At 59.4% G+C, this 105,004-nt stretch overlaps 3 protein-coding genes across 3 annotated transcripts; 1 reads left to right on the forward strand and 2 right to left on the reverse strand.

The window, feature by feature from the left end:
- The first annotated feature begins 4,531 nt into the window (after positions 1–4,531).
- NIBAN2 (niban apoptosis regulator 2) lies at positions 4,532–36,842 on the forward strand. Its single transcript, XM_040083249.2, has 14 exons — positions 4,532–4,695; positions 19,035–19,165; positions 22,325–22,453; positions 22,914–23,019; positions 24,772–24,939; positions 28,703–28,818; positions 28,895–28,999; positions 30,410–30,572; positions 30,903–31,090; positions 31,252–31,407; positions 32,073–32,189; positions 32,648–32,755; positions 32,865–32,976; positions 33,823–36,842. Exons 1-14 carry the CDS (start codon positions 4,641–4,643, stop codon positions 35,196–35,198), a joined length of 3,030 nt encoding a protein of 1,009 aa, XP_039939183.1. The 5' UTR covers positions 4,532–4,640; the 3' UTR covers positions 35,199–36,842.
- On the reverse strand, positions 36,801–42,819 carry SLC31A2 (solute carrier family 31 member 2). The gene is made up of 4 exons (XM_040083250.1): positions 42,692–42,819; positions 39,948–40,014; positions 38,218–38,386; positions 36,801–37,671 (listed from the first exon to the last, which is right to left on the reverse strand). The coding sequence occupies exons 1-4, from the start codon at positions 42,695–42,697 to the stop codon at positions 37,503–37,505; spliced, it is 411 nt and encodes a 136-aa protein (XP_039939184.1). The 5' UTR covers positions 42,698–42,819; the 3' UTR covers positions 36,801–37,502.
- A 1,363-nt stretch (positions 42,820–44,182) lies between these two features.
- On the reverse strand, positions 44,183–95,721 carry LOC120761856 (collagen alpha-1(I) chain-like). The gene is made up of 69 exons (XM_040083585.1): positions 95,624–95,721; positions 94,483–94,630; positions 93,756–93,914; positions 93,114–93,309; positions 92,310–92,447; positions 90,762–90,803; positions 80,142–80,400; positions 79,739–80,070; positions 76,772–76,816; positions 75,685–75,804; positions 70,671–70,709; positions 70,504–70,557; positions 69,743–69,796; positions 68,778–68,885; positions 67,998–68,051; positions 67,320–67,373; positions 67,157–67,201; positions 66,475–66,528; positions 65,864–65,908; positions 65,530–65,583; positions 65,399–65,443; positions 65,098–65,151; positions 64,186–64,230; positions 63,623–63,676; positions 62,845–62,889; positions 62,244–62,297; positions 61,796–61,903; positions 60,693–60,746; positions 60,431–60,484; positions 60,180–60,224; positions 59,597–59,650; positions 58,770–58,814; positions 58,146–58,199; positions 57,264–57,317; positions 57,038–57,091; positions 56,811–56,864; positions 56,491–56,544; positions 56,257–56,301; positions 55,964–56,008; positions 55,601–55,708; positions 55,290–55,343; positions 55,042–55,095; positions 54,850–54,903; positions 54,502–54,609; positions 54,085–54,138; positions 53,749–53,856; positions 53,423–53,476; positions 52,975–53,028; positions 52,688–52,741; positions 52,250–52,303; positions 50,996–51,103; positions 50,810–50,863; positions 50,638–50,691; positions 50,298–50,351; positions 49,862–49,915; positions 49,626–49,679; positions 49,361–49,414; positions 48,628–48,681; positions 47,761–47,814; positions 47,631–47,684; positions 47,379–47,432; positions 47,258–47,275; positions 47,046–47,099; positions 46,792–46,854; positions 46,407–46,572; positions 46,062–46,168; positions 45,251–45,331; positions 44,857–45,045; positions 44,183–44,526 (listed from the first exon to the last, which is right to left on the reverse strand). The coding sequence occupies exons 1-69, from the start codon at positions 95,676–95,678 to the stop codon at positions 44,377–44,379; spliced, it is 5,304 nt and encodes a 1,767-aa protein (XP_039939519.1). The 5' UTR covers positions 95,679–95,721; the 3' UTR covers positions 44,183–44,376.
- Positions 95,722–105,004: the final 9,283 nt, after the last annotated feature.

Below are 105,004 nucleotides of genomic sequence, written 5' to 3' on the forward strand. Positions count from 1 at the left end.
CTGCTCACAGCTCCGTGTCCAGGCTGGAGCTGATGGATCCTGCTCACAGCTCTGTGCCCGGGCTGGAGCTGATGGAACCTGCTCACAGCTCTGTGCCCGGGCTGGAGCTGATGGAACCTGCTCACAGCTCCGTGTCCAGCCTGGAGCTGATGGATCCTGCTCACAGCTCCGTGTCCAGCCTGGAGCTGATGGATCCTGCTCACAGCTCCGTGTCCAGCCTGGAGCTGATGGATCCTGCTCACAGCTCCATGTCCAGCCTGGAGCTGATGGATCCTGCTCACAGCTCCGTGTCCAGCCTGGAGCTGATGGATCGTGCTCACAGCTCCGTGTCCAGCCTGGAGCTGATGGATCCTGCTCACAGCTCCGTGTCCAGCCTGGAGCTGATGGATCCTGCTCAGAGCCTCACATCCACCTTGGAGCCGGGGCTGGAGCTGACGGATTCACCCCTGATTCAGCAGAAGCCGGTCGAGGCAGGCTGATTCAGCGCTCTTTAATCACGCTGTTATCTGGGAGCGCAGCGCTGGAGTCAGCAGCGGGACGGAGGGTGCAGCAGCCCGCGGGCACGGCACCGCTGCTCGCGGGGCTGGGCAGAGCTGCCCTCGCCTTTATCAGCACGGGAAAGCTTTATTGCTGCAATTACGCTGCTTTAATTGCACCGAGAGCAGTTCTGGGGAAGTCGGGCAGGCCCCGGCGCAGGAGGGCACCTTCAGCCCCTTCTCTGCCGGCTGCTGGCTCAGACCCCTGGGCACAGCGGGTCCCTGAACACATCCTGGGCACCTCCAAGGCCTCGAGGTGACTCCAGGTGGGTTCCCACCCCTCACCCCGTGGATGGGAACCCGAGCCCAGCTGCGGGGACACCCCGACCTCCCCTTGGCTGAATCTCCTGCCCCCAAACCCCCCCGGCTCTTCCCCCACTGCGATCGGGTTTCCCAGCGTTCTGCTGAGGTGGAAATAGATCCTCGTGCCAGGGTCACTGAGAGTGGAAGGAAAACTCCACTGATTGCTCCCCGTGTCGGTGAGAGGGAAATAAACATTTATTGGGCCGGAAGATTGATCCTGCAATGTTTAGTGGCGGCAGGAATTTTACAGGATTCTGGAGGTGGGGACGGATTGGGAACAGCCTGTTCTGGGCGCTCTGCAGGTGCATCCACCACCTCTGCTGCCGAGAGGTCAGCTTCAGGCTTGGTTTGACTGCTGTGAGCAGAAAAAATATCCCACATAATCAATATATGTATACACACGCATATTTTTAACGCTTTGTCACAGCCACGGATTGTGGCACCAGGATCGCCCAGGAGTCCTGGGAGGGTGAAGGACAGGTATGGAACACTTTGCTCATCATCATGCAAATGCACTGAAGGCTTTGAAGGCTTTAATAATTTGGGAGTTATCTCACCTCATCTCTGCCATCCCAGGAGCTGCCTGAAACCACGAGGGTGTTTCTTCTCCTCGGCTGTATTCGCAGGGAAATCCTTCATTTCCAAGCTGGGATCGATAATTCAGGCAGCTCCAGGCAGATAAGCATTATTTCCATCTGCTCAGTGAGATGTAATTAGCTGGCACGATTAGACTGCATCAGGCTGCAAATTCTGTACAACTCCAACGCTGCACAGCCTCTGGTGGGAGGGACGTCTGTGCTGGGTCCCTGGGAGCCCCAGCACGAGGGACAGGTGTGGGACAGGGCGTGACAAAGCCATTTGCGCATCTCTTGTGCTGCTGGAACCGGTGGTTTGTTTTCCTCAGTCCAGGGGCTTTACCTGGAGCCTTTGCAGAGGGATGTGGGGAAGCAGAGCAGGGAGCTGGGAGCTGCAAAGGGGGATGGATTTAAAGACATCCCTGGGAAGGATGGAGCCAGGAGGGGAGGCAGGAGGGCAGTGGGGGGGCTGTGTCTGCACCCCCTGTGCTCAGCAGGATGGGCTCGGTACCTGGGCAGGGCCAGGCTGGGCTCCCAGAAACTGCAGCTGGAGAGGAAGGACAAACAATTCCCATCCCCATCCCCATCCCCATCCTCCTGGGGTGGTGGAGATGAAGGAAACCCTGACGAGGATCACGTTGGGGACAATCCCCTCTGCACGTGACCATGTGGGAATAAACCAAAATGTGCTCGACTGATGAGTTCTGAGCTCCCAAATGTCTCCAGTCACAATAAAACCCCTCAGACAACTCCTTTCCTTTCCCATGCCAGGCTTTAGCAGCTGAGGCTGTCTGTGCCACCGGCCAGCCTGTGCCAAAAGCTCACTCCGGTGTCACCACGTGGTGCTGCCTGACGGCGCCAGGACACCGTGGCCATCCTCAGGTGGACACCGTGCCCATCCTCAGGTGGTTTTCGGAGCCCCAAAAGCCGCCTGTGTGTCGGTGTGACAGCCCCCAGGCTCTGTTGACACGCTATTTCTGTGTGCCACAAACTTCCCCTTCCTGTTTGCAAATCAACACTATCAATGCTAGTTTTTACCTCTTCATTCAGCTTTTGATTTTTTATTTAACAAACACACCAGTGGGCAAAAGGGGCAGCGATGACTCAGTGCTCCGGTGCTTGTGTGGATTAATTTTTCAAAAATAAGGCTTTTAAACCGCTTACTTGGTTTCTTTAGCAGGATCGTGTTTGCACTGCCTAAATCATATTCCATGCATTGCTTTTTTGGAAGGGATGAAGTTTGGTTTCTAATAATGAAGTTATTTACATGGATAAATATTCCCATTTATTTTCAATTTGAAGGGGGTGGATGCATTTTCTTCGCCTCTTAAATACCATCACCCCACTACGACAGAATTCCAAATTAATTCACAGCCAGACTCCTCGAGGATCAGCACTGGGGAAAGTGTTTAAGAGCCTCCAGTGGAACGATTTTTCTATTGAAAATGGGATTTTGCTGCAGATAGATTTCCCACGAGAATCCCTTGATATCAGCAGCGTCTTGGGCAGGGAAACAAACCGCAAAGAAGCCCCTGCTAAGGGTAAAACCTTCTTATGGGGCATTTCAGGGAAAAAAAAAAAAAAAAAAAAAAAAAAAAAAAAAAAAAAAAAAAAAAAAAAAAAAAAAGAAAAAAGGGAAATATTTCAGTTTTGAAATTATTTTCCCGTCGAAATGAGTCAGAGGGATGAGAACAGTGCTGGGATGGAAAAGGCTGATGCACTGCGGGCATTCCTGCGGGGAGAGGGCGCTGGGACAAACGCAGGTGACATCTGGATCCCGATGTTGTTTTGGCCGCGTGGGGAAGAGTTTGGCTTCGGCAGAGCTTGGCACGGGCGCACCCGCACCCCTCCCTGCGCCCCTGCCCCAAAAGGAGCGTTTTCGGCTCCAGGGTGGCATCCCCCCGGCACGGCGAGGGGGCGGCACCCGCCGGTGTCCCCGGGCTGGTGGCAGCAGGCGGGGAGGGTCCCGCCGCCCCCTGCCCAGCCCCGCGGCGGCCGAGGGCAGCTATTTCAGGAGGATAAACAGGATGCCTCGCTCCCAGCCCGATCCTCCCTCCCAGCGCTGCCGGGTAAACAAGTCCAGCCCAGGAAAAGCCTCCTGGAGCCCTTTCCACGCTGGCTGCCCCACAGCGAGCCAAGCGCTGCCCAGCCCCGGCTTCCCGAGGTCTTGGGAGCATCCAGGGACCCGCAGCGATCCCACGGCGTGCGTCCACCTCGGCAGAAACTCCCCGGAGCCGCCCTACAGCTGGGAACAGCTTGAACTTTCTGGTCACGCCACCACATCCTCCTTCCTCCTTCCTCCTCCTCTTCCTCCCTCGGTCACACCCCGAGCTGCTGGCGGTGCCCGGGCTCCGGGAATGACGGCGGCGAGGCCTTTCCTCCCTGCGGATCGTGCCCGGGCAGCGCCGCAGGAGCTCTTTCCGCCTGTTGCGCTTGAGAAAGGAGCGGCAGCGAGAGGAAGGAGGAGCTTTTCCACCGCTTCCTCCAGCTCCGCGGCTCCGGCTCTGCTTCCTCCCCGGCCGAGCCCGAGGAGACCTTGCGGGATCGCTGGCACATTCCCCGTTTCAGTGTCTGCCCTCCTGCTCCCCGGCTCCCCCGGGAGATGCCGGCCCCCATCCCGGGGCAGCTCCTGCTCCAAAACCTGCGGCTGAGGGGGTTTTAAATCAGCTCAAGCGCTCCCATCCCGTTCTCCCAGGGGCTGGGGAGGGCTCGGGGCCCCCGGCCATGCCCGCCGGCTCCCACGCCCCCTCTCCAGCTTGGCACCAAGGTCAAGGCTGGCGGCTGCGGGGTGTGGGCGCAGGTAGGACGGAGCCCGGGTGTTGCAATGCCGGGGCTGGGGCAGCGCGGTGCCAGCACGGAGCAGGTTTTCCCGGTGGGAATGCGGGGGGGGGGACACCGGGCACTGCCCAGCCCCCGGCTGCGTGGGGGGCACGGCCCCCTCCTCCGTGCTGCCCATTCCCCCCCCGGCAATTAGCGCGGCTAATTACCCGGCGGGGGGACACTCGCAGCCTCTCCCCGAGGCCGGGGGCGGCGGGCGGGACGCGGGGCGGTGCGGGAGGAGTGGCCGGGGGGGCCCGTGGGGCGCCGCGCTGCCGGGCCGCCCCGAGCGCTGCCTTCCTCCTCCTCCTCCTCCTCCTCCTCCTCCTTCTTCTCCTCCTCCTTCTCCCTCTTCCCTCCTCCTCCTGCCGCTCCTCCCGCCGCCCGGCCCGGCCCGGCTCCGCTCGCCATGGGAGATGTGGTCTCCACGCACCTGGACGAGGGTCGCCGCCAGCACATCGCGGGTGAGCCCCCGGCGCGCCCCCCGCTCCGCTCACCCCCCCGGGATGTCCGCATCCCTCCTTCAATCCCTTTGGGAACCCCCCCGTTCGGTCTTCCCGGGACCCCCACGCCTGCTCTTCGCCTCTCTCTCGCTCTTTAAACTTTTGAAATGTTAGTTTCCCCGTGGTTTCGCCTCGGCACAGCTCGGAGGGTGGGGGGTACCCGAGGTGCCCGTGTGCCTCCCCAATGAAAGGCTGGGTTGTGCCGGGGGTGTTTGTGCCCGGGGACCCCTCGGGCTGCGGGGAGGGCAGGGGGGCGTTGGGCTCCTGGGGGATGCTGGAAGCCGGGTCCAGCGCAGGGACACCGCTGTCACCACCGGGGCTGGCTGGCACGGGAGTCTCATCCCCCTTCCCAGCGCCGGGAGATCCTCAGGAAACCCCCCCTCAAAAGTTCTGGGGCGGAGGGAAGGAGCGGCTGCACCCCTGGCTGCCTGCAGGCGGGACACGGCCGTGGGACGGGCAGGGTGACAATGCGGTCATTGAGAGCCCGTCTGTCCCGGGCCCGCAGCGCCTCGCCCCTGGCACGGGATGTCTGGCCAGGGCTGCCTGGGAACGCGGGGTTGCGGCTCTGCGCGGGCACGGGTCGCGTGGCCGGGGGGCTCAGGGCTGCTAATTGGGGTCAGCGGTGACACGCCTGACCCCTCTGACTGGGGTCACCCCTCCGTGGCGGTGCCGGGCTCCCCCCGGGCCGCTTTGCGTCACTCGTGATGCGGGCGCTCGGCTCCCCGGGGCTTCTGAGCGGGCGGGGACGTGACCTCCGAGCCCTTTGCGTGCCCCGGCTTCGGTTTCATCTCCCCGGGCTGGCAAAACCTCGTCTGCAGCGGGTGAAGCCACCCCCGCAGCAGCGGCGCCGCACCTGGGCGGGTGTCACAGCCCAGGGTGGCTTCGTGCTGGACCTTGTGCGTCCCGCCGGCAGCTCAAGGGCTGGGGAGCGCCCGCGTTTTGGAGGTGCCTCCGCCGTATCGCTCCTCCGCGGCGGCCATAAAGCCGCGGGAGTGGCTCTGAAGTCCTTTTGTCCCCGAGGGCTCTGGGGGAAAAGCTGCTGCGGGGCAGAGCAGCGCCGGAGCTGCCGTGGGGCTGGCGCAGGGACGCGGTGTCTCGCCGTGCAGCCCATCCGCCCTGCCAGGCCCCGTCCTGGCAGGAATGCTTACGTGGTATGCGGCTCAGCAGGACGCCAGCAGGTTTCTGAGCTTTGAAGGAGAGCTTGGAGCTCGCTCTGGGGTTTTCATCTTGCATTAGTTAAAGCTCAGCCCGGCCGATCCGCGGGGCTGCGCCGGGTCGGGGCTGCCTGTGGCGTGTTTGGATCCAAAAAGCACATCCCGAATTTCTCTGTAGCTCGCCGGCTGTCTGTGCAGAGATAACTCCCTGTGCGAAGCCCCTGTGATCCTAATCCTGAAGAATAACAAGGAGAAGCCTGGCTGGGTTTCCTGTGCAGGAATCTGTCTCTGCTGGGTCAGGGGCTGGGTGTTTGCAAGGCCGGGCTGGATGTTGCACCCCGGCAGGGACTGAGCTGTTAGCCCAGGGTGGGATTTAACTCATGCTTGGGGGCTGCAGAGGGCTTTTTGTGGGGGAAAAAAAAAAAAAAAGTTTTCCTGGAAAAAAGATTTCATGAGTTAAAAAAAAAAAAAAAAAGATTCCTGTGGAATAGGATTGTGGAGACTGGGCTGGGACATGTCCGTGCCATGCTGGGGTGAGTGGGGGGGACACACCTGTACTGGGACACGTCCCTGCGAGAGACTGGGGCAAACTGGGCTCCTGGAGCACCTCCCTGCTCCTGCCAGGGCTCCTGGCTGGCTGAGGAGCCCCCGGAGCTGGGAGGGGCTGGAGCCCAACAGGCAAGGCACGACTTGCTGTCAGGCATGCAAAGCAACGTGGCGGGGAAAACTCCGGGTTTTCCTGCCTAGCTCGGCCTGTTCTCCGCTGCTGCTGCCCCAGGAGGGATCCAGCCCTTCTCCAAGCAGCTTTTCCCAGTTCTCCTCCCAAATTTGGGGGGTTTGGATTTGCTGCCCAGCCCACCGTGACCCCTGGTTGCTGCAGGGACAAGAGCTCTTTGTGCTTGGCGGTGCTTCCTGAGGTTGCAGCCCCTCAGCCCAGCAGCTGGGGAGAGCCTGGCCCAGAGCTGTGCCCCTGCTGGGAATGGGATAAAGGCAGGAGGGAGGTGGGAGAAACCCTGGATGCCCACAGTGCCCAGGCTGGAAGGTCCATGCCCTGTCCCATGGGATGGTGGCTGTGTGAGCCTCGTGCCAACATCTCCCAGAAGTCACGAGCCACACGCGTGTGACTTGGGTGGCTCAGGACCAGGGTCTGTCCTGCCACTGGTGGGGCTGGAGGGCTGCAGGCAGGCCCAGAGGCAGCTCCCTGGCAGCACTGAGGGTGCTGGGGCTGTCGGGGTGGCCGGGTATGATCCACAGAGCTGCCAGAGCAGCTCCTGCGCTCCGTTCTCCAGGGTCTCTCTGGCCGGTGCTTCCTCCTGCCACCCTGGTTTGGACATCTTCCTGCCTGACTCATCCCGTTTGTTTGTCAACACCCTTCGGCTGCCCTTCTCCTCCTCCTCCTCCTCCTCTTCCTCCCAGATGTGGGTTAGGAGTTGCTTCCAAGCTGTTTTGTGGGCTGGAGGAGGGACTGCCTCATTCTCCTTGTGCAAGGATGCCCAGCGTGGGCACCATCAGCTGGGCACACGAGGGTGGCAGGGATGGGCTGTCCTGGGAAACCAGGATGTCACTGGAGCTTTGCACAGTGTCCTCTCATGACTATGGCTGCTCTCAGCACGGGGCTGGATGAAGCTCTTCCCTCATGCTGGAATCACTCCTTCCCTGGAGCATCTCATGGAGCCCTTCTCCTGGGGGCTGAGGGGAAGCGTGGCTGGCAGGAGCTGGCTGGCTCTGGGTGGAGCTGCTGGTCCTGAGCCCAGGGGTGCCAGAGCCCAGGGGTGCAGCAGGAGCTCCTGGGTGAGTGGCAGAGCCCAGGCGTGCAGCAGGAGCTCCTGGGTGAGTGGCAGAGCCCAGGGGTGCAGCAGGAGCTCCTGGGTGCCATCCCGAGTGAGTGGCAGAGCCCAGGCGTGCAGCAGGAGCTCCTGGGTGAGTGGCAGAGCCCAGGGGTGCAGCAGGAGCTCCTGGGTGAGTGGCAGAGCCCAGGGGTGCAGCAGGAGCTCCTGGGTGAGTGGCAGAGCCCAGGCGTGCAGCAGGAGCTCCTGGGTGAGTGGCAGAGCCCAGGCGTGCAGCAGGAGGTGCCGGATGTCTCCACGGCCAGAGGGATGTGGGGGTGGGTGGGTGGCAGCACAGGGAGGGTCCCTGGGAGCTCACACCTTGCTCTGGCATCTCCAGGGAGTCGCCAGCCCGTTAATTACGGAGTGCAGCAGCTGCTAATTTCGGGCTAGGACTTCCACAGGCACCAGCCCACGCAGAGGTGGCAGAGGTGACACCGAGCCTCATCCCTGGGGAGGCTGCAGCCTCCCTGCTCCAACGAGCCGCAGATAAGCATCGGTGTCTGCATGTCCCTGATCCCAGCGGGATGGGATGGGATGGGATGGGATGGGATGGGATGGGATGGGATGGGATGGGATGGGATGGGATGGGATGGGATGGGATGGGATGGGATGGGATGGGATGGGATGGGATGGGATCCATGGGATCCCATGGGCTGCAGGGCCGGCCCCAGAGGCGTCTGGCAATCCCCAGAAGTCACCAGGCTGGCAGCGTGCCCCGGGGATCCGGGCTGCTGGCAGCGGGAGGAGGTTCTCTGTGGCTTCCCTAAGCGTGACACTCATTTCCCAGCTTTTGCCGCAGCTCAGCTCCAGCCGGCGTGGGAGGTGGAGGCTGCCGGGCTCTGGGGTTGGTCTTGAGGCTGAAACCCTCGCCCTGCCCTGGGGGCAGCCGTGCAGGGAGGCTCCGAGGGCTCGGCGCTGCAGCCGCCGAGTGGTTTCTCCCAACGAAGTGTGTGTCTTTCATCGCCAAATAAATAACTCCCCTGGCACGTCAGGGCTCCCTGCCAGCGGCGAGGGCTGGTTCTGGCAAGCTGGGGCTTTACCTGCAGCCGTCGTGTCGGGGCACGGGGCTCGCTCCGAGCCGGCGTGTCGGGGCAGGGGACGCGGTTCTGGTGGGAGCCCTCCGGCCGTGCCCGTGCTCGGCCCCGGGGCGCAGCCTGCCTTCCCTCGGGGAGGGCTTTCCCTGCCTCCCCCAGCCGGCGTTCGGCCCCAGGGCTCGGCTGGAGCGAGCCGGGGCACGCAGGGAGGGGATCCCTGCTCGGCCTGGGAGCGGCAGCGCCGGGACGGGAGGAGCAGGGGCAGGATGGCAGCTCAGAGCTCTCCCCGGGCCAGCCAGGGGGAGAAAAGCACCCCCAGAGCAGGACAGCTCCACAGCAGCATCAGACCCCCCAAAGCCTTGCAGGGACGCAGCCAGCAGCTGGGATTCCCCGAGCCTTCGCCTCCCCTCCTCCCCAAATCGCTGCGGAGTCTGGCTCAGGGTTCAGAAGGGCTCGGTGCCTCTCGGCACAGCCCCTCGCAGCTCCAGCCCACCCTCCTGGGACTGACAGCCTCCCGTGCCTCCGAGCTTTCCAGCAGGAAGCAGGGCTGGAGGGATCCCGGGCTGTTCATCCACGGGCAGGGTGTGAAGGCAGGTGAGGACAGGACCTGCTGTGCCCCTGCAGGACCCGGCTCTGCCCCCACCACCCACCTTGGGGATGTCACCTCCTCCTGGGGCTGCAGCCCATCTGTGAGGTCCCCAAGCAGGGGCTGTGCCCGCTCCCCAGCCCCTGGCTGCCCTTGGAGCCTCGTCCCGTGGCGGCGGTGGCTCCATGGAGAGGGCAGGGGAGGAAGGGGCAGAGCAGAGCGGCTCGTCGCTTCCTCCCAGTCTCTTGGACCGGCGGGGGAGGAAGGAATAAAACTCCACCTTTCCCCCTTTTCAAAGGGAAAGAGCAGCGACATTTGACACAGCTCTGGTAGAGCACGGTGCCCTTCTCCGTGCCTTCCTGCCCTTTGCCGTGCCCCGCTGCCCTTCTTTGTCCCCTTCTGCCCTTCCCTGGCAGGGATCTCTCTGGGAACTCAGACCCCTTCGCTAGGGGAGTCCCCGTGGATGGGGCATTCCCACACTGCAGCGTGGGTGGGACAGTGCCCTGGAGGTGACAGAGGGGCTGGGGCAGGATCTCATCCATCTCTCGCTGTGCTGGTGGCTCCTGGGGCACAGGACACTTGTCTTGGCTTCCCTTCTTCTGCCAGCTCTGCTCGGCCCCTTGAGAGGTTTCTCTGCATGAAGGGATGTGCCCAAAGCTGAGCCAGCTCCCAGACCCCAAAACTGTGGTGGTTCAGCATCCTGAGGGGAGGAGCCGGACACAGGGAGCTCCAGCACAGGCTCCAGGACAGGTTCAGGTCTGTTTTCTTCAAATCCCTCTTGGCTGGGTTGTTTTTTATAGGTGCACATACAAATCTTTGTTTGGTGCCCTGCCCTGGGGCTGGATTGGGTTTCCCGCTGGCGCTGTCCAGCTGGGCACAGGGACAGAGTGCCAGGTTCAGCTCCTCTCCTGGGGCTGGGCACGAGGGCACACAAGGGAAGCGGCTGCTGGGCCAGCCCAGAGCAAGGATCGCCCACCCCAGCTGCCCCCAGCACGGGAGATGGCCAGGTTTGCTGTGTCCCCTTTGCCGTGGGGACCTCAGCTGCCTGTCCCAGCTGGCAGGGGCTGCAGGCTGTGGATGTGGGTGCACGCCCCGGCTGGGATTGCGCCATTCCCGAGGGATGCAATGCTGCCCGGCCGGTGCTGGGGGACGAGCCGGGCCTTATCTGGGCAGGGGTGGTGCTGGGTCCCACCCTGCTGTGGGGACAGCCAGAGGGGTGGCAGCTCTTCTCCACCCTGCCCGCGTGCTGGTGGCACCCAGGGGGACGGGGGACGTGTGGGGTGATGTGGTTGCAGCCAGGATCAGGGCAGTGAGTGCTGGTCCAGCTCAGGGCTTGGGGCTGGTGTTTGCTTGAGCCAAGCCGCCCTGCAGGGGTGCTCCATCCTCCCACAGCCACCTGCGTGTCCACGGGACATACCCTGACAGCGCTGGGCGTGCAGTCTCCTCTGCTGGTGGCTGTGCCTGCTGTCAGGTGGCACTCTGGGCCAGGGTGCCTTTAACCCGGCTCTGAGGGCACCTGTGCCCCCTGGCTTTGGATCATTGCCCCAAAGGCCGCCCCAAGGGAAAGGGGGGGCAGGTTGGATGGGGCAGGGATCCTCTCGCCCCCCATCCCTCGGAGGCTGTCGGGGCAGGGAGGCTCGGGGCAGGCAGGGCAGTGAGAGCCGCAGGAGGGCCGCGCTGCTGTTTGTTATTCACGGGCACATTCCTGGCACGCAGCAGCCCCGTTCCCGGGAGCAGCGGGACACCGGCATCCAGGCCACGGGAAAACACCCGCCGGCACGGAGCCGGCCACTAATCGCTGTCCTGCGGCGCTGGAGGTGACCCCGAGGCACGGGAAGGGGCTGGCGCCGGGGCTGAGCCCGGCTCAGGTGGGGACCGGGGAGCAGGAGCAGCGCTGTCCAAAGAAGCAGCAGAAGGTGTCCGAAGCTTGCCCGAGAATGGTTTTCTCGGTGTTTTTCAGCTGTTCAGAGGTTGAGGAGCTGCTGCGGAACGCGCTGCTCCATTTTCAGCCCCGCGGATGCCGCGGTTGGCTCCAGAGCCCGGCACGGCCGCGGGAGCACGGCGGTGTCCTGGCAGGGTGGCTGGGGCTGGAGGGCAGCGGCCCTGTGCCGGCTGCTCCAGGGTGGGCACGGAGCCCTGCAGCACCCCCGGGGGGACAGCGCAGGGGATGGGGCCACCCCTGGGAGAGCCGTGCCCCGGCGGGTGCCCCAGCCCCGCGCTGGCACCACGGGCGCTTCTGACTCATCCGGGGGCAGAGCCCGGCACGGCACAGGCACGGCGAGAGAGGATGAACCGGTTCAGGCCTGGCCCCAGCTGGTTCCTCCGGCGAGGCTCCGCTGCCTCATCCCTTCCTGCAGCCCACCCTTCCCACCGCGGCTGAGTCACGGGGCCGCCGGCTGCTGCCGAGCTGCTGCCCGGGGAGGCACGGTGCGCTCCCTTCGCACCCCCACCGCCCTTCTGAGCCTGTTCCGGGCAGTGTTTGCGATGCTGCAAAGGTCCCCGATGGAGTTTGGAGCGGTGCTGGAGCCTGGCAGTGCCCCGCTGGTTCCACTCGTGCTCGGTCCCACCCCTGACAGCAGCCCCGGGCTGGGCTCGGGTGGGTTTGTGTCAAGGATTTGGGTTCAAGGAAGTCAGAGGGGAATCTTCTGTTTTTGCTCTCCCCGCTTTGCTTTCCCTGTTCCAGGCTCTCCTCGTTTCTGTGAGAGGGGGAAATACGGAGAGCTGCTGGGTCAGCCGCTGGGTTCTGCTGTCATCAGGAACAAAACCTCCTCCAGCCCCTTCTGAGCCCCAGTGCCCCCGGGGGAGGAACTGGTGCCCAGCTTCCCCCAGCGCTGGCATCTCCTCGGGATGCTCAGCCGGGCTGAGTCAGGCCCCGTGAAGGAGTTTGTGTTTCTGGGTGGAAATGAGCTCACATTCAAATTCCCGAAACCCTGAGCTGCCGGCTGGGCTTTAACCCTTTGGGTGCACCCGCTGGCTCTGCGGGGTTCCTGTGCGCCCTGGACAGTGGCACTGTCACCGCACTGCCGCTGCTCAGCGTGCCTGGAGCCAGCTCCTGCTGTCAGCCTTTCCCAAATTCCTGCCGGGATGAGCCTGGGATGAGCCAGGACAGCCCACGGCCATGTGTCCTCGTGGCCGGGTGCTGCTCAGGGCTTGTCCCTGTCAGTGCCACGGTGGTGGCTGTCCCTGTCAGTGCCGCTGGTCTGGGGCTGCCGGGAGCCTGCGCTCCCCCCAGCAACCCGCCCCCGCTCGCTAATCATTTACGGGCTAAATTAGTAATTAACTCCTCCCCCAGCGGCCTTGGCGAACTGGCCAGGCCAGCACTCGCTGCCCACGGGTCCCCTGTCCCACCATGTCACGGGCCACCACCTCCAGGGCACAGAGGGACCGTCACCAGGGCAGGGACCCCTGGCAGAGGGACGTGAGGATGTCCCCCCGTGTCTGCTCTGCAGTGCCCCACAAGCACATCCCTGTCATCAGCTGAGCTGGCAGGGGACAGGGGACATGGGACAGGGGACACGGGACAGGGGACATGGGACACGGGACATGGGACACGGGACATGGGACAGGGGACACGGGACACGGGACACGGGACACGGGACACGGGACATGGGACAGGGGACACGGGACACAGGACACAGGACACGGGACACGGGACACGGGACACGGGACATGGGACACGGGACACGGCGTGGGGCCGGGGTGAGCTGGCCTCAGTCCTGCTGTCCCACAGGGCTGGGACAGGAGCCAGCCCAGGCCCTGCCCCCCCAGCCCCGGGGGTTCTGCTCCAGCGAGCTGCTTTGGCCTTTTGGTTTTTCTGAATTTTTTCTGGGCCGAGAGGAAAATTCCCTGCCTGGGGTGAGGCATCCCTGTGGCATCCACAGGGCTTTGGGCACCCTGCTCCAGCCCCTGCTGTCACTCCACTCCTGGGCTAGTGGAAGGTGTCCCAGCCTGTGGCAGGGGTTGGAATGGAGCTTTGAGGTCCCTTCCAACCCAAAGCAGTCTGTTATTCCATGATTCCGTGATTCTGCATCCTCTCAGGGGCCTTCTGCCGAGGGCTGGGCGCCCAAGGGCACCGCAGCCCCCGGACAGATGTGAAGGGCAGCGGACACGTGAGGACTGTGGGTGCCAAACGGGATGTGGGCTTGGAGGAGGATGCAGATGAGTGTTCCCACTGGGATTTGCCAGCTGCTGGCCTGCAGCCCCTCGGAGGGGGGGTGTGAGCACACGTGTGGGGGTGCAGATCCTGGGAGACCTCAGAGCCCCTCCAGTGCCTGAAGGGGCCACAGGGAAGCCAGAGAGGGATTTTCATCAGGAATTGTAGTGACAGGACGAGGGGGAATGGCTTCAAACTGAACAAAGGGAAGTTAGGTGGGATATTGGGCAGGAATTGTTCCCTGGCAGGGTGGGCAGGGCCTGGCACAGGGTGCCCAGAGCAGCTGTGGCTGCCCCTGGATCCCTGGCAGTGCCCAAGGTCAGGCTGGACAGGGCCTGGAGCAGCCTGGGACAGTGGGAGGTGTGGCTGGGGTGTCACTGGACGAGCTGTAAGGTCCTTCCAACCCAAACCATTCCCTGATTCCCTGTTGATGGCTGTGCCTGTGCTGCTGCAGCCCCTCAGCCCCACAGCTCTGGTCCCACTGCCTTTGGGAGCAGCTCCCCGGTGGCCGAGCCCTGGGGACACGCCTGGCCTGAGCCACGTCCCTGTCCCACCAGGCTCTGTCCCACCAGGGGCACACAGCATGCCCCGATACCCCTGTGGGTCCTGGGTGTGTTGAGCTGAGCGAGAACGAGGAGGAGAAGGAAGGACAAGGGAAATTTGGAGCAAACCTGTGCAGGACTGCCCTCCCTGCGGCTGGATCTGCTGACTGAGCTGCCCACAGCCTGGGCTATTTACAGTTTTCACATGATCTCAAGGGCGATGAGGAAAACGAGCTCCGGACACACACACGGGTGCTGGAAGGGCTGGAAGCGCTCTCCGTGAGCCTGGGGCTGTGGGGTGGGCTCCAGGAGCTCTGCTCTTCCCCTCTGCTGAAACAACCTGCAGGCAGCGGCTGCAGGGAAGAGCAAGGTGCAGGTGCCCGGGGCTCTGGAGCAGACCTGCAGCTCATGGAATGTTTGTCCCCCACCTCTCAGAGCCTTGGGAGAGATCCAGAGGAGGCCACGGAGCTGCTCCAGGGCTGGAGCCAGGCTGGGAGAGCTGGGGGTGCTCACCTGGAGAGGAGAAGCTGCAGGGAGAGCTCAGAGCCCCTGCCAGGGCACAAAGGGGCTCCAGGAGAGCTGGAGAGGGACTGGGGACAAGGGCTGGAGGGACAGGACACAGGGAATGGCTCCCGCTGCCAGAGGGCAGGGCTGGATGGGAGATTGGGCAGGAATTGTTCCCTGGCAGGGTGTTGAGGCCCTGGCACAGGGTGCCCAGAGCAGCTGTGGCTGCCCCTGGATCCCTGGCAGTGCCCAAGGCCAGGCTGGACACTGGGGCTTGGAGCAGCCTGGGACAGTGGGAGGTGTCCCTGCCATGGCAGGGGTGGAATGTGATTTAAGGATTTAAGGTCCCTTCCAGCCCAGAGCAATCTGTGACTCCCTCTGTGGGGCTGATTACGGTGCTGGAGATGCTCCCAAGGGCAGGACACAGCCAGCCCAGGCCACTGGAGCAGCTGGGACAGTTTGCCTTTGGAATCCTGAAGGCAAAATCCGCCTCCTGCCCTGGCTCAGAGGGACCAGGGCCCAGCCAGGGCTGCGCTGGCCGGGCTGTGACCTCTGAGCGTTGCAGGGCTGCACCTGCCCTCGGGGCACCGGGCTGTGGCCCTGCCATCACCCTGCGCTCGGTGACAGTGGCATGGCACCACGGCTCAGGGGATGGGCGGGAGGAGCCTCCTCTGGCTGTCCCCGTGTTCCTGCAGGGCACCTGCCCGGCTGTGCCCACAGCAGGGTGTGGGCACTCTGGGCACTTGGCAGGGAGCTGCTGTGGCCCGGCCGAGCCCTGTCCTCGCTGCCAGCAGGGCTGGGATGCCCAGAGCCCTCGCTGTGCCCTCCGGGCTGTGCAGCCCCCTGATCTCCATCCTGCTGGAGCCCCCCTGATCCCCGTCCTGCTGGAGCCCCCTGATCCCCATCCTGCTGGAGCCCCCTGATCCCCATCCTGTTGGAGCCCCCCTGATCCCCGTCCTGTTGGAGCCCCCCTGATCCCCGTCCTGCTGGAGCCCCCTGATCCCCATCCTGCTGGAGCCCCCCTGATCCCCATCCTGCTGGAGCCCCCCTGATCCCCGTCCTGTTGGAGCCCCCCTGATCCCTGTCCTGCTGGAGCCCCCCTGATCCCCGTCCTGCTGGAGCCCCCCTGATCCCTGTCCTGCTGGAGCCCCCTGATCTCCATCCTGCTGGAGCCCCCCTGATCCCCATCCTGTTGGAGCCCCCTGATCCCCGTCCTGCTGGAGCCCCCTGATCCCCATCCTGCTGGAGCCCCCTGATCCCGTCCTGCTGGAGCCCCCCTGATCCCCATCCTGCTGGAGCCACCACGGGCACCTGAGTCACGGAGAGGCCGGAGCGAGCCGGAGGCTGGGGACAGAGGAGCTCTGTCACCAGTGGTGCTGGCACAGGGATCCTGCCGAGCCCGGCCTCGCTGGAAGCCCACAGCGGCTGCCCCCGCCAGCAGCTGGAGCCGGCAGGACGTGCCAGGGCCTGCGCTGGCACCGCCACCGCTGTGGGTGTGACGGGGACGGGGTGGTGGCAGCGGAGGGCGTGGGCGCCGCGCAGAGCGGTCCCGGAGCAAACACGGGGATTGGGAAATCAGCCGTGCCTGGGAGGTCCCCGCGGTGCTCCTGTTTGCCAGAGAGCTCTGTGGGCGTCTGGGCACACACCCAGGGTGGCGGGGTCCCTTCCCTCCTGTGCCGTGACAGAGGGGCTCGGCTGAGGGGGCTGAGGACAGGTGACAGTCTAGGGGCTGTGACAGTCTAGGGGCTGTGACAATCTGAGGAGCTGTGACAATCTAAGGGGATGTGACAACCTCGGGATGTGACAGTCTCAGGGCTGTGACAATCTAAGGGCTGTGACAATGTAGGCTTTGATAATCTAAGGGGCTGTGACAGTCTAGGGGCTGTGACAGTCTAGGGGCTGTGACAGTCTAGGGGCTGTGACAATCTAAGGGGATGTGACAATCTGAGGGGATGTGACAATCTCAGGGCTGTGACAGTCTTGGGGCTGTGACAATCTTAGGGGCTGTGACAATCTAAGGGGATGTGACAACCTCGGGATGTGACAGTCTTGGAGCTGTGACAATCTAAGGGCTGTAACAATGTAGGCTTTGATAATCTAAGGGGCTGTGACAGTCTCAGGGCTGTGACAATCTAAGGGCTGTATCAATCTCGGGGATGTGACAATCTCGGGAATTGTGACAATCTGAGGGGCTGTGACAATCTCAGGGCTGTGACAACCTTGGGGATGTGACAATCTCAGGGCTGTGACAATCTCAGGGCTGTGACAATCTAAGGGGCTGTGACAATCTCAGGGCTGTGACAATCTCAGGGCTGTGACAACCTAAGGGGCTGTGACAATCTAGGGACTGTGACAATCTCGGGGCTCTGTCCCCTGTCCCCAGACCCCTCCAGCTCCTGGCTGGATGCTCCACGAAGCTGCCCATGGAGGGGCAGCCACAGGTGGGCGGCTTTGGCGGTGGAGCCGGAGCACAGAATACTCCCTGCAGCCCTCAGTGCCCCACTGTGCTGGCAGGGAATGCTCTCCACAGCCCCCAGCACTGCGGCGTCGCTTTCCTCAGCCCGATGAAGGAGGCAGTGGGCGGCTGAGGCAGTTCCTGAGTGTGACACATCAGCCCCGCGAGGCTGTTCCGGATGTGAGGGGTCACGATGCCCAGAGGCACCGTCAGCGTGGGCTTCCCACCCCCTGCTCAGGCGCAGCCCACCGCTAGCACCCCATTTTAATGTCACCTCCTGGTCCCCAGAGGCCCGTGTCCCTCTTGCTCCCCTGGGCTTGCCACCAGGGCTACCAGGCAGGGAGCGTCGCTGGCCCCCGGCACCCCCCTCCAGCACCCCGGGGAGTCGCGCTCAGCCTGGGGACATTTAGTCACCTCGGCTGTTTGACTGCAAGTCTTGTTCCAACCTCTGCAAATAATTGACTTTTGCTTTCCCATTTACTTAAACCCTCCTAATTGGCCCTGCTGTTAATCAGGGAGGAATGAGTGACTAAGCCGTCTCGCCTGCCCGGGGACTGGGGGCTCCTTTTTTTCCCATGGACTGAAAGGAAATGAAACCTCAAAACGCCCTTTTAAATCTCAGCTGTCTGCACGGCTGCCCAGAGCCCTGGCCAAAATCACACGGCTTGGGAGACGGGAATTGCAGGAGAGGTGCTGCGTGGACGCCGGGAGAAGGGGCCAGAGCCCGGGCTGAGGAATTGCAGTGCCGGGATGAGCTGCGCCGTCCCGTCCTCTGCTGTGAATTTGTCACATTTCCGGGGGTTTCTCCCCGGCACAGCGTGGTGCTGTTTGCTCCCGTGGCTGGCAGGGCGGGCATCTCCTCAGGGATGGGTTTCTTCCCTCCTCGGGCAGCGTTTTCCTCCGGAGCTGCTCGTCCCGTGGGGATTCGCAGCGCCCTGCGGCAAAGCTGCTCCTTGTGCTGCCTTGGCTGCCAGCGCAGCTCCGGGCTGGCTCCTGCTGGAGATTTTGGCTCCTAACGGAGATTTTGGCTCCTAACGGAGATTTTGGCTGCTGCCAGGCCGTGCCAAGCCGGCGTGGGGGCTGTTTTGTCTGGGTCCGTGCCCCCAGCATCGTGCTGGCTGCAGCGCTGGGATGCAGAGCCAGGATCCGTCCTCCCGCGCCCATCGGCGGCGCCCTGGCGAAGCCTGAGCCGTCAGAAATTGTTGGAGGAGACTCAAATTCTTCATTTTTCACAGGCTCTGGGGCAAAGTTGACCGGGGAGTTCAAAGCCGAGGCTCTGTGTGCCAAAAGCAGCTCGGGGGGGGAGTTGTTTCTCCAGCCTTGGGATGCTTCAGGATGGGGTTTTGGTGTGGGGTCCCTTGTGGGGTCCGGAGCAGGGGTGGGGAGGGTGCTGGGGGGCTCAGGGTGTCCAAGGGGCTCCTCTGGCCCCGCTGGGGCTGGAAAAGCCCATCCCTGCTGCTGGGGGTGGGGTGCACCTGGCAGCTCAGGCTCTCCCAGGCTGGAGTTCGGGGTCCTGGTGGGGTCCCTGCCTCGCATGGGTGAGTTTAGGGGGTCCAGGCTGTCCTTCCCCCTCACCCCAACCCTAACCCCAACCCTGCTGCATCCCGAGCGCAGGGCTGGGAGCCCCTCTGTGGGACGGCCGCTCTGGGGGCACAGCGGGGTCGGGGGGGATGTTTGGGCTGGGGAACGGGGGCTGCCCCCAGTCTCAGCCAGCCGAGGTGGCCAGAGCAGGGCCAGGAGCTGCTCCAGGCACAGGAAGCCTCGGCACCGCCGGAATCAGCTCAATGTCAGGAATTTCCTGCCGGGGAGAGGAATCCATGAAATTAATGTGAAAGGCCAAAAAAAAAAAAAGGGATCATCCTGACCCTGAACCAGGCCCTGGGCTGGACGGGGAGGGCAGAAGGCAGCGGGCTCTGCCTGCTCCCTGCACCAAAGGCTGCTCCAGCAGGCAGGAGGGTGACGGGGAGGGGTCTGGTGGGTTCTGAGGGGTCTCAGACCCCAAACCCAGCCCGTGCCTAATGTGGCTCTGCTGTCCCTTTGCAGAGAAGACGGGGAAGGTGCTGGGCGAGTTCTGCCGCTGCTACAAGGAGCAGTTCGGGGTAGCTCTCTTCAACAGCGTGCGCTATGAGATCGAGGGCGCGGGGGGCCCGCAGCCCCAGCTGCTGCACCGCAAGGTAAGGGCTCCATCCCCCGGCTCCGTGTCCTGCCCGGGGCCCAGGCACGTCCCCTGGCCCGGTCCCAGCCTGCTGGCTGGGATGTGGCCCTGTGCTGCTGGCCCAGCCCGGCCCTGGGGCGCCCTGCAGCTCCCTGGGATGGTTTTCCTTCCCACCCAGCAGGGTAAGGCTGGCTTTGGATGTCTGTGCTCGATGCCAGGGCTGGCAGGAGCTCAGGGACCCCTCAGTGCCCAGAGAGCCCTGAGCAGACGTGCCAGGCGGTGCCCTCCTGCTCCTGGTGTGAGTGATGCTCCCGCCTGGGGCAAATCCCAAGCGGGGATAGGAAACCCCTGGCAGGAGTCCCCGACCCCAGGGGTGGCTCCGGGACTGATCTGCAGCACCCAGGAGTCTCCTGCCTGGATAAAGGATGGGATTTGTGGCTGTGGCTCCTGTGGGGGATCCTGCCCTCCCCTCCCTCCCTCCTGCAAAGGCACCTGCACCTCAGCTGGGGCTGCCCACGGGCTGACGTGGCTTGGGGACCTCCCTGGGCTGGTTTTCTTGGGGTCCTGCCTGGCCAGGTTGGTGGAGCTGCTGTCCCTGAAAGCAGGAGGAGGTGCGATTGCACACGGACACAGACTTCTGCTTTTGTCCAGGGGTTAAAGGGGTGGCTCAGCTCAGGAATCTGGGAAATGCCTCCCTGAGCTCAGCCTCACGCCCTGGGCGCCCGCAGCGGTCTGTCCCTGACCCACCCATGAAGGTGACACCTTGCCCAGGCACCAGGACATGCCCCATCTCCTCGGGGACCTGCCTGGGCACTGGGTGTGTTAGAAAAAATAAAGGAGTGGAGGTTCCTGGGTGTCCTCAGCACCCCTGGGTTCCTGGGATGCCTTCAGCCCCCCCGGGAGGTGCCTCCATCCCCAGGTTGGTTGCTTCATCAAAAAGCTCCAGCAAGCAGCCCAGGAATGTCTGAGGGACAGCAGCGAGGTCGGGAGGTCAGGGACACTGCAAGTCTTGGAAAAAACCCGTGGATAAATAGGAATTGCTGCTGCTCAGTGTCCTGTCTGCTGCCCAGCCCCTCCCAGGGTCCCTGCAGTGCCACTGGGATGTCCCAGTACTGCAGACACCACAGCAGTGAGGGATGAGCATCCCTTTGTGCCCCCCAAACACGCCCCAAAAAGTTGTGGATGGCAGAAGGATGGAAGGTGTCATCCTGCCCGGCCTCAGCCGGGATGTGGCACTTGGGATTTTTAGATGTTCGTTGTTTATTCCCCGTTTTTTGGGAGCTCTGTGGTGCTCGGAGCAGTGACACCACGGGTGTCCCTCCTGGGCAGAGGGGGCCGGCAGGAATGGGGTGTGAGGGATGATTCAGGCACCTGAAACCCCAGCAAGACACACCAGCGATGAGAATATGGAATAAACACTGCTGCCTTTGCTCTCTCCAACAATCCAGAGCCCCTGAAAAATCGTCCCTGACATCCTCTGTCCCCATGCCCTGTGACAGGGATTTGGGCAGCCCAGGGGCTCCCCGGCCCCTCCCTGCCCAGCCCCACACTTTGGCACACACCTGCCTGTCCCAAATATTTGCTGGAGCTGGGAGGAGCCCCCTGGGCGCCTCCCTGGGGTGGGGAGGGTGTGTGAGGAGGTGTCAGCTGTGCTGGGGCTCCCAGGGTGGCTCTGCGGGGTCCCCAGAGCCGTGTCAGGGCTCAGCCTGGATTTTATTCCCTCAGCAGCCGGTCTGTCCTGCTGTCTGCCCCTGGAGCCAGCTTAGGAGGCTCATTCCCCTTGGCTGAGTCACTGCTGGGGACTCCCCAGAGCTGGCACCTCCCTTCTGTCCCCATCCCTGCTGGTGGCCTCGGGGTTCAGCTTCTCATTCCTCCCCCTGGCCCCAGCCCTGCTTTGGACTTTCTTTTCCCTCCTCCAAAGGCTTTGGGAAGCAGTGAGGAGCAGTGAGGAGCAGCCAAGCTGCTGTCAGACCTCCCCCAGCCCAAGGGGGGTGCGTGCTCGGAGCTTGGGGAAGGCTGAGGGGTTCCTGTGAGCCAGGAGAAGGGCAGAGCAGGGGCAAGAGTGGGAAAAGCTCCTCCAGAAGGGTTCTGCTGCTGGGCCAGGGTGGGATCCAAGCCCTGCTGGTCCCTCCTGGTGGCCACCGTGGTGGAGAGTGGGTGGCCCTGGCAGCAGAGGCGGCTGCCGCACGCTCCAGCCCTCACGAGAGCTCTCGGCTCTTGTTTATGTTGCTGGGATCATAAAAATTCCTGGGACAATTCTTGGCTCCCTGGGGCGGGCTGTGTTTGGGATGGTGAAAACGCTGCTGGCCAAAAGGTGCAGGAGAGCCGGGGAGGGGCTGCACAGCCGGGGGGAGCGGGGTGTCCTTGGCCTGTTCCTGTCAGGGAATCATGGAATGGTTTGGGTGGGAAGGGACCTTAAAATCATCCAGTGCCACCCCTGCCATGGCAGGGACACCTCCCACTGTCCCAGGCTGCTCCCAGCCCCATCCAGCCTGGCCTTGGGCACTGCCAGGGATCCAGGGGCAGCCACAGCTGCTCTGGGCACCCTGTGCCAGGCACTGCCCACCCACCCAGGGAACAATTCCTGCCCAAAATCCACTCGCAATCTCTCCTAGTTTACAAAGGCCGTCACTGGTCCCAGTGAAGTCCAGAACATCTGAGCATCGTCTGGTGCTGGGTTCTTCTTGCTTTTCCTCTTCCTTGTCCCATCTGGAGACTCTGCTGGCTCGGGCTCGGTTCCTGTCCCCTGCAGATGGCTCTGGCAGGACCTTCTGGCAGCAGTGCCACATGTCCTGCCCCAAGCCAGGGGAACTGCAGGAGCTGGGAGGGGCAGCTGGAGATCTCTGCTCCAACCTTCCACTCAGCCGGGGGAGCTGGAGCGGCTCAGCTGAGCTCGGTGTGTCCCAGAGGGGACGTGCCAGGGGCACAGGTGTCACCAGAGGTGTCACCACGTGCTGGATGAGCCACTCCTCAGAGCTCTTCTGTGCCTGTGGTGCCCCTCAAAGCCTCGCCCAGATGGCATCAATTCAGGCACCAAAACTCGCGGCGCCGTGGGAGGCAATCAGTGGGGACCCCAGAGAAGAAACACCCACCCAGACCACCGTGGATGGACCTCGCTGAGCTCCCCAGGGCAGAGCTGTCCCCTCCCTGATCCCCCGTGCCTGTCCCCTCCCTGCAGGTTCCACTGGAGGACCACGTCATCTACTCAGGCAACATCTTCCAGTACATCGAGGAGAACAAGAAGTGGAGGAACCGCTTCTGCGTGGTGCCGCACAACTACGGGCTGGTCCTCTACGAGAACAAACTGGTGAGGACAGCGCCCCTTCCAGCCATCTCCAGTGGGGTCATTCCCCCGGGGACACGCTGTCTGTGGGGCTGTTATCTTCTTTTCTTCGTGTTAGAGCTGGGATTAGCACAGGGGAGTCGCAGGGTTTTTTTTTTTTTATTAATTCTTATCTGTGTTACAGTCTCATGAACCGTGAGCTCTCACTAGCAAGGTAGAAAATGGAGTACCTCTAACTCTTTCCAAGGTTATTTAATTACCCAAATAACGAGCTGGCACCTATATCATTTATACTTTTAACCCAACGACTGACCACCCAATTAGCATAAACCACCCAAACCCATGCAGTAGAAGGTGAAGAAGAAGAGCTTAGCCCGCACCCCAAATCCCCCGCATTGCCTTACGCACATCACGACGTGCCAACCCCCTAAATCCCAAGTTCCCAGGGTTTCAGCGCCTGTCCGTGCCCATTTCTCCTGCTCAGGCCTACGAGCGGGAGCTGCCGCCGCGGGTGCTGGTCAACAGTGCTGGCTACAAGATCCTCACCTCCGTGGAGCAGTACCTGGAGCTGGTCAACAACAGCCTGCCTGGTGAGGGCCCTCGTGCTGCTGGGCAGCCCCTGGGGACCTTGGGGTGGGTTTGGGGGGTGTGGTCCCTGAGGGCCTCCAGAAAAAGCTGATTGTGGGGTGTAGGACCTTCTGGGAAAGGTGAGTTTAGGGAGTAGCATCCGTAAGGACCACCTGGAAAGGGTGAGTTTGGGGTGTAGCATCCCTGAGGGCCTTCAGAAAAGGGTGATTGTGGGGGGGTTGTATCCCTGGGAACCTTCTAGAAAAGGTGGGTTTGGGGTGTTGAAGACCTTGAAGACCCTCAGGAATGGGGTGGTTTTAGGACGTAGCATTCCTGAGGACCTTCAGTTGGAGTGTAGCATTCCCGAGGACCTTCTTGAAAAAGGTGGCTTTGGGGCATTGTATCCTTGAAGATACAAAAAGGGGTGGTCTGAGGGTGTAGCATCCCTGAGGACCTTCTGGAAAGGGTGGGGTTGGGATGGAACATTCTTGAAGAACTTCTGGAAGGGCTGGGTTTGGGCGTAGCATTCCTGGGACCTTTGGGAAGAGGTTGTTGTAGGGTGCAGCATCCCGGGGATGCTGGAAGGGATCATTTTAGGGTGTAGAATCCCTGAGGGCCTTCTGGAAAAAGTGGGGTTTGGGCATAACACCATTGAAGACCTTCAGGAATGGGGTTTTTGGGGATATAGCATCCCTGGGCACCTTTGGGAAGTGGCAGCTTTGGGCAGTGGGGTTGTAGGGAAGGAGAACAGCCCCGTTCCCACAGTGGGGTGTGGGGTCTCTGCTGATCAGATCCTGCCACAGCCACCAGGGAGGGAGGGAAGGAAGGAAAGGAAGGGAAGGAAGGGAAGGAAGGGAAGGAAGGAAAGGAAGGGAAGGAAGGGAAGGAAGGGAAGGAAGGGAGGAAGGAAGGAAGGAAGGAAGGAAGGAAGGAAGGAAGGAAGGAAGGAAGGAAGGAAGGAAGGAAGGAAGGGAAGGAAGGAAAGGAAGGAAAGGAAGGCAGGAAGGAAGGCAGGCAGGAAGGCAGGCAGGAAGGCAGGAAGGCAGGAAGGCAGGAAGGCAGGAAGGCAGGAAGGAAGGAAGGAAGGAAGGAAGGAAAAAGTGTCCATGGCTCCGTGAGAACCACGTGATTTTTAATTACTTTTAATTTTACTTTCCAATTTTCATTCTGATCTCCTTTTCAGAAAAATGAGGCTCATTTCGCTTTTTTTTTTTTTAAACTCCCAGCAGAGGCCCAGCGTATTATTACAATTATTATTATTATTATTATTACAAAATTATTACAAAAAAAGCAACTGAAAATTCGGTGTATAGCTGCGCGTCCCTGCTGGACACCCCCAACTGTTACCCTGGTTTTTCTGAGTTTCTTTATGAGCCTTTTGATTTTCATAAATGGACTCAGATCTTTTAGTTACTGTAGAATATTAGAGCAGTTTTCTACCTTTCCCACAGAAGTAATATAAACAAATCCTTTATTTTTTATTCTTTGTCCTTTGTTTGCGTATTTCTAACCTGAAAACAATTGTAACTGACAATTGGTCTGGCCACTGAGGCTGAGGGGTGGAAACCCCAAAAAGCCAATCTTCTGCTAGACCCACAAATGTATAAAAGTAAAAGAATAAACAAAGGGGCTCTCTTCTCTCCGCCCTTTCAGCTGGAAGCTGGATCAGAAGAACCTCTGCAGAAATCTCTTGTCTGCGTGTGATTGCTTTGTGTTTCACGGTGACATCCAACCCTGTCTGACCCCATCTCCCCCTCATCCCCGCTTTTCCGCAGGTGTGACCCCGAAATCCGGGCACTCTCCCATGCTGAAGTGCCCCACGGATTTCCCGCTGATCCTGTGGCACCCCTATGCCCGGCACTATTATTTCTGCGTGATGACGGGCAAGGAGCAGGAGAAGTGGCGGGCGGTGTTCCAGGACTGCGTGCGGCACTGCAACAACGGTGAGTGACGCCTGGGGACACCGCGGCGTCCCGCTGCTCCTCACGGGGACCCTGCGGAGCCAGCCTGGGGGTTGGGCAGAGGGCATCCTTTGGAGCTCGTGGGCAGGAGCTGGGTGGGAGTTGTGCAGGAATTTTTTGGAGAAGGGAAGGATCTGGGGAGATCCTGAAGGGGCTCCAGGAGAGCTGGAGAGGGACTGGGGACAAGGGCTGGAGGGACAGGACACAGGGAATGGCTCCCACTGCCAGAGGGCAGGGCTGGATGGGAGATTGGGCAGGAATTGTTCCCTGGCAGGGTGGGCAGGCCCTGGCACAGGGTGCCCAGAGCAGCTGTGGCTGCCCCTGGATCCCTGGCAGTGCCCAAGGCCAGGCTGGACACTGGGGCTGGGAGCAGCCTGGGACAGTGGGAGGTGTCCCTGCCATGGCAGGGGTGGCACTGGATGATTTTATGGTCCCTCCCAACCCAGACCATTCTGGGACTGAGCATCTCATCACCCCCAGCTCCCTGGAGCATCCCTGTGCCCGGCCCCGTGTGCCCGGCCCCGTGCTCTGCCCATGAGCATACCTGCCCAGGGAAGTATTTCCAGGAGTATTTCCAGCACAGAGCCTGGCTCCAGAGCTGCCCTGATGCCTATTTCCCATCCTGAGGGAGAAAATATTTGTTAATTAAAGCCATCAAAGCCCCCGAGGGCTGCCGGGGCTGTGGGCAGGGGGTACAGGGCTGTGCAGCCGGGAGGAGGCAGGAGCTGCCTCCCACGTCAGTGATACTCTGGCAGGAAAACATGATTTTCCTGCTTGGCTGTGGCCTGGGCACTCCTGGGCTGAGCCCCAGGTCCTGGCCATGCTTGGGATGGTGAGAAATTTCCTGAGGAAGGCGGTGCCAGAGCTGAAACCTGATCAACATCAGGTGTTTTAGTGGGCATTTTAGACGCTGCCCAAATTCTAAATGCTTCTTTCATTCCTGGGAACTCTGGGTAGCCTCAGTTTTGCCTCAGTTTTGCCGGGGCTGCTGTAATAGGGTGGGATCTGGAGCCTGGGTTTCACTGAGGGTTTCCATCCTCCCCTGTTGAATCAAACCTCCTGAAAATCTGCTCTTTTCCTTTTTATTTTGTGCTGGGGGTGTCTGATCCCTTCAGGCTGAATGTGCCCCCGCAGTCCGGCCAGGGCCTGGGCTCCTCTGTGTGGGGCTGGGTGCTGTGAGCCCTCATCCCCCTGAGGATCCTTTCTGGATGAGCTCAGCACCCCAGAACCCCCCGTGCTGGCTGCACCAGCAATTGTGAGCAAAACCAGCTGTGGATAGGAGAGGAATCGATCTCCTGCTAACAACCCCCCAGTTTTCATCTCTGATTCCTCCTCCCACCTGCTGGGGAGGTGTGAGCCCCTCCACCACCCCCTCTGCCAGCCAGAAAACCCTCTCCTCCCTCTCCTTCTCCTCAGCATGTGATGGAAACCCTTCCCAAGTGGGCAGTGGCCAAGGAGGGCTCGGTGCTGGGGATTCTGCATTCCTCCAGCCCGGATTTGTCTGTGACATTGTTCTTCCTGCCCCTCTCTGCTCCCGGGAGCTCCAGGATCCTGTTTCATATTCCATGAAGGCTCTTTTGTTGTTGTAAAGCACTTTAGGTTGTTTGGGTTTTTTTCCTCCCTAAATTAGAGGCTCTGTTTCTGCCTCTGGTTGTGATTTGTGTGGGAATTTTCAGCTCCCTTTCTCAGACTGTGTCTGTGGAACAGCAGCTCCTCTGTAAGGACTGAGGATGTGCAGCTCTGTTCCTCACACAATCGGGGTCAGCCTGGTGTCCCTGGAGCCCCTGGCTGCTCCAAAACTGTCCCTTGTCCAGTCTGGTGTCACCTGGGGCTGGGCACTGCCCATCCTGAGGGCTCTTGCCCCATGTTCCAGGATGGTTTGAGTTAAAAAGGACCTTAAAGCCCATCCAGTGCCACCCTGCCATGGCAGGGACACCTCCCACCGTCCCAGGCTGCTCCCAGCCCCAGTGTCCAACCTGGCCTTGGGCACTGCCAGGGATCCAGGGGCAGCCACAGCTGCTCTGGGCACCCTGTGCCAGGCCCTGCCCACCCTCCCAGGGAACAATTCCTGCCCAATCTCCCATCCATCCCTGCCCCATTCCCTGAGTCCTGGTACTCCAGGTTCTAAACCCCACACTGATGAAGGAAACTCATTAAATTTCCCCTGTGTGTGGCAGGGGGGCTTCTTGCACCAGCCTGGACAGGGTGCAGGGCTGGGGACAGACTCAGGGATGTCCCCAGGCTCAGCCTGGAGTGGGTGACCTTGGGAAGATTCTTCGGGGGCCGATCCTGCCCCAGGCCCCGTAGGGACAGAAGGTGAGAAGTTGTCCCAGCTGGGGGGGGATCTGAGCTCCCAGGAGCTGTGGATGGAGCAGCACCAACCCCTGGAAGCTCAGCCCAGCTCTGGCTCCCACCAAAGACTGAGAAAGGGACAGATTTTACTTTCCCAGTGTTTCTTTTCCCCCCTCCTGATTATTAAGCTGCCCCTTAGCAAAAGCTGCTTAGGCTTGGAGTTAATTGTAATCACCTTAGAGAAGTCTGTATGCGCTGGGAGAGATCTGCTCAGCGCCCCGGGCTGTCCCTCTTGGACACCTGGCCGTGTCCCCAGCCCTGCTGTGGGACGTGTCAGCACCACAGGGATGATCCCTGGAGCCTCCCAGCAGGGTCACCCCGGCTCACATCCCATCCTGACCCCCTCCTCCGGGCGTGGGGAGGGGACCTGGGGGCGGAGGGTTCTCTCCCAGGGGTGTTTCCCTGTCTGGCAGGGACCTCTGCAGGCTGGGACACGGCAGGGACGTGCATGGGACATGTGGGACAAGCATGGGACATGGCAGGGACGTGCATGGGACATGTGGGACAGCTCCCAGGCTGTCCCCATCTCCTCACTGCAGGCTCCCAGCCCTGCCCCTCCTCCTGCTGGCTGCTGTGGCAGGCTGGGGGTGACACCTGAGCCCCCCTCGTGCTGCAGTCACCCACCCGGGGCCAGCCTGGCCCTGACTCACTCCCGAGGCTCCTCGGCCACCTTCCTCTTCCTTCCCAGCCACGCTGCTCCCCACGGGCCCCTCTTCCTCCTGCCCCCACAGTGCTGGGGGCTCACTGGGTGCCACGGGGTGTTGGGGGTCACTGAACCCCCATCCTGGTGAGCCCCTGCTCCTGCTGGGCCTTTGGAGTCACTGAGTGTCATGTCCCCTATTTGGGGAGCCCCCAGGTCCCCATGCACCATTTGGGGTCACTGAGCCCCCAGGACCTCGTGTACCATTTGGGGTCCCCTGAGTCCCCAGGTCCCTGTGCACCCTTTGAGGGTCACTAAGCCCCCAGGTCCCTGTGCAGTATTTGGGGGTCACTGAGCCCCCCATCCTGCCAAGTCCCTGCTCCTGCTGGGCCTTTGGAGCTCACTGAGCCCCCAGGTCCCCGTGCACCATTTGGGGTCCCTGAGCCCCCAGGTCTCCCTGCACCATTTGGGAGCCCCCCATTCCGGAGCCCCTCCCTCCGGACAGGGAGGCTCCTGGTGCCTCCCTGTCCCTGGGGTGGCTCTGGAGGGGATCACTCTGGATGTAACGGGGGCCCCCCGGCCACTGCTGTCCCCCCTGTCAGGGACAGTGTCCCGGGACAGGATCCCCAGTCCCGGTGACAGCCCCTGCGCGGGTCCGAGTGTGTGGGGGAAGCACACAGAGGGGCTGGGGGTGCAGGGCTGCCCCTCATCCCCGCTTCCAGGCTGCTGACGGTGCCCGTATGCCCCGGGCAGGGATCTCCGAGGACTCCAGAGTGGAGGCTCCAGCCTTCACGGCCGCCATCCGCATGTACCGGCAGTGCCGGGAGCAGTACGGCACCTGGGACATGCTCTGCGGGAACGAGACCCAGGTGAGCACCCGCACCGCCGGCCCGGGGGGGGAGCGGGGGGCTGAGCGGGCTCCCCAAAAACCTCCTGCCTCCACAGGTGCTGAGCAACCTGGTGATGGAGGAGCTGCTCCCCGAGCTGAGGAACGCCATCGGCCCCCGGCTGAAGGGCAAAGCCCCGGAGCGCCAGCGGACCTGGATCCAGGTGCGGGGTCCCCACCGCCTGCTCCCGCTGCCCGCACACCCTGCTCGGGGGCTCCCCTGTTCCCTGCGGGGCTCGGTGCCCACCGGCTCCGCTGCCCCCTTCTCCCGGCCCCTTCCAAAGAATCCATCCTTTCTCCGCTGTGGCTTTTTAAAGCTCCTTCTGTGCCCCTGCCCGGCCCCGCCCGCGCCGCCGCGTCCCCGGGGCCGGGGAAGAGAAGCGGAGGAAGCCCAGCCCCGGAGCGAAACTCGTCCTGGCTAAATTTAGCGAGCCATTTTTAGAGCAGCGCGGGCTAAATCCAGCCCAAACCCTTGCGAAAGACTGAGGGCTCTTCAGAGCTGCCTGTTCAGAACTTAAACGCCGATAGATAATTACCACCAGGCTCGTAATGGGCCACTTGAGCGGCCCGAAAACACACAAACGCCGCTTTTCCAGTAGCTGCGGTCGCCGGGAAGCCCGGGGCGGGGAGGAGGGGAAGGGCTCTGCATCCTGCCACTCCCGCCAGCCCCAAAATCGCAGCCTTTGGCAGCAAAGTGAGCGTGAAGCCTCAGCGAGCGGCTCCGTCCCGCTCAGGGGCTTGGCTCTGGCACCCCGGGGAGGGTGAACAGGGCAGGGGACAGATTTCAGGGTGGTCTGGGGCTCTCCTGCTTGGACCAGCGCTGTCCCTGGACCACCGGCATCACCAGAGCCGCAGCATTCCCAGACCCGCAGCATTCCCAGACCTGCAGCATCCCCACACCCGCAGCATTCCCAGAGCTGCAGCATCACCAGACCCACAGCATCACCAGTCCCGCAGCATTCCCAGACCCGCAGCATTCCCAGACCCACAGCATCCCCAGACCCGCAGCATTCCCAGACCCGCAGCATTCCCAGACCCGCAGCATCCCCAGTCCCGCAGCATTCCCAGACCCACAGCATCCCCAGACCCGCAGCATTCCCAGACCCGCAGCATTCCCAGACCCGCAGCATCCCCAGTCCCGCAGCATTCCCAGACCCACAGCATCCCCAGACCCGCAGCATTCCCAGACCCACAGCATTCCCACACCCGCAGCATTCCCAGACCCACAGCATCCCCACACCCGCAGCATTCCCACACCTGCAGCATTCCCACACCTGCAGCATCCCCACACCCGCAGCATTCCTGGACGTGCACCAGCATCCCAGCCGTGCCGGGGGCAGGCCGCCTGGCGGAGGCAGCGCTCCCCTCTCTGCCCCGGCAGCTCCACCTGAAGCAGTTTCTGCGCTGCAGGAGCTCCGTGTCCCCCAGCTGGGGGGGCCCGGTGTGGAAAGCTCTGCCAGGCTGTGTCAGGGTCCTGTCAGGGCACGGCTCAGCAGCCGGCTGGTGCTGCAGGCGACGGTCGGGGGTGCAGCTGCGGGCGGGGGGGGTCTCTGACAGCCCACCTGTGCCCCCAGGTGTCGGATGCTGTCTACAGGATGGTCTATGAGCTGGCCAAGGCGCAGTACGACGCAGCAGTGGCCAGGTGTGAGCAGGAGCGGCCGCAGCTGGAGAGCACCATCCGCACGGACATGGACCAGATCATCACCTCCAAGGAGCACCTGGCCAGCAAGATCCGAGGTACATCCCTGCAGGGATGCGTGGCTGATCCCGGGGTGCAGCGCAGCCCCTGGCACCCTTGGGAGGTGCATGTGCTCACTGGCATTGTCCCAGGAGGTCGGGGACAAGGTGGGCAGTCCCCCCCAGGCGTGGCAGGGGGGCAGGAACGGGTTCAGTACAGCCCAGGGGCACTGCGCAGGAATTCCTTGTGTTGTCATGAAAGGGGGAGACTCCTCCTGCAGGGGTTTGGGAGCAGGAGCAGCTCCTCCTCCCTGGGGTGGCTTTAGGACGTGATGTGAAGGGCTGGAAGGACAGAGGAGCCTCACCAACCTTATCCCTGCTCGCTCCCAGCCTTCGTCCTGCCCAAGGCAGAGGTCTGTGTCCGTAACCACGTCCAGCCCTACATCTCCTCCATCCTGGAGGCCCTGATGACCCCCACGAGCCAGGGCTTCGCCGAGGTGCGGGAGGTGTTCTTCAAGGAGGTCACCGACATGAACATGAACGTGGTCAACGAGGGCGGCCTGGAGAAGCTGGTGGAGGTGAGACCTGCTGGTGCTCCTTGCCAGCTCAGGGGTGACAGGGCCCGTCCTGCTGCCACCCCCAGCGCTGGGGAGCCCCAGGCTGAGAAGATTCCACCCATGTGGGGTGGAGTGTCCCTGCCCTGAGTACATGGAGAGGCTGAGCTTGGCTTTGTCCCCAGTACATGGAGAAGCTCTCCCACCTGGCCTTCCACCCCGTGAAGATGCAGTCGTGCTATGAGAAGATGGACCAGCTCAAACTGGAGGGTCTTCAGCAGCGATTCGATGTCTCCAGCACGTCTGTCTTCAAGCAGAGGGCTCAGATCCACATGAGACAGGTGGGGTGGGGACCAGGGTCCTCCCCTGTCCCCCTAGGCTGGGAACAGAGGTTTGGGGAGCCGGTCCAACCCAGGCTGGGATGTCTGTGCTGTCTCGAAGGGTGGATGATGGAGCCCCCTTGGTCTGGAGCCCATGGTGGGCTTGGGCATCCTGGCACAGCTGCCCCTTGCCCCCGAGCCAACCAGCACCAGCACGGCCAGTGAGACAATTCTGGGGTCTGGTCCAGCCTAACCTGGAGTGGGGTGAAGGAGGATGAGGGGGTGCAACACCAGCTTCGAGGAACCCCCTCTCCTAATACCCTTGATCCTCGGGGTGAGGGCTGTGGATTCAGGGGGTTCTCCAGAGTGAGGACTCTTTGCCTGTTGGATATCAGGGAGGAATTATTCCCAGGGAGGGTGGGCAGGGACCCTGGCACAGGGTGCCCAGAGCAGCTGTGGCTGCCCCTGGATCCCTGGCAGTGTCCAAGGCCAGGTTGGATGGGGCTGGGAGCACCCTGGGACGGTGCGAGCTGTCCCTGCCATGGCACTGGATGAGCTTTAAGGTCCCTTCCACCCCACACCAGAGTGGGTTCTGGGCTAAGCCTCATCTCGGTGTGGCAGTGCCCCAAGAGGCCCCTGCCCACCCTTTGTGTGCCCCCCACGCTGACCACGTGCCTTGGCCGCAGCAAATGGACGATGCCGTGTACACCTTCGAGACACTGCTGCACCAGGAGCTGGGCAAGCTGCAGGGCAAGGACGACCTGTGCAAGTCCATCCAGCGCATCCTCGAGAGGGTGCTCAAGGTGAGGCCTTTGGTGGCCTTTGGTGGCCTTGTCCCTCAGCCAGGGAAGAGGCCAGCAGTGATGTTACCTCTTTCAACAAAAGTCTTCCAGGGAAATGCTCCTTTTATATTGAGGAAATACTTATAGAGAAATACTTCTTTATATTTTCCTGGATTTTTCTGGGAGCAAGCAAGTGGGAAATCACCTGGAGAAGCCAGGTCCCCTCTGACCACATCTGTAAAACCCCTCCAGGGTTCAGACTGGCCCCCAAACCCCCCTGCAGCCAGCAGTGGAGGACCTGGCTCCTCCCCGGGCTCAGAAACACTGGGGAGCAGCAGGGGAGAGGGATGTGAGGCCAGAGGGGTCTGTTCACACCTGTGCAAATGGGTTGGGGGGCAAATCTCAGGGGTTTGTGCCCGTGGGCAGGGGGCTGCCAGCCCGCAGCCCTCAGTGACCTGGGGCACTCTCTCACCCTGCAGAAATTTGACTACGACAGCAGCACCGTGAGGAAGAAATTCTTCAGGGAGGCCCTGCTGCAGATCACCATCCCCTTCCTGCTGAAAAAGCTGGCACCCACCTGCAAGGGGGTAAGAGGGCAAAGTCTGGGGTGCGGGGAAGGACTGTCCACCCCCGTGGAGGGGCTGGAGCATCTCCTCCCCCCGGCCTGCTGGGCTGAGCCGCCTCTCCCCCTGGCAGGAATTAGCCAAGTTTCAGGAGCTGATCTTCGAGGACTTTGCCAGCTTCATCCTGGTGGAGAACACCTATGAGGAGGTGGTGCTGCAGTCGGTGATGAAAGACATCATGCAAGGTAGGGTCCTGTGGCATCTGTGTGAGGAGGGGCTGACCCTCTGCAGGGTGCTGGGGGCTGTGTGAGGAGGGGCTGACCCTCTGCAGGGTGCTGGGGGCTGTGTGAGGAGGGGCTGACCCCGTGCAGGGTGTTTTTGGGGACTCTCTAAGGAGGCATGACCCCGTGCAGGGTGTTTGGGGACTCTCTAAGGAGGGGTGACCCCGTGCAGGGTGTTTGGGGACTCTCTAAGGAGGGGTGACCCCGTGCAGGGTGTTTTCGGGGACTCTCTAAGGAGGGATGACCCTGTGCAGAATGTTTTTGGGGACTCTCTAAGGAGGGATGACCCTGCGCAGGGTGCTGGGGACTCCCTAAGGAGGGATGACCCTGTGCAGGGTGTTTTTGGGGACTGACTAATGAGGGGTGACCCCATGCAGGGTGTTTGGGGACTCTCTAAGGAGGGGTGACCCCGTGCAGGGTGTTTTTCGGGACTCTCTAAGGAGGGGTGACCCCGTGCAGGGTGTTTTTGGGGACTCTCTAAGGAGGGGTGACCCCGTGCAGGGTGTTTTTGGGGACTCTCTAAGGAGGGGTGACCCCGTGCAGGGTGTTTTTGGGGATTCTCTAAGGAGGGGTGACCCCGTGCAGGGTGTTTTTCGGGACTCTCTAAGGAGGGGTGACCCCGTGTTGGGGGCTGCCCCAGGAGCAGCTTTCCCACCTGCCTTCCCCGGCGGCAGGGCTGAGCAGCGGGCGGGGTGCTGACCCCTGTGCCCAGCTCCAGCCGCCCCTCCCATCACCCACGGGGAGGTCTGGGCGAGGTTCCCCGTGCCGGCGGCACCCGCAGCCCCCTGACCCGTCCCTCCCCGTCCCCAGCCGTGAAGGAGGCGGCCGTGCAGCGGAAGCACAACCTGTACAGGGACAGCATGGTGATGCACAACAGCGATCCCAACCTGCACCTGCTGGGAGAGGGGCTGCCCATCGACTGGAGCGAGGAGTACAGCGGGCAGCCCGAGGCCGAGCCGGCGGCCGAGCGGCGCCGCAGGGCCAAGCAGGTTGTGTCGGTCATCCAGGACGACGAGGGGGCCCTGCCCTACGGGGCCGAGGCGCTGCTGCAGCCCGGCTCCCCCGAGCCACGGGAGCCAGAGGAGGCACACCCCGGGGCGCCCGCCAGCCCCCCGGACGCGGTGAAGGAGATCCGGGAGGCGCTGGCGCGGGAGAGCCTCGGGGATGGCACCGGCGCTGGCACGGGAGAGCGGCTGATGAACGGCACCGACGCCAGCGGTGCCAGCGAGGAGGGCAGCGAGCTGGCAGGGGATGTCACACCGCAAGGTCCAGCCCGTGACGGGGACGGGGTGCGCTGTGCGGCATCGCCAGCACCAGGAGCCGAGATCCCACCGGGGCCTGGCACAGAACGGGCCACACCGGCACCGTCACCTGTCCCCGGAGCCGAGATCCCACCGGGGCCTGGCACAGAACGGGCCACACCGGCACCGTCACCTGTCCCCGGAGCTGAGATCCCACCGGGGCCTGGCACAGAACGGGCCACACCGGCACCGTCACCTGTCCCCGGAGCTGAGATCCCACCGGGGCCTGGCACAGAACGGGCCACACCGGCACCGTCACCTGTCCCTGGAGCCGAGATCCCAGCAGGAGCCGGGACACGCCGGGCTGCACCGGCACCGCCTGTGCCTGGAGCTGAGGTGTCGTCAGGGGGGCAGCGTGCCACACCAGCATCGTCACCTGTTGGAGCTGAGGTCCCATCAGGGACTGGGAGAGAACGTCCCGGACCAGCATCACCTGTGCCCAGAGCTGATGTCCCAGCAGAACCTGAGGTGCCACACGTCACACCAAGATCATCCGTACCAGCTTCCCCCGTGTCTGGAGCTGATGTCCCATCAGGGGCTGAAGTGCTACACGTCACACCGAGGTCACCTGTGCTGGCATCACCTGTGCCCAGAGCTGATGTCCCCTCAGAGGCCGAGGTGCCACACGTCACACCGAGGTCACCCGTGCCAGCGCCCCCCGTGCCCGGAGCTGACCCCCCATCAGTGCCACAGGCCCCGGCAGCACCAGCCAGCCCCCGAGAGGCCAAGGTGCCCCCTGTCACAGCAGCGCCAGCCGCAGCCCAGGGCCCGTCAGCAGCGTGTCCCCAGCGCAGCGACAACGAGCCAGGCGAGCAGGGGGAGCGCGGCCCCCCGCAGCCCGGGGGCTCCACGGAGAGCGGTGGGGGGCTGCAGACTGAGTTCTAGCCCCAGCCCCCTGCCATGGACTGGCCCCGGGGACGCTGGGGCTGGGGGAGGGGGATAGGAGCCCCCGGGATGGAGAGCAGCACCGCGGGAGAGGGGAGGGGATGGGGACACCCAGACCTTCGTGCCTAACGGGGGCCTGCCCACAGCCCCCGCTGGGTCGGACCGGGGGTGGCCCCAGCCGGGCACGGGGCATCCCCTGCGCTCTGCTCTGTCCTTCTTCTGCCTTATTTTCTTTTCTACTGAGGAGATGCTTTACTGAAGAGCTTTGTCTGCCCCCCACGCCGGTGCCTGGGGCTGCCCGCGGGGCTGGCACTGGCCTTGCTGAGGGTGGGTGTGCGGGACGCTCCTGGCTGTCCGCGGGGTTGTCCCTGCCCCAATCCGGGGGTTTCCCTGGGACCTGCCCGCTGCCATCCCCCCCCGGGGGGGTCCTGGGAGCGGCTGTGGGAGCGGGGGCTGCAGGGGATGATGGAGAACAGGATGGCAAACGGGGACACAGCCGGGACAGGAACACTGCAGGGCTTGAGCCACTGCTGAGGGGAGAGCGCTGGGACAGGCGTGGGCTGCTGGTGCCCAGGCTGGGCTTACAGCACCCAGGAGGGGCTTACAGCACCCAGGCTGGGCTCACAGCATCCAGGCGAGGCTTAGAGCATCCAGGCGAGGCTTAGAGCATCCAGGCCGGGCTTACAGCATCCAGGCCGGGCTTACAGCACCCAGGCCAGGCTTAGAGCATCCAGGCCGGGTTTAGAGCATCCAGGCCAGGTTTCTGGTACCCAGGTTGGGCTTATAGCATCCAGGCCAGGCTTACAGCATCCAGGCCGGGCTTATAGCATCCAGGCCGGGCTTACAGCATCCAGGCTGGACTCACAGCATCCAGGCCAGACTTACAGCATCCAGGCCAGGCTTACAGCATCCAGGCCGGGTTTCTGGTACCCAGGCTGGGCTTACAGCATCCAGGCTGGGCTCGCAGCATCCAGGCTGGGCTCGCAGCATCCAGGCTGGGCTTACAGCACCTAGGCTGGGCTTCTGGTACCCAGGCTGAGCTCACAGCACCCAGAACCCACCCCCCGCCATCCTCACCCCAGGTTTTCCAGGAGCCATTTTAAGTTCAGTTAAATCTCTGGAGAAGGTGGCACTCAGGCCGTGTCCCTGGCAGGACTGGGATAATTCCAGGCTCAGCTCGCTGTGCAGTGGAGAGATCCCAGCCCTTGCCCTCTGGCTCTCCTCAGCACCTTCCAGGGATGGCTCCTCTGGCTTTGCAGATTTTGGCTCCTGGCTGAGCAAAGAGCAGGGGTTTGCTGAGCCCCCCACGGGGATGGGGACAGGACTGCTGCAGCCCCCACAGAGCGATGCCAAAATCCCCGGAGGCGCTGGGGGTCTGCAGGACTCCTGGGTGTGACAGCTGGAGCAGGGACCAGCAACCCGACACCCACCTGTGCTTAGGTGCCACCGTTCCTGCCCCAGAAGGGGGGTGCCCAGCCTAACCCACTCAGGGGGGTCCCCAAAGTGCCTCGGGAGGCCCCCCTCAAAGTGCCTTTCTCTGTGAACTTCAAACCTGTCTCTTCCAGGATATTTTATTAAGAAAGTTATACAAATGTTTAAAGATATGCTTATAATAATTAATAAAATGGAAAAGCTTTATTTAAAGCCAGAGGAGACTCTCCTTATTTCCTGAACCACCACCCCGGGTAGGGCTGGGGATCCCCAGTCCCACTGTGACGCTGGGGTGTCACCTCCTGAGCCCACCCAGCAGGGACACAAGCCAGGAGTGGAGCCGAGATGATTTTATTAAAGGGGGCGTCCTGAGGAAGCAGCAAGAGGCGCCTGGAGCAGCATTTCCCCCCGGCACAGCCGCACCGGTGGCTCCGGGGCTGCTCCAGCCCCATCCCTGAAGCGCTGCGCAGGAGCGGGGAGGGGGTGGCAGGACCCCCCCATGTCCCCAAAGGCACCGTGTGAAGAAGGGCTTGGTGCAGGGGCCCCTGTCCCCAGCAAGTCACCGGATCGTTCCCGTTCCAGCCGGGATGAACCTCCTCGAAAAGCAGGGAGGGGCAGGAAAGGGGGAGGATGACGCCCCTGCTGTCATCACCCGGACAAAGGTCCCTGAGAGGCGGGGGACAGCACAGCCACCGGCCGAGGCCCGTGCTGCCCACGGGGCTCCCGGTCCCCAGAGCGGGGCCAGCCCCCAGCAAGTCCTTGGGGCTCTGCGTCCCACGGAGCGCGGGGACGGCGACACACCCAGCAGAGCTGACAGCAGCGGTTCCAGAGGAGCGGGAGGTGGGACACGGGGCCACCACGGCGGGGGGGGCTCTAGCCCCGGCCCAGCAGGGGGTACACCATGAAATAGCCCAGCGTGGAGCCCGCGATGGCCCCCAGGAAGATCCAGGCGTTGTAGGACATGACTGCCAACATCACCATATAGCCCAGCACCACCTGCACCACGTGGAACAGCGTCTGGCCCACGTGGAACCAAAACCACCTGGGGAAGGAGACGGGAAATGCCATCGAGGAGGGGTTGGGGCAGCTGGAATCGCCTCCCACCGGGAGCCTGGAGTGGCCAGAGGGGGGTTTGGGGAGCAGGGAGAGGGGTGGGGGCTGCAAACAAAATCCTGCTCCAAAATCAATGAGGCTGGCAGTAAGAGCAGCCTCAGGAATGATCTGGGATTAAATACTAGAGGAAGAATCCAGGGCTTGGCTCCAAAGGAAGGAACTGCCTGGGCCAGGCTTGTGGGGACTGAGTTGCTGCTTGTGCCCATCCCCAAACCAGCAGGACCCCTCCGCACCCACAGTGGCTCCTGGAGGGGAACACGAGCCTCCAGCCACCACCCTGGACATCTCCCAGAGGATCTGGAGGGGCTGGGCTACCCCTGGAGCCACCTCCCCAGGCTGTGCACAACGCCCTTCCCTGGGAGCCTACAACTCCTGCTCACAGCCCTTCTCCCCTCTGTGCCGGCCACGGGGCCACGGAGCCACCCCTGAGCCCCCGGGGGTGTGCCAGGGGTGTCCCCGCGGTGTCCCCTGGTACCTGCCCTGCGCAGGGTCGCTGTCCCCCTCCCGTGGCTCGGTCAGGGCCTCCTGGCTGAGGCTGCGGGGCAGGGCCAGCAGCGCCCGCCGCAGCAGCACGGCCTTGCCCATCTTCACGGCCTCGTAGAGCACGGACAGCAGCAGGATCACCAGCACCGAGAGCACCATCCCTGCAGCAGAAACATCCCGACACTGCCCACGCACGGGGACAGGCTGTGGGGGTGACAGGGGCACAGCAGGGCCCGGCACGGGCTGGTTGGGAACATCCACGGGGTGAAGTGGAGCTGCCGGCACTGGGGTTGGGCAGCGGAGTTGTTAAATGTCAGGAAGGGTGTATTTAGCTTTTTAGTTGACAGAATCACAGATTCAGGTTGGAAAAACCCTTTGAGACTGAGTCCAACCTGTCACCTCACCCAGCACCACCCAGACCACGGCACTGAGTGCCCCATCCACCTCCAAGGACAGGGACTCCACCACCTCCCCCGGCAGCCCCTTCCAAAGCCTGTCCTGTGAAGGAATTTTTTCCTAATGTCCAGCTTAAACTACTCCTGGTTCAGCTTAAGGCTGTGTCCTCTCATCCTACAGAGCTGCTGTGAAACAAGAACACAGCTTTGCATCGACTCCACAGAACACGTGGGAGTTGGGAGAATAATCAAAACCAGCGAGAAAAGTGTGAAAGTGGGAAGCTGAGCCCCCCCTGAGTGACCTGGGGGGTTGGCAGGACGAGGGGGTGCTGCACACAGCTCCCTGCTTGCTGCTCCTGGCTCGGGAGGATCGACCCCTGCCTGGAGCACGCCCAGGGCACGGCACAGCTCGGCAGGGCAGGGCAGGCCCCGCCAAAAGCGCTCCAGGAGCCGTGGGGTGAAAGCTGTGAGGAGCCCACAGAGCTCCGCCCAGAGCCCTCAGTGAGGGGATGGATGGATGGACAGACAGGGAGGGATGGATGGACAGGGATGGATGGATGGACAGGGATGGATGGATGGATGGATGGATGGATGGACAGGGATGGATGGATGGATGGAGGATGGATGGATGGATGGATGGATGGATGAATGGACAGACAGTGATGGATGGATGGATGGATGGATGGATGGATGGACGGATGGACAGTGATTGATGGATGGATGGATGGACAGGGGTGGATGGATGGACAGGGATGGAGGGATGGACAGGGATGGATGGATGGATGGATGGATGGATGGACAGTGATTGATGGATGGATGGATGGACAGGGGTGAATGGATGGACAGGGATGGAGGGATGGACAGGGATGGATGGATGGATGGATGGATGGAGGATGGATGATGGATGGATGGACAGTGATGGATGGATGGATGGATGATGGATGGATGATGGATGGATGGATGGATGATGGATGGATGGACAGTGATGGATGGATGGATGGATGATGGATGGATGGATGGACAGTGACGGATGGATGGATGGATGGATGATGGATGGATGGATGGACAGGGATGGATGGATGGATGGATGGATGGATGATGGATGGATGGACAGTGATTGATGGATGGATGGATGATGGATGGATGGATGGACAGTGATGGATGGATGGATGATGGATGGATGGATGGACAGGGATGGATGGATGGACAGTGATTGATGGATGGATGGATGGATGGATGGATGGATGGAAGGACAGGGATGGATGGACGGACAAGGATGGAGGGACGGACGGAGGGATGGAGGTATGTCCCAGTGCTGGCAGCCTACCTGTGGGGCTGTGGACATTCCAGAAGTCAAAGAGCAGCACTACCGTGTCCGAGAAGTAGAAGGTCATCTGGAAAAGAGGCCAGGGAAGGGGCAGTGCTGGAGCCCCTGGGAGATGGGTGCCCACACAGCCAGCAGGTCCCTGTGCCCCCCACCCCGGGGTGCTCATCTGGGGATTCACCAAACTGTGCAAGTTTCTTCCCCGGTTCTGAAACAGGAAGAGGAACTTGCAGGGACAATCACAGTCACGCTGCCTGGGTCCAACTCTTCCCGTGATCTCCACCAGGACAGTTTTCACCCCCAGCAGCAGCTCCTGTGCGTGTCTGGGCTGTGACAAAAAGCCACTTTATCCCTGTGCCAAAGGGGGATGAATCCAGCACTTCATCCACATGTGGACTTGAGGAGGGAAGGTCCCTGGGGACAGGGGGAGGCTGAGGGGAAGGTGGTGTGCAGAGCCACTGCTCTCCTCTACCCCCCAGGGCAGAGAAACCTCCTGCACTGCCAGGACACCCGAAAACTCAACCACCCAACAACAGGGGCCAGGCCCAGGGGCCTCCCTGGCAGAGGAGCATCAATCCCAGCACTGCCAGGACCTGCAAAGGCCCCACCCCTCCTCCTTCACCCCACTGAAACAGGAGGAGCAGGAATTGCTCTTGTGTAACATCAGCTGCAGAGGTCATACCCAGCTGCCAGGTCTTGCTCAAAAGGTGGAATTTTGTTGGGAATTTCGTGCTCCCTTTGGTGAATCTCTCTAGGAGGTGTTTGTGGGGCTCACGGCTGCTCCTCTCCTGCATGGATCCGTGTTTGGATCCGTGTTTGGCTGCTCTTCCCTGCCTTTTCCAACCCCAGCAGAAGTGACTGACAGGACCAGGACCGGCCTCAGCCAGGAATACCATCCAATTCCTTGTGGGTGTTGAGGCCACAGCCTGGCTCCAGTTACACCCCTTGGCCCTTGTTACCCAAAGCACATTAGCACACCTAATTGGCTCACCCTTTTAAGCCTCCTTTGGCCACAGATTAATGATAATTAGCCTTTAAATGAAGCTATTTCTCCTTTACAGCCTTCACCCACAGGTCTGCAGCGTGGTGGAAGGAGCAGGTGACTGTTTTAGGGATGGGCACAATCAGAGTCATTAACTTTGGAAAAGCCCTCTAAGATCATGAAATCCAAACATCAGCCCTGCCCTGCCAAGGCCTCCACTAAACCCTGTCCCCAGGTGCCACCTCTCCGTGTTTTTTGAACAATTCCAGGGATGGTGATTCCTCCCCTTCCCCAGACAGCCTGTTCCAGAGATCCAGACAACCCCTTTGATTTCCACACGTTTTTGGGTGCCCAGCCATCATTTGGGTGTGACACCAAAACGATGCTCCTCTCCAACAGCAATGCCACAGAGAGATTTCTTGGTGGGTGAAAGACAAGAGGGCAAAATCCTAAAAATCCCTGCGTTCTTCCCCCAAGAGTCAGGGATGTCCCAGGCTCAGGGATGTTGTTCAGAGGGAGAGGATCCCGTCCTCCCCCGCTGCCCACGCAGCAGGGATTGAGCAGGAGCCCAGGTGAGGCTGCGCCCAGCTCATCCCCCGCAGGAATTCACACCAGGAAAAAAAAAAACAAACGCTGGGAAACCTCCTGTGCTCAATGTGCACTTAGGGCTGGATTCGCTGCAGCTTTGGGGTTATTCTTAGCAAAACCAGTGGTGCCTGCACAGAGCAGTACCAGCCTGCTGCTCCAGTCCAGCTGGGATGTCTGATCCCACACCTGGGGATAAAGCTGCCCCGACTCCTCTTTGAACAGCACAGCGTCCCAGCAAGTGTGTCCCCCACACTGGGGACAAACCAGCCATGGGGGTGTCCCCAAACTCGGGACTGCTGTCACCCCCCAGGCCTTGCTGCTGCCAGCAAACCAAGGGGGCTGGGAGCCTTAAACATCCAACAGAACCGTGGAATGGGATGGGTTGGAAGGGATCTTAAAGCTCCTCTTGTCCCATCTCCTGCCGTGGGCACGGACACCTTCCACGATCCCAGGGTGCTCCAAACCCCGTCCAACGCGACCCCGTACGCTGCCAGGGAGATTTAAGGAGTTCTAGGGGAATTCATGGGGTTCCAGAGCAGATTCTCAGGGTTCCAGGGGGATTTAAGGGGTTCCAGGGAGGGATTCACAGGGTTCCAGGCACATTTAAGGGGTTCCAGAGTGAATTCTCAGGGTTTCAGAGTGAATACTCGGGGTTCCAGGAGGATTTAAGGAGATCCACGGAGATTCGGGTTCTAGGTAGGGATTCACGGGGTTCCGGGGGGGGGGGGGATTCATGTGGTCCCAGGGGGGGATCAGGGATTCCAGGGATATTTAAGGGGTTCCAGGGGGGATTTCCAGGATTCCAAGGAGATCTAAGGGGTTCCAGAGTGGAATCACAGGCTTCCAGGGTGGAATCACTGGGTTCCAGGGGGTTTCTGGGGTTCCAAGGAGATTTAAGGGGTCCCGGAATGGAATCACAGGGTTCTAGGATGGAATCACTGGGTTCCAGGGGGTTTCCGGGGTTTCAGGATGGAATCACGGGGTCCCAGGAGGTTTCCGGGGTTCCAAGGAGATTTAAAGGGTCCCGGGATGGAATCACGGGGTTCCTGGGGGTTTCCGGGGTTCCGGGATAGAATCACGGGGTCCCAGAGGATTTCCGGGGTTCCAGGGTGGAATCACGGGGTCCCAGGGGGTTTCCGGGGTTCCAGGAAGGTGCCGTGCCCGTCCCGGGGCTCACCTGCATGGTGGCGGTGGCAGCGGCCGCGGGGCCCGGCCTGGCCGTGCCGCGCTGTCCCGGCGCTGTCGCTGTCGCTGTGGCTGTGGCTGTCGCTGTCGTTGTCGCTGTTGTCGCTGTTGTCGCCGCTGTGGGTGTCACAGCGCGGCGGGCCGGCGCAGGGCTCCCCGGGAGCGGCACTGCGGGGCGGTGCCGGCTCTGTCCCCTCCTCCCGCATCCCCGTGCGGCCTCCGCGGCCCGGCCGCTGCGGCCTTCCGCCTTCCCTTCGCTCCCGGCCCCGGCCCCGGCCCCGGCCTTTCGCCTTCCCTTCGCTCCCGGCCCCGGCCCCGGCCCCGGCCCCGGCCCCGGCCCCGGCCCCGGCCCCGGCCCCGGCCCCGGCCTGCGGCCGATCCAAAGCGCCCCAGGGTTTTTCTGCTGGTCCCCCCCCAACATTCCGGTACCCGGAGCGCGGGTGGCACCCGGGGTTTGCACCCTAAATATGCTGAAGGTTTTCTGGGATGTTCAGCCTGGAGAGGAGAAGCTCCAGAGAGAGCTCAGAGCCCTGCCAGGGCATAAAGGGGCTCCAGGAGAGCTGGGGAGGGACTGGGGACAAGGGCTGGAGGGACAGGACACAGGGAATGGCTCCCACTGCCAGAGGGCAGGGCTGGGTGGGAGATTGGGCAGGAATTGTTCCCTGGGAGGGTGGGCAGGGCCTGGCACAGGGTGCCCAGAGCAGCTGTGGCTGCCCCTGGATCCCTGGCAGTGCCCAAGGCCAGGTTGGACACTGGGGCTGGGAGCAGCCTGGGATAGTGGGAGGTGTCCCTGCCATGGCAGGGTGGAACTGGTTGGCCTCTAAAGTTCTATTCCAACCCAAACCATTTAGGAATCTGGGATTTTCCCTACAGATAGGCAGGACAAAGGGGGACTTTCCTTCCAGCTGTGACTAGAAGCACACAGATGTTGGCTCCATGCTGGGACATTCCAACCATCCCCATTACACCCAGGAACAGCGAGTGCTGAGCTGCCCCTGCCTCGGTTTCCCCAAGTGCCAGCAGGGGCAGATGCCCACAAAGGCACTGTGGCAGTGCTACACCACTAAAACGCCTCTCAGTGAGATGGAGACTCAAAACTGAGGCAGGATTTGGGGGGAAATTAACATTTTCATTCCTTTGCAGCATCTGGTGCCTGGCTGGGATGGAGGTGCTGGAGCAGCACCACTCTGAGCTCCCCCAGGTTCACCAGGGCCACGTCCTGGGGAATCAATGCTCCAACCATTTGTGCACTTGACCCTGGCAAAGAAAAGCCCCACTCCTTCCCCTTTCCCAGTGTTGCCAACTAGTTTTGCTCCTTGTTGTTTTATTTTATTTTATTTTATTTTTTATTTTCTTTACAGACAGTTCCCAGCGATTATAATTACACAAACCTCCCCCAAGCAGTCATTAAATCAGCACCTTCTCATATATAATATATACATATATAATATATATATATAATTTATAGAGAAATGACTTCTGTAAACAATACTCCTCTACTCCAGGAGGAAGTGGAGTCCGGGGCGTAACACAGCTCCAAGCACGGAGCTCGGAGAGACCCGGCAGCTCTGCGGAGCGGGTGGGAGCCCCGAGACACCCCCAGCCTGAGGCTATCCCCGGTGGGATGGCTCCTGGGCGGGGACAGAACCGGCTGGCTCGGTTTGGGTGGCGCCACTTTCAGCTGAAGCAGACTGGTCCGACTGTGAAACCGAACTGGTGCGAGGCGTCGCCGTTGTGGAAGACAGCCAGGTCCCGCAGCGGCAGCAGCCGCAGCTCCTCCGTGCTGAACTGGAAGATGGTGTCAGTGATGGAGGACTCGTTGTCCAGCTGAAACGACCACCAGGGACAGCTGAGTGGCACCAAACCCCTCAGCTGAGGGCCTGGAGCTCCCTTGGCTGCACCCAGTCTCCCATCTCCAACCCTTCCTGGCTTTTCCAGGGTGGTGACTTCCCTCATGTCCCCCCCATCCCTTGCCTCGTGCCAGGGCCAGGAAGCTCCTTGGGCCCAAGGAGCGGATGTTCTCCGTGCCCATCCCACCGTGTGCAGCCTCATCCTCCCGCTCCATCCCAAACTGGGGCGCTCCAAACGCTCTCCAGCGGGCTCCCCGCACGCCGGGAAGCTTTTCCAGGCACGAAGGCCGCGCAGGGCCAGGCTCACCAGGCAGCCCTGCAGGCTGGCTGCATAGCTGCGATCCCGGGAGTCGGCCAGGAAGCGGATTTCCTTGTGGGGCTGGGGCCGGCCGCGCTCGGGGGCCGGTCTGCAGGAGTACGAGACCTTCTGCGCGGCGCGGTGGCTGTGCAGGCGCAGGAAGCGGAGCTGCACCGGGCTGGCCCCCGCGTATTCCAGCTGCAGGGACAGGGCACAGGACACCCGCGCTGCTTCAGGGGGCGAGCCCTGGCCTGGAGGCACTGGAGTTCCTCGCAGGAGGAGGGGTCACATCCCTCTGTGCACAGCCAGGGGACCTGGGTGCCGCGCCACCACTGCGGGGTGGCACCTGGAGAGCCCCGACCTCACCTCTGTGTCCCCTTGGCTGTTCCAGCTGGGCACTCACCAGGAAACCCCCGGGCAGGGTGCTGAACCACTCAAAGGTGTTCTCAGAGCTGTAGGTGCTCAGCCAAGCCTTGATGGGCACCTGAGGGGAGCGGGGACAATTGTCACAGCGTCCCAGCAGGGGAGAGTGGCGCTGACAGGACAAGGAGCCAGCACAGAGCCTGTGTGTGCGGCCTGTCCCTGCAGCCTGGCACACACCGTGACCAGGATCCTCACTCCAGAGTGCTCCAACAGCTCCCTGCCAGGGCAGTGGGCACCACAGCGAGGGACTGGTCACCACAGCGAGGGACTGGTCACCACAGCGAGGGACCGGTCACCACAGCGAGGGACTGGTCACCACAGCGAGGGACTGGTCACTACAGAGAGGGACTGGTCACCACAGCGAGGGACCAGTCACTACAGAGTGGGACTGGTCACTACAGAGAGGGACTGGTCACCACAGAGTGGGACTGGTCACCACAGCGAGGGACTGGTCACTGCAGAGAGGGACTGGTCACCACAGAGTGGGACTGGTCACCACAGCGAGGGACTGGTCACCACAGAGAGGGACTGGTCACCACAGAGTGGGACTGGTCACCACAGCGAGGGACCGGTCACCACAGAGTGGGACTGGTCACCACAGCGAGGGACTGGTCACCACAGAGAGGTACTGGTCACCACAGAGAGGGACTGGTCACTACAGAGAGGGACTGGTCACCACAGAGAGGGACTGGTCACTACAGAGAGGGACTGGTCACCCTGTCCCTGTCCAGCCCCACCAGCCCGTGTCCCCGCCCACGGTGAGGGGTCCCTGGGGGCTGAAGCTGCCGTACCTGGTTGTGGACGGGGGCTATGCAGGTCTCCCCCCCGGCTGTGAAGTTGCAGAAGGCCAGCAGCGCGTCCTGGGGGCAGCCCTGGTTGGGGTCGATGTAGTATTGCCCTGGAGGGAGGAGAGGAGAGCCCCTGGCACAGGGTTTGGCACAGGGAGGGTGCCACACACTGCCGTGCCCCCCAGCTGGTGGCCTGGCTGCCAGCCCTTTTCTCCAGGGATGCCCACGAAGCCCATCTGACCTCATTCCCCGAAATCCTTATCCCCCCTTTATTTCAAAGAGCTGCCTGTCCCTTCACAGGCTCTGGGGACCGTGCCGGGTCCAGGGGGGCCCCCATGCCCCCGATACCGTCGGGCAGGCCGGGGTGAGCCAGCAGCAGCTCCTTGCAGGTGGTGGCAGGGTTGGCTTTGGTGCCATTGGGATGCTCCACGAGGGCTTGGAGCTCCCGGCTCAGGGTGTCCAGCAGAGCCCAGACCACGGTGTAATTCAGGTGGCTGGAGGAATAAATGAGGTGCTGAAAGAAAAAGGAGGGGATATCACCATGCTGGCCATGGGTCCCCCCACCAGGAGCATCATCAGGTGTTTGAGGAAGGGGATGGCACGTGCAGGGGACAAGGACAAGAGAGGGAAGAGCTGGATCTTCTTGCTCCTGGTGCACAGGGGACCTCGGAAGCAGCGGGACATGGGACATCATCGCTGGCAGCCCCTTCCCTCCTGGTCAGGGGTCACTCACCTGCAGCTCCTCCTGGGACAGCGTCAGTGCAGGCCCGCTGGGACCAGGGGGGCCGGCCAGACCCTGGGGGACAATGACAGTGCTGGTGGCACTGCGTGCTGCTGCCCACGAGCCCCTCAGCAGCTCCTCCACCCGTGCCAGCAGGTGGAAATGCCCATGGAATGACAGCATGGCATGGCAGGGCCTCACTGCCACGTTTAGGGGAGGGAGGGACCCAGATTTTGGGATGAGGGGGGTATTTGGGTTCTGCTTACCGGCATGCCCGGTGTGCCCCTGGGGCCTGGCAGGCCCGGGAAGCCTCTCAGCCCCTGCCAAAGGAGGAGGTGGAGAAGGGAAGGGAGGCAAGGTGGGAGATGCTGCGGTGCTGAGCTGCACCCCCACAGACCCCCTGCACCCCTGGAGTGGGAAGGAGGGAAAGGATCCCATGGCAGGGCTGACCCCGCTCCAGCTGCTCCCCACTGCTTACTTTGGGTCCGGACAAGCCCTGGAAGGAAAGGACAAGACCAGGATAAGAGGGAGGCGGCTGGGATCAAAGCCATGTCCCTGTGGGGCCAGGAGTGAACCCCAAACCTGCAGGAGGGACTCACCGGTGTCCCGGGAATTCCAGGATGTCCCCGTGGGCCAGGGGGGCCAGTGTCACCCTGCAAGGACACCAGAGGAGCTCAGGACATCTCCCAGCCCTGCACAGGACATCCCCCAGCCCTGCACAGGACATCCCCCAGCCCTGCATCCTTCTACAACCCAGCCCCTTCCCCAGATGGATTTCATATGGAAAAATAAGAAATTCACCCCAAAATACTCATTCTAGTCCCTGACATCCCTCTCCACCCTGCCTTTACCTGCTTTCCCTTGGGTCCCGGCCTCCCAGGGACACCGTGGGGTCCTGGCTTGCCCTGGGAAATGTGGCAGGATGTCACACAGGGTGCCAAGGGACCGGGGGGAAGGAAAAGAGCAAAACCTGTCACACACCTTGAAGCCATCGTCCCCTTGCTGGCCCAGGTCACCCTTGCTGCCCTTCTCGCCCTAGGAGAGAGCCAGGGAGAGCTTTGGTGGCAAAGGGAAGGACAGAACCCCCAGGACACCAGTGTGGGTGGGGAAATTCCCAGTTACGGCTGGCTGCAAAACTTCTGGAGCAAAAACCCCCAAACCCCCATCCTTTCGATTCCATAGAATTCACTGCAGCCACATTGCTGGGTGCAGGGCCAGCAGCAGGGATGATCAGCTCCAAACTGAAAGGATCATCCCAGATTAAAATATCTCTCAGGAAAACCTTGGAAGCTGCCAGGAAGCACTTGGAGAGAATAAAGAAGATCCTTGGTGTGCTGAAACCTGGAGCAGAGGAAAAATCCCAGCACAGCCTCCCCTCTGCCTGCTCTCCCAGGAACTGCTCACCGAGCTCACAATAAATTTGAAGTTTTAATGATTCCCAAGGTTTCCTTTTCCTGAAGGCTTTGAGCAGCCCAGGGATTGCTTGTCATTCTTATTTATGGCCGTGGGGCTGGGGGATGGGATGGGATGGGATCCAGCCAAGGATCCATCAGGAATGGCACGAGGGAGGTTCAGCTCGTGGTGCATCAGCATCAGTGCTGAGAGCAGGGATTAAAAAGCTCCACACTGCTGCTTGCAACTGCAGGAGGATGGAAAAGCTGGAAAAGGACTGGAGTGGGGAGAAAATCAAAAAGTTCCATCTCCCAGCGCCTGGGGACACGGTGAACCCCCAGAGAAGGACGGTGCAGCCATCGGGGTTCAAAAAGAGGGGAATAAGCGATGGCATTCAGCAAACCAAATGTCACCCTGTGCCCAGCGTCCCTGCTGCGCCTGGCACTTGTCCCCTACCTTGTGTCCTTTCGGTCCAGGGTCTCCTTTGATGCCCTTCAGCCCCGGGATGCCCTAAGAGAGAAACATGGAACAGCCTCACGCTGCTGCTGAGCTGCTCCTGTCAGCCCCTGGCCAGGAGGGATCTCCCCACACCTGAGGATTCTGAGGATTTCAGGCAGTTTTAGAAATGTTGAGGCATTTTCTCATAATTTCTTCGATTTTTGCTTTCAGGAGCATCCCTCAGCAAAGCCCAGTAAAAATGCACTGGAGGTGCCTTGGCTGGCTGAGAATATCCAGATTTTTTTTTTTGGTGAAGCTGCCAAAGTTGGGATTATTATTATTTATTTTTTTTTTTTAATTTAAGCAGAAAAAAAAATACATTTCTAGTAATTAAAATAAATATTTGAGTCCTTTTTGCTGGCTGTAGTTTGTCACTCCAGCCATGCCAGCTCTCTGGGAGGATGGGCACAGTCCCCCCAGTGCCCAGCACTGTCGGGCATCAGACCTATACCTAAAAAGAAGGATTTGGCCTCCAGAACCACATTTTGGGAATGATGTGATTTGCCTGACTGCACGCATTAACATCCTGGGATGTTAATTTGGGAGGAGAAGACAGGAGGAGATGGATGAACCACTTAAAAACTTCCCTCATTTTAAACAGGCCCTTGCTTCGGGTCCCTGCAGAGCTGGGTCACACAGTGGGGTCAAACAGGGAGCAGCCAGCACCCCAAAACTCCCAGCTGATACTCACATAGGGTCCCTGGGGGCCTTGGGGTCCTGGAAGTCCTTTGTCACCTGGGTAGCCCTGAAATGCAACGGGAGAAGCCCTGGCTGTGCCCAGGGTGATGCTCCAGGGCAGCGAGAGCAGCCACGGCGGCTGTGGGCGTGGGGGACGCCCCTGTTGGGCTGGGGGGCTCAGCTATCAGGGTTTGTTCATTTCTAAACCGGGGCTCAGGCAGGTGGGAGCACCCCCAAACTGCCGGGGGGGGGCAAGGCAGCCTCGCAAAGCCACCTACCTTGTGTCCCCAGGGACCCCGCGGGGGCTGCTGGCCCACCTTGCCACGCTTGCCCTGGGGACCACAGATGAAAGAGTCACAGGTAGTTCCAAACTAATCCAGACACCCCTGATCCCTCCAGGATCCCCTCTCCAGGGATTCTGAGCCCCCAGAAGACTGGGACCCCCCCTGCACGGGCTGCAAGGAGCAGCTCCCCACTGCCTGCCACCCTCCGTGGGGACAGCAGTGCCATTTACCCGTCTGCCAGCTTCTCCCGGGAGCCCCGGCTCCCCTGCCCGGCCCGCGTCGCCCTGGGGGAAGAAGAGATGGGGATGTGCAGTCCAACGGCTCAGCCGCACCCCAGCGCTGGGGAAGAGCAGCTGCTGCCTGCATGGAGACGGGCACAGAGCCCCCCAGGCGCTGGGGGTTCTGGAGATGGGCATCCAGAGCTGGGCACACCTCCTGTGCCCGCCTGCGCCCCCCGAGCCAGGCTGGAGGCAGGAGCTGCCAGCCCCTCATCCCAAAACCAGCCCAAGGGCATCCTGTGTTTTCCAGGTGGAGACAAATTGTCCCCCTGGGCAATTCCCAGTTTTCTCTCCATGGTCCCCAATGGGATTGACCAGCTCAGGCCTGCCCACCCCATGCCCACTGGCATCCCCTCAGTGCCATGCCCAGGGGAGGATTTTGAGGTACCTTTTCTCCTTTGCAGCCTTTCCATCCTTTAGGACCAGCTCGTCCAGGAGACCCCTAAAATCCCAAAGGAGAAGGAAACCCCTCTGTGAGGACGCTGTGCCAGGGATGCCCCTCCTGGCTTCCCTCCCTGCCTTGCCCCAATGTGCACAGCAGGATGCTCTAAGCTGGACTCTCCCCTTTGGGATTTTCCCTCTCTCTGGAGCGGGCTGGGCAGAAGGGGACTGTGGGAGGGTTCAGGAGCAGGAGATGTGCCTGCAGTGGATTTTTACACATCCAGGAGATGCCAGCATCCCACAGGCTCTTTCAGTGAGAAGCACCACGGCTCCATCCCACTCCTCACCGTTTGTCCCGGTTTTCCCGGCTTGCCTGGCTCCCCTTTTGCACCCACCAGGCCCTAAAAAAGGAAACAGAATTCAAGATAAATCCAAAACTGTGGGTTATTCACCCAAATGCCAGGCAGGCTGTCAGAGGGACACAGATCTGGAAAAGCTGGAGCAGGGGATGGGGCTCACCTCAGTGCCGCTCAGCCCGGTGACTCCGGCTTCGCCCGGTGGCCCAAGAGTCCCCTGAGTTCATTTGGGGACAAAACACGAGGCTGGCACCAGGGGGAGGCAGGAGGGCACAGCTGGGGCTGCTGTCCCCAGGGAGAGCTGTGCCAGGGATGTCCCCTGCCCATCCCCGTGGAGCAGAGGCGTTACCTGCCGGCCTGGCTGTCCCTTGGTGCCCAGCACTCCTCTGGCTCCCTCATGCCCGGTGGAGCCCCGCAGCCCAGGGGCACCTGCCAGTCCCTGAGCCCCCTGCGAGCCCTGAGGGCACAGAGATGGGGACACTGCTCACCCCATCCTCAGCAGGGCCCGAGCAGCCGCCCCTCGAGGCACCTCAGCTGCACGGAGCTTCGCAAATCCCCCTGGAGTTTATTCCACAGCAAATGCACATGGAGTTATCCCACAGCAAATCCCCATGGAGTTTATTCCACAGCAAATCCACATGGAGTTTATTCCACAGCAAATCCCCCTGGAGTTTATTCCACAGCAAATCCCCCTGGAGTTTATTCCACAGCAAATCCCCCTGGAGTTTATTCCACAGCAAATCCCCCTGGAGTTTATTCCATGGCAATTTCCCCTGGAGTTTATTCCACAGCAAATGCACATGGAATTTATTCCACAGCAAATGCACATGGAATTTATTCCACAGCAAATGCACATGGAATTTATTCCACGGCAATTTCCCCTGGAGTTTATTCCACAGCAAATCCCCCTGGAGTTTATTCCACAGCAGTTCCCCCTGGAGTTTATTCCACAGCCTGACCTCTCCCAGCAAATTGCCCAAGCTAAAGGCTGGGAGCAATCTGATCTGGGGAAGGAGTCCCTGTCCATGGCAGGGGATGGAATCTGATGAGCTTTGAGGTCCCTTCCAACCCAAACCGGTCTGGGATTCCGGGATTCTGTAAGGGCACGTCTCGCCCGGGCAGAGCTGCACTGCAACGTGGGAAAACTGGGATGCACGTGGGATTTATCCTGCAGCTGAGCTCAGGGCACCCAGAACACATCTGTGGCTCTCTGTCATGACCGTAATCCCCATCCTGGGGCACCTCAAGTGTTCCAGGCACTGGGCAGCTCCCGGAGCCACACGGACACCTGTGGATCTGCTCCAAGGAGGGGAAATCCAGAGCCATGGAGCCGCCTCAGGCAGATCCCAGCAGCTGAGTGTTACCTGTGCAACAGCCCTGGCACTTTGGCACGGCTTTTAACTGCTCTATTAAAATTCCTTTGGGGAGCGTTTTGCTGTGGGAAACCCAAGGAAGCAGTGACTCAGTGCCAGGCAGGAGCTGCGAGCCGTGGCCAAGGCTGGCAGAGCTCATTTTGCAGCCACCCCCAGGGTGAGACACATCCCAAAATGCCACCAAATCTCTTTCCCAGGGGAGATTTTTCGGGGGCAGAGCTGGTACTCACCACTGGGCCGGGCTTGCCACCATCTCCCTTCGCTCCATCATCTCCGGCCAGTCCCTGTGGGGACATTGGGGGTTCAGGAAAAGCCCCTCACCACCGTGTCCTTCACCTCTGTGGGGACTTTGAGCATCCTGTCCCACATCCCACGCTCAGCTGGCCAAGGCAGCACTGGGAACCACGTGGGAGTGAACAGCATTCAGTAGCAGGAACAGGTTTTCCATGAGGCTGGAAAGGGTGTGATTTGGGGGGTTTAGGTACGGGGAGTTTGCGGTTTTAGGGTCCTGGGAGTCAGTGCTGAGGTGTTAAACACCCCCCTCAATCCTGAGCCCCCCGACCTGGCCAGTGAAGGGGCAATAAATCCTTTGGGTTGTACCGGAAATAGGGAAGAGCCGGGGAAGCCTTTGGCAATTCCCAGCTCTGCAACATTCCAGGCATCAGTACCTGGAATCCTGCGGCCCCAGCAGGTCCATCCACGCCTCGTGGCCCTGGATCTCCCTGGGAAAGGAGGGGAAACATCTCTGTCCATGGAAAAACCCTTCCCCGCCTTGCTGGCTTTGGGTCTCAGGCACCAAGGCAAGGGGTGTCCCATGGCAGGTCCCCCTGTCACCAGCCTGCCCAGGACATCCATGAGCCAGAACCAGCACATTCCCACCGGGAAAGCTTGGGAAGAGGCCAGAATGGGGAGTTTCACCCAGAGGTGAAGGGTTGGGGCCATCAGCTCTCCGTACCTTCTCTCCCTCAGGACCGTCGAGCCCAGGAGGACCTCGGAGTCCTGTCCCACCCTGTTCGGGGCACAAGCACAGGAGCGTGGGACACTCAGCCCTGCCCCAGGGACACAAATGTCCCCTGGCAGGTGTGTGACAGAGACAGGCCCTGCCAGTGCTCCCTGTGACACAAATGTCCCCTCACCAGTGCTCCCAGTCACACAAATGTCCCCTCACCAGTGCTCTCAGTGACACAAATGTCCCCTCACCAGTGCTCCCAGTCACACAAATGTCCCCTCACCAGTGCTCCCAGTGACACAAATGTCCCCTCACCAGTGCTCTCAGTGACACAAATGTCCCCTGGCAGGTGTGTGACAGAGACAGGCCCTGCCCAGTGCTCCCAGTGACACAAATGTCCCCTCACCAGGTGTGTGACAGGTTGAAAGGGGAGAGGGGACATGTTCTCACTTACAAACCATCCTCTGGCTCCAGCAGGTCCTGCAGCTCCGGTGACACCGCCCTGGCCCTGGCACACAGAGGGACACGTGTTCCCAGCCCGGCAGGGGCTGGACTTTGGCTGGAGGCAGCATTACCCCAAACTGCCCCACAAACCCACACCAGTTTTGGCATCATGCCTGGGAGACCTGAAACTCCCTTATTATGGAGATTTGACAGTTCCTAGGACTTTCTGCAGCTCCCAGAGCCCAAGGTGGCCCACCAGGGGTGAGTCCCCTCCTTGGCACCGTCACCCAGCCTTTGGAGACACTGGAGGGTGAGCCCAGCCCCAGCTGTACTTGCCAGCAAACCTTCTTGGCCCTTCTCTCCCTTCTGGCCTTTCCCTCCGATTTTCCCCGTGGCAGCTCCTGGACCGGGAATTCCAGGCAGGCCCCTGGGGCCAGCATTGCCCTGCTCAGGGATGGAGACGAGGGAAAAGGAACAGCAACAAATGAGCTTCTGCATGGAGCTGAGCTGGGTCACCCTCTGCAGGGTGTCACAGAGAGCAGGTCACCCTGGGGCGCTCCTCAGCCACGGGGACACCCCTGTCCCGCTCTGTCCCCACCATGGAGAGGCTGAGCAGGCCAGAGGTGTTCCCGAGGTGCTGGAATGAGGGACAGAGTTGGAGACACCCCTCACCTTCCGTCCCCGCAGTCCTGGCTCACCCGGGTCTCCGGTGTCACCAGTGTCACCCTGCCCGGGGGGACACGCCCACATCAGACACAGCAGCTGCTCCCCAGCCCCATCCCAGGGCGGGTGAAAAGCTGGGCTTTGATTTCCATGGGCTTTTCCACCCTCCCCTGGCCGGGATTTTGACGCTGGGTAAGGCACAGCCTCACCTCCTGTGCCAGGAGCTCACCCCAGCTGTGACCCCGCTACCCCCAAAGCGAGTGGGGACAAAATGCTGAGCACACCTTGCCCAGCACGGACCCCAAAGCACCAATCCCGGTCCCACAGGAGCACCCCAGGCTCTGTGGGGCACGGCCACGGCATGGGCAGGGTGCAGAGGCAGCACCTTTCCCATCCCCATTCCTGTGGGGGCAATCCCACACGTACCTCCTGCCCTTGCTTCCCCGGCCGTCCCGGTGGCCCCTCTGTCCCCTTGTCCCCTGGCTCCCCAGGGCTCCCTCTGATGCCCGGAGCTCCACGGGTTCCTGCCTCTCCCTGGACAGGATGAAGATGACCAGGATGACTCTTGGCTGCCTTTTCCAGCCGAGCCTGGCTCTGCCCACCATCATTTCCCATACTGGGAAAAAACCCCGTTTCCTCATGGAACCCCCCTGGCACGCCCAGCAGTGCCAACCCCCAGGCATGAAGATGCTGGGGGCGTTTCAAACACCTGCCAGGGATTCAGGTGTGACCCTGCAGGAGTGGGGTGCGCCCAGCACCACCCCCAGCACCCACCTGCTCGCCCTTGGGCCCCAGCTGACCCTCTGCTCCCGGCGGTCCTGGTGGTCCCTGCGGAGCAAAGCCAAGCCCAGCCCTAGCACAGCTCGCTGATCCAGCTTTAGCCTGCCGGCTTTTTTGGAGGGTCGGCAGCCTCAGCAGCCCCGCCAGGGTGGGGACACACGGGGACACCGCTCCCAGGTGTGGTACCTGCTCCCCATCCAGCCCGCCGACTCCGGCTCCCCCGGGATCTCCCACCTCACCCTGCAGAGGACACAAAACCAGGACAAGCAGCCGTGGTGGTTCTCTGTCAGCTCCCGAGATGTAAATCCCCATCCCGCAGGGGTGGGGCCAAACTGGGAGCAGTGCTGGCTCCCACAGCCCTGGGGAGGTCCGTGGGGTGAGCCCCAGGCTCTGGGCAGCTCCCAGAGAAACCAGATCCTCTCCTCTGTCCTCACCTTCTCTCCTCTCATCCCTGCAGGCCCTTCACGTCCGTTTGGACCTTCCCGGCCCTGGGAACAAGCACCCCACATCAGCAGAGAGGCTGGGCGCAAACTCAGGAGCTTTTGCAGCTCCCGAGCAGGGTCTGGGATGTCCTGACACACCACACGTCACCGCGGGAAGAGAATCCGTGCTCCAGCTCCTCAAGCCCCCTGCAACAGCCTCCTTTTTCCTTCCCTCCCTGCAGGCGCTTCAGGGAGCTCCCCAAAGGCGCTGCTGCAGCAAATCCCTCAATCCCTGTCCTCCTGAGAGGATCAGCGGCACTCACCGGGTACCCAGCCGGGCCAGCAGCACCAGCTGCTCCAGGAGCGCCTCTTTCTCCACCCAAGCCAGGCTTCCCGGGAATGCCGTCCAGCCCTCTTGTGCCAGGAACGCCCTGCAAGGCCAAAAAGCCCCTTAGGCCCCCCCAAAACACAGCTCTGGGAGGGCTGAGGCAGGGAAAGCCCCATGGCTGATGCAGCTGGGTCACCTCGGGGCCCAAAGGTGCCACCTGCTCCAGGCCCCGTCCCTGCAGCGGTAGGACATGGCTGTCACCACCCACACGGGCAGGGTTTGGGGTGTTCCCTGCCCCACAGCGGCGTCACCCTGTGGGACATCACCCCAGCCCAGCAAGGTGCAGCTCTGCACTTACAGGCAGCCCTGGGAGCCCTCGAGGACCTGGGTCACCTGTTCTGCCCTGGGGAAGGAAGGATGTTCAGCACGGAACGGGGCACCAGGGACAGGGATCGGGGGGAGGCTTTGCTCAGAGAAATCCCCATGTCCTGGGACCACCTCGGCACGGTCTGTGCCGCATCAGGACACAGCCCAGCCAGCAGGGAGCGGGATCAGGGCGCTGCCTGCTCCCAAAAAGGGGTTTGGGATGGACCCGTGCTGCAGGGCACACATCTGTGCTGCCAGGAGCACGGGGACCAAGGAGAGCCCTACCTGGGAGCCAGGAGCACCACGAGGACCAGGGGGACCTGGCAGGGCCTGGGGGACGAGAGCACCATCAGTGACACGGCCCTGGCTGAGCCCCCTCCCAATTTAACTGCAAGAACTGGCAGAAGTTCCCCAGGGCAAAGATTTCCCGTTTTCCCCGTTCCCAGCCCAGCAGAGAGAACTTGTCTGGTGCCTTCCAGGGGGCTGGAGCTGCCCCGAGCAGCAGCAAACAGCGCTTACCTTTGGGCCAGCTTTCCCTGGAAATCCTGGGGGTCCTTGAGCTCCCCTCTCTCCCTGTTGGGAGGCAAGAAAGATTTCCTTTTGTCTGTGTGTTTTAATGCAAAAACCTCTTTTAAAAGCACAACAAAACAAAACAAAAACCAGCTCTTAGAACAATCCGAAGGTGTTGGGCACAAGAGGTGCTGGAGTGCCAATGGGTCACTCTTCCCACCATGGCTGATGGAGGCTGTGGACACCTCCAAACCCATCCACTGGGCTCAAAACTCATCCCAAAAATGCTTCCAATCCCTCCAGTGCTGGAGTGGGTGTCCTGTCCCTACCTTGTCTCCCCTGCGTCCCAGCCTCCCACGGTCTCCAGCAGGTCCTGGATAGCCCTGGGAAGAGCTCGGGGTTAGGAGGCAGCTGGGGCTGCCTGGCACCTCTGTATTTTTGGGAGAAGGTGGCTGAGGGAAAGGCAGGAGCCCTGGGAGGATGGCGAGTGCCCGGCTGGAGGCTGCTGCAGCCTCCTCCCAGTCTGGTCCCCTCCGAGGGCAGCCCCATCACTTACGTAGGAGCCCACAGGTCCTTGTGGCCCCTCCAAGCCGGGCTTCCCGGGCAGCCCCTGCCAGGGAAACAAGGGAATTAGCAGCCCCCCACTCCTGGGATGCAGTCAGGCACCCTCCCGTCCTCAGTGATCCCACGGGGTCCGAGGAGCCCTTGGGCTGGGTCCATGGGATCCCCCAGAGCCTCTGGGGGCTGTTCAGCACCATCACCCCCCAAACCCCAGCTCTCACCTTGGGGCCCAAGGAACCGGGGTCTCCATCAGGTCCAGGCTTTCCTGGAGAGCCCTTTGGGGTTATTTGGGGAGGAGGTGTTATCAGAGGCTCAGAGGAGACCAGCCCCACCGATCCCCAGTGCTGCCCCTGAGCTCACTGCCAGGGGTCACCTGGGGCCAGCAGGGTCTCGGGGGAAACTCGGCCACTGTGGCTCCTGCACACCGGCCCCGTGGCTGGCAGGGCTGGCACCAGGGAAGGGGACAATCCTTGCTCTCAACATCATCACCAAGCCCAGCTGAGTGCAGGCTCTCAGGGAGGAGCTGTTCCAGGTCCCCATCCCAGATCACTGAGCTGGAGGGACCCACAGGGATCACCCAGCCCAGCCCCTGTCCCTGAACAGACACCTCAAAATCCCACCCTGGGCATCCCTGGCAGCGCTGTCCAAAGGCTCCTGGAGCTCTGGCAGCCTCGGGGCGGTGCCCATTCCCTGGGGAGCCTGGGCAGTGCCCAGCACCCTCCCCCTGAGCCTGTGCCCCCCTCTGCCACTGGGATCTGCTCCCAGGACCCAGAGCCAGCTCCTGCTCAGCCATGGAGCGTTTCCATGAACTGCCATTCCCTATGGACACCCTGCTAGGCTCAGGGAGGCTGCACAGAACTCAGGGAGTTCTGCTGATTCCTTGGGGGATGATTCTGCTCTTCCCTAGCCCCAGTTATTTCCACCACTGAGGATTTTTAATGTCTTTTATTAACCAGGTAAGATCAGGTCCTACAGATGCCCTGATTCCCAAGGAAAGTCCCACATTCCCCACCAGCAGCACCAGCCCCACTGGAACAACCAACAACCACCTAAACAACACACAGTTCATGCAGAGGAACATTTTCTTTTTTTTTTTTCCTTACTATGGATCCAGGAGTTCCGGCGTGCCCACGGCCCCCTGGCAAACCAGCAAATCCCTGGAGGAAAGGGCAGCAGAGGAGCCATGGAGGGAAGGCAGGAGAGACTCAGCCCCGGGTCTGAGCCCCACCCAAAGCACAGGTGAAGGGCTCAGCCTGGTAAAGGCAGCCCTGGGGCTTTTCCTTAAAACCCAGCTCCTCATGGAATCACTGCGGCTGTGTGCGGACAGACAAACACCCACTCGTGTCCCCAGACACTCTGTGTGATGCTGGCAACACTCTGGTGTGTCTCTGACCCAGCTTTCATCCTCTCTTTTGAGGGAAGCGCCAGATCTTTTATTTTTAAATTATTTTTTCAATTTCAGAGCGAAGATAAATAAATGGAATCCTGCAGAAGGGAAAACCTGCTGCCAGCGCCGGTCTTGCTGCTGGATCTGTTCAGGATAGCGGTGCCAGGGGTGGGAAATCCCAAGCCCTGTTCCCAACCCTTCTCCCCTCAGCAGGATTCCCAGAGGAGCCCCCTCCAGCTGCTCTTGCTCCATCCCATCCCATGGACATACTTTGGAGGCACATTCCCAAAGGGATAAAGCCGAGCAGGGGGATGGAAGGGCACAAATCAGCTCTACTCACCAGTGGTCCCCTCCTCCCTGGGCTGCCCACGATCCCCGGGTGGCCCTGCAGGATGAGGATGAGGATGAGGAGGCAGAACGGCCTCTCCCTCTTTGTCACCATCATGGCAAAGTCCATGGTGTCAAGGTCTTGCCCCACACAGCCAGAGGGGTGGGAGGTCGGGAAGGGTCCCCATGGATGGTGACAAGGTCTTGTCCCACACAACCACAGGATGGGAGGTTGGGAAGGGTCCCCAAGGTCTTGTTCCACATGGTCAAGGGTTTTGTCCCACATGGTCACAGGATGGGAGGTTGGGAAGGGTCCCCGTGGATGGTATCAGGGTCTTGTCCCACATGGTCACAGGGGTGGGAGGTTGGGAAGGGTCCCCATGGATGGTGTCAGGGTTTTGTCCCACACAACCACAGGATGGGAGGTTGGGAAGGGTCCCCGTGGATGGTGACAAGGTCTTGTTCCACATGGGCAAGGGTTTTGTCCCACATGGTCACAGGATGGGAGGTTGGGAAGGGTCCCCGTGGATGGTATCAGGGTTTTGTCCCACACAACCACAGGATGGGAGGTTGGGAAGGGTCCCCATGGATGGTATCAGGGTTTTGTCCCACACAACCACAGGATGGGAGGTTGGGAAGGGTCCCCGTGGATGGTGTCAGGGTTTTGTCCCACATGGTCACAGGGGTGGGAGGTTGGGAAGGGTCCCCGTGGATGGTGTCAGGGTTTTGTCCCACATGGTCACAGGGGTGGGAGGTTGGGAAGGGTCCCCAGGGCTCAGCTGCCCCTGTCCTCACACCCCAGCCCCTGTCCCCAGCCAAGTACAGATGTAGGATGGGAACCTGTGTACCAGGCTTTCCTTCTGCGCCCTCCGCTCCCGGCACGCCCCGCGAGCCCTGCAAGGAGAATTTGGTCTCAGGTGGCCCCCCCAAGGGCTCCTCGGCCCCAGGGCCTCCCCGCAGGGTGACAGTGTGGGACAGCAGCAGTGGCACTGCCTGGCGTGTGTGGAACTGTGGATTCCTCAGCGCACAGCTCGTCCCACGCAGTTCCTGCAGCTCCGCCTTGGCATGGGGAATAACATCCATGCGGGAGGGGAGCCGTTCCCACCAGGAACACCTCGGCTGGGTTTTCCCTCCTCCTGCTGTTCATTCCTGGCCCTTTCACCCACCACAGCTCCGAGTAACAGAGCCTCCTTATAAAGTTCTTTCCTGGAATTTTCTGTGCTCAGCGTTCCAGAAGAAGTCGTGGCGTTGGGCAGGTGTTTTGTCAAAATGCAACGTGCCCCAGCCTGAGCTGCTCATCCCCAACTTTTCCGGTGCGAATTCCCGACCCTCTGATCTGGCCACATCCCAGGACGCTGCTCCCACGTCCCGGAGCCGACAGCCCCACGTGGCAGCACAGGGGTGGGGGATATCCTCTACTTACGGGCAGTCCAGGGACTCCAACCAGCCCACGCTGCCCCACACGGCCCTGGAAAACACCAGGGATCACAAACTCATCCATCTGCCAGCGGCAAAGCTGCAGATTTGGAGGAAAATCCTCGTGCCCGAAGGACGTGCTCTGCCCCAGCACGTCCCAAGCCGAGCAAGGGACGGTTCAATCCAGGGTGGTTTCAATCCCCCACAGCCAAAGATGCTCCAAGATCCAGCCCCAAATTCCAGCACCCCCTCAGTTACCCGGGCTCCCCGTGGTCCCGGCGTTCCCTTGGCGCCGTCAGGTCCTTGGCATCCCTAAAATTCACACCAAGGAAAACACGGACATTGCAAATCTATCGGGGCAGCTCAGGGGGGTGCCACGCACAGGGAGGGGCCAAGAGGCCGGGGACCCTCCCCAGGGTGGTGTCCCTGGGTGCTGGGACCCTGGCAGGGTGGGCACATCCCTGTTTTCCACGCAAGGAACTGGGCAGCCCATGGGAAAGCAGCAAATCCTGGTGCTGACCTTGGGTCCCTCGCTGCTGTTCAGCCCTGCAGGGCCAATCTGACCTTCTTCCCCCTGCCAGGAGAGAGGGGAGGAATGATCCAGGGAAAACACAGCCTCCGATCCCAGGGGAGTCACCAGCCTGCTGCTGGCGTGGGGAAAACCTCTGCCAGTGTGACCAGAGGTGACAGGAATAAACGTCACCAGTTGAGTTTTGGTGGGAATGGGGACTCCCCCCATCCCCCAGGGTTAAAAAAAACAGGAAGAAAGAAAAAAATCTCAACAGTTTGGTGTGGCCCAGAGCGACACAGTTGGATATTTTTGTTTCCTGGGGGATGAATCAAAGGCAATTCCAGGGACTGCCGTGCCAAGGCTCCTGCCTGCTCCAGCCCCTGTGCCAGCAGCGCTGCCTGGGAGGGTGGACAAGGCAGGGAGATGATTCCTGCTGCATCCCCAGCTCCTCGAGAGGCGGGAGGAGTTGTGATTCGTCCTGAAGAGCGAAAGAGCAGATCCAGGAAGGGAGAACATCCCCTGCAGACTGGAAAGGTGGGTGGGAAAACAATCCTCCTTTTCCTGAGGAGCTGGGAATCGCTGGAGATCAGCAGCCAGCCTGGCCTCGGTTCCCGGCTCAAACACGGAGCTGGAGGTGGGTTCAGTCACCCAGACAGCTCTCTCAGAGCGCACACCGCGGGGAAAAGCATTCCCAAACCCCTCAGGGCTGCCAGCGCAGGCTCCAGGAGCAGAGAGCCTGGCAGGAGTCAGAGAGGGGCACAAAATGAGCAATCCAGGAACGCCCTGCTCCCAAAAGCCGCAAAGGAGCTGACCCGGGATCAGCGGGATCCTGCAGAGCTGCTCGGGCTGAGGCAGCTGGGGAGGGCTGGGAATCCTCCGCCCGAGGCGAATTTTGGGATGAAAAGGCGTGGAGCAGGCAGAGCAAAGCTCGCTTTGGGTGCTGGGGGCTCTGGGCCAAGCTCCCCGTGGTGGATGCGGTGCTGTTAAAGGGATCCCAGAGGAGAGATCCCATAAACCAGCAGCGCCTGCCCCGCTCGGGGCTGTCCCCAGGCTGTGACACAGGTCACACGCGTGTGTCCCCCCCGGCGCTCCAGCCCAGCAGCGGCACTCACGTCTGGTCCCCGCGGCCCCGCCGCCCCTCGGGGGCCGGGGAAGCCCTGCAAGCCCCCCTGGCCCCGGGTCCCTGGAGGCCCTTTGGCTCCTTGTGCTCCTCGTGCGCCCTCGGAGGAATAAAACACAGGATGTCACCAAGCGGGGACAGCAATTCCCTGCTCCACGGGCGGGAATTCCCCCGGAGGAGCCATCACTGGCAGGGGTGAGCACCCCAAACCCTCCTCCCCCAGCACCCCTGGGCCACCAGAAATGGGGAAATAGGTTTTTTAAACAGCCAGAGCGAGATGGAGCAGTAAGGGATGGATCAGGCGGTGGGATCAGCACAAAATGAGCTGCCCGGCTGCCACAGTCCCCAAAACCCGACAGGGACCAGGACAGGCACACCCACCCCCCCAGGCTGGGTACAGCACATCTGAACAACAGAGGGAGCAGCTTGGGAATTGGTACCTTGCCTCCTCTGGCTCCCAGATCTCCCTTGGCTCCATCTGGACCCCGGCAGCCCTGCAAGAGCAGCAGCAGCGGAGGTTACACTGGGAAACAAACCCCTGGTGCAAGCTGTGACCTGATTCTGGCACCAAATAAAGGGAATTTTGCCCTTCTCCGGTCAGGGCTTTCCTCTGGACGGGCCTTCCTGAGCTGGGAGCAGGGACCTGCTGGATCTGCTCCTCCTGGTGGGGAGGCTCCAGGGCTTTCGGGTTCAGTCCCCCCCAAACCAACCCCAGCACCCCATGCCAGTGCCAGCTCCCAGCTGGTGGTGGCACCTCTGGCACCACCAGAACAACGACAAGTGACTCATCCTCACTGCTGTGCTCCTTAACTCAGCCAAAGCATTCCCGGAGCCTCCCAAAGGCAGCTGAACCCTGAGGACGCTCCCAGGTCTGAAAGCTCCTCTTATTACAGCAAAAGGAGCCCAAGCTCAGCTCTGCCTTCCCAAACAGCTCCAGCTGCGCCCTCTTCAAACACCAACTCCAAGCACAGGTAAAGGACACGGAGCTGCAGCTTTGGGCTGCTCTGCCAAAGCAGGGGTCCCATGGATGCCATCACTCACCCGCTCTCCTTGGGGGCCTTTGGGACCTGGCAGGCCCAGAAAACCCTTCAGAGAGAGAGAGAGAGAGAATTCAAAAAAGTCAAAAAAGAAAAGTTGAAAAGTCAAGTTAAAAGAAGAAAAACACAAAGGGAAGTATTGCTTGTGCTCCTGGAAGTGAGAACCCTCCCACAGCACAGGGGTGGGATGGGGTGGGATGGGATTGGGATGGGATTGGGATGGGATGGCAAATGGGAGGCACCAGTTTGGCTCTGCAGGGCTTCAGCTGTGATGCCCCAGTGGGATTTGTTTCCCCAAAAGGGACCAGAAGATGCACAAACCCTCCCAAGGCTGCCCCTAAGATGAGGACAAGGTTCTTGTTCGTCTCCAAAATGCACCCCCCACATCCCACCCCGCACCCCTCATCCCATTCCAACCCCAGTTCTCAGCTCTGTGGGTTGGGGTCCCGGGACCTGGGCCAGGCAGGAGGAAGGTGAGGCTGTCCCAAGCCTTTGGAAAGGGCAGCTGAGCACCCAAAGTCCTTGGGAAAAGGGAAGGGATCAGCAGGGCTGGGCCACCTCTGCTGATAAATCCATAGGGAAAGAAGAAATATCAAGACTCCCAAAAGCAGGAGGGTCAGAGGAGCTTTGGGGATGGTGAGTGTGGGCACAGGGACATGGCTGGCATCTCCATCAGCCCTGGAAGCCGGGGGAAGCAGGGCATTCCCTGCAGGATTCTGTGGGGCTGTCCGGGGGAGGACGAGACCCCCTCACATCCAACCACCCCCTTCCCGTGCACTCACCCCAGGGCCCTGCTGTCCCAGCTGTCCCCTCACCCCAGGGGCGCCGTCTGTACCCTGCAAGAGGAATCCTGGAATCACAGACTGTCCCAGGCTGGAGGGATCCCCAGGATCACCCAGCCCAGCCCTGTCCCTGCACAGACACCCCACCAACCCCACCCTGGGCATCCCTGGCAGCGCTGTCCAAAGGCTCCTGGAGCTCTGGCAGCCTCGGGGCAGTGCCCATTCCCTGGGGAGCCTGGGCAGTGCCCAGCATCCTCTGGGGGAAGAACCTTTCCCTGCTCTGCAGCCTGAGCCTGCCCTGGCCCAGCTCCAGCCCTTCCCTGGCTCCTGTCCCTGTCCCAGAGTGAGGAGGGCTCTCACCACAGCACCCAGCCCCTCCGTGCCCCCTCCCCGGGGTGACCAGGGACCTCCAGGTGGCATTTGGGAGGTCAGCTGGAAGTGGTGCCCCTCTCCCATCCAAAAGCAGGAACAGGGACCCCCCAACCCCGTTATCTCAGGTCCCTGAAGGGAAATCCCTCCAACCTGGGCTTCATCCCCACCAAGGTCCACAGAAACTCTCTCACCGTGTCTCCTTTGGGACCAGTGGATCCCTCCAGCCCTGCTGGACCCTGGGAAAAGCAAAGACAGGTGCTGGGAAGAAGAGGGATGTGGCTCCCTGTCCTGCTCTGTGGGTGAGAGCCCGGCCCCAGGACCCTGCCCCAGGACCCTGCCTCACCCCCCAGGGACAATGTCCCCACCAGGTGACCCAGGGGACACCGCCCTTCCCAGCCACCCGCTCCTGGGGGGACACAAGGACCCCCAAAGCCAAGGATTTTGCATCCACTTCCAAAGCACAGGGGAGACTCACGGAACCCTGGGCACTGAGAATTTCAGGCTGTCTGTGCTGACCCTCAAGAAAACACCACATCTGACCTGAGGCCGTGGAGAAGCTTCCAAAATTGAGTGACAGCACTGGGATTGTGGGTGTGTGGGGTTTGAATAGAAGTGTGTGACATCACAGGGTGGAAAATTTAGGGTTTAAGGGTTTAGAATATAGTAATATATATAAAGCAAGATGGAGGATTTAGGGCAGAGGCCAAGTCCTTCTTTCACCTTCTTCTTCATGGGTCTGGGGGCATCTTGTAATTGGGGAGAAAAATCTGCATTGCAGGCCACGGGTGGTTGTTTATTGGGTAAAAAGTAAAAATAATTTAGGTGTCACTTCTTAATTGGACACTTTGTGCTTAAAAGACCTTGTAGAGAGAGAGAGACAGATCCATTTTCTACTGTGCTAGCTACAGCTCACAACCTGTGGGACTGTACTGTAGATAAGAATTAATAAACATCTGAGTCCAAACACGAACATCATCTCCCGAGCATTTAATCCCAGCTCTAACAACAGAGGAAAAGAAGATAAGAAACCCACAGGGGACAAATCCCAGCAGCTCCTGGAAGAGAACACGGGGATGCACCCACCCAGGGCAGCACCCACTCACCTGGGAGCCCCTGGGGCCGGGGGAGCCACGCCTGCCCTGCAAGCCCTGGGGTCCCTGCAGAGAGGGACAGGGAGCTGCCATTAGGATCAAATCCCGCAGGGCAAAACCTCTCCTGGCAATTCCCAGCCGCCGAGGAGCTCAGCAGCTCCCAGCTTCCGGCACACTCAGGGGTGCAGGGAGGATTCCCACCCCTGAGCCAGCCCCTGCGGCTTTTGGGGTGGGTTGGGATCACATCCCAGCTGGAGACCACTCCAGGCCGGTGCCCCCCATCCCAGGACACCCCACCCCGGGGATCACCTACCTTGGGGCCGCGGGGGCCGGGCAGCCCGGGAGGGCCCAATTCCCCCTGCGGAGAGAGCAGGGCAGGGGCGGCGTGAGCGCAGCCACGGCGAAAGCCCGACCGGGGCAGGGTGGGGACAGGCACGCACCCACCTGAGAGCCATTGATGCCCCGGCATCCCACGGACCCCGCCTGGCCCGGCTCTCCCTGCAAGGCCAGACCCTGCTCAGCCCCGCAGGGAGGTGGGACAGGGATTTCCGAGCATCCCCGAGCTATGCATGGGGATGCTGGAGAGCTTTACTGGTGAGTTTTAACACCGCTGGTCCTTTTGGAATCCTCCCCACCCCACCCAGCTGCCAGGGATGATTTGAAGCACACGCAGCATTTTTAGGTGTCAATCGGAACAAGGGATGGAGTGGGAAGGACAAGGTGCCGCTCTGGGCAGCAGCAGCTGACCCTGCATCTGTGCCAAACACCTGAGACTCACCATGGGGCCAGCAGGGCCCGGGGGACCCACCGAGCCTCCTTCTCCCTGCAGCAGGAGAGAAAAAAAAAAAGCCATTTTTTGCTTTGATTGTCTCCTTCATCCCAAATCCCCCTTTCTCTTCACATCATTTTCCACATTTCTTCACATCAGCTGCTCGATGCCCCCTCGGACATTTGCAGATGGTGGAGAATGCATCCATTCCATCCACTCACCACCAAACCACTCCAATCCTCCTTTCAAATCCTTTCCCAACCCTCTCCTGGACAGGATGTCTCCCAGTTGTGTGGGAGCACTGAGCTATCCATATGCTGAGAGCAGCCTGGACAAAGCAGATGCTGCCAGCCTGGGATTCATCTCAGCTGGAGGTGACCACCTAAAATAAATCCCAATGTGCCCTGGAAAAGCTCATTTCTCTTCATTTCTCTTCATTTCTCTTCATTTCTCTCCATTTCTCCTCATTCCCAGCCAGAACAAGGATGGGAAATGCTAGAGGCAAGACCCCAACGTGCCCGGATGCAAATCCCAGCTCAGACCCCTCTTCCCAGTGGGAATGCCGGCTCCTGCACCCCTTTGGGGAGGGCAGGGGGCACAGAGAAGGTAAATCCACTCACCTCCGGCCCTGCAGGGCCCTGGAAGCCCACGGCACCCTTCAGCCCCGCCATCCCCTGGGAGAGAAGCCGGGAATGAGGGGTCAGCACCCCGAGGTGGCACTGCCTTTGTCCCCTCCCTCCCAGGAGGGGCAGGGACAGCACAGAGAGCGCGAGGGTTTGTGGACAGAGCCAGAGCTGGGCTGTCATTTCTCTCTAGAGCTGCAAACGAGCAGTTTGCGAGTTCCCACATGAAGCTGTTTTGAGAATGAGAAGTTCCTTTAACACAACAATCTATCCCCAGGGGGGGGAAAAGCAAATGCACCTGCAATAACAGGGGATCTGCCCCATGAGAATCGGTAAAGAGAATATGTAAACACTCTGAGGACGGGGAGATTTGATGGACGAGCAGAATACCTTTTACTAACCAACAGAGTAATTAGCAAGAAAGCTATTAACCAATTAAAGCTGCCCACGAGGTTTGTAAAAACTGCATCAAAGACAGCAGGCTGCCACAATAAAGAGCCTTCTGAAGGTTTTTCCGCGCCACTCTGTGTCTTGGCTGCCCTCACAACGACAAGGGCTTTGCCAAAGCCGGGAGAGCGTGGGCTGGAGCTTGGGGACATCGCAGAGGAGGACAGGGGTCAGGCCAGCAGGGGATGGAAGGAAGGGGGCGAGACACCTCCAGCCCCCCCGGGTAACTCACCTGGAGCCCAGCAGCACCTGGCAGCCCGTTCTCTCCCTTCACCCCCTGGAAAAGCCGAGAGCAGCCTGAGCGATGGGGGAGAGCAGCACCTGGGGAAGGCAGGGAAGGACAGACCCCTGCCCACCCTGGCAGGGCTGTGAGGGGCAGGGACGGCCACCCTCACCTTCACTCCCTTCTCTCCTTTGTCCCCAGCTGGTCCAGGGTCTCCCAAGAAACCCTGAAATGGAACGAGGATGAAATGGGAGCAAGGATGAGCTCCTGGGCCACCAAGAGTTAAAACGTGCCTCAAGGGACACGATCAGGGTGGGACAGGAGGATGGGGACCCTCGAGGTTGTGCTGAATGGGGCAAAGCCTGGCTGCTGGTCCCTGGTGTCACCTCCCTGCAGCTCCTGTGGCACCGTGTCACCCGCAGCAGCGACACAGGGCTGGCACAGGGCTCCGCACAGGCGGGAGGGCGCAAAGTGTGGCCCAGGACAGGAATCCGATAACCCACGTGGGACTGCTGCTTCAAAAAGAAGAAATTAGGTCTCAAACCCGTCAGGATGAGCCGACCTTGGAGGAGCCCAAAAAATCTCCTGGGCAGCTCTAAAAGTTTTGGCGTCAGGAAGACAAAGTGATGGGAAAATTTTAAAAAAATTGAAGGGCGACAAACCACCAGCATTCACTTTTTTTATGGACATTTTTCATCCTGGCTGACAAAGGTGAGCCTGGGGAGGAGCTGCAGGAGCAGTGCTGGTACCAGTGAAACCAGTGATGGAAGGTGTTGGTGTTTGGCACCAGGCTGGGGCTGGGGCTGGCACCTCATCGTGCCCATGGCTGTGCAAGCCAGAGCCAACTCACCTCTTCTCCCTTGTCCCCAGCCAGCCCTCGGTCACCCTGGAAGCCCTGGAGGCCCTGGAGGAGGGAGGAAGGAGCAGAGCAGGCCCTGAGGGGCTGCCCAGCACCTCCCAGCCGTGTCCACCCCGTTCCCCAGCAGCTGCTGAGAGCCCCAAACTTTCCAGCACCATCCATTCATTCCCTGTCCTCCAAACCCCGCTGAGAAATCTCCCAAGCCCAGGGGCACTGCCTGTGTTCCCCAGGGATTGCTGCCAGGGGTCTGGGAAAGGGCAGGGACCAAGGAAGCAGATTCCTGGATTGAACACTCTCCAGGAATTCTGGAATTACTCTCATTTCCTGGTCACCCTCCAGATTTGGAGCCCTCAAGAGGCTCGGAGCACCCTGGTCTAGTGGAAGGTGTCCCTGCCCGTGGCACAGGGAGGAATGAGATGATTTTTAAGGTCCCTTCCAACCTGAGCTATTCCCTGATTTGCAGTTATTTTCCACGAGGAGGTCCCGGTGCAGCAGCCCAGCCCCGGTGCTCAGACCCACCACGCCCAGCTCCGGTTATCCCAGCCCCTAAATGCACATGGGGGATGCACCACAACCCTTTCACTCCTGAGGAATCTAAACCTCGAGGCACTAATCCAGGCCTGCCGGGTTTGGGGGCTGAGGAGAAATACTCCAAAGGAGGCAAGAGAAGGAAGAAGAGCTTTAGGAGCTCCCTGTCTCCTGCCCAGGGTTTGGAGCTCCAGCTTCCCCCTGATCCTGACCATTCCCTGGCCCTGCCTGCCCACGGCTCACCTGCTCCCCTGGCAGCCCCCACGGCCCAGGTTTGCCATCCAAGCCAGGAAAACCATCGGAGCCGGGGTATCCCACGCGTCCTGGCAAGCCCTGGAGCCCGGGCTCCCCCTGGGGAGAAACATCCGAGCACAGAAAATTTAAAAATCCACATTATGAAAGGAGTAAATGAGACTCTGAGCTCTGCCTGCCTCTGGAGCTGGGGAAAAGCTCCGTGCATCCAGGGGCTCCAAGTGCTGGGCACGTGGATCTGCCCAGGTTCTCCACCAAAACCCTGGGATAGTCAGAGCCAGGGGCTGTACAGCAGGAAGCAACACGGAGGGCAGGGAAGAAGCAGAGGAGGTCGAGTGAAAGCTCCTGCACCAGCTCCTGGCTCAAAGCCGTTCCTGCTCCTTTCCCATGTGCAGGAGTCAGAGCAGAACCAGCTCAGGATCCATCCCCAGCTCAAGCTTCACCTTCAGCTGAGGGAAGTGGGTGCAATCCTGGCTTCAGGCAGGTTGAGGAGCAGCGTGGAGCAGAGCTGCGAGGGTGGGGCACTGCTCTGCTTTCCCCGCACCCCCGTGGGGCTGAGCCAGTCCCAGGGGAGATGGGATCCCATCAGGGATCCCCGTGGAGGGGCACAGGCGGAGCTCGCCCGTCCCGCCCAGCGCTGGGGGTTCCTAGAGGGGGACAGAAGGCCTTTGGCACGGCTGGTTCGGGACACCTGTGTGGGAGGGCATCACCTGGAGGCGTGCAGCACCCACAGGGGCTGTGCCGAGCTGACTGAGGGAGCGCCTTTGTGCAGAGCCGCCCCCGCCTGGCACAGCACGGGGACCAGGGCATCGATGCCATCCAAAGCAGGCACACCGTTCCCAAAGCGTCCCCAACCCCACCGCCATCTCCCCCACCCAGCAGGGTTCCTGAGGGTGCCAGGGCAGCCCCGAGGGTGCATCCAACCTTTCCAAAGTGTCCCCAGAGCCCTCACTCACCGCGTACCCCCGCTGGCCTTTCTCCCCCGGCTCTCCCGGTGCTCCGCAGGGTCCCTGCGCACAAACAGGGATTGAGTCACCCAAGGTGTGCCCCCATCCTGCCCCGAGGACGAGCACCGATGCCCAGAGCTGACCCTGGGGAGGGCAGAGTGGGAGAATTCCCATCCCTGGCACCCCCACCCTGCCCACCATGCCGGGGTCTGTGCCCGGGGCAGGTCTGGAGTCAGGAGCAGATCCATTTTCCACTGCTTCGGTTCCTGATGGGATGGCAGGACAGGGAGCTTTGCCTTCCTTTCCTTTGCCTTATGGCCAGATGGGGGGAAGCATCACCCAGCAGTGCCAGGCTGGTGGCCATGGGGCTGAGACCCCCCAGGACAGGCTGGCCCCACACAAATCCTGCCCCAGCGCTTCCCTGCCTTATTCTTGTGCCTCTGGGAGGGATCCACTTGGTCCCTTCCCCAAAACCAAGGGCTGGAACCTGATGCCCCGGGAAAGGAAGCCAGCCCTGCTCAGCTGGCAGAGATGGAGGGGCTGTGGCTGCCAGGAAAACCCTGGGAGCTGGATATCAAACATCCCGGGTTTCGGTGGGAAGCAGACAAGAACTCCATTAGGCTGCTTTGAACCCCAATCCCGAAGCCCCTAATTACAGCACAGCAGCAGCCACAGCCCCAGTGCTTGGGGACATCCACCCTGGAAGTGTCCCCAGGGCAGCCAGGGTGGCAGCAAGGCTGCCAAAGGGACAGCAGGGCTTTTGTACTTACAGGGGCTCCTGTTTTCCCAGGATGTCCCGGGGGCCCGGGAGCTCCAGGTTTCCTCTGGATTTAAAGAAAGAAAAAGCACTGGTGAAACCCCATCAAGTGCTTGGAGCAAGGAGAATTCAGCTGCCAACAAGGAAAAATCCAAATAAAGTTCCCAAAGCGGCACTCACCGGCCAGCCCGCGTGCAGGAGTTGGTAAAATGATGATTGCTGAAAGAAAAATATGGGGAGGGAAAGCAAAATGTTAAAAAAACCCACAAACAATCCCAAATCCCTTTTTTGCTGGCTTTAAGGACTTTCTCCTTGTCTTGGGAAGATGCAGCAATGAACCTCTCCTTTAATTCCTTTATTTCATTCTGCGTGCATTCAAGGCACGGGAGGAAGGACAATCTGAGGATAAGGTGTAGGAAATAAGGAACAACTTCAGTAGAAAATTAGGCAGAGAGCTCACTTCTCCTGGGGTTTGGTGAAATTCAGCTCCTCCATGGATGCCCTGCAGCCCTGGGACACCAGAAACGTTTGGAATATGGCAAGGTCAGAACCATAGCGGTGGTGAGCACAGGGACCTTCAGATTTTAAACTAAAATCAGCTGGTTTGACCCTGCAGGTTACTCCAGGTGGGGAATCTCCTCCAGCCTCTGGAAAACCCAGAGGAGCAGATGCCCAGGAGGTTTTTTTGCAGCCAAATCTTGGATGCATTTCCAATTTTTCTGAAGATCAGATAACCACAGAGAGGGGAAAACCCACCTGAAAGCACCAGGGTGGATCAATCCCATCCCAGCCATGGCTAATCCCGTCATATCTCCAAACCAACATAAAGGTCCTAAGACCCTCCGGTGCAGCCTCCTCTCTGCACACTTCCAAGCCAGATTTTCCCAGATTTTGGGAGGTGTCCAAGAATAAAATGTCCATCTCCAGCTACCAGCAGCACAGGGAGACAAACTCCATCTTTCCTCCTGCTTCCCATGGTGACCCCAGACCTACGGTCCAGGCAGCTCCTCTAAATCCTGGCTCACATTAATGGCTAAGAAATCCCTTTCCTTATCCATCACCCCAACCCCAGGCAGCTGGAGGGGCAGGATTCCTCTGTGCTCCCCAGTTTCAACCTCCACGGCACTGGGAAACCTCTCCTGCCCCCTGCTCCAAGGATCTGTCCCCCAAACCATGGGGAGAGAGGGGAAAAGCCGAGGAACTCCTGAAGGGAAATAAACACAGAGCTTTCAGCAGATGGAAATATCCCCAGCAATGACCAGCACTCGGAGGCAGATGATGGATGGCATCCCTGCTCCTGTCTAGCTGATCCCAAACTGATTTCCGTGGCTGGACGGGTGCAGCCCCTGCCAGGACCACGCTCCTCCTGTCCAGCCAGTTCTCATTTCCCTCAAAATCCGCTCCCAAAACCTTTCTGGAGGAGGTTGGAGCACGGCCAGCGCTTTTGCCTCGTCTCAGGAATCGGTGAACTCCGATTCACTCAGGACAGGATATTATTTCATCCAGCTTTTTAAAAAGAGGGAAGACAAAATCCCACGTGAGACACGGACTTGGATTTCAGAGCAGCAGATGCCAAGGAGGGTTTGAGCAGTTAATTGGCTCTGCAATTCCAGCGGGAAACAGTCGGAGCTTTGCTGCTGCTGCTGCGGCTCCGGGAGGGGGGAGCACAAGGGGAGGGGATGGAGGATGGGGAGCAGCAGCCCTGGGGATGTGTGCTCCTGGAAAACTCCTGGGAGCAGAGAGAGGAACCCCCCAGCAGCCCTGGGGATCTGCTCCTGGAAAACTCCTGGGAGCAGAGAGAGGAACCCCCCAGCATCCCTGGGGATCTGCTCCTGGAAAACTCCTGGGAGCAGAGAGAGGAACCCCCCAGCATCCCTGGGGATCTGCTCCTGGAAAACTCCTGGGAGCAGAGAGAGGAACCCCCCAGCAGCCCTGGGGGAGCAGGTCAGGCCTGGCAGAGCAGCTTTGGCTGCCCACCCTGTGTCACCCCCTGCACTCACCCCACGGCCATCCCCACCCTGTGTCACCCCCTGCACTCACCCCACGGCCATCCCCACCCTGTGTCACCCCCTGCACTCACCCTATGGCCATCCCCACCCTGTGTCACCCCCTGCACTCACCCTATGGCCATCCCCACCCTGTGTCACCCCCTGCACTCACCCTATGGCCATCCCCACCCTGTGTCACCCCCCTGCGCTCACCCCACGGCCATCCCCACCCCGTGTCACCCCCTGCGCTCACCCCATGGCCATCCCCACCCTGTGTCACCCCCTGCACTCACCCCACGGCCATCCCCACCCTGTGTCACCCCCTGCATTCACCCCATGTCCATCCCTACCCTGTGCCACCCCCTGCGCTCACCCCATGGCCATCCCCACCCTGTGCCACCCCCACCGTGGCAGGTGCCAACCGTGCAGCAGCAGCAGCACACTCCTAAAAGTTCCCTCTTTTTCTGATGGATCAGTTTTTCCTTTCCCTCTGAGGTTCCCAGGTCCCCAGCCTGACCTCCTGCCTGCGCAGGCACTGGGCTGGATAAAAGGGAAGGACTCTGGTGCTGCAGTTGAAGCTCTCCAATAACTGGAGGAGCTCCAGTTGTCCTTCCCGGGATTCTGGCGCTTCCCCAGCGCTGAGGCCAATTCCAGAACGAGCCAGCAGCAGTTCCTGCCCCTCCAGCCACGCCGAGACAACGTCTTGGCAAAGGCAGCATCTGTCACGGCACGGGGAGCACAAACACAGGACAGGGGCTTGGGCTGGAGGCGCAGCGGCCTTGAGCCGCTTTTCCTTAACTCCCATGAACAACAAAGGCTTTTTTTTTCCACGGGAAAGGAGCGGCTGAGCACCACGAGAGCCGCAGCTGCTCTGGGACAGTCGCACATCCCTTGTTTTTCCTGCCCTGCATTTCCAAAGGCTGAGCCAACAACAACCCCAGGATACCCCAGACCCCCCCAACCCCCGGGATCCGCCCTTGGGAGCAGCACTGTGCCAGGCACAGCCAGCCCCATCCGCAGAGCTCCAGCCCGGCTTTATCTCAGCTGAGATTAGCAAATCCCGGCCCGGGGCTTTGCGCTCTGCTGCTGCCACCGGCGGCACCAGCGGGGTCACAGACACGATGGCCCTGGGTGGCTTTGGGGTGGCCCGGGGTCCCCTCTGCACACACGAGATCGGCACTGCGCCAGCCCTGCTGGGACAGGGACAGGGGACAGGGGACAGGGGACAGCACAGAGCCCAGGGGACAGCACAGAGCCCAGGGGACAGCACAGAGAGATCAGGGGAGAAGGGACAGCACAGAGCCCAGGGGACAGGGACAGAGATCAGGGGACAGCACAGAGCCCAGGGGACAGCACTAAGAACCCAGGGGATAGGGGACAGCACTGAGAGCTCAGGGGACAGCATCCAAGCTCAGGGGACAGCATCCAAGCTGAGGGGACAGCAAAGAGCCCAGGGGACAGCACTGAGAGCCCAGAGGACAAGGGACAGCACTCAGAGCTCAGGGGACATGAGGCAGCACTCAGAGACCACAGCCAGGATCCAGCTTTGGCTCTCCAGCACAGACAGGACATGGACATTCCAAAGTGGGGACACGAAGGAATTCCCGGTCTACAGCAACATCCATAGGAGTGACTGCTTCTGCCTGAGGTCTCTTTGCAAACACAGGGGAAAACAAAGGGGATTCTGACTGCAAAGGATGGGAGCAGCTCTGCTGTAAGTGTGGCCTGAGAGCAGGAATGGGATAGGGAGGTGTCTGTCCTGCTGGAAGGAGATCCCTGGCACGGAGAGATCCAGCTCCCTCTCTCCATCCCTGTTTATTCCTGCACACACTGCGTGCCTGTGATGGATCCTGGGGGCACCGAGAGCTGCACAGCTCCTGCTCTGGAGCAGCTGAGGATGGGACAGCAAGGAGGTTCTCCAGGTCAGCCAAGACTTCTGCAGGTGATCAACTCTGCTGTGCTTCCAGCAGGAATCTGATCTCTGCTTTGATCCAATCCAACCCAAAACCACAAAGGTCTGGCCCGAGGGCTCCCAGTAAGTCAGTCCAAGCTTAGATCCAGACCAGCAGAGGACCATCCTCCTCCTCCTCCAGCACCATCCCCACGCCGGGTGTGCTGTGCTGGCAGAGCAGAGATCCTCCCGCTGCATCCTCTCCCCAGAATCCCAAGCATTTGCCCTGGAGCGGAGGATGCAATGACAGCTCTTCACCGATGAACGGGCTGTGGAGAACTCAAACATCCTGCCCAGGGTCACTGGAGCTCTTGCAGAGCTGCAGAGGGGAGCCTGAGCTCCCACCAGCCCAGTGCTGTGCCCCTGAAGCCACGGATACCACCGAGCCACACTGCAGGGCCCGGGGGGACAACAGAGCCACGCAAAGCAAAGAGCATTCCCAGCCGCAGGAAAAGTGCCTGGGGCACTTAGAAACCCAAAGCCTTCAGCTGCTGCCCTGCCCAGGCCGGGCTCCACAGGGAGACTGAAATTAAGCTCAATCACAGCAGCGGCTGTGCTGCCAGGAGTTGGGAATTCTTGATGAGCCTGGCTGGGCTGTTCAGTGAGCTCTGGAGTCATCCCATGGAGTTTTGCATCCAGCTGTGCAGTGCCTGAGGCTCTCCTGCCTCCCCACAGATCCCGTCCTGCTCCAGTGGGTCAGGGGAGAAAATACCTCAGCCAGAGCGGGATGGGCACAAACCCTGCGAGGCAAAGGCTGGGGCACAGCAGGGAGCTGGGACAGGGTGGGGAACAGGAGAGGGGCTTTGTAATCAACACCACAGAGCAGGAGACGCTGCTCGTGCCTGGCTTGGATCCTCCCTGGGCCCTGTCCTGCAGAACCATCTCAGGGAGGTGATGGATGGACCGTGGGGCCAAGATGTCCTGGTCAGTCACAGGGGGCAGAGGGACAGGGCACACGCTGATCCCATTCCACCCCCAGTGAGCTGCACCTCCCTCCTTGGCATCTCCCCTCTGCCCTCACCTCCCACCCAACGACGAGGAATCTCAGCCACAGCCCATCCCATCCCATCCCATCCCATCCCATCCCATCCCATCCCATCCCACCCCATCCCATCCCATCCCATCCCATCCCATCCCATCCCATCCCATCCCATCCCACCCCGTCCCATCCCATCCCACCCCACCCCATCCCATCCCAGCAGAAGGATGCAGGGAGCCGCTGGGGAGCTGGGAGTGCAGCGTGGCTGTGACTCACCGTGAAGGACAGCCAGTCCTCCCTGGAGTTCCTCCAGAGGACGATGGTGGGGACCCCGGGGGTGCCAGCAGGGCCGGGGTCACCGGGGGGTCCCATGCGCCCCACGGCCCCGGGGAATCCCTGCAGAGACAAGGGCAGCTCCTTAAAACCAGCGGGGATCCAGGACTCAGCACAGGCTGGACACTGAGCCAGGCTCTGACCCACAGCAGTGTCAGCTCTGGGCAGGGGCACAGCCTGGGTCTGCAGGGCTGGAGGACAAATGTCCCTGCAAGGTGATTTCAGGGGTATGGAACGGGGCTGGGCTTTGGGATGTGCCAGTGTCCCTCCTCCAGGTGACCTGAGCTGAGGCTGCTCCATCTCCCACTGAGTGCTCAGAGGGAAGAGAGCAATTGTCCAGGCAGCTCAGTCACAGAATCATAAAACAGGCTGAGCTGGGAGGGATCCCCAAGGATCACCCAGTGCCACTCCTGTCCCTGCACAGACACCCCAAAATCCCACCCTGGGCATCCCTGGCAGCGCTGTCCAAAGGCTCCTGGAGCTCTGGCAGCCTCGGGGCCGTGCCCATTCCCTGGGGAGCCTGGGCAGTGCCCAGCACCCTCTGGGGGAAGAACCTTTCCCTGCTCTGCAGCTGGAGCCTGCCCTGGCCCAGCTCCAGCCCTTCCCTGGCTCCTGTCCCTGTCCCAGAGCAGAGCTGGGAGCTGCCCCTCGGGAGGAGCTGCAGCCCCCGGGGAGCTCTGCCCTCAGCCTGCTCCAGCTGAACAATCCCAGCGCCCTCAGCTGCTCCTCGTGGGCCCCTTCAGACCCTTCCCCATCCCTGTGGCCTCCTCTGAACGCCCTTATAACTCAATGTCCTTTTTTATATCGTGGTGATCAAAACTGCCCCAGAACTCAAGGTGAAATCCTGAGCTTGGCTCTAAAGTACCAGCTAAGCCCAGTTTCTTCCTCTTCCAAACCCACCACCCTGCAGCTTCAGGAGCTCCCACTGCCCTCTGGATGAAAAACCCCAAACCAACCCAAACCATGGGTGGTGTTTGCCCCAGACCCTACCGCCCATACTGGCCCTGGCCCCGTTTCTCTGGGTACTCACTTTGTCTCCTTTGGGTCCCGCCAGTCCCCGTCTGCCCGGACAGCCCTGAAAGGCAAAGCAGCAGAGCTGTGACCCCGAAGGGGAGATCCCACAGCCTCTGAGTGACCAGGGCCACAGCCCCAGGGGAGCAGGGACTGAAATGGCTGGTTCAGAGCTTCAAAGTCCCCAAGAAACACCCCCAAAAACAGTGTGGGCTGGCAAGAGCCCCCTGGTTTGGCTGCTCCTGCACTGGCACCAGCAGCTGAACTGTGCCATCCTGAATAACCACAGAAACACGCCAGAGCAGGCAGGGGAGCAGGAGAACATCTCCGGACACCCGGGGAGGACAGGCAGTGTGTTAGGGGGAAAAAAAATCCCCTAAAACTGAGTCATATCCACACTCCAATAGGTGTTTGGACAAGGACAAAAATATCTGCTGCTTTTAACTGGTGGGAGACATGATCTGGGTAAAAATGCACATTTTGGCCAAGGGCTGAGCCCACTCCAGGGCCTACCAAGGCACCTGTGTGGGCAGGAACAGCCAGCTGGGAGACCCTGACCTTTTGGGATGACAACAATTCCCTGTAAGGTGTTACCTGACAGCCTCTGCCTGTGTCTGCTGCAGCTCTGACAGCTTCAGTTCCACACACCAGCTGTGCTCTGAGCCTGAAGGTCACCAGACCTGAAGCTCACAGAGCTCCATGGCTCAGTTCCCTCTCCCTGGGGGCCCCAGAGCCCCCCTGCCCTCAGTCCTCGGGAGCAGCAACAGGACAACAGGGAATGCTGCCAGGCTGGGGGCACATTTTATGGCCCTGGCCATGGCTGGCACATTCCACCACTGAGCTTCAGTCCTACACAGAATCCCAGCCTGGTTTGGGCTGGAAGGGACCTTAAATCCCATCCCATCCCATCCCATCCCATCCCATCCCATCCCATCCCATCCCATCCCATCTCATCCCACCCCTGCCATTCAGCCATGGCAGGGACACCTCCCACTGCCCCAGGCTTCTCCAAGCCCCAGTGTCCAGCCTGGCCTTGGGCACTGCCAGGGATCCAGGGGCAGCCACAGCTGCTCTGGGCACCCTGTGCCAGGGCCTGCCCACCCTCAGAGAAAAGATTTTTCCCTACTAACCCATCTAAACCTGCTCTTTTCCCATGTAGAGCCATTCCCCTTGTCCTGTCACTCCAAGCCCTTTTCCATCTTTCCTGTCAGCTCCCCAACTCCTGAAGCTGGGATGGAGCTCCAGTACTGGTGTTTCCATCCAGGATACTCAGGACCAAGGACAAAAATCCCATCTCCAGGAGAGGAAAGCAGTTCCCCCCTGGCTGGGTCCCTCCTGCCGGCTGACGGCAGGGCTGTCACACGTCGTGACGTTTCCTCTGCTCCTGGGATTTTTTTCAGCCTCCAGCATCTGTTCCTTTTGCCATTTTCTTCTATTTTTGCAGGCAGGAGCTGCAGCAGCAAGGAGATGGCTTGAGGGGGAAGCTAGCAGTCCTAAATTTAAACCAAGCCTGGCTCAGGGATGATGGATTTAGTGCCAGGTCCCTCAAACACAGCCATGGAAATGGTCCTGCAGGATCCCCCGAGCCCCAGGGCAGAGCCCACAACTTCCACCGGGATGGAAGGGAAAGGGAAGAGAAAATGCCCAGGGTCACTTCAGTGGGGAAATAAAATAAAATTCTCAAAGGAAATTGTTAAGAATATGGAACCAAATGAGGGGAATAATTTTGGCAGAATAAAGAAAGACGGAAAAATATTTTAAAACATTTTTCAGTTACTCCTCAATGAAGACAAGACTCCTCTACAGCTTTTGCTATTTCAAGTTTACCTTTTTTTTTTAGAATTTTCCCTTTTTTATCCTCAATGAAGACATGACTCCTCTGAAGTTTTATCTAGTCTATGTTTACCTTTTTTTTTTTTCTAGATTTCCCTTTCTTCATCCTCTGCAAGGAGTGAATGACTTGAAAAACAGTCAGAACTCATTACAAGATAAATTCAATGCTCTGCTTTGAACCAGGCATCAATGTGGGGGTGAAGAAGCCAAAAACAGCGATGCCATTTGGGGCCATGGGTGGGTCCAGGGGTTTGTGTGGGGACTTTAGGAGATGGCTTGGTCGTCTCTGGTCCCCTCAGTCTAATTCTGGGCTGGACCCATGTGAAATAAAACCCCACAGTGTTATTAAAGGGTTTGAGACCATCTCTAGAGCAAGGAGGACACGGGAATCATCTTCTCTCCAGTTTTCAGTGAAGTTTCTGCAGAAATATCTAAAACCTTTTCACAAGGTCAGTGCAGAGCCCCACTGTGCCTGCACAGGGACAGTTCCCCATCCTGGAGAAGTTTCCCCATCGTGAGGAAGGTTTCCCACCTTGGGGAAGATTTCCCACCCTGAGGAGGATTTCCCACCCTGGAGAAAGTTTCCCCTCCTGGAGAAGGTTTCTATTCCTGAGGAGGGTTTCCCATCCTGGAGAAGGTTTCCCACTCTGGGGAAGATTCCCCATCCTGGAGAAGGTTTCCCACGTGGAGTTTTCCCCTCCTGGAGAAGATTTCCCCTCCTGGAGAAGGTTTCCCACCCTGGTGAAAGTTTCCCATCCTGGAGAAGGTTTCTGTTCCTGAGGAGGGTTTCCCACCCTGGAGAAGGTTCCCACCCTGGACGTTTCCCATCCTGGAGAAGGTTTCCCATCCTGGAGAAGTTTCCCCATCCTGAGGAAGGTTTCCCATCCTGGAGAAGTTTCCCCATCCTGGAGAAGGTTTCCCATCCTGGAGAAGTTTCCCCATCCTGAGGAAGGTTTCCCACCTTGGGGAAGATTTCCCGCTCTGGTGAAAGTTTCCCACCCTGGAGAAGTTTCCCCATCCTGGAGAAGGTTTCCCACCCTGGAGGTTTCCCATCCTGGAGAAGGTTCCCCATCATGCAGAAGCTTTCCCCGTGCTGTTTCCCCACCTCAGCAGCCTTTTCCCCACCCACCCCTCCATCCTCTCCTCCACTCACCGGCAGCCCCGGCGGTCCCGGCAGCCCGGGCGGTCCCGGTTTCACACATCCCTGCTGTGCCACCCACAATCCGGGATGTCCTGCTCCAGGGGGAGGCTGCGGGACACCCAGCACTGCCCCTGCCCTCGGGGGACCTTTGGGGACGTTTCCTTTGGGAGCAGCCCCCCGGGGGGGCGATGGGGACACCCTGGTGATGGGCTCCAGGCGGGCTTTGCCGGGCGGGAGCCGCCGCGTGCCCGCGTCCCACGACAGCTTCTCCGTGGTGACGTTCTCCTCGCGGGGGTCAGAGCCACGCTCCTTCTTGGCTGCTCGAGGGGGTTTCACAGACGCTCCTGGGTGGATGAAGCACCGTCAGATTCCCAGAAATTGCGACGGAGAAAAAGAAGGAAAATCATGGACTCACCCGAGCTTCTCCTGAGCGCTGGCCTGCCGGGGCTGGTGACTTTATTGTAGGTGAAGTTCAGCAGCTCAAAGCCTTCATCCTCAATGGAAAGGCTTCCCTCCTCCTCCTCCTCCTCCCCCTCCTCCTCAGCTGATGGCATCTCGTGAGCAGAGAGGGAAGCCAGGGCACTCCCATCAGGCTGGAGGTTGAGGGTCCCCTGGGCGTCCTCCCATGGCCAAGGTGGCCCCAGGGCCAAATCTGAGCTGCTGAGGCTGGAGTCCTGAAAAAGGAGAAGGGAAAAAATGAAGTTTGAAGGGTTCACTTATTTTTCTCCCTTTCCCCCTCAATGGACTGCCCAGGGAGGTTTGGAGTCACCTGGCCTGGGAGTGTCCAAGGAGGGCCTGGACGTGGCACTCGGTGCCCTGGTCTGGGTGACAACGTGGGGGTTGGTCACAGGGTGGACTCCATGACCTTGGAGGACATTTCTAATCTTAATGATTCTATTAATTCCTCATTTCCCACATGCAGGAATGCTGCTGGGGGAAGGAGGCAGGACACAGCTCGGGAGTGCCTGGCAGGAGCCCTCAAGTTCATCTGGAATGAGCAGGACACTGCATCCACCTACAAACCAAACCCCACCTTCCACAGGGGACACGGGCTGCTCTGGGCACCCTGTGCCAGGCCCTGCCCACCCTGCCAGGGAATGATTCCTGCCCAATCTCCCATCCATCCCTGCCCTCTGGCAGTGGGAGCCATTCCCTGTGTCCTGTCCCTCCATCCCTTGTCCCCAGTCCCTCTCCAGCTCTCCTGGAGCCCCTTCAGGCCCTGCCAGGGGCTCTGAGTCCTCCCCAGAGGCCACAGCCTAGTGACAGAAATCCAGTCTGGAGAGCAATCACTAAAAGAGTTCCAGCAGATGTGTAAAGTGACACCAGGGATCGAGCTGTCCCTTCAGCCTCTGGATTCTGCTGTTCCTGCACGTTCCTTGGAATGCTCCTGGTGTTCTCCTGGGGGAATGGTGCCAGCAGGTCAGAGGGGAGCTCGGGGCCCCCACCACACAACTTCCCACGGGAGCAGCTGCAAACCTCCGAGGGCTGGGAAGGGGAGACGGGCACGAGGCCAGGAGGAGCCTCCTGGATGCTCCCAGCAATTTAATTTAAGGCAGTGACTTGCAAAGTCACTCTGACCTCAGCTGTCACCTTGAACGGTCCCTGCAGGTCTCAAGGGCTCCTTCTGCCCTACAGCCTCCAGCAGAGCCCAGGCACTGCCCTTGGATGGGGGAGACTGCAACGCTGGGAGAAATATCCACACAACACACAAACACTGCCCCTGGAAAAGGAACTGAACTTCAGAGAGCCCCGCATTTCAAAATCCCACCACCTTTCCAGCCAGCACCAGTGAAAGAACGGGTCCTGGAGCATTTCCAGCAGCCCCACACGACCACCAGCCCTGCCTGGAGCCTGCTCCGAGCTCCCACCAGGCTCCATGGGGCATGGACAGCATGTGGCACCCAGAGCTGGTGGCACCAGCCCTGCCTGGAGCCTGCTCCGAGCTGTCCCTGGGCTCCATGGGGCATGGACAGCATGTGGCACCCAGAGCTGGTGGCACCAGCCCTGCCTGGAGCCTGCTCCGAGCTCCCACCAGGCTCCATGGGGACACGGACAGCATGTGGCACCCAGAGCTGGTGGCACCAGCCCTGCCTGGAGCCTGCTCCGAGCTGCTCCTTGGCTCCATGGGGACACAGACAGTGTATGTCACCCGGAGCTGGTGGCACCAGCCCTGCCGGGAGCCTGCTCCGAGCTGCTCCTTGGCTCCATGGGGACATGGACAGTACGTGGCACCCAGAGGTGGTGGCACCAGCCCTGCCTGGAGCCTGCTCCAAGCTGTCCCTGGGATCCATGGGGACACGGACAGTGCATGTCACCCGGAGCTGGTGGCACCAGCCCTGCCGGGAGCCTGCTCTGAGCTGCTCCTTGGCTCCATGGACAGCATGTGGCACCCAGAGGTGGTGGCACCAGCCCTGCCCGGTGGCTGCTGGTGGAGGAGCTGCTGAGGAACCAGCTGAGAGAAGTCACTAGAGGGAGATGCAGCCCCACGCTTGCCTTGCGGAGCCGGGAAGGAGACCTGGAGCGTCCTTCCCATCCTTCAGCCACATTCCATGGGCAGAGCCCATCGCCTGGCTGCGTTCTGCTCTGCTCCACTGGCTCGGGAGCAGCAAGCAGGAAAATCAACAATTTCCCTGCCAGAAGGGAATCCTGCAGGTGAGAACCCAACGGGCCAAGCCCCATTTGGGGTGACCACGGGAGGCAGAGGAGCTCCAATGGCAGCAGGAGCTGCTGAAGCTCTGCTGCCATCACTTCAGAGATTCCCAAGCTCTTCCCATCCCAAGTGGAGGAGAAATATGAAATTTTAATTTTTGAATTTTCAAATTTTAGGTTTGAAGAGATTCTTTCATAAACACCTGAAGTGGTTTGCTCTCAGTTATGAACATTTATTTTGGGGGTGTCTTGTCTTCTGTTGTTACATATAATTTTTTGTGCTTTGTTATTATGATAACAATTTAAATTGACTTTGATTTCAAGGAGTCAGCAGCACCCAGCACAGGGAGAAATTGCTGGACGAGGGGTTGAAGCCTTTTTATGGTTGGACTCGATGATCCTAGGGATCCTTTCCAGCTTAAATGATTTTATTGTACTAAAAGCAGCCGCAGTTCACACATCACCCAGGCAGGGATGGGCTGGGGTTACCTAATTAAGGGACGAGTTATCCTGAAATAAATCAGCCTTCCCAAATCCATCAGAATCTATGGATTCAGTTGTAGAGGGGAAAACCCTTCAGAGGCTCCTTCAGGTAATGTAACAGCCAAATTTCAGACCCAATTAGGAGCCACCCTGGCACTGCTGTAACGAACTTGTCTGCGGTTCTGTTTCTGTTTAAGCAGGATGGCTGCGAGCTGGGGGCGGGCAGGAAAGAGCTGTAACAGAGAGACTCTAAAACAACACCTTTTTTAGAATCCTTTTCAAACTAATATGATTTTCTTTAAAAATAGTTTATTTTACAAAGTCCTTTCAGGCAAGAAATGAAATCGAGAGCTGCAGAAAAAACCATCCTGGCTAAATCTCAACTCCATCATTTATCCAGCCGGAAATGGGCTCAGCTGGTAACTGTGAGCAACCACACCTCCTGCAAGGTCACCTTCCTGAGGGGAGCCAAAGGGGAACTGGAGGGATCTGGAATTCCTCCTCAGCCCAGGGTAGCACTGGGCTCTATCCAAAATCCCCTGAACAACCCAAAACGCTTGAGCTTTGTGGTGCTGCAGCTCTTCCAGCTCCTGTGGCGTGTCCAGGAGATATTTCTGGATAGCCTGAACCCCAAGAGGGACACGCAGCCCCAGAGGAGCCAGGCAGGCACCCAGCAAAACCCGGGACTGAGGGAGAGCCATTGGTTCACGATGGCCCTGCTCCCACCTGGATTAGGAGCTGCCTCCTCATCCAGACCTTTGCTAATGATGGAATTATTACAGGCACAGAAACAGAAACACCCAACAGAGCCAGCAAAGAGAGGATCTGGGCACTGGATCAGACTCATGCTCGGGCTCAGGGAGCTGGGGAAGGGGCAGAGCGGGCAGGGGCAGCTCCAGACTTCCCCTGTGCAGGGGTTCACCAGTCCCACCAAGGACAAGGACAGCCAAGTTCATGGAAAGCCAAGTTCAAGGCATGACAAACCACATCAGGAGGAAAACCTGGCTGAATGGTGTCACACTCCTGTTCTGGCTGGTGTCACACCCCTGTTCTGGCTGGTGTCACACTCCCGCTCTGGCTGGTGTCACACCCCTGTTCTGGCTGGTGTCACAACCCTGTTCTGGCTGGTGTCACACTCCAGCTCTGGCTGGTGTCACCTCCCAGCTCTGGCTGGTGTCACACTCCTGTTCTGGCTGGTGTCACACTCCAGCTCTGGCTGGTGTCACACTCCAGCTCTGGCTGGTGTCACCTCCCAGCTCTGGCTGGTGTCACACTCCTGTTCTGGCTGGTGTCACAACCCTGTTCTGGCTGGTGTCACACTCCAGCTCTGGCTGGTGTCACCTCCCAGCTCTGGCTGGTGTCACACTCCAGCTCTGGCTGGTGTCACCTCCCAGTTCTGGCTGGTGTCACCTCCCAGTTCTGGCTGGTGTCACACTCCAGCTCACACCCAGAGCCAGCCCCTCACGCCCATCTCAGTGCCCACTGCCCTCAAGGCCCTGCAGCTTTTCCAGGACATTTTCCCCTCTGCATCCCTGGCTGCTGCCATGGAGACTGGTGTCTGCCAGTGGGAATGCCTGGAGCAAGAAAACCCCTTAAAATCTGTGAGCTGTTACCTGGATTTTTATTTCTTTATTATTATTTTGCTGTTAAAATGCTAAAAGAGAGAGGCCGCTTGATGATCAGCTGTCCCAAGCAAAGACGCTGCAAGGGCCGTAATTAATAAATTAAGATAAATTAGTGGCAGCATTGCTCCACACAGAGAAGCAGAGGGGAGGATTCCAAACCCCCAATTTCCTCCCCTCAGTGCCCCCCAGAGATGGTGGCTGGTCAAAATCACCCGAAAAGAAAATTGGGTCCCTGATGCAACCAAACCCAGCAGGGCACGACCATCCCAGCCTCGTGGAGCTGGAAAGAAGCTTTGCCCAAAATTTGGAGCATGGGGGCGGGAACCTCGGCCAGGGGCACCCCAAGCACCCCATTCCTCATTTCCACACCTCCTGAGAGGGGGACAAGGGACAGCAGAGTCCCCACAGGACAGCAGCTCCCTCAAGGGGAGCCCAGGGAATATTTGTTCTCTTAGGAGCAGTTCCTGGAAGGGATAAAACCCACAGCCATTTCTTGAGGAGCTGAAATGAAGAGTTGAAATAAAGGATTTTTCTTTCAGAAATTAAACCGTGAAGCAGCTCAGTTTTGATGTCACGTTTTTGGTGCTTTGGGGGGTTTCTGACTGAAAGCAGGTCTTGAAATACACCTTGAACGGTGACAGAAAAGAAATCAATGTAAATACAAAAAAATACTTCAGCTTCCCAACTTGATCTGTATTTCTCCCTCCAACCAATTTTGCTAGTTTCAATCCAGAGTGGTAATTTCCTCTAAAACACATTTTGCAATCCCCAGGATTGGGAAGTTTCAGGTACAGCCCCTTGGTGCCTCATTTTGTACAGCTTGAGGAGGACAATGAATGGAAGACAGCAGCACCTCTCTGCTCCACCCCAGGGGCGTCAGCAGCCAAAAAGGTAAAAAGCAGTTCCTCAGAGGACAGTTACCTGTGGATAACAGCTGGCAGATGGTGTCAGGGGATGGTTTGGGTTGGAAAAGACGTTAAATCCATCTCACTGCACCGCTGCCAAGAGCAGGGACACCTTCCATGGAGCAGGCTGCTCAGACTTCCATGCAACTCGACCAGCAGGGGAGGAAGAGTGTGGTGAGAATTCCCAAATGTCACCAACCGCGAGCTGTGAGGCGCTGCAGGGGCGGGAGCTGGAGTGTTCAGGCTCTCAAGAGGTGATGCTGGTGCAGAACAGCCCCACAGGATGTGCCAGCCTGGGAATCCCAGTGGGAAGCCACATCCAGGCCTGGCAGCTGGCACTGGGAGCCCAGGATTCCCACCGAGTGAAGAAAAGGGGTTTTAATTCAACTTCAACACTTGACATGGGAAAGGTCCACACTGGAAACTCCCATCTGGCAAGGCTCAGGGGAAAAGGGTCTCCAAGGAAAAATTACTGAGGCACGAGGCTGGATTATATTGGTTTGTGTAAACACGACTAAAAGCCAAAATCAATAGAATCCATCCCTGCTCCTCCAAACTGGCCAAATTTAGAGGAGAACCAGCTGAGAGGGACAAATTGGGAACAGCTCCCGTGTTGTCCAAAAGCGTGAGAGTCGAGTGAGGCATGTGGGTTTGAACTCCCAGAAATTCCAGCTGGGAAGTGGGGAAGGAGCCCAGATTGAAAGCAGCCATCAAGGATGATAAAACAGGGGGGGGAAAAGAAGGGATTGGCACGAGACAAGCAAGGCAGGGTCTGTGATTTGCAGAAAACTGGGTTAAAGAAGGACAATAAAGGCAGGAGAAGTCCCTGCCCCAGCCACATCTCGGAGCCCCATTGTCACCTGCCACCGACAGAACCACAGCAGCGACGTGGGAACAGCTGGAGAACCCCAGTTCTGTCCACATTTGGAAAATCCAGCTGGCATAACCAAACGACAGTGAAATACTTCCCATTCCAGAGGGGACAAGGAGCAGAGGTTTCTCAAGCCCAGCCCCAGGATTCAACCCCAAAAGCATTAAAAGCTCAGGCTCTCTCCAAGATGAGCACTGAATTCTCACTTTGGCTCAGAGAGCTGGGGAAGTTCCAGGGGACTGACTGGGAAAAGGCTTTGTGTTGTGCCAATATGGAATTAAAAAAAAAAAAAAAAAAAAGGCAAAAGTAAGGCAAAAAAAGGCAAAAACAACAAAAAAAGGCAAACAGGAAGCTTTGAGTAATTACGGGCATCTTCCCTCAAGCTGAGCCCAAGCAAAATAACAGAACGACTGATATGGGGCTCATTAATAAAGAAACCACAGATATGTAATTAATGCCATGGTTTTGGAAAGAGTTTCTAACTTGGTGTCTTGCCTGAGGAGCCTCAGAGTGTTTTATTGACAAAGATAACAGCGCTGCTGGGCTTCTGCAGGGCTTTTCAGCTGGTACCACGCTCCAAAATCTCCTAAATGGAAAAGGGGTTAAAGCCCAGCTTGGAGCATCCCTGTTTTCAGCAGCCCAGACAACCAGCCCTAGTTTTCAGCTGGGTCAGGCTGGGTAAAACAGAGCTCAAAGCTCAGGGTCTTCTCCCAGGAAACGGATTTTTTGTTAATAGAAGCCTCTTCCATCCAACAGCCAAAGGTGCATCGTGATTCACTCAGGCTCAAGATCAGAGACAGACCATTTTAAACTATTTTCTTCCAGCACTTTCTAGCATCAAGCCCCTAAAAGAGGCTGCATCACAGGGAAAAAAAAAAACAATCTAAAATCAAGTTTGGACTGATTTAAAGAAGGAATAAGTGCCAGGAAATGCCTTGGGCTGTGCCCAGCAGCAGATCAGGTCACTGTTGTACCTGTGGAGCTGCAGCACCCACAGCAGGAGTCCGCAGGGGATAAATCCCTGCTGGAGCTCAGCTCTGCCCTCATTCCTGGGGGCCTCAGCCCATCCTTCTCCAGCTGCTCCAGGCCAGAAAGGCTGGAGCCTCTTACTCCATGGAAACAGGAACAGCTCAGCACAGTGACCCCCAACCCCACAGGGCTGAAATGTTCGCTCATGAGCTTCCCAATCACACCTGGGTGCTGGATCTGGGAGGGAAATACACTGTAAGGCTGAAAAACAAATAAATTAATTGTTTCTAGTGCCAGCTCCTAAAGGGGCTGCGAGAAGTTTGGAGTGGGGGGGACTTTTTACAAGGGCATGGAGAGACAGGACACTGAAGAACAGTTTAAATGGGATATTGGGAATAAATTCTTCCCTGTGAAGGTGGGGAGGGGCTGGGATGGAATTCCCAGAGAAGCTGCGGCTGCCCCTGGATCCCTGGGAGGTTCCCAGGCCACGGTGGGTGGGCCTTGGAGCACCCTGGGACAGTGGAAGGTTTCCCATGGGAACAGGTTGGTTTTTATTTGGAGATCCCTGTGCCCCCTCAGCAATGCCCCATTTCCCAGGGGGACGTTTGGGGCTCCCTGATGTCCTACCCAGGCTCAGACTGAAGCCACCCCAATTCCTGAACATCCCTGCGAGCCCCCCATCCAGGGGCCACGCCCAGCCTGGGAGCCTCAGGAGGATTCCACGTGCTCCCACAGCCCTGGTGGCTCCCCTTTCCCAAGGAGAAGCAGGACAAGCCCCACTCCTCAGTCCCTCAGCAGGCAAGGCTCTGCTGGCCTTCCCCAGGGATGTGCATCCCCAGGACAGGGACACGAAACTGCAGCAGGACACGAGGCACCGGCGGGAGGAACGACAGCCTGGAATCTCCTGGAGAAGCTGATGATGGACCAAGGCCTTGCTGCCACACTCCTGGCACGTGACAAGCCCTAAAAGTCATCAAGGGCACAAAAGCTGCGCCCAGGCAGGAGGCCAGGTGGTAAAAGGTTGGGGAGCAGGGGCAATTCCCACCAGAGGTTCTGGCTGGGGGGAACCTTTAATCTTTGGGGACTAAAAACCTCTGGGGCTCAGCCCAGCCAATTCCCGTCATTGCATTCATCCCACAGTGGGTTTGCAGGACAATAAATTATCCACAGATGTTATCCTGCTGGAGAAACTGGATTCAGAGCTCTTCAGGGGGCTGAGATACCGGAGCTATCAGGAACTCGAGGGAAGGCCTGAGAGCAGGGAGATGGAGCTGGGCTCCAGCTGTCTGTCACATTCCTCACAGGGATATTTGGGATTATCCCGGGTTATCCAAGGAAGCAGCAGCCCCAGAGCTCTGGGGAAGCCGTGGGGTGGAGGAGGGACAGTTCCCCCGTGAGGGCTTGTCTCTCATAGTCAGGATGGGCCAAGGCTTCTGTGGCGGGTGTTCTAAAGCCCAGCACCAGGAGTGTATGTGCAAGTCCTGATTTCCACAGGAAATCTCCAGACTGCTCTGACTGGGCAGGAAGGTCGGAATTTTAGGACTGAGTGAGCCTGGAGGAGTGATTCCCACACCAGCTGTGCTCATTGACAAACCTAAGCACGAGAGAACAGAGGTGCCACTACCCAACCGAGCATTTCCACAGAGCTTTCACAGCATTTTCAAATCAAGCAGGAATTTCCCAACTAGTCTGAACTGCCCAGAAAATTAAACCTGTGAAGTTTTGTCTCTTTGGAAGCCTGTGGGATTTAAGCTTGGTGAATGGCTTTAGGATCCTGGGTTAAGCTGCCTTGGAAAAGCCATTCAGTGCAGGAACCCTGCTCACATTTAGGGCAAGCAGTCTAAGAGAAAACAAAATGCAGGAAAAGTGGCTCAACACCATCCACGTCCCAAGATTGCTCAGAAATGGGAATTTATTCCTCAAAAAAAAATTAAAAAAAAAAAAAAAAAATTGCCAAAAGGAGTGGGCTGCAATTCAGGTATCACCGCCAGTAACAAACTCATCTATTGCCTTCCCCTCATTACATCTCTCTCGGCCATCACCCTGAGCCTCCATAATTATTTAGCTCTAATTAACAATTAAGGAATCCACCAATGTACTAATTTCCTTCTAAATGAACAAAGGAACTAGAGAGTAGAGCTGTGGCCTGTCCCTGCAGCAGGGCTGGGCTGCTCCTCATTACTCCCAAACCGCAGCGCCTTTTTTATTCCTAATAAATCTTACCGCCAAAGATTCCAAGGCGTCTCTGCTCCTTGTTAAGTGCTTGAAAAATAAACTTGTCCCAAATCCAGAATATTGTCCGTTTCCCCCTGCAGACCTATGAATTTCACCACTCTCCTTGTTATGGCAACGTCCTGCCAGGGTCTGGAAGAACCGGCGGGTGGGAATCACATCCCAAACAGGATCCAGCAGGATGACAGAGCCCACCCTCCACAAGTGCCCGGGAAAGGTGATTTTGCTACCTCAGTTCATTACAAACCCAGCCAGCAAACCTGGGGCACGTTTCCCCTGAGCTGCTGAGCCCGGAGCAGAGGGATGGACCCGGCTGCCAAAGTTCCAGTTTGGAATTATCCAGGTGCAGCCGGGCAGTGGAAGCCAGGTGAGGGAAGAGGGACTGTCCCCAAAGAGTTAACAGGAGCCAGGAGGGTGAGGGGGATGAAGAGCTCCAACTGCTCAATCACACACACACAAATAAATCTCAATTTGCATTTGCTGGCAGGTTTTCCCCTCAGGATGTGTTTGCTTGGACTTGAAGAACAGAGCTTGGCTAAAAAACCCCAAATAAATCAGGAACTCAAAGCCAGCCTCACTCGGAGCACTCCCTCATGTCCCCAGCACATGCACAAGGGCTGGGGACACGCTCAGAGCTCCAGCTGGGGACAGCAGCTCCAACAAGAGCCCAGCACCTGGGGCACCAGTGGGACTGGGGAGCAGCCACCCCTGCCCCAGCACCAGATCCCAGGAAACCACGGCAAGGAGAGCCCCAGAACCACAACCAGCCCCTCCCACAGAGAGCCCCAGCCCTTCCCACAGCCTCAGTGACAGCAGGGAGATCCTGGGGGATGCCCCCCCAGGCAGGCATCACATCCCACTGCGGGCAGGAGCAGCGGTCATCCTGCCTTATCCCAAATCCTGCTTTATCCCACCCTGCTGACCTCACCTCCTTCCCTCCAGGCTAATCCAGCCTGGCTCAGCTCCCAAGCAGATCCAGAAATCCTCTGGGCAGGCAGTGGCCAGATGCACCTCATTCCCTGCCCCACCACCACCCTCAGGCTCCATGGAAGCACTCAGGGAAGTCACCTGAGCACGCACCATGACCTCCACCAGGTCTGGGACACAGCCAGGTACGTTCAAACCATTAAAGAGAGAGGTTGCAGTAAAGAAGATAATAACAGCCAAGGAAACTGTAATTAGTGGCCTTGTCTGGGTATTCTGGCTTTGCCTTATTGCTTATCAGAGCAACTCCTGTCCCCAGGAGACAGTCTGGGGGCGACAGCACAGGGACAGGAGGAAGGACAGTGCTGGAGCCATACCTGAGCAGATGAATCCTGGATTTCACTGGTTTCCTTTGGCACCTGGAGAGTGGGAGAGAGAAAAGAGAGAAAAAAATGACTGCCCAAGGACAGCCCTGACTGCAGCATGTGCTTCCTGCTGGCTGCAGGACTGAGGAACTGCCTCTGCCGGCACAGGATCGCCCAGGGAATGCACAGGGGGAGCCAATCCTTCACAGCAACAGGAGGGGATGGCTGCTGATCAAACCTCTCAAGGGTCTGGGTGGGTCTCTGCAGTTTCTGTTGATTTGGAAGCTCCTCAGTCCTGAGGAGGGCCAGCAAGGGATGGGAACTGGGGGGATGTGGGGCAGAATTATCCCTTGGATCCCACCTGCACAGAATTCACTGATGCTTACAGTAAAATTTTCGGCTTGATGGATGAGACCCCAGAGCCACCCATGGACAAGCTCCAGGCCTCCAGATCCTGGGACAATACAGGTTTTATTTTGGGATCACCAGGGGTTACACTGGACCCTCGGCCGCTCCTCTCTCCCTCAGAGCAGGAGGGAACCAGAGTGACCAGCACTGTGTTACACTCAGCCTGGCAAAGCCAGCTCCTCAGTCCCACATCAGCAGGGCTTTCCCAAAAACCCTCCTCTTCAAATAATCAGCACAAAACCAAGCAGCCCATGCTGGGAGTGCAGCAGCCACCGCAGGGCAGTCCCAGGTGTGCCCGGACACGCCGGCTCCAGCGCCCCAAAGGAGCCCCTGGGCAGGAGCCAGACGGGGCAGGAGCCCCATCCCACACCCAGTTCCCTCCCTCGGCACTGCCCTTTCCCAGCAGCTGTCCCAGCTCCTCCCCAGGGCACAGAAATGCGTTACACACAGGAGGATCCTGCCAAGCACTGACATCCAGCGCTTGCCTCTCTGCAGCTTTTCCCAGGCTCCTATGAAGCACTTCCTATGCGGGTACCTGGCCTAAGATGTGAGGAATTTCCCTGGGCCAGCTCCAGCTCCTGAGGAAAGCCTGGGTGCTTCATGTTTTGGGGGATTTATGATGTGATCTGGGCTTTTTGACACAGATACGTTTGCTGGAAGTTTTGTAATGAAAGCAAAGTCCCCCAGTTTTCCGTTTTCCAGCAGTGCTGGCAGAACACAGGGACAGCATCTGGAAGGATGACGTCCCAAAGGGTGCAACGCTGCTGGGAGGGGGCAAGAATTCCAGGGTGGTGTCCAGTTCCCAAGGACAGCTTTCACCTCCTCTCGCAGCACGGCTCCAGCTGCGGCATTACTCAAAGCTTTCTGTGCCTCACACAGGAGCACATCCAGTCACAGCCACCCCCAGGCTCTCCCTGGACCCCAAACTCCCTGTAACTCACTCTCCTTGGCACCAAACCCATCTGTGACCAGAAGGGATGGAAAGGAACCACCCCACCTCCTCATGTCCCACCCCAAAGTGGAGATCCCAGCAATTCCAGGAAAAGCCCTGGGTTGGGCCTTTCATTGGAATCGTGTGATGTTTTCCTTGGAATCTCCAAGGAAAAGCGTGGCCCAGCAGTCCCTGGATTTGCCAGCTGCCCCCAGGCACACCTCTGCCCAGGCTGTTGGGAGCTCCCAAGGGGCCCTGCTGAGGCTGGAGGAGCCTGGGCAGGTCGAGTTGTGGCTGTGGCAGTGCTCGGCGGCGGCTGCCGGGTCTCCCATCACGAAGGTCAGCTGTTGGAGAGCGCCCTGGAAGAGACACAGGAACCAGAGTTTATCCTCCTGCTTCTTCCAGAGGAGAGGGAAAGGTCTGGAATGGCCTGCAGGGGAGGTCAACTCCAGCTCCCCATAGCCAGGGATTTCTTTATGGGATGGTTTGGGCAATGACCATTCCCTCTCCAGCTTCAAGAGCTGCATGCAAAGATGCCATGGGCAGGGACACCTCCCACTGTCCCAGGCTGCTCCAAGCCCCAGTGTGCAACCTGGCCTTGGGCACTGCCAGGGATCCAGGGGCAGCCACAGCTGCTCTGGGCACCCTGTGCCAGGGCCTGCCCACCCTGCCAGGGAACAATTCCTGCCCAATCTCCCATCCAGCCCTGCCCTCTGGAAGTCTGAAGCCATTGGACACACTTCCCCAACCAGATCTTTCCATGCTGACTGCACAGAGACCTCTCTGCCTGGTCCAAGTCATGGCCAACACCAGAGGATGAGTGAGACCCAGAGGTGGCCTGACGGCTGCCCCCTGTGCTGCCCTGACCCAAACCCAAGCCCTCTGCACAATTCCAAGACTTTGCTAAATTTGTCCTTCCCAAGTATGAAAATAAATATTGTTTTGGGAGGAGGGGGCAATGGAAATGGATTCCATCAGAGGGAACCTCATTCAGGCAGGTAGAGCAGACCCTGCCCAGCTCTCACCTTAAAGGGGATCTCGAAGGACTCGATGAGGCCTCCAATGATGATCAGCCCCTCAGTGTTCACCCCCATCCCAAAATAGTTGGACCAGCTCACTCTGTCCACCAGCCGACAGTCCACGTGCAGCTCCAGCCGCTCCAGGGAGATGCTGAGAGCCACCCGGTGCCAGTGCCCATCGCCCAGGAAGGACACTGGGAACCTGAGGGACAGGCAAGAGGCACAACAGGAAACTTCATCCCACACCTTATCCAGGGCCAGGCATTACCCCTCAGCAGCTCCTGGCGTCCCTCACGTATCCATCCTTAGTGCAGGCACAAGGAACAATCCGAGAATTGTTACAACACCATCGCTTGTTTTCCACGGATTTGGGGATGTCTGCAACCACTTGAGGCATCTGAGAAATGCCTGGGTTCTGCATCTTGATTTATCCCCAGGGATCTGAACCTTTCCGTTCTTTGCTTTGTTTTCCAGAGCTGCATCGTTTTGGCAGAGTGGAGTGTGCACCAGGTCTGAGGGACATCGCCTTCCTTCAGCTGAGGTGAGCTCAGCACTGCCCGAAGCCCACCAGAGAGGGAAACCCCAACCCTTGGGAAGAGAAAAGGAAGCATGGAGAGGCAGGAAAACAGCGCCTGGGCTGGGACTTACTCGTAGTGTCTCCTCCTCGTGGTGACAAAGACCAGGGCGTGGGGGTTAATCCTGATCTGGAAGAGCACGTGGCTGCGGTGGCTGAGGATGGTCACCAGGCTGGTGTCCTCCTTCAGGGAGTACCTGAGCTTCAGCAGCACGCTCAGCTCGTCTGCAAACCTGGCGGAAAGAGGGGACACGTGGCACTGTGCAGCTGTGTCACCATCAAACGCCCTCTCAGGATACAAAAATCCACGGCACAAATGAACCGAGTGAGAAGGAAAAATAAAAGGGGAAAAAAGAGCCAACAATCGTCCCAGTTGAGAGGTTCAAAGAGAAGCAGCCAGGCCTAAATTAGCCCTGCCCACAGAACCTCAGCACGGGGTGATGGGGCCGTGCCAAGGTGTCCTTCCTGCACCCAGCTGAGAACGATCAAAGAGCCCAGAATGATTTGGGTTGGAGGAAACCTTCAAGCTCATCTCATCCCACCCCCTGCCATGGGCAAGAACACCTTCCACTGTCCCAGGCTGCTCCAAGCCCTGTCCAGCCTGGCCTTGGACACTTCCAGGGACAGGACAAACTGTTCCAAAATGTAGGAAATGAAGGAAGCCCTCAGAGCACAGAGTGGCTGAGTTACCTCCATGTCATCACGGAATGGGCTCTCCAAGGAACTCCTCAAACCAACAGCCACGCCTTAGGTGATTTCTGAGCCCCAGCACCCCACTGCCAGCCCCTGGAGGGAGGTTACCTGTCCCCAAAGGCCTCCCTGGTGGGGATGTTGAGGGTGGCGTACTGCCCGATCTCCAGGGTCCTGCACTTGCTGTGGTCGTAGCCAAAGGAAACATTGCTGAGGTCCGGGGTGTGGAGAGTGATTTTGTCCAGCAGGTTCACCTCATCTGCGTTGGGGGAGAAAAGAGAGATGCTCAGTAGGCTGAGAAACCTCCACTACTCCAGCCCACGCCAGGGCTCCGCTCTGTTTATTCTCCAACAAGAGAAAAACCAGACAAACTGGACAGCAGACACAACCTGCAGGACAAAGAGTGTAAATTTGGGAGAATTAAAATTCAGTGCACAAATTCAGCAGACTCGAACCACAAGGACCATTCAGACAACTTCACAAACAGCCAGGTGAGATTTTTGAACCACAATATGAGTTTTGAGACCACTGTCCCACGGGTAGGAAGGGCCATTCCTTCCCCAGCTGTGGTGGTACCTTTACAACCACAGAGCTGGGGTGCTCAGGGCTGTAAAGCAGAGCCTGGGACACAAATGTCCCAAACCACAAGTCCTGGAGCTGCTGGGTACAGGAATCCTGCTCATTCTTTCCCAAACTTTCTTGCTGATGCTGTAAATAAAGAATTGGACCAAGGAGTGGGAAGAAGTCGCTGTGTCCCTCAGTGTGTCCTGACCAGAGGATGGGGACATCCCTCTCTGCCCAAAGCCGGGCTCAGCCTTATCACAGGGTCAGGAATTCCCGTGGGAATTCCCAGGAAGGAAAGGATCTGCTCTCAGAATGTGAACTTTTGAGATGGTTTGAACGGGGCAGAGCCCCTGCCCTGGGCAGTTTGGCATCACCAGGAGAAGCTTTTCCCCCTCTTGGTGAACAGAGTTCCTCTTTCCAAGTTCATCTTTAACCAAAGAGTCTTTGAGCTACCCGAGTTAAAATGTGTTTAAAACCTCAAGGCTTGTTGTTCCTCTCCATTAGCAAAAAGACTTGCAGACCTCAGACATCTCAAGCCAGGTCCCTCCACAACGCTGCCACCAGCAAGGAGTGGGGACAAGGGACAGACTCAGATCAGCACGCTTGGTCCAGCCGAGCAGGGTAACCCCAGAACCCACAGCCCCTTTCCTGGGAGGGTCTGGACAATCCCGGGTCTGGACAATCCCACCTGATGATTTGTCAGTGGGAATTGTGCCAGCACCATCTGCACGAGCATCTGCCATGGCTTGGGAAGCATCCAGCCCCTCCACTCCCCGTAATTCCCGCTGTGGATGAGGTGTGAGATTGATTCGAGGGCAGACAAACAGCCCCGGGCACGCTGTGACCTGCCAGGAGATATCCACACCCCAGAGAGGGAAAATAACAAATCAATCGAGCAGAAAGCAGCTTTGATCTGCCTCAGACACTCGTGTGTCACTCCTGACACCATCTCCTTGGAAGATTTCGCATGGGAAAGAGCCTTGCCATGGGAAATCAGGGAAGGGATGGAAGAATGAAGGGATTTCCCAAGCTCCCCACATGGGCACAGCACCCACAGGTTTCCAGGCAACCTAAAGCTCTGCAAAATGAAGGTGCAGCAGCTTTTGGCATCAGGAACACAAAAAAACTGGGACCAAGCCAGAGGGTGCAGGGTTGAGCCCCTGGGAGCCCTGACCAGCCAAAAACCCCCAAAGGCAGAGCCAGCAGAGTTTATCAGCACAGGAATTAACCCAAGACCAAAGAGCTCACAGAGGGGAAAATATCAGGAATGTTTTCCCTCTCAGTCCCGGGCATTTGTGGGAGTGATTCCCTCACTGCTGACATCAATGGATGTGCCAGGACCTGCACCATTCCATCTCCAGCCCCCAGCAGGGTCCAGCTTTGCCAGAGATCCCAGGCAGTGAGAGCTCACTGGATCCTGCCAGGTTCAAGCCTTCCCCATCAGCTGCAGCTGGAATTAACACACAGGGAATATTCCCTGCACAGGGCACCACTCCCTGCTCAGGCTCTGATGGCAGGGAGCAAAGGGGGAATGGTTTTAAGCTAAAAGATCAATTCAGATTTGAGGTAAGAAGTTGTTTTATAGTGAGGCTGGTTAAACACTGGCACAGGGTGCCCAGAGAAGCTGTGGCTGCTCCTGGATCCCTGGAAATGTCCAAGTGGCTGCTTGGAGCAGCCTGGGCCAGTGGGAGGTGTCCCTGCCATGGCAGGGGTGGGATGGGATGGTTTTTAAGGTCCCTCCCAACCCAAACTGTAACAGGATTCCAAGACAGGCTCCTGCACTCTCTGCAGGTCATTGTCCCCCAGTTTTGGGGCAGGAGCTGCTGCACAATGAGATTGTTCAGGACTGGATTTAGGGCTCACCAGCCTCAACACCAAAGCTTTTCCTTGCTGCTTCTCCCCAGGATTAACCAAGGGCCACCTCTCCCTGCTGGCACAGCTGGAGTTGTGGTTACCTCAAGAACATCATGGATCTGCTGCACATTTTCAAGCAGGTTCATTTTCCCCCTTTGCCTTGAACCCTGGGAGCAGACGGGCTGCTTCCCAAGCACATGGATTACCTGGGAAGCGATTCCCAGCTGCAGGGGCTGTCACCAGCTCAGAGAGCAGGGTCACACCGTCCTGGGAGCACACTAATGCCAGGCAGGCATGATAATGAGAGCAGTTGCTGCAGCAGCCAGAGGCAGGAACAGGCCAGGCTGTACATCTGCAGCAGGAATTCTCTGCGTCCTTTACAAAAATCCCACTTTCTCTGGAGTTTTCAGCATTCCCAGGGCTAATTGCTTTATCCCTGCAGCCAGGCTTCCCTTCTCCTTCCAGAGGCCACCAGGGACCAGCTCTGCTCACAAACACTGTTCCTACATCCTGCAGCCCCAGCACCCTCCCACCTCCATCCTGAACCCCAAAACTGAGCTCCCAGCCCAGCTCTGCTCACCTTGGGCTCCCTTTGTCCTTCCCACTGCCCACAGAGCACATCCAGCCTCCCAACCCAACACCTTTGCTATTCAACCTCTGCCCAAGCACCTCCAGAACGGCTATTCCTGCACTGGAAAGGAGATTCCTGGAGCTCAGCTGCAGCTGCCAAGTCCAACTTGCTCCTGAAAGCAGCACAGGAATCTTCCCAGGAGTCCCAGTGCCAGGGAGGCTCATGCAGGGGCAGTAGAGGAGGGAGCAGGGCCTTGTTAACAGGCACAGATTGCAAGGGGGAGCACCCCGGGCAGAGCCAGCCCCTGGGGAGATGCTCCACAGGCAGTCCCAGGCAATCAGGAATGAAGAGTGGATCCCTCCTGGAGCACAGTCAGTGGTAAAGGGAAGCACAGGCAGGAGCTGGCATGGAAACCAGGCTGCAGGGAGGTGTAAAGCGCATCCAAGGGGCAGAGAGCAAAAGGACAAGGAGAGAAATTCCATCCAGGAGGCAAAGACCACCCCACCAGAGCTCAGGACAGGGCTGAGGGCACAAGGCTGAGCTTAAATAGGGCAGCTCGGATGAGCTGGGGGTCCCAGGTGAGGCTGGCTGCGGTCATTAAGGCCCATTAGTGCTCTCAGGAATCAGATGGGTTTCAATAGTGACCCCATCCCATCCCATCCCATCCCATCCCATCCCATCCCATCCCAAAGCATTCCCCAGGGGGCATCCCCAGCTGCAGACACAGAAAAGTGACCACCCATGTTCTCCTCTGGCTGGTTTCAATGTGTGACACTTCCACTGAGCTTCACCTTCTCCCCAAAAGAGGGAAATGAGGGAAAATTGTATTAAAGAGCCAAGAACTGGGGCCTTGGAGAGCTCCTCACAGGGCCTGTCAGGCTGAGTCACTTCCCCTGGATGTGGCACTGGTTGGAAGCTGAAATAACAGGGCTGGCCAAGCCCTGGGGACAGCCCCGGCTGGGGAACGGAGCCTGTGACCTCATGGGCCTTTCCTCCCTCTGATTCCTGAGTGCCTTGTGGAAATATCCTGCCAGGACTCTGCTTAGGATCACTCCAAGCTCTGGATCAGAGAGGCTGGGACCTCACAGCTCCAAAATTTAATCAGGAAGGCTCCCTGCATGACGTGATGGAAAACCAGGGCTCCATCCTGGGGCCTCCCAGCAGTGCCGCCATCACCAAGCATCCAAACCACACAGCCCTCCCAACACACCCGTGCTCCTCCACTTCCCCCTGGCACCCCACAGCCCAGTGCCCTTTGCCTCTGCAAAGATGTTGGAGGTTGTGCCTGACTTTCTCTGGAGCAAGGGCAGCCAAAACTGCAATTTCCCACCAGTCTGGAATTGCCTGGTGGCTCCGCACGTCGGATGGACGAGCTCAAGGACGCCTTGACGTGAAGTTTTTTTGTAGGCGGCTGTCTTGGTTTTGAAAGACAATTGTCTACCAGGGAAAACTAGAGTCTCCTTGGAACGGAGATGAAACAGATGAAACAGATGAAACAGAATGCACATTTCTAGATTACATAATCCGCTACAGCAGCTCTTCCCGCTTCTCCTTCCATCCCAGAATTTCCCGTGACAGTGCCCACGGCAGCCACCCGTGTCACTGCCAGTGCCACATCCATTCCCTGCTGTTCCCACTTCCCTGCCCATCCAACCATCCCTTCCTAAGGGCAGCTCCCGAAGGCACCTGAGGTGAGCTTTGAGCTGCAGCACTCGCAGCTCCCGGCGCTGGTCACGCAACAGGATTTCAACCTCCGGAGAGCAGGGATAATTTGGGTTTGACCCCGTGGCTGCGAGTCCAGGGGGAGACAGAGCCAAAGCAGGAAGAAAAGGAACAAGGACATTTCCCACGGAGGCCGCTGGACCCATTATGGAAGAGTGAATGCAGCCACCCGCCCACAGAGAGGACGGCGAATTCCAGGGGAGAGAAACCTTCTCGGAAGAAAGAGCCCGGCTGCAGGCATTGTCTGGACAGGAAAAACGGGAGCACAGGTTCTCCTGGAGCTCATTACCCGGAGCTGCAGCTGTGCCCGCCCAGCACGGGGGGCTCTGCGGGGTGGGGATGGGGCTTTTGGGGACAAAGCCCAGGCAGGAGGAAGGGCTGCTGGAAGGTGGGATGACCCCGGGTAAGGATAAGCTGGCTGCAAGGAAAAGTAGAGCAGGAGACAGGAAAGGAAGAGAGCTTTGGGAGCAGGGGGGAGTTCCAGAGCTGCCAAAGCCACTGAGTGGGCACAGGGGTGTGGAAGGGGCAGCTCAGCTTTATTTATTTATCCTCGTCGGGGCAAATCCCAACTCAGCAAGCCACGAGCCAGCATGAAAATCTCATCCCATTAACTGAGGGGGAGAGGTCTGAGGGGTCGTGTGCTGCCCTCGCGGGGATGTGGGAAGGGTTTGGGACACGGGGCCGGCCGATCTCCTGGAAGGTGAGCAAGGAGACCCTTCTGCAGAAGGCATTGGGAGAGGACCAGCTGCTCTGCAGGGTTTGGTGGTCTCACTTGATTTGGGATATTTTTAATAGGAAACAAACAAAAAAACGCCATTCCCAACCTTTCCAAGGTGTGCTGAGAGATCACAGAATCGTGACCCAGTTCGGGTTGGAAGGGACCTTTAAAGGTCACCTCATCCAACCCCCCAGACCCCTCAGAGCTCATCCATCTCCTTCCTGAGCAACCCCAAGAGCTCCTGGTCCCTGGGGAGGTGCTGTGGTGTCACCCCAGCCTTGCCCAGCCCTCAACCCCCAGGCCACACTCACACCTTGGTGCATCTTCCATCCCCTGTTCTCCTCATTTCCTCTCCAGATCCTCCTTCCTCAGCCCTGTGCATTCATCTCCTGCCCCTCCTGGAGCACTGACAGCTCCTGGGCTGAGCTCAAACCTTCGCTCATCTCAAGTCAAACACCACGGAAATGATGATTTATCGACATCCAGGGCTTAAAAGCTTTAGCTGGAGGGGCATTTTTACATGATTTTCATTTAAATCCCCACACAACCTCTCCTCAGCCTGTTCAAGTTGGCCTCCCAGCAATTAAATTAATTATGAATGAATTACAGAATTACAGGCGGTCGGCATTGGAATTGGTGTACGAGGCCTATCCAGTGGATTCTGTGGGATTCCTTTAAAAAAAAGAAAAACATCCCAATAAAATCTGTGTGACACTGAGTGGGGACAAGCGCCATAAACATTGGCCCTCGCTGTCGCTCGTAAATCAGCTTCTCTTTATTGCTCTATTGTCAAAGTAAATTAACAGCAAATTCTTCATTCTCTCCCACTCCAGGGACTTGTTTCCAGCACCAGCTTTCCAAGAGCCTCCCTCTCTGTGGTTTTAGAAAACAAAACCTCATGTTTTATAGGCCTGGAAGACAGAAATAAACGCCAAAGCCATGAAGGGATGATCCCAAAAACCTCCTCCGAGGCGGGATGGACACCCCAGGCTGGGAAGAACACCCAGCCAGGGTTTGCAGCCCTGATTTTCATCATCCTCTCGTTCTGATCACTGAATCCCAGAATCACTGAGGTGGAAAAGACCTCCAGCATCATCAAATCCAACCTGTGTCCTCACCTTGTCCTGAGTGCCACCTCCAGCCCTTCCTTGGACACCTCCAGGGGTGGGGACTCCAAACCTCCCTGGGCAGCCCCTTCTGATATTTAACAATGTTTCCCACAGAGAAATTCCTGATGAAATTCCTGACCCTCCCCTGGCACAGCCTGAGGTCGTTTCCTGTCATTTTGGAGAGTACATGAACGTTGGTGTGCAAACACCCCCAAAAACTCCCAGGAACGGTCTGGATTTGAAAGATGCCAAGGTCGGGAGCACCAGGAGGAGCCTCCAGCCCCCATCCCTGGCTCCAACAGCAGGAGAGGAGAAGAGAAGAGCAGGACCAGAGTGAGTCTTTCCTCATGGTTCTTCCCAGGTCCCTGCAGGCCGAGCATTTGCTGATCCAGTTTGTGCTTGCATCATCAGGAACTGGACCTCAGGTCCCTCCTGTCCTGGGAAGCTCTGGACAATATTCCTGCAAGAGATCCCTGGGCGCATAGAGCTTCCATTCTCTTCCCCTTGAGCTTTCCTGATGTTTTGTGGAGCCTTCATCTCCTCCTAAAGCAGGCTGGGGTGTGTTTGTGCAGCCGCAGCTGTGTTGAGGCCAGGCTGAGGTGTGCCTGTTCTCAGGTGACAGCTGCCACCTTCCCTGGCTGCCTTTCAGCACTGACTCACAGCTGGGCCATCTCCCCCCACCTGCCCCACAGGTCTGCAGGGATTATCTGCAGGTTTATCTGCAGTTCCCCAGGCTCCTGTGACATTCCCTGCCAAAGGAACCCCCTCAGCACCAGAAGAAGGAGCAGGAGCAGGAGGGGTTTGGGGTGCAGCGAGTCTGCATTTGCTGAAATGAGAGCAATTCCCAGGATGGGCTCCCTGGATGTATTTATTTGGATTTTCTCAGGCTCTAATCTCTCCCAGACGTGTGTCTGCAGCAGCAGATAACACCAACCCCAGCGTTTCCCTGCTCACTTTTAACACTGCTGAAATAATAGCCCAGGCTGAGCCGCTGCCAGGCTTTAAAATAACTTCTCTGAGACAATGGCACGTTAGGCTGGAGAAACATTCACGGAGATCAGCTTGGACTGGAGAAGAAGGGGATGGGGTATCCCAAAAGTCCATATTTCCCATCAAATTGCAGCTTCGTTCCAGAACCCCGACGCTGCATTTCCTGCTGTGAGAAATCTTTCTGCCTCACTCAACTCTACCTTTTGTAGTTTCTGGTGTTGGTTTTGCTGATCCTGCTGGTTTTTTGGTGAAGAAAGGGGAGCTGGGAGCTCAATCAAACCCTTCCAACTGCTTCCCTTCCCACAGCTGATGGGCAGAGGGGCTGCAGCTCCTTGTCCCGATTTCCAACACGCAGCTGCGGCTGCACAAACACACCCCAGCCTGCTTTAGGAGGAGATGAAGGCTCCACAAAACATCAGGAAAACTCAACGGGAAGAGAATGGAAACTGTGTGCCCAGGGATCTCTTGCAGGAATATTGTCCAGAGCTTCCCGGGACAGGAGGGACCTGAGGTCCAGCTCCTGCTGAGGGTTGTGAATGCAAACTTTGCCTTCGGATCAGCAAATGCTCGGCCTGCAGGGAGCTGGGAGGAAGCAGCACAAAAGACTCGCTCTGTTCCTGCTCTTCTCTTCTCCTCTCCTGCTGTTGGAGCAGGGCTGGGGGCTGGAGGCTCCTCCTGGTGCTCCTGACCTTGGGATCTTTCAAATCCAGACCGTTCCTGGGAGTTTTTTGAGGGCTGTTTGTGCACACCAACAGAAGTATCCCAGCCCTGCAGCAAAGCAGCAGCAGGGAGGCCGTGGAGGATCCTTTGTACCTTCAGAACCTTCAGGGACTTTGTGCTGAAGATTGGGCGGGTTGGACACGGGCAAGAGCAGCTTCACTCCAGGGCTGGTCACAGCTGGAGAGACCAGAGGAAATCTGGTGTCAGAGAAGCCTCAGGTAAGCTCCAGGGAGAAATGACACGTGGACACAATGGAATTTGCTAAATATCCACGGGGATGCTGCCTCCCAACCCGCCCTGCTCCAGCAGCTCTGCCCACGCAGGTGATCCAGTGCCTCTCCCAGGTTTCCATTTCTGCAGGATCGTGGGTGAGTTGGCTGTGCCAAGCAGGGATTTCTGACACCCAGCTGAGCAATCAGTGCTGCAGCTTTTAACTCCAGCAACCCCAAAATCCAGCACTGCATTGGGTCAGTTTGGGCCCAGGAAGTCAAGGAAGACCCCGAGGGGCTGGAGCGTGTCCAGAGACGGGAACGCAGTTGGGAAGCGGCTGGAGCACCAGGAGGGGCTGAGGGAGCTGGGAAGGGGCTGAGCCTGGAGAAAAGGAGGCTCAGGGGGAACCTCGTGGCTCTGCACAACTCCCTGACAGGAGGGGACAGCCGGGGGGGTCGGGCTGTGCTCCCAGGGAACAGGGACAGGAGCAGAGGGAACAGCCTCAGCCTGGGCCAGGGGAGGCTCAGAGTGGACAGCAGCAGGAATTTCTCCATGGAAAGAGTGATAAAACATTGGAAAGGGCTGCTCAGGGGGAGTCCCCATCCCTGGATGTATCCCAGTGCTCTGGGTTGGTGACAAGGCAGGGATCGGTCACAGGTTTGACTCGATGTTCTCAGAGATCTTTTCCAACCTCAATGATCCTGGAATTCTGAACTGGCTGCTTTTTTATTCATGGCAGCCACAAATCCAAAGTGTGTTTTCCCTAACCTGGCTGATTCCCTAATCCAGCACATCCACCTGGCAGCAGGAGCCCTCAGCTGAGCCAGAGAGGCTCAGAGCAACCTCCAGGTGAGGCAGAGATATCCCGGTTCCATCTTCCCAGAGCTCCCCCTTCCCTGTGCTCAGAACTCTGCCTGCTCTGCTCCTGCCACCCGGCCTGGCAGTGGATCCATAACAAACACGGGTTTTATCAGCCCCACAGGTTTTATCAGCCTCCTGCAGTGTCCCAGCAGACAAACTGCCCGGGGGCAGGCGCGGGAATCAGACAGACAGCTCCACTTTCCAGGCTTGATAAGAGCCAGTGACTTCAGCCAGGCAGAAATCAGAGAATGCCCCGGGAAGGTCTGGCTCGGGTCCTCTGGCTGAGGGAACACCGAGTTATCACATCCCGGCAGGAGAAGCTGGAGGACGGGCAGAAACCCCACCTGGAATTCTCTGTGCCCTTGGCCTCGTGCCTCTAGCCCCATCACACACCCAGGGCCCAGCACAGAGCTGCCAAATTCCCCCTCAGGTCTGCTTGGAGTGAGACAAACTCAGAGGTTTAGGGGCGTTAGAGGTCCAAGAAGTGAAGAGAGGGGATTTAACCACAAACCCTGCGGGGGACAGGACCCCGGAGCTGGTGATGGGAGATCCAGAAACCCCTCAGGGATGGCAGCTGCCTTCACACTTAAACTCGGCTTTCCTGCCAGCCTGCAGAGAAAACCTGGAAAACATCCCCGAGGGGTGATCAGCGGGCACAAAAGCAGAGGGCAAAGGTGACGGAGCTGGGTGCGCCCAGCACTGCCCTCCCCTGAGCCGGCCCTCGGCGAAAGAGCTTGGGGCCAAAATCCAGGGGACACGGGGCTGGGTGTGAGGCTGCCGGGCTCCTGTGCTGTGCCAGGGGCTCAGAGCAGTGCCCAGCCCTGTCCGGGCTCCTGGGCACGGGCTCTGCCTGCCCAGCAGCGGCGGCAGCTCAGGGGAGCCTGTGGGAACCTCCCGGCCCCAGCTGCTGGCAGGGAAGGCAGCTCCTGTGGGATCCGCTCAGGAGTGGGGGATTTGCTCCAGGACTGTCCCTGCTGCTCCTCCGTCCAAACACACCCCAAGTCAGGGCCGCCCTTCCCTCGCCCTGCCACCCCTCAGCCGGGACAACTGTCCCTTTAGAGGACGGCCACGGGGCAGTGCAGGGACGATTTCAACAGAAATGCAGCCACTTCATGCTGCAATCCCCACCCTGGGGACACCGGCACTCCGGACACCGGATACTGCGCTGAGGGATAGACAGACAGACAGACGCTGCTCCTGGGAGCCCACGGCGGAGCTGCACCTGCCTGAGCTGAGCTTTGCACCTACAGGTGCCTCCCCCAGCTCCTGTCACTCGGGTGTGACCAATTCCCACCCCAAATTAGCTCCAGGGAA

This window comes from Hirundo rustica, chromosome 20 (genome assembly GCF_015227805.2).
Source record: "Hirundo rustica isolate bHirRus1 chromosome 20, bHirRus1.pri.v3, whole genome shotgun sequence".
Classification (NCBI taxonomy): domain Eukaryota; kingdom Metazoa; phylum Chordata; class Aves; order Passeriformes; family Hirundinidae; genus Hirundo; species Hirundo rustica.

Bases quoted from the DNA above. Each gene is read 5' to 3' on its own strand.
- SLC31A2 (XM_040083250.1), bottom strand. The intron at 38,387-39,947 runs GTAGGCTGCCAG...TTTCTGCTGCAG, and splicing joins GAATGTCCACAGCCCCACAG to GGATGGTGCTCTCGGTGCTG. The intron at 37,672-38,217 runs GTACCAGGGGAC...CTCCTTCCCCAG, and splicing joins AGCGACCCTGCGCAGGGCAG to GTGGTTTTGGTTCCACGTGG.
- LOC120761856 (XM_040083585.1), bottom strand. From the start codon at position 95,678: ATGGCAGATGCTCGTGCAGATGGTGCTGGCACAATTCCCACTGACAAA. The intron at 70,710-75,684 runs GTGAGTCACAGC...TTTTTCTTTCAG, and splicing joins AGGACTGGCTGTCCTTCACG to CAATCATCATTTTACCAACT. The intron at 62,298-62,844 runs GTGAGTGATGGC...CTGCTCTTGCAG, and splicing joins AAGGCCCCCAAGGAGAGCGG to GGCTGCCGGGGTCCAGATGG.
- NIBAN2 (XM_040083249.2), top strand. From the start codon at position 4,641: ATGGGAGATGTGGTCTCCACGCACCTGGACGAGGGTCGCCGCCAGCAC. The intron at 24,940-28,702 runs GTGAGTGACGCC...TGCCCCGGGCAG, and splicing joins CGTGCGGCACTGCAACAACG to GGATCTCCGAGGACTCCAGA. The intron at 32,756-32,864 runs GTAAGAGGGCAA...TCCCCCTGGCAG, and splicing joins TGGCACCCACCTGCAAGGGG to GAATTAGCCAAGTTTCAGGA.